Consider the following 144179-nt stretch of genomic DNA (forward strand, 5'->3'; position numbering starts at 1 on the left):
GACTTCTCAAAGTGTAACCAGACAAATGGATTTCACAGCTGTTCTGAGTGTGATGTGTTATGCAGTTTCCAGTTTGCCCAAACCTTTGAGTAATTCCAGGAATTTATTTCTGAATTAATTGTTTGTTCCTTTTCAATGAGTTTGTCCCTATGTAATTTAATATCAGAACCATATAGGGCTTTGTTTCATCATGAGCATTCTTGGCTCTGGATAATACATGGTCTTTTGAAACTTCATCTGTCTTTGTAGCTTTGCGGTTAGCTGGCCTTTAATCCTCAGTTTGATACTTCCTGGACCTTGTAGACGAATTGACAAAAGTTATTTGTTTGAGACATTCTGCTTGATCAGAAATTATTGAGACTGCTGTTCCTCTGTCTGGTTTAAAATTGATAAGGTTTTCATTGACTGCTTTGTAATATTCCAGTATTTGCTTTCTAATTCTTTGATTTCCCCAAGGAAGGTGACTTCACATTCTGATTCTTTGATCTCTTGTATGGCTCTCTTCTTTGGATGCCTCTCCCTCTGTTTGAGGATAAGACATTAAGACCAACATACCAATCTATAATGACCAATTCTCCTGCAGGAATTGGCAGTCTGCCATTCTGGTATACACTCTTTGCAACTGTTGACCTTGTTCCAACCATAGTAGGAACATGACAAGATGGTGCTTTGGAATCTTTCTCCACGCTTGCCTGTCACGACACACTTTCAGATTTATACCCAATACTTTCAATGGACTTAAACCATTCCTTCCAAGAGATTTCTCTCTGTTTTAATGAAGGCTTGATCCTGTTTTCATTTCTCAGCCACCAAGCCTGCTAATATATTCCTCCACAGACTGTAAGAAATCTGAAAGTGTTTAGTCTAAAACTTTGTCTGCTATATTCTATCTCTGATCAAATTGTCCATCAGTTTTACATAATCAAAATTGTCTGCCAAATGGCAAAGGTTGTTAATAAGGTGTAAATGCATTCTCCTGCCCTTTGTTTCCAATTTTGTTTACCCCATTGCCAACATGCTAGTCTCTGCTGTTCATCTTTTGGGTTTTCCCCTGTGTTGTGGGATCATTGGGTGGTTGTCATAAGTTTTCACCTGTGGCACTAACTCTACTGCTGGATGGGCCTTCAGGTCTCTTCACCATTGTCACTATCAGTAACAATAATTTATCTATCTCAGATTTAAATCTAACAACTGACTAAGCATCTACTGCCATTTGTGGAAGAGGTTTCCAAACATTTACTACCCTTTGTGAGAAGAAGTGTTTCCTAACATCTTTGCTGAATCATCTGATCATAATTTTTAAACTATACCCCCTAGTTCCAGAATCCCCAACCAATGGAAATAGTTTACCTTTACCTACTGTGTCCTTTTCAGTTAATATCTTGCAGACTTCAATCAGGTTACCTATCAATCTTCTAACTTCATGGGAAAACATGTCTAATTTGTATAATCTCTCCTCATAAATTGGCCTCTGAAGTTCAGACATCCTTCTCGTAACTCTCCATCTCCCTTCCGAAGGTGTGGTGCCAAGATCTGCTTGCAGTACTCCAAGTGGGGTCTGTCTAGAGTTTTGTATAACCTCTGCAATGTTACACTGCAATCCTCTGGATATAAAGGCCAGTATTCAATTATCCTCCTTGTTTATTATCTGCACCTAGTTGTGACATTTTAAAGATCAATGCCCTTGAACCCCCAAGTCAGTCCAGAGCACCCGGAGGAAACCCACGCAGACATGGGGAGCATGTGCAAACTCCACACAGAGAGTCACCTGAGGCAGGAATTGAACATGGGTCTTTGGCGCTGTGAGGCAGCAGTGCTAACCACCGTGCCGCCCATATTGTAATGGAGCAGACCAAACTCCCTCAGCACCTGTCAAAGAGATAGCCTAGACCCCAACCTTTTCTTCTTTTAAAGGGCCAGTGCCAGGCAGTGAGTTCTAGATGCAATTTGATTGGTCAAATTACAGGGACTGAAGCAAAAATACTTTATTCATGCACTATGGTCAAAATACAGACAAAATAAATGAAAAGGATTGGCTTAACTTTAACTGTATTGGAGTACTTACCAAAATAATAAACTGTTTACTATCTGTTCCAGTATAGTAACATTCCATAAACACACCCTTGGCAAAGGCAAATTCAGTAAAATAGATTGTCATATGTGCAATTCTAGCAGCAGGAAGAAAACTCCAGCTTTTAGCTGTAGTAAAAAGAAATAAGAGCTTCCATATCCAGCTTCAAGACCCCAGCAACTGCTACTGAAAGCTAAACTAAAAATCCTGGTTCTTTGGGAGCTTCACCCCACCCATTCAGGCTGCTTCTATTGTTCCAACTTAAAAATACCCAAGGCATCATAAGCTGTTTACTTTATTGGTTTTGAGCAAATTGCTCTGTACCTCTGTCTCAACCTCTCATCATGAAAAAAAAGGACAAAATATATCTCTTAAAGCCATAGTTTTGTCACAAAATGTGGGACTTGATCAAAAGCCTGTTGTTATTGGGTGGAGTTTCAAATGATGTTTTGAGGTGCACTACTGCAAGGTAGTGAGTTAGTTAAAATCATTGTTTTTTCAGTAGTTGTTTATTTATACCTTGCTAACTGTACACATTACAACTCAGCCAGATGTCTAAGATATTGTTGCTTTTCTTGAGAGTCATATAATCATTGACATAGTTTTCAATGTACATATTCAGGAGTTAGCCCCTAAATCTAAATATCAGAATCTGTGCATTCTGGTTTGTGCAAAATATTCATGGATGGTATTGGAATTCAACAATCTTTAACCAACGATGTTTTCCCTCAATCTTTGTGTGTTCATTCAGAGATTACTAAGCAACTAAGTGATTTCATGTAGAAATGTCAGCCATGAGATAATTAATGATTGATGATACTATTTCTGAAAACCACACTTTCTATTGTGATTCCGAACTGGAAATAACACAATTAACACAACCTTTGAGACAATTGGGAATATAGTAACTTGCTCCTGTCAAAGAGGTTGTGATTTCTACACAAAGATTCTCTGTTACTCCCTCTCAGGATTCCTGTGCTGAAAATGTGCAGAAGGATCCTTCATCAAAAATTGGCCAGAAAAGTTGGAAGAAGGAATATTGGTAAAGTCTTGTCTGAAAAGGATCGCAAACAAGGATGTTGACCCTAATCACAAGGTTTTCACCTATGTAATTCTTAAACTCAAAAAAATTCTGATCAACTGCAGATTGATAATGATCCTAAATATGCATGGATATTAGACAAAGTCACACGTAATAATGAAATGGCCAAACATCCCTGAATGTCAAAATGGAGAACATTCATTTGAGATGATACCAAACACATTAAAAGCCCTCACTGGGATATACAGAGATGAGATCAAGGTAAAGGGAGAGCATAAACCTCCAATCAACCAGCTACCCAACCCTTCAACCACCACCTGCCCAACATGTTACTGAGTCGGCATACTGCACATTCGAATCATTTGAGGCCCTATTGAACCAGAGTAAAAATAGGTCATTCTCAATCCTGAAGGATTACAGAAGAAGAATGCAACACTAATATCGATGAATGCTTTAATTATACTCATGTGAACGTCTATTGCTCTTTAATGAATCCATTAATTCATTTAAATTAAGTTGTTTAATATCTTTATTAAAATAAAAGATAAAGGAATGTCCTAATCACTAATACAGTCTTGCAAACGTTTCGTCCCCTGTCTAGGTGACATCCTCAGTGCTTGGGAGCCCCCTGTGAAGCGCTTCTGTGGTGTTTCCTCCGGCATTTATAGTGGCCTGTCCCTGCCGCTTCCGGTTGTCAGTTTCAACTATCTGCTGTAGTGGCCGTTATATTGGGTCCAGGTCGATGTGTTTGTTGATGGAGTTTGTGGATGAGTGCCATGCTTCTAGGAATTCCCTGGCTGTTCTTTGTTTGGCTTGCCCTATAATGGTAGTGTTGTCCCAGTCGAATTCATGTTGCTTGTCGTCTGCGTGTGACCACAAGGTGTACCACAAAACAGCACGGGAACGGTGTCTGGAGGCACACAGAAGGAAGGGTAGGCTGAAGCAGAGCAGGCGGCAGACAGCGGGGAGATGCAGCAGCCGATCCAAGCTCCTTCAAGACAGATGGAGGAAATGGAAGAGCAGGGATCAAAGGAGGCAGAGGATTGAATTACTGTCAAAAGCAGGAAGAGGAAACCTCCCAAAGCCACCCAGCGAGGGGGGGAGCGACACCTACACAACGAGGATACAGGCAGCTCTTCCGACGGAGAAGACGGGCGCAAGGAGGGTCGTCACCAGAGGAAGAGACAGAGCGCCGTGGGGAGAAAGGAGGGCAGCACCGCCCAAGCAGGAAAAGACAATCCCTCTGAAGGGATGGGTAAAGGTCTCCCCCCCCACCCGGTGAGAACCACGAGGTACCCACCTCCCCACAGCTCCAGGTAACTGGGAGCAGCGGTCCTGTGACAGCCCCGCTGTCAGATGGAGAACTGGACTATGCGGACCCTGGGCCCGACCCGAAGACTCCAGAGCGAGGAAATGGCTTCAGCGTGGAGCCGGACAGCTACCTCAGCCCTGGGAGGGTCCAGCAGTTTGCAGTCACCACGGGGATGCACACAGCTACCCCAGAGGGGCAAGACCAGCAACAAATGGACAGTGTCAACCTTGTAAACTGTTAAAATGGGGTTAAAAATTGCCAGCATCAATGTGCGTAGCATCAAATCGGCTACGCGATGTGTTTCTACGATGGCCTTCCTGGCCAACGTTAAAGCCGACGTCCTGTTTCTGCAGGAGTGTGGGATACCGCACCTCAGCAGTTACAGGAGATGGTCGAGCTTGTGGGCCCATGGGCCGTCAGTTTGGTCGGGGGGCAACGATAGCCGCGCCTCCGGCCTGGGTATCCTGTTGCGAGGAGGCAACTTCACCATCTCCGAGGTTAAGGAGGTGGTGGGCGGGGGCCTCCTTGTCGCCGATGTCATGTACAGGAATGCTTCCCCGAGACTCATTAATGTGTACACCCCAGTGGGTAAGAGTGAACGGTTGGCTGTCCTGCAGCAGCTTCCACTGTTGCTGGCTACGTTCAGGCCAGTCATTCTGACCGGAGACTTCAACTGTATCATTGATGCAGATGGACGATCCGGCGGGGGGGACAGTAAACTGGACGCCACGTCCAGAACCCTGATGGACACGGTAAAAGATGCCAAGCTGCACGACGTCTTCAGCACCCCTGCAGATGGAGCACAGCGTAGATACACCTGGTCACGGGTAGACGGGTCTATCCGCTCAAGGATAGATTACCTGTTTGTGTCCCGAACGCTCTCGGTCAGATCCACCGACGTCAAGCCGGTGTTCTTCACTGACCACTGCCTCCTGCTGGCCGACTGTCACCTACAGGACGAGCAGCGGGCTGGTAAGGGAACGTGAAAGCTGAACACAAAGCTCTTGACCCCGGGAAACATTGAGGAGCTCAAGAGGGACTACGCAGGTTGGAGAACCGTGAAGCCCCTCTTTGAGTCCCCAGCGGACTGGTGGGAAACAGTAAAAGGGAACATCAAGAGGTTCTTCATCCTCAAAGGTGTTCAGGAGGCGAGAGAGAGGCGAGGAAAACTGTCCCAGCTCCAGGAAAGTATGCAGAACCTGCTCCTGCTGCAGACGATGGGGGTGGATGTCACGGAGGACCTCAAGGAGGTGAAGGGCCAGCAAGCCTCGCTCTTTGCCTCGGAGGCCTCCAAGATAATCTTCCGGTCCAGGGTCCGCTCGGTGGAGCAGGACGAGACATGCTCACGTTTCTTCTTCCAGAAGGTGCACAAAGAGAGCTCCGTGCTCAGCAGCCTGAAGGAAGAAGGTGGCTCGCTAACGTCATCTCAGGCTGACGTCATGAGGATCAGTAAATCCTTCTATGCCAGTCTGTATGACGCGAAGCCGACCGACAGCACAGCCTCCCAGTCGTTCCTGTCCTCTATCATGGAGGTCTTAGACGACAGAACACGCGAGAGGCTGGACCAGCCGCTATCTCTGGACGAGCTGACCAAGGCCCTCGAGTCCTTCGAAAAGAATAAAACTCCCGGAAGCGACGGCTTACTGGTCGAGCTCTATTCCACTCTGTGGGACTTGATTGGCCAGGACCTGCTGGAGGTGAATGTCAGTATGCTTTGGGCAGGTACCATGAGTGAATCCATGAGGAAAGGCATCATCACCCTCATCTCCAAGCGGAATGGGGAGAGGGAGGAACTCAAAAATTGGAGACCAATCTCACTGTTGAATGCGGATTACAAAATTCTGTCAAAGGTAATCGCCAACCGGGTCAGGTCTGCTCTGGGGTCGGTGATTCACCCTGACCAAACCTGTGCTGTGCCGGGCAGGAAGATCGCTGAGATTCTCGTACTCCTCAGGGATACGATCGCCTACGTGCAGGACAGAGGGTTGGACACCTGCCTGATCAGCCTGGACCAGGAGAAAGCCTTTGACAGGATATCAGACAGGTATATGAGAGATGTTCTCTCCCAAATGGGCTTTGGGGAGGGAATCTGCAATTGGATCAGACTGCTCTACACCAACATTGTCAGTGCAGTCTCAATCAATGGGTGGGAATCAGATAGCTTCCCAGTCAGATCTGGAGTCAGGCAGGGCAGCCCTCTATTTCCTGCCTTGTTTGTGTGCTGCATAGAGCCATTTGCCGAGTCCATCAGGAAGGATGTGAGCCTGAGAGGGGTGACTATTCCTGGCAGTGGGGTCTGCAGGTTAAGGCCTCCCTGTACATGGATGACGTCGCCGTTTTCTGCTCGGATCCGCTGTCCGTGCGCAGACAGATGTGCATATGTGACCAGTTCAAACGGGCCTCGGGGGCCAAGGTAAACCAAGGCAAGAGCGAGGCCATGCTCTTCGGGAACTGGGCCAACCAATCCTCGATCTCCTTCACCGTCAGGATCGACCACCTGAAGGTGCTGGGTATTTGGTTCGGAGGGGCTGGGGCGTGCGCCAAGTCTTGGGAGGAGCGTATCAGCAAAGTGAGGCAGAAACTGGGCAGATGGAAGCTACGATCGCTCTCTATCACGGGAAAAAACCTGGTCATCAGGTGTGAGGCACTATCATTGCTGTTATACGCGGCACAGGTCTGGCTTATCCCCAGAACCTGTGCCGCTGCAGTCACCCGGGCCATCTTCCAGTTTAAATGGAGGTCAAAGATGGACCGGGTCCGAAGGGACTTGCTGTACAAAGATCTGGGCAACGGGGGAAAAAATACACCCAATGCCACCCTCACCATGATGGCCACCTTTGTGTGTGGCTGCATCAAGCTGTGTGTGGATCCCCGGTACGCAAACACCAAGTGTCACTATGTACTGAGGTTCTACCTATCCCCGGTGTTGCGAAGGATGGGCCTAGCCTCACTGCCGCGGAACGCTCCGAGTAGTTGGACCGTTCTGTATCACCTGTCCTTCGTGGAGAAGTTTATGAAGAAAAACACCTTTGACCAGAAGTCCATCAGGAAGTGGTCAGCACATAGTGTCCTTGAGACCCTTCGGGAAAAGGAGAGGGCGGATCCTATCGAGCAGTTCCCTGAGCAGACTGTCAAAGCCATTTGGCAGAATGCCTCATCGCTAGAACTTTCCAACAAGCACCAAGACATGGCTTGGCTGGTGGGCTCTGCCTGTGAGATCCTTTATGCACGCCCGGACTCTCAGCCGCACCGCATGCTGCCCTCGAAGCGGCTGCGGGGGGGACGAGACTGTCACACACCTCCTTCTGGAATGTGCCTACGCAGAAGAAGTCTGGAGAGGAATGCAGTGGTGTTTGTCGAGGTTGGTCCCGAGCAGTGCCGTGACGCGGGACTCCGTGTTCTACGGCCTGTTCCCCGGGACGCACACCGAGACGAACATCAACTGTGCCTGGAGGATCATCAACTTGGTGAAGGACGTTCTCTGGGTGGTCCGAAACCAGCTGAAGGAGTTGACCCCGACTGAGTGCTGCAGACTGGCACATTCCAAGGTCCAGGGCTACGTGTTGAGGGACGCACTGAAGCCTGGGGCAGCTGCCGCCAAGGCGCGGTGGGGAAAGACCACCGTGTAACATCTGCCTGCCTAAGAAGAACAGGGGACCCACGCAGTCATTTGGGCTCTGCTGACGCCTCAGCTAAATATATGGGCATATGATTGATAAACGTACAGACCTGTATATAAAAATGATAAATTCTGATCTTTGTATGTAAATGTTTACGTATGTATGGCATGACCAAATGTACAGACCATCAAATTATTTTATGAATAAAGTATATTTTTGAAATAAAAAAACCCTAGGAGGTACTTGGTCTGCTTGTAAAGATAGTATTGTAATGTAAGTGATCAGTTAATTAGAAATGATTAATGAATTAATTTGAGAAGGGCTGTTGTGTGGTAGCAGTGATAGTGGTTGGTATAAATGCAGGCTCTAGTGGATATTGGGCTTCAATGAGATTTCTGGGATGGTTGGAATGTGATATTATAAGAGATTGGGCAACCAGGCCTGTTTTTCCTTGAAATTTAGAAGAGTGAAAAGCGATCTCTTTGAAACACAAAGTTCTGACATGGCTGGACGGACGGGGTGCAGGGATGATGCTTCTCCTGTCAGGAGGGTCCAGAACAAGGAGTGATAGTCTCAGGAATATAAGAGATGTCATTTTAGGACTTGGGTGAGGAGAACTTCCTTCACTCAAAGGGTTTTGAATCTATAGAATTCTCTAGCTCAGTAGAATATAGTTAAAAATTACACAATACCAAATTATAGTCCAACAGGTTTATTTGGAAGTACTAACTTTCAGAGCATTGCTCCTTCATCAGTAGGATATGAAGGTCAACTCACTGAATATAGTTTTCAAAAAGAGGTAGAATTCTAGGTACTAAAGGCATAAAGGAGCATGGGGAGCAGTGCATAAATATGGTATTGGGTTAGAGGATCAGTCATGATCATGTTGAACGGTGGATCAGGCTCAGTGGGCTGATGGAGTCTTTGGAATTCTTTAGATTAGATTAGATTACAGTGTGGAAACAGGCCCTTCGGCCCAACAAGTCCACACCGACCCGCCGAAGCGAAACCCACCCATGCTCCTACATTTACCCCTTACCTAACACTACAGGCAATTTAGTATGGCCAATTCACCTGACCCTGCACATCTTTGTGATGACGGGAGGAAACCGGAGCACCCGGAGGAAACCCACGCAGACACGGGGAGAACGTGCAAACTCCACACAGTCAGTCGCCTGAGGCGGGAATTGAACCCGGGTCTCTGGCGCTGTGAGGCAGCAGTGCTAACCCTTGCCCATTACTATAGTAATGACAGGAAGCAGAGCAGATCAGTCAACATCTGAGGAGCAGGAAAAATCAATGTTTTGGGCAAAAGTCCTTCATCAGAAATGAAGGGTTTTTGCCCGAAACGTCAATTTTCCTGCTCCTCAGATGCTGTCTGACCTGCTGTCCTTTTCCAGCACCACTCTAATCTTGATTTTAATCTCCAGCATCTGCAGTACCCACTTCTGCTGAATGATAGAAAGCAGTTGATACCAAAACATTGTATGATTTTGAGAAGGTTTTGGATATAGTACTTGGGGCTAAAGGGATCAAAAGATATGGGTCGAGAAAGGGGAACAGGCTATTGAGTTGGATGATCAGCCGTGTTTGTTATTATTAAGCAAACTGTTAACCAAGCTTACCTCGGGAGTCTGCGGCCTCCGTTTTAATTGCAGCGAGGGCAGAGAGAACGAGGATCAAAGGGCTACCGGGAAGCTAAGCAGACCGTTTAAAAAACTGAAATGTTTGGGCAGCAGCTGAACACAAGACACCACACATGACTCTGTGGTGTGTTGATAAGGCAAGGATTTTCTGGTTTTTTAATTTCATCATGTGATTGGGAAAATCTTTTCTTTCCTTTCTCGTAACTTTAGTCTCAACTTAGGCAAAGTTTAAGATTAAAACTGGCAGGAGATGTCAGACCCATGTTATGCTCCTCTTGCTCAATATGGGAACTCAGGAACGCGGCTGATGTCCCTGGCTCCTTCACATGCAAGGAGTGTGTCAGCTGCAGTTTTTGTTAGACTAGATGACAGCTCTGAAGCTGCGGATAGACTCACTGTGGAGCATCCGCGATGCTGAGGCGGTCGTAGACAGCACGTTTAGTGAATTGTTTACACCACAGGTTAGGATTGCTGAGGGAGAAAGGGAATGGGTGTCCAAAAGGCAAAGAAAGAGCAGGAAGGCAGTGCAGGTCTCCCCTGCGGTCATCTCCCTCCAATACAGGTATACCATTTTGGATACTGTTGGGGGAGATGGTTCACCAGGAGAAGGCAGCAGTAGCCAGGTTCATGGCAACGTGGCTGGTTCTGTTGTCCAGAAGGACAGAAAGAAGAATAGAAGGGCTATAGTCACAGGGGATTCAATTGTAAGGGGAGTAGATAAGAGTGTCTGTGGTCGTAAACGAGACTCCCAAATGGTATGTTGCTTCCCAGGTGTACGGGCCAGGGATGTGTCAGATCGACTGCAGAAAATTCTCAAAAGGGAGGGTGAACAGCCAGTTGTCATGGTGCATGTAGGCACCAATGATATAGGTTCAAAAAGTGGGATGAGGTCCTACAAGAAGAATTTAGGGAGTTCGGAGCCAAGTTAAAAAGTAGGACCTCAGAGGTAGTAATCTCAGGATTGCTAACAGTGTCATGTCCTAGTCAAAGGAGAAATGAAAGAATAGACAGGATGAATGTATGGCTTGAGAGATGGTGCAGGAGGGAGGGGTTCAGATTTTTGGGACATTGGGACCTGTTCTGGGGGAGGTGGGCCTATTACAAATTGGATGGTTTACACCAGACTGAACAAATGTCCTTGGGGGCGTTTTGCTAATGCTGTTGGGGAGGGCTTAAAATAATGTGGCAGGGGGATGGGAATCAAATGAGGAGGTTAGTGGACAGAAAGGACATAGGAATTAAAGCCTGTAAGGAACTAGATAATGAAGTCAGCGTGATCATGATCGATTGGCCAATGGGCTGAGAAGTGGCAGATGGAGTTTAATTCAGATAAATGTGAGGTGCTGCATTTTGGAAAGACAAATCAGGACAGGACATATCCGCTTAATGGAATAGTCCTGGAGAGTGTTGCCGAACAAAGTGACCTTTGAATGCAGGTTCATAGCTCCTTGAAAGTAGAGTGGCAGGTAGACAGGATAGTGAAGAAGGCGTTTGGTATGCTTTCCTTTATTGGTCAGAGTATTGAGTACAGAAGTTGGGAGGTCATGTTGCAGCTGTACAGGACATTGGTTAGACCACTGTTGGAATATTGCGTGCAATTCTGGTCTCCTTCCTATCGGAAAGTTGTTGTAAAACTTGAAAGGATTCAGAAAACATTTACAAGGATGTTGCCAGGATTGGAGGATTTGAGCTATAGGAAGAGGTTGAATAGGCTGGGGCTGTTTTCCCTAGAGTGCTGGAGGCTGAGGGGTGACCTTCTAGAGGTTTACAAAATCATGAGGGGCATGGATAAGATAAATAGACAAAATCTTTTCTCTGAGGTGGGGGAGTCCAGAACTAGAGGGCATAGGTTTGTGGTGAGAGGGGAAAGATATAAAAGAGACCTAAGAGACAACTTTTTCACTTGGAGGGTAGTACGTGTATGGAATGAGCTGCCAGAGGAAGTGGTGGAGGTTAGTACAATTGCAACATTTAAGAGGCATTTGGATGGGTATATGAATAGGAAGTGTTTGGAGGGATATGGGCCAGGTGCTGGCAGATGAGAATAGATTGGGTTAGGATATCTGGTTGGCATGGACAAGTTGGACCGAATGGTCTGTTTCCGTGCTGTACATCTCTATGACTCTATGACTCGGGGAAGAGTAGGTAGGGAGCAGAGGATGAATGCAGAGGGACTGACGGTCTGTTTTAATGCAAGAAATATTGTAGGTAAGGCAGATGAATGTAGAGCTTGAATAAGTACCTGGGGGTATGATGTTATTGCTATTGCTGAGACTTGGTAGAGGGAAGAGCATGATTGTCAACTAAATATCCCAGGACATTGATGCTTCAGGCGGGGTAGAGTGGGAGTTAAAAGGGGTGGAAGAGTTACATTACTGGTCAGAGAGGACATCACATTCGTGCTGAAGGAGGGCACTATGGAAGACTTGAGCAAGTGAGGCAATATGGGCAGAGTTCAGAAATAGGAAGGGTGCGGTAACAATATTGGGACTGTACTACAGGCTTCCCAACAGGAAACATGAGGTAGAGGTACAAATATATAGGGAGATCATAGAAAGATGTAGGAGCCACAGGGTGGTGGTAATAGATTTTAATTATCCCAACCGTGACTGGGATTCACTTAGTGTTAGAGATGTGGATGGAGCAGAATTTGTAAGGAGCATCCAGGAGGGTTTTCAGGAGCAGTATGTAAATAGTCCAATTCTGGAATGACCCATTCTGCACCTGGTTTTGTAAAATGAGCCCGGCCAGTTAGTTGAAGCCAGTAGGGGATTACTTTGGGAATAGTGATCACAATTCCATTAGTTTTAGAATACTCATGGACAAAGACAGGAGTGGTCCTAAAGAAAGAGTGCTAAATTGAGGAAAGGCCAACTATACCAAAATTCAGCAGGAGCTGGGAATGTAGATTGGGAGCAGCTGGTGGAAGAGAAATCTACATTCAATACGTGGAGGCTTTTAAAGAGAGTTGATTAGAGTTCAGGAGAGATATGTTTCTGTGAAAATGAGGGATAGAAATGGCAAAGTTAAGGAACCATGGATGACAGGTAAAATTTTGAGACTAACTAAGAGGAAAAAGGATATGTACATAAGGTCTAGGCGACTGAGGACAGACGAAGGGTTAAAAGGGGTCATGAGATATCCTTAGCGAGCAGGGTTAAGGAAAACCCCAAAGCCTTGTATTCATATATATGGAGCAAGAGGGTAACTAGAGAAAGGGTTCAAGGTGAAAGGAGGAATGTTATGTGTGGAGTCAGAGAAAATGGATGAGATTCTTAATGAGTACTTTGCATCAGTAGTCACTGAGGAGAGGGACATGATGGATGTTGAGGTTAGGGATAGACCTTTGATTACTCTAGGTCAAGTCAGCAGAAGGAGGGAAGAAGTGTTGGGTATTCTAAAAGACACTAAGGTGGACATGTCACCAGGTCTACTCCAGGTTGCATAGGGAAGCGAGAGAGGAAATAGCTGGGAATTTAACAGATATCTTTGCGACATCCTTGAACATGGGGGAGGTCCCAGAGAACAGCATAATTGCTAATGTTGTCCCCTTTATTTAAGAAAGGTAGCAGGAATAATTCAACTAACTACAGACCTGTGAGCCTGATGTCAGTGGTAGTGAAGCTACTGGAGAAGATACTGAAGGATAGGATATATATCCATTTGGAAGAATATTGGCTTATCAGTGATAAGCAGCATAGTTTTGTACAGGGAAAGTCATGTCTTACAAACCTAATAGAATTCTTTGAAGAGGTCACAAAATTGATTAATGAGGGAGGGAATGTAGATGTCATATACATGGTCTATAGTAAGGCATTCGATAAGGTTCCCCATGGTAGGCTGATGAAGAAAGTGAAATCGCATGGGGTCCAGGGTGTTCTCGATAGATGGATAGAGAACTGGTTGAGCAATAGGAGACAGAGAGGAGTAGTGGAAGGAAGCTTCTCAAAATGGAGACCTGTGACCAGTGGTATTCCACAGGGATCCGTGCTACATAAATGATTTGGAGGAAGGTGTAGGTTGCCTCATTAGCAAGTTTGCAGATGACACTAAGATTGATGGAGTAGCAGATAGTGAAGTGGATTGTCAGAGAGTACAGCAGAATATAGATAGATTGGAGAGTTGGGCAGAGCAATTGCAGATGGAGTTCAGTCCGGACAAATGTGAGCTGATATTTTTTGGAAGATCCAATTCAAGAGCAAACTATACAGTAAATGAAAAAGTCGTGGAGAAAATTAATGTACAGAGACATCTGGGTGTTCAGGTCCATTGTTCCCTGAAGGTGGCAATGCAGGTCAGTAGAGAAGTCAAGAAGGCATACGGCATCCTTTACTTCATCGGATGGGGTATTGAGTACAAGAGTTAGCAGATCATGTTACAGTTGTATCAGACATTGGTTCGGCCACATTTGGAATACTGTGTACAGTTCTGGTCACCACATTATCAAAAGGGTGTGGATGCTTTGGAGAGGATGCAGAGGAGTTTCACCAGGATGTTGCCTGGTATGGAGGATGCTAGCTATGAGGACAGGTTGAGTACATTCGGATTATTTTCATTGGAAAGACGGAAATTGAGGGGGGACCTAATTGAGGCTTACAAAACCATGAGAGGTGTAAACAGGATGGATAGCAAGAAACTTTCCCAGAGTGGGGGAATCAATTACTTGGGGTCACGATTTCAAAGTGAGTGGGGAAAAGTTTAGGGGAGATATGCATGGAAAGTTCTTCACACAGTGCGTGGTGGGTGCCTGGAATGCATTGCCAACAGAGGTGGTAGGGGCAGGAAAGGTAGCATCATTTAGGATGTATATGGGCAGATACATGAATGAGCAGAGAGCAAAAGGATACAGATCCTTAGAAAATAGGCGGCAGGTTTAGATAGAGGATCTGGATCGGCACAGGCTTGGAGGGCCGAAGGGCCTGTTCCTGTGCTGTAATGTTCTTTGTTCTTTGTTCATTAGCACAGCAGATGTGAGAGATGAAATCGCCTACTCTTGCTCTTATTTTCTATGTTTCTACAAGGGGTGATCTTATAGAAGTTTATAAAATCATGAGGGGCATGGACAGCGTAAATAGGCAAGGTTTTTTCGGGTGGGGGATTCCAGACCTAGAGGGCAGGGTGAGAGGGTTTAGGGTGAGAGGGGAGAAGTTTAAAAGGAACCGAAGGGGCAACGTTTTCACACAGAGGGTGGTGCATGTATGGAACGAGCTACCAAAGGAAGTGGTAGAGGCTAATACAATTATAGAATTTAAAAGGCATCTGGATGCCTTTTAAAGGCAAATGGGATCAGATTAGATTAGGCTATCTGGTCGGCATGGACGAGTTGGACTGAAGGATTTGTTTCCATATGATTAGGAAGTGTTTAGAGGGATATTAGAATACTTACAGTGTGGAAACAGGCCCTTCGGCCCAACAAGTCCACACCGACCCTCTGAAGAGCAACCCACCCAGACCATTCCCCTAACACTACAGGCAATTTAGCATGGCCAATTCACCTAACCTGCACATCTTTGGACTGAGAGAGGAAACCGGAGCATTCCCACACAGACACAGGGAGAACGTGCAAACTCCACACAGACATTTGTCCGAGGCAGGAATTGAACCCTGGTCTCTGGTGTTGTGAGGCAGCAGTGCTAACCACTGTGCCACCGTGCCGCCATATGGAGGATGCTAGCTATGAGGACAGGTTGATTACATTAGGATTATTTTCATTGGAAAGACAGAACTTGAGGGGCCAAGTGCTGGCAAATGGGATCAGATTAGATTAGGCTATCTGGTCGGCATGGACGAGTTGGACTGAAGGATTTGTTTCCATGCCGTACATCTCTATAATCTATTATTCTTAAGTTACCTAGGGTATTAGTAAGAGCATTATGAGAAATCACATACCAACCTGTTTAATGCACACTTACACTAATAGTTGCACTTCAATTCACTACTTAACATAATTACAGCTTATGCTTAACAGTGTAACAGAGGGCATAGTCAATGGGAAAGGGATACAAATAAAATCTATCATTCAGCATGGAATTAAATGAGAAATGTGTTTATATAGTTTGACATTTCCTCCTCTATAAACACTATTTTTTATTGACATGAAGCTGGGCAAGCAATCAGGTACATTATATTGATATATTTTGAACTGTAGACACTGTAGATTGGAGTGGAGAGCAAATTACCAGGATGATGTGGGCTCTGGAAGGCTTCATAACAGCTGTAGGCATCTGTGGCAGTCAGCTCAGGAGTGGTTTAAAATGTTGATGAATGATGTTAAGGAACAGGATTGACAGCAATGGGAGGTGATAAAGGAGATGTGACAAACTAAGTGTATGAACAAACTCATTGCCAGAAATGCAATGAATATATACATACTTAAGTGCCAATCAAATCCTGAGTCCAGCAAATATTTTAAAGCAACAGTCAGATTTTGTGCCAGTGTTTCAGCAGGAGACCAAGCTCACCCAGAGACTTGCAAAGATCTTAATGTCAAAATTATCAGGACCCAGTGAATCATCAGACAGCAGAAAAACACAAGTATGTTTTGTGCCACACCAGCAATATGCATCCAACACATGAATTTCAATATATGTCCAACAGCCAAACATTCAGATCACTCCGGTATACAATACCCAATGGGATTTGGATGGAGAGGAAGATTATTTTTTGTGGAGGGATTATTATGGAACCAAAAGCACAACTTCTGATCCAGAATAGGGTCCTTACAATGATGACATTGCTAAACTAGCTCAGGGTACATTTTGTCAAACTATGCTTGTAAAATTACTTCATTTCATGAAATGTAATAACTGGCTTAATTTAAATGACCAGTATTTTTTTTCCACATTCCATAATGATGATTAAACATGCTACATTTGGCATGTAGATTGATTCTGATTTTCAGGAGAATTTTGAAGCTTAAAAAAATTACCTTTATAGAATTTCTACAGTGTGGAAACAGACTATTCGGCCCATTAAGTCCTCACTGACCCTCTAAAGAGCATCCCACTCAAACACCCCTAGCTTGTCCCTGTAACCCTGCATTTCCCATGGCTAACTCACTTAGCTTGCACATCCCTGGACACTATGGACAACTTAGCCTGTCATGTGGAGGAAACCCAAGCAGACAGTGAGAGTATATGCAAACTCCACACAGTCAGCCAAGGGTGGTCTTGAACCTAGGTCCCTGGCACCATGAGGTAGCGGTGCTAACTACAGAGCCACCATGTTGCCCTTACTTGCTTCAATATATGATAATATAAATAAGTTAACACTGATAACATAATAGCAACAATAGTAAATTGCGATAAAAGTCCAGGCCCAGATTGCTTTCATCTTAGGAAGGAGATGAGAACATGCAGTTGTCCTAATGTCATCATCACCATTTTTGCCCCAACATCCTGAAAAGCACGACCTCAGGAAATCTTACTGAAACATTGATAATTGTTAAATGATACTGCTTTTCACTTTTGATCTACATAATCTCTCAAGTCAATACTAAATTATTCTTCAAAAGTAACATTGAATTAAAGGTACACTATTGTATTTGACAAATTTAACTACATCCTTATGTAATGCAAGTCAATAAAAAAGGTTTTACTACTGGTAGCCCGTAGGAGGTCTTGCAATTATTTTCCAGAAATAGTTTTATATTTCCAGCTTTATTACAAGGTGAGCATGTTATTGTCTTATATTATTTTAGATTATTGCCATTCTCCTTTATTAGTTTGATGCCTTTCTCTTTATTCCCTCAGAATAATAGATTTCTATCCTCAGATTTCTATTCTTCCAGTTTCCTTGTTGATTCCCAGTTGATCATTCCTACATGTATTTACCTGTGTGAGATTGCATAGCTATCGCCAAACTGCAGCTTCTTAGATCTTTCATATTTTGAGCTCATCTAGATAAGTCTTTAATCAGTTCATTAATACTATTTTGAAATTCTTCCATAGCCAGGATTTTTTCATCTTCTCAAAATTTTTCTTTAATTTCAATGATTTTAACTGTTGATCCCATAACAATTATTTTCCCCTTGCAAATTCTCCAATGTCTGATTAGGTTTCTTTCTTATACTCCTCAATTTTAATTGATGAACTCCAGGCAAAAGACCATAAACTTTGAGTATTGCTGTCAACAACTTCATACTATGCAGAATATTCTTCTGAAATACTGGTGCACACATTCATAGTTGTACCTATCAGGACCCTCTGCAACACTAACTATCTTACTATTGAGGGAGTCCAGTAAAGGTTCACCAGACTGATTCCCAGGATGGCAGACCTGACATATGAGGAACAATTGGATTTACTGGGCTTGGACTGACTGGAATTTAGAAGAATGGAGGGGGAGTCTCATAGAAACATATAAAATCCTGATGGGACAGGACAGGTTAGATGTGGGAAGAATGTTCCCAAAGTTGGGGATGTCCAGAACAAGGCATCACAGTCTTTGAATAAGGGGTAAGCCCTTCAGGACTGAGATGAGGAAGAATTTGTTCACTCCAAGAGTTATGAACCTGTGGAATTCTGTCTCAAAAGAAGCTGTTGGGGCCAGTTCATTAGATACATTCAAGAGGGAGTTGGATGTGGCCCTTGTGGCTAAAGGGATCAAAGGATATGGAGAGAAAGCAGGAATGGGATATTGAGATTGTATGATCAGCCATGATCATTTTGAATGGTGGTGTACGCTCGAAGGGCCTACTGCTGCACTTATTTTCTATGTTTCTATGTAACACTGTTTAATCATTTCAAACTCAAAGCTATCTTTTCAATGAGGTGAAATATCTTTTGACTCCAACTTTTGTAAAAGTTGGCACTAGATGCAGATTTCTAGTTAAATCAAAATCCTAATTAAAATTGAATCACCATCTGAACTGTTGTTTCTTTTGTCTTGCCTTACTCTAAGCTTTTCTCTTTTGGAATACTACATGCAATTCTGGTCTCCCTGCTACAGGAAGGATGTTGTGAAATTTGAAAGGGATCAGAAAAGATTTACAAAGATGTTACCAGGATTAAAGGGTTTGAGCAATAGGGAGAGGTTGAATAGACTGGGGTTATTTTCCCTGGAGCATTGTAGGCTGAGGCGTGACCTTATAGAGGTTTATAAAATCATGAGGGGCATGGATAGGGTGAGTAGCCACGGTCTTCTCTCTTCGGTAGGTAAGTGAAAAACTAGAGAGCATAGGTTCAAGGTGAGAGGTACCTAAGGGGCAACATTTTCACTTAGAAGGTGGTCTGTGTATGGAATGAGCTGCGAGAAGAAGTAGTGGACTGGTACAATTACAACATCTGAAAGGCACCTGAATGGGTATATGAATAGGAATGATTTAGAGGGATATAGGCCAACTGCTAGCAAATGGGATTAGATTTATCTGGGATATCTGGTTGGCATGGATGAGTTGGACTGAAGGATTTGTTTCTGTGCTGTACATCTCTATGACTCTGTGATTCTGTCTAAGTCGTGGTGTCACAGATCTCCATCTCCATGGAGTTTAAGCTTTTGAATTCCATTTCTTTTACTTTTTCATTCTCCCTTCTTTCTAATTCAAGTGTTAATTCCAGTTCTCTTCTCTTTCTTTCCCCTTCCCATTTCAGTTATTTTTCCATCTCGCCTCTTCTCATTTCTCTGAATTTCTTTTTCTCTTAATTCAAGTCATTTCTTTTTGGACTGAATCTTAGCCAAGTCTAGCAGGAGGGCATTAACTTCAGCTTTCCCTAATTTTAATTGTAAAAGATGTACAATCATTTTAGGCACCTCTTTCTTACATGAATATACTTTTACCTTTTCTTTCTATTGATCTAACTCCCTTAATGCTTCTTTCTTCAAAGATTTGATGCAGTTGTGTTTTCTACTCCCAGAAAATTCTTAGCAATTGTCAAAGCTATTTTGAAAGTCAGCCTGAATAATATATTTCACAACAACACTCCTGGGCTTTTTACTATCCAGTGTCTCCACATACTAACGTCTTTAAAGATTCACAGAACCTTCTTAAATTCAAACCAGATTCCAGAGAGAAACCTGGCTTGATAGATCATAAGTTTTATTTTTGCTTTTGTTTACCATGGTGGTCAGTTATTGAAGATATTCACAGGAGTCTACCAAAGTACTTCTAATGGGAGAGCATTAAGGATATGCACAAAAATGAAGACACGTACTAAATTATATGAATTCATTACAAATATCATCAAGAATGATTCAACACTTCTACAACATAAACAAATTTAGACATACTGGCACTTCGATGAAGTATCATCCTTTTCTGTATGTTCAGCTGTTCACCTGGCATGGTTACAATTGGTTTCTTTTTGGTAAAGTTCCCTATTTACTCAATGCTAGTCATTTAATTAAACTTATATTGTCCTTAGCTTAATGTTTTAAATGATTTTCTGACCTTTGACATTTCCAAGGTAAGAATTAAAATAGAATTGCTTAAATCTGTCCGAATTATTTAAAATCTGTGTTTTGTGTACAGCACATGAAGATGAATAAATAATGGTAAATAATTGTCACAATAAAGGGACTGTAAGGTGTCTGGACATAACCCACAGTCCCATCCAAATTACATTAATTCTTATGGGAAATAAATCTCCATTTTTTGTTTTATTGCTATTCATCAGATTGTTTTGAAACACATCTCCTGTAGTTCGTGAGGATCCCTTAGAACATATCTTCATCATACTAGCAATGACCTTCCAAAATTCTCTCAACCCATTTCTTTGATTGGAAAATTGCTCATCATTCGACATTTCAAAAAGATAAGTGAAAGATACCAAGCAATTTGTAATTAAGATTCAATTGAGTGAAAACCTTGAAAGTTGCTGAAAAACAGCCAGCATTTGTAACGGAAATGTCATGTCTAATGAACAAAATTGAATTTTTCGAAGATCTTGCTAAAATAATAGACAGAGGAATGCCTGTAAATGTTATTTAAATGGTTTTGTGAAAGGTATTTGATAACGTTCCTCAGGGAATTGAAAACAATTGATTGACTTGATTAGAAAATTGGCTGAGTGACAGGAGACAGAAAATAAAGGTTAGAGGCAGGTAATCTCCTTGGTGACATGTTTCTTGTGACATCCTGCAAGATTCTGTACCATAGTCCTAACTATTTAACTATTTATTAGCAACTTAGAGAATAGAATGGTGAGCTGCATATCCTATATCACACAGAATGGTGACAATGCAAACAGTGTAGAGGGATGCAAGTATGGTAAATTGATATTAACAGACTAAGTAATGAGAAAATCTACAGAATCATAGAATCCCTACAGTGTGGAAACAGGCTATTTGGCCCAAAAAGTCCATATCAACCCTCCAAAGAGTATCTCATCCAGACCCAATCCCCTACTCTATTACTCTACATTTTCCCTGACTAATGCACCTAGCTTACACATTCCTGAACACTATGGGCAATTCAGCATGGCCAATTCACCTCACCTGCACATCTTTGAACTGTGGGAAGAAACCAAAACACCCGGAGGAAACCCATGCAGACACGGGGAAACTCCACACAGTCAACCGAGGTTGGAATTGAACCTGGGCCCCTGGTGCTGTGAGGCAGCAGTGGTAGCTACTGAGCCACTGGGCCACCAAATGTCAAGTTTATTTCAATAGCTGCAGTGTGAGGTATTTTACTGTGGATAGGAAAACGTTTATCATATGTTAATTCTGGGTGTTAGGATATCTGATCGGTATGGATGAGTTGGACCGAAGGGTCTGTTTCCATGCTGTTCACCTCTAAGACTCTAAGTTGTATGTGTATTGTATATTGTATTTCTGTCCTATTTGTTTCGAAAAGTGTGCTGTTTGTCAAATTTACACCAGACCGCAAACTTCATGTTGTAATCTGGTGGGGACCAGTAACGTTTGATTTTTGAAGTGCTATAGTGAAAAGGTGTGAATAAAGCAACAAATTCCATAGATTTAATAAACAGCAGACTTTCCTATACAATTAGAACAGTAATACAATATACAAAACACATATAACCTATTTCTAACACCCAGAATTAACACATGGTATATTGCAATTTAACACCTACACGCACATCAAAAAGCAAATACAGTCTGGCTACACCACATGGATTTCTGAGGAACTAACCCCAGGCATTAATAACAAAGTGAGCCATCAAAACTTATTAACCTTCACAAGTGACTGCAACTCCCTACTTTTACCATTCTGGTCTTAAACTTCCCTTTCGAGAGCCGCTTCAGATGATTGCTCCTGTTCTGGTATACTCTTACTGGATTCTGAAAACTGTATTCCACCTTTTCACAAATAATTAACAATTAAACCAGGTCTTTCCCTCTGTTCTCCCTGAGTTGCAATCTTGCTCAATTGTATGATGCAAATATTGCTTCTGAGCTAAGCCCTCACTCCTCTCGCTGCACCAAAGTATTCATGCTTTCAGTTTTCTTCAAAGTCCCTCGCAGCTTGTCCAATACAGGACAAGCATCCTTCCCATTTTTACAGTTGCCAGAACCTCCTTTGAGTCTTGACTCCAACTCTTAGCTGATTTCTAATTCCTGAGTTCATTCTAACAACACAGAGCCATCTAACTACACGTGATTCCTAAAAATCTGCACTCCTAACACGGAGCCTGCTTGTCTCCATCTCTTTCTCCAAATCTCTGTGTCCCCTAAACTGATTTTCAGTGACCCTCATACTTTCCTGAGGGACATAAAGAAACACTTGCAAAAAGCTCTACTTCTGTTGCTGGGCAGAATTCAACTCTGCCATTTAACTACTTTTGGAACTCTCTGTGCACCTGAATGTTACAATGTTACTAATTGCACAGAACTCAAGGCTTTTAGCAAAGAGGATTACAACAAAGGGGTTAGAAAACTTGCTACAACTATACAAATCCCTAGTTGGACCTTATTTGGAATACCGGTCATTATACCTTTGGAAAAATATATTGCTTTTGGGGGGAGTTGAGCATAGACTTACCAGAATATTATATTTTAGTGGAATGTTAGCATTTTGAGATGAACTGAGATCATAAAAGTTGCTACATAAATGACAGCTTTTATTAATCTTTCAAGGTGCAGCCACAATCTGTAGTTAAAACAGGAACTAACAATAGAGTGAAGCAGCATTGGGAGCACTAGCGAAACATCTTATTTTGATTTGCTTCAGAGTAATTCCAGTGTTTCACAACTAAGTTGGCATTACTTTGCTTTAATAACATGAAAATTATATGTCATTTACATTACTGATGCTATAATCAGGCATTCGGCCCAGTTAGTCTACGTTTGTGTTTATGCTTCACATGAACCTCCTTGCATACTACTTCATTTAACCCTATTTTTATCACCTTCTATTCTTTACTCTCAAGCATGTATCTAGCTTTACCTGAAATAAAGTTATGCTATTCACTTCAATGGTACAGTGAGGGAGCAAGTTCTATAGTCTAACCTATATTTCCTACAGTGTGGAAACAGGCCCTTCGGCCCAACAAGTCCACACTGACCCTCTGAAGAGTAACCCACCCAGACCCATTTCCCTCTGACTAATGTACCTAACACGATGGGCAATTTAGCATGGCCAATTCACCTAACCTGCACATCTTTGGATTGTGGGGGAAACCAGAGCACCCAGAAGAAACCCGCACAGACGTGGGGAAAATGTGCAAAGTCCACACAGACAGTTGCCCAAGGTTGGAATTGAACCTGGGTCCCTGGTGCTGTGAGACAGCAGTGCTAACCACTGAGCCATCATGCCTCCATATGTAAAATGTTTCTTCCAAATTGCTTCAGTGGATTTATTATTGACTAATTTTCATGATCCCTAGGTTTGGACACACTTGCAAGTAGAACATCTCTATTTTTGTTTAAATCTTTCTTAATTTTAACAGTGAGTCACTGCTTTTCCTTTCTTTCTGGAGAAAGAATCCTAAGCCTCTTCAATTTTTCCAGATATTTATTATCCTTTCAGTTCTGGCATTATTCTTGTAAATATTACTGCAGTGTATATCCTTTTGTTCATATGGGACTAGAACTTGAACAGTATTTTAATTTAATTTAACCCGAACTTTCAATTTGAGTTTGGCCTGGATTCTCATAATGCTACTCATCATCTCCTCTGTCTGCAACTTATTAACTTTGGTGTCTGCAACCTCTAGAGCTTCCTTTGTTCAAATTTCTGACAGCCATCCCTATTGAATTTCTTCAACAGTCTTAAAAGGATCTACTTTTTAAGCTTGTGCTGTTTCACACATTATAATTAAATACAAAAATAAACTTACTGTACCCCTATTAAAAAGGTAAAGTAAAAATGACTTTGGCCAAGTCTTAACCCTGTAAACAACTGGATTTAGTAAATTATGAGGCAAAAAATGAACACAGATTCATTATAGAATCTGGCTTTAGTTCCAAATCACAAACATTTGAGTCATTTATGTAAGTTGAAAAAAAAGCCTTGAAGGCACAACTGTACTAAATAATAACCACAAAAAATGGATAATGTCCACTTCTACAACTGACCTGGAGCTATCTATTCAAAACATGCATCCTCATTCATAATAGAACTTAAGCTTATTTACTTTACATTGTCCAATTTAGTCTATATCAATGCTTCTAAAATCTGATGATCTGTTTGTTTAGTGCTATTTCCGTTCTTCTGCTGTTCACAAATTGATTGTCATGTTTACCTGTAATGGAACAACTCACTGTCTCCATCATCAATATAGTGGCAGCAAAATGCACCACCTGCAAGATGTACTACAACAGCTCCCCAACACTTTTTCGACAACACCTTCCAAACTCACCACCTAAAAGGACAACATGTACATGGAAATACCTCCATGTGCAAGTTCTCTCCAAGCCACAGAACACATAGAACATGGAACTTTATACCTTCTTAACAAACCTATCAACCTGGGTGGCAACTTTCAAGGATCTATGTACATAGACACTGAGATCTCTCTGCTCATCCGCACTACCAAGAATCTTACCATGAGCCCAGTACTCTGTATTCCTGTTACTCCTTCCAAAGTGAATCACCTCCCACCTTTCCACATTAAACTCCATTTGCCACCACTCAGCCCAGCTCTGCAGTTTATCTATGTCCCTCTGTAACCTGCAACATCCTTCTGCACTGTCCAAAACTCCACCGACCTTGGTGTCATCCACAAATTTACTAACCCATCATTTTACGCCCTCATCCGGGTCATTTATAAAAATTACAAACAGCAGTGGTCCCAAAGGAGATCCTTGCGGTACACCACTAGTAACTGAACTCCAGGATGAACTTTTTCCATCAACCACCACCCTCTGTATTCTTTCAGCTAGCCAATTTCTGATCCAAACCACCAAATCACCCTTAATCCCATGCCTCAGCATTTTGTGCAATAGCCTACCGTGGGGCATCTAATCAAATGCCTGACTGAAATCCATTTATACCACATCAACCACTTTACCCTCATCCACCTGTTTGGTCACCTTCTCAAAGAACTCAATAAGGTTTATGAGGCATGACCTACCTTTCACAAAACCATGTTGACTATCCCCAATCAAATTATTCCTTTCTAGATGATTTCAAATCCTATCTCTTATAATTGTTTCCATCACTTTACCCACAACTGAAGTAAGGCTCACTGGTCTATAATTCCCAGGGTTGTCTCTACTCCCCTTCTTGAACAAGGGAACAACGTTTGCTATCCTCCAGTCTTCTGGCACTATTCCTGTAGACAACGACGACATAAAGATCAAAGCCAAAGGCTCTGCAATCTCCTCCTTAGCTTTCCAGAGAATCCAAGGATAATTCCCATTGGCCCAAGGAACTTATCTATTTTCACACTTTCCAGAATTGCTAACATCTCCTCCTTATGAAAATCAATCCTGTCTACTCTAATAGCCTGTATCTCAGTATTCTCCTCAACGACATTGACTTTTTCCAGTGTGAATACAGATAAAAAATATTCATGTAGCGCCTCTCCTATTTCCTCTGATTCCACTCACAGCTTTCCACTACTGCCCTTGACTGGTCCTAATCTTACTCTAGGCTTTATTTTATTCCTGATATGCCTATTTGGGGTTTGCCTTGATCCTACCTGCCAAAGACATCTCATGTCCCCTTCTGACTCTTCTTAGCTCTCTCTTTAGATCTTTTCTGGCAAAATTGTAACTCTCAAGCGCCCTAATTGAGCCGTCACGTCTTATCCCAACATAAGCCTCCTTCTTTCTCTTGATAAGAGATTCAACTTCTTTAGTAAACCATGGCTCCCTCTATCGAAAACTTCCTTCCTGCCTGAGAGGTACATACTTATCAAGGAGCTGTTTCTTGAACAAGCTCAATTGTGCCCATCCCCTGCAGTTTCCTTCTCCATCCTAAATCTTGCCTAATTGCATCATAATTGTCTTTCCCCCAGCAATAACTTTTGCCCTGCACTATATACCTATTCCTTTCCATCGCTAAGGTAAACATGACTGAATTGTGATCACTAATACCAAACTGACCACCTACCTCCAAATCTAACTCCAGGCCAGATTCATTACCCAGAACTGAATACAAAGCGGCCTTGCTTCTTGTTGGCCTTTCTCCATACTGTGTCAGGAAACCCTGCTGCGCACATTGGACAAAAACTAACCCATCTAAAGTACTCACTATAGCCTTCTGAGTCAATATTTGGAAGGTTAAAGTCCCCCATAACAACTACTCTTCCTCGTATCCAGAATCATCTTTGCTATCTTTGCCTGTACATCTCTGGAAGGCCTATAGAAAATTCCCAACATGCTAACCTCTCCTTTCCTGTTTTAACCTCAGCCCATACTATCTCAGTAGATGAGTCCTCATCAAAGGTCCTTTCTGCCACCATAATAGTGTCCTTGACTAACAATGCCACACCTCTCCTTCTTTTACCACCTTCCCTGTTCTGACTGAAACATCTCAACCCCAGAACCTGCAATCACTATTCCTGTCCCTGCTCTATCCATGTCTCTGAAATGGCCACAACATCGAAGTCCCAGGTACCAACCCACACTGCAAATTCACCCATCTTATTCCAGATGCTCCTGGTGTTGAAGTAGACACACCTCAAACCACCCTTCTGCTTGCCGGTGCACTCTTGTGACCTTGAAACCTTACTTATGACCTCACTACTCTCAACCTCTTGTACGCTGGAGCTACAATTCAGGTCCCCACCCCCCTGCTGAATTAGTTTAAACCTTCCCGAAGAACATTAGCAAGTATCTGCGCCAGCATATTGTACCTCTCTGGTTCAGGTACAGACCATCGTGTTTGTAGAAATCCCTCCTGTTCCAGAATGAGCCCCAGTTATCCAGGTATCTGAATCCCTCCCTCCTACACCATCCCTGTAGTCACGTGTTCAACTGCTCTCTCCCTACTCCTCACTTCGTGAGCACGTGGCATGGGCAACAAACCAGAGATAATAACTCTATTTGTACTAGCTCCCTGAATTTCTGCCTTATATCCCCATCCCTTTTCCTACCTATGTCGTTGGTGCCCATGTGGACCATGACCTGGGGCTACTCCCCCTTTGCACCATCCTGACTTGGAAATAAATCACTGTTCCTTCATTGCTACTGTAACAAAATCCTGGATTTCCCTTTCTCAGAGTACTGTGGATCTACATGCATGCATTGCTTATACTACAGTAGTGCAAGAAGGTGGCTACCACCATCTTCTCAAGGGTAATTAGGAACTGATTACAGGTGTCTTTGTCAACGACATTCATATCCCATGAAAGAATAAATAAAACCACTTGCTAAAATGCAATAGTAGTTTAGTGGCTGTGATGCACTCTGGAATGTTCTGGGGATGTGAGTGGTATTCTTAAAGTACAAATTTTTTCATCATTATTTTATAAATGTCATCCAGTTAGTCTTAATTGGTTATTACTGACTTAAGGAAAATACTCACTTCCTTTAACTCTTTGTAATATGTAACAAGGGTTCCTTACAGCATTTTGAAATCTAATTTTTCCTGCTGAAAAGTATTTTTCTGTAAATATTTAATATTGAAATTCCAAAGTGTTCTAAAGTACATAAAAGTACTGTCAGAGGTAGAAAACTACATAAACACTTCGCACTAGTGAATAGCCCACTGTTATAATGAACTAAGGCTCTCTTTAATTTGATGGAGGTAAAAGAAGTCCTGAAATACCCAAAACAGCCGTTGACATTTATATGAATTCACAAGACAACTGTGGTGTCAGTGCAATAAAAACACAAAGTGCTACAGAAACTCAGCAGGTCTGGCAGCATCTGTGGAGAGAGGAATAAAGTTAATGTCCACTCAGAAGCATTTGGAAGGTGGCTCTGCTTCTTTCCACACAGTCGTTGCCAGATCTGCTGAGTTTGTGCCACATTTTCCGATATTATTTCAGAAGGTCCAGTATTCTGCAATACTTTGCTACTGCTTTAGTGTCAACACAAAGTGCCTTTGTTTTCCATTAGTGGAGGAACTACAGCGTAAATACAATCGGAATTCAAAACTAGTCTGTCATTTAGATTAGGTAGTTGTGCTTTCTTGACAAATAGGCATGCTTTGGTTGGATTACATAAACTAAACTATCAAATAAATAACAATTAGAGTCAAGAGTCATAGAAATATACAGCACGGAAACAGACCTCTCGGTCCAACTTGTCAATGCTGACCAGATATTCTAACCTAATCTAGTCCCATTTGCCAGCATTTGGCCCATATCCCTCTAAACCCTTCCTATTTATATATCCATCCAGATGCCTTTTAAATGCTGTTACTGTACCAGCCTCCACCATTTCCTCTGGCAGCTCATTCCATATATGCACCACCCTCTGCATGAGAAGTTGCCCCTTAGGTCCCTTTTATATGTTTTCCTTCTCATCCTAAACTTATGCTTTCTAGTTCTGGACTCCCCCATCCACTATCCATGCCCCTCATGATTTTATAAACCTCTATAAGGTCACACCTCAGCCTCCGTGTTTCACGGAAAACAGCCCCAGCCTATTCAGCCTCTTGCTATAGCTCAAATCCTCCAACCCTAGCAGCATCCTTGTAAATCTTTTCTGAACCCTTTCAAGTTTCACAACATCCTTCCGATAGGAAGGAGACCAGAATTGCACGCAATATTCCAACAGTGGCCTAACCAATGTCCTGCACTGCCACACCATGACCTCCCAACTCCTATATTCAACGCTCTGACCATTAAAGGAAAGAATACCAAATGGCTTCTTCATTATTCTATCTACCTTCGTCTCCACATTCAAGGACCTGTGAACCTGCACTCCAAGGTCTATTTGTTCAGCAACACTCCCCAAAACCTTACCATTAAGTGCACAAGTCCTGCTCTGATCTGCTTTGCCAAAATGCAGCACCTTGCATTTATCTAAATTATTCTCCATCTGCCACTCCTCAACCCATTGGCCCATCTGATCAAGATTCCATTGCTTTCTAAGGTATTCTTCTTCGCTGTCCACTACAAACATCCTAACTATACCTCCTAGGTTCACATCTAAATCATTTATATAAATGACAAAAAGCAGTGGACACAGCATCAATCCTTATGGGATACCCACAACCGCCACCCTCTATCTTCTACCCTTGAGCCAGTTCTGTATCCAAATGGCTAGTTCTCCCTGTATTCCATGATCTAACCTTGCTATACAGTATCCAATGAGGAATCTTGTCGAACGCCTTACTGAAGTCCATATAGGTCATGTCCACAGCTCTGCCTTCATCAATCCTCTTTGTAACTTTTTCAAAAAACTCAATCAAGTTCATGAGACATGATTTCCCATGCACAAAGCCAAGCTGTTTATCCCTAATTAGTTCTTGTCCAAATATATGTGAATCCTGTCCCTCAGGACTCCCTCCAACAACTTGCCCACCACTGATGTGAGGCTCACTGGTCAATAATTCCCTGTCTTCTCCTTACCTCCTTTCTTAAGTAGTGGCACCACGTTTGCCAACCTCCAACCTTCCGGCGCTTCACCTGTGACTATGATGATACAAATATCTCAGCAAGGGCTCAGCAATCACTTCCCTAGTTTCCCACACAGTGCTAGGATACACCTGATCAGGTCCTAGGGATTTATCCACTGAAATGCGTTTCAAGACATCCAGCACTTCCTTCTCTGTAATATGGACATTTTTCAAGATGTCACCATCTATTTCCCCACATTTTATATCTTCCATGTCCTTTTCCACAGTAAACAAAATACTCATTTAGTATCTCCCCCAGCTCCTGTGGCTCCACACACGGTCCGCCTTGCTGATCTTTGAGGGGCCCTGTTCTCTCCCTAGTTACCCTTTTGTCCTTAATGTATTTGTAAAAACCCCTTGGATTCTCCCTAACCCTATTTGCCAAAGCTATCTCATGTCCCCTTTTCGCCCTCCTGACTTCCCTCTTAAGTATACTCCTCTAAGGATTCACTCGATCTATCCTGTCTATACCTGACATATGCTTCCTTATTTTTTCTTAACCAAACCCTCAATTTCTCCAGTCATCCAGCATTCCCTACACCTACCAGCCTTTCCTTTCACCCTGATGGGAATATACTGTCTCTGGATTCTCGTTATCTCATTTCTGAAGGCTTCCCATTTTCCAACCGTCCCTTTATATCTGCCCCCAATCAGCTTTTGAAAGTACATCAAATTACCCTTCCTCCATTTTAGAACTTCAACTGTTAGATCCGGTCTATCCTTTTCCATCACTGTTTTAAAGTTCATAGAATTATGGTCGATGGCCCCAAAGTGCTCTCCCACTGACACCTCAATCACCTGCCCTGCCTTATTTCCCAAGAATGTTTTACACCTTCTCTCGTAGGTACATCTACATACTGAATCAGAAAATTTTCTTGTACACACTGAACAAATTCCTCTCCATTTAAACCCTTAACACTATGGCTGTCCCAGTCTATATTTGGAAAGTTAAAATCCCCTAAGATAACCACCCTATTATCCTTACAGATAATTGAAATCTCTTTAAAAATTTGTTTCTCAATTTAGGGGGTCTATAATACAATCCCAATAAGGTGATCATCCCTTACTTATTACCCTGAATGTATTTCTAGAATATCCTCCCTTAGTACAGCAGTAATACTATCCCTTATCAAAAATGCCACTCCCCCTCCTGTCTTCGCTCCTCTCTATCCTTCCGATAGCACTTGTTTCCTGGAACATTAAGCTGCCAGTCTTGTCCATCCCTGAGCCACATTTTTGTAATTGCTATGATATCCCAGTCCCATGTTCCTAACCATGCCCTGAATTCATCTGCCTTCATTGATGGGCCTCTTGCATTGTTCCTGCCTGCCTGCCCTGACTGTTTGATTTGCTCCCTTTCGCAACTGTACCATTCTCAGATTGATGTCTATCTTCATTATCTCCCTGGGTCCCACCCCCCCTTACGAGTTTAAATCCTCCCGAGCACCTCTAGCAAATCTCTCTGCCAATATATTAGTCCCCTTCCAAATTGGGTGCAATCCATCTTTCTTGTAAAGGTCACTTCTACCCCAAAAGAGATTCCAATGATCCAAAAATGTGAATCTTTCTCCCCTGCACCAGTTCCTCAGCCACACATTCACCTGCTCTATCTTCCAATTCCTATACTCACTAGCTGGTAGCACCAGGAGTAATCCAACTATTACTATTCTTGAGGAGCTTCTTTTTACATTCCTGCCTAACTTTCTATATCCTCCATTCAGAATCTCATCCTTTTCCCTTTCTATGTCGTTGAATCCAACATGTACAATGACCTCCTGCTGGTCATTGAGAACATTCTACACCCTCTCTGAGATATCCTTGATCCTAACACCTGGGAGGCAACACATCACTCTGATTTTTCGCTGCTAGCTGCAGAAAAGTCTGTCTATGCCTCTGACAAGAGAGTTCCCTATCACAATCAATCACTTGGAACCCAAAGTACCCTTCATTACATGAGAGCCATTCTTGATACTAGAAATTTAGTTGTTTGTGCTACATTCCCCTGAGAGTCATCAGCCCCTATATTTTCCAAAACAGCATACATGTTTAAAATGGGATAGCCACAGGAGACTCCTGCATTACCTACCTACCCCTCCTTCATTTCCTGGAGTTAACCATCTACCTGACTATAATCTGTGGCTTTCCTCCCTTCCTATAACTGCCATCCATTACACCCCCTAGCTCTTGTAAATTCCTCATTGCCTGTAATTGTCGTCCTAACTGATCCATGTGAATTCTCAGCCAAAGACACTTCTTGCAGACATAATTATCAGTAACATGGAAACTCTCCCTAAACGCCCACATCCGACTGGAAGAGTATATCACTCTACTTAAAGGCCATCTTTGCTCCTTCACAATCTACAGATCCAGAAAATAGTACCATCTTTTTGCTCTAAAAAAAGTACTCCAGGCTAACTTAGTACTTATGGTTTATATTTTTAAAATTTAATCACGAGACAAATTTCAATAAAGCATATAATCAAGAAAGAACCCACTCTACTCATTACTGCAGACTTACAGCAAGGTTACATGTTAAAAACTATGTACTTATCTGTTCCTAGATTACTTACAGTGTGGAAACAGGCCCTTCAGCCCAACAAGTCCATCGAAGCGCAACCCACCCATACCCATTCCCCTATATTTACCCCTGCATCTAACACTACGGGCAATTTAGCGTGGCCACGCAGACACGGGGAGAATGTGCAAACTCCACACAGTCAGTCGCCTGAGGTGGGAATTGAACCCGGATCTCTGGCGCCGTGAGGCAGAAGTGCTAACCAATGTGCCACCGTGCCGCCCACAAGAGTGCTGTGCGCTCTCCCACACAGGTTCCTCAAAGTCAGCTGTGAATTTTGCTGTTTGTTAATTTTTTCTGGACACACTCCAATGTCCAGAGATACATGAAGTCAAACAGCAAAGGCAGTAATGGTGCAGATTCACTGCTTTGTCAGTTAGCCGTGTAGGTTTCTTTCTCTCTCTCCTGCACTGACTGTGTGGTTGCTGCCTTTTGTCTGTCTTTCTTCCTTTTAAAAGTGCCATTGTTTTGACATATTTTCCCCAAAGTTCTAAAACAACGCAACAGGTTATAAAACAGCAATTGCTGCACCTGGAATTCAAGGAAATCTCCTCCAACACCTAAAATATCTCAAAAAAGGAGTAGCTCTTAGAGCCACAATTTTTTTTCCCGTCCTCCACTTGCATTACCCAGAATCCTTTGGCCCTCCAACGTCTGGGAGGAAGTGAGGACTGCAGATGCTGGAGTATCAGAGTCGAGAGTGTGGTGCTGGAAAAATGCAGATCAGGCAGCATCCGAGGAGCAGGAGAATCGATGTTTTGGGCATAACAGCCTCATTCCTGATGAAGGGCTTATGCCCGAAATGTCAGTTCTCCTGCTCCTCGGATGCTGCCTGACCTGTTGTGTTTTTCCATCCCCACACTCTCAACTCCAACGTCTGGTCAAACCATGACTAACAGGTGACCAAGATAAGGAGGGCTTCCAGTGTTCTAAAAATACATGAAATCACACTGCTGTGACATAATCAGGTATATGCTGATGAACAAATAACCAGAATGGAGAACTTTTGAACAATAGCTATTAGTCTAGTTTGCAGCATTGATTGTGAGGGGGAGTGTAGCTATGCTTTCCCATTACAATCGTTATTGAACCTCTATAGTGATTCTGTCTGCTGAGCAATCCTATAACAGATCCTCAAAATAAACAGAAGTCACATCTATTTCATCAGTTCTTCTGAGAGATTAACTAATTGATTTAAGCAAATATAGGACCACAACAGACACTATCCTTAATTTATGAGTTGAGGGAGCAGTTGGCTTGGGTACAGAGCAGGGTAGCTGCAGGTCATGTTGAAATGATGTGGGTGATATGGGGTAGAACAGATAGAGAGCTGCTGCATAGTCAGCTATCTATAACTAGGGACTTGAAGCGTGAGTGATTGAGGATCCATTTGATAACTAGCCAGGGATTACATCAGGTTTTAATTTTCTAGTTTTTCCTGGCCAAGCTTTCAAGTAGGTAAGTTAGAATTGGAGACATCGGAGGGTTCTAATTCATTTCAATGTGTTCCCTACGCACATCATCCTACTGTACATCCAGTCCCCAAACAAAAAAATCTGGCCCAATCTGCCTGGATAAGGCATAAATAAGAAAGCAGAATCAATATGATTTTATAAGAGCAACTTTAGTTTGTTCTGAGTATCAGAAATATCTCCTCTAAACAACAAAGCTGCACTTTGGATAGTCTGGGTGTGACGGGACTGCCATCTGCTGGAACACTGTGCTCTCGCTCAACATATTTAAATATCAGGGTATTTTGTGGAATTTTGCTTTTTTTGTGCATAAGAGTGCAGAAAAGAAATTGTAACTTGAATAACTGCTTTAGACATTTTTCAAGCTGGTTGAGAGGAGTAAAACTTGGTTGAGTTTGATTGTAGTGAGCTATCAACAGGTTCTCTCGCTAATGTGAGCTCTGGCAATACTGATCCAACATGTAACCTATATATTTGCATAATAGAATTTCAGGCAAAGACATGGGAAAGCAAACGTTCTGTGCTCTTCTTTATTTTTGGCTTTAGCTTTATTGCAGTCCTTGCATTCTTGTGATAACAGCACCAATATAAAATTAAGAAAACTAACTACTAATCTACTCCACAAATTACCAAAACACAGAATAGGATATAAGAAAGAGGACTCTATATATGAAATAAAAAGACCACAGTCTCGTACATTACTAACAACAAGAGAGAAAAAGAAGGTAAAATAAATATGCATTCAAAATAAAATTATATCAAGTCATAACAAAACCCGTATTTATAGGGGATTCTTCCTCCCAGGGGCCCCCGAACTAACAAACATCATCCTCGCAGCTAAACAAAGATCCTAAATGCAATGGCCGATACATCTGCATTGGTGTAGTTCAAAAAGAGCCGCCATATTCTATAAAATAATTCCGTTTTTTGGTGCACACCATATTCGTAAGGAAGTCTGGGGGAATATATTCCATAACTATCCTATGCCAATTCGAAAGTCCTGGGGGACTTTCCGATACCCAACTTGCTAAAATGTTTTTCCTCGCACAAAAGGAAAGGATAGTAAACAGTTTCTTCCTGTATACATCAAGAGAAGAGACACTGGATCCAACCCACTCTCCATTCCCAAAATCTTTGCCAAGGCATTCACCACACTGTCCCAATATCTACAAATTTTATGGCATGTCCACAAACAATAAGTGAGAGCACCAACTTCTATTTTACCTTTTGGGCACATTGGGGATGCTCCTGCCTTGAACTTTGCAAGCCGCTCTGGTGCCATATGAACTCTATGAAGTATCTTCAATTGAATAGCCTGAGTTCTATTACAGATAAGGATCTTCCTGGCATTTTCCCAGGTATTCTCCCACATCTCTAATGAGATTTCCATCCCAAATTCTTGATTCCAGGTTTTATATAACCATTCTATGTCCTTAGATACCTTTTTACCTAGCGAGTGGTAGAGAGTACTGACTGAGGGTGCATCCATCGGCCGAAGAACTCTCCTTTCCATATCTGATTTGTATGGATTAGTATGAAGTCTCGTACTTGAAAATATCGAAAAAGGTCCTTGCTAGGCAACCCGATCTTCTGACGCAACTGTTCGAAGGACATCATGACCTCCCCATTGAACAGATCTCCCAAACAGGAGTTGCCTCTGGACTTCCAGATTTTAAATCTAGCACCAATCAAGCCGGGCTGAAATCACAACGTTCCCACTATAGGAATGGAGGGGAGGTTTTTTGTAAATTACTCTCATCCTGTCGTATCATCCTCCAAGCTTTGATTGTATTTAATACAAGTGGGTTTTTACAATGATCCGTAGTAACTCTCATCTTATCCATAAACAATAAATTGATGAGGGGGCATTTTGCTTGGGAAGCATCAATATCCAACCACATTGATTGTGGGTCACAAGAGACCCAATCAGCCACATATGATAACAGAGAACTCGGTTGATACCTCCTGAAATCCGGAAAATCCAGACCTCCCCTTATTTGTGGGAGTTGCAGCTTATCTAATTTAATAAGGGGCCATCTATGACTCCAAATAAAGGAGCCGAGCCAACCAGAGAGCTTACGCAGCACAACATCAAAGGAAGCATTCTCACAGGGTTTAATAGGTGAGGTAGAACATTCATCTTGACCAAAGCTATTTTTGCGAGCCAAGATATCGGGAGGTTTTCCCAGTGTTGGAGGTCCTGCCTTATTTTCTCTAATAAATGTGAATAATTAGCTTTGTATAGCTGACCAAATACCGGAATAATAAAAATACCTAAATAGAGAACATCTCCCAGTGACCACCAAAATGGAAAGTGGAATCCATTCGGAAAATTGGATATGCTGGTAAGACCTCCTAGTGGCATGGCCTTTGATTTCATAAAGTTAATTTTGTAACCTGAGAACATACCAAACAAGTTAACTACATGAATTAAGCAGGGTACAGATATCAATAGGTCATTTAAGAAAAGAAGGACGTCGTCCGCATGCAGAGTGATTTTGTGCTTATCCGATCCTACCTCCGGGGCCGTTATATTAGGGTCAGTTCCGATAGCTTCCGCCAGCAGTTTAATCACTAGTGTAAATAGTAGTGGTGAGTGAAGGCATCCTTGATGACAACCTCTGCCAACACTGAAGCTATCCAATTTTATGCTGTTGGTAATCACCACTGCTTTAAGGTTGTTATATAATACTGCGACCTCTCCAATGCCAAACCGTTCCACAATATAAAAGAAATAGGGCCATTTTACCCGATTGAATGCCTTCTCTGCATCTAGGGAGACAACTAATCCTGGTATCACTCCCTGCAGGCAGACTTCTACCATGTTTAACACTCTTCTAATGTTATTAGTAGATCTGCAACCCTTGATAAACCCAATCTGATCCTCTTTTATAATAAATGGTAAAACCCTCTCCAGTCTTAATGCCAACTTTTTTGAGATAATTTTAAAGTTCACATTCAGTAAGGATATAGGTCTGCACGAAGTACAGTCATCCAGGACTTTTCCTTTCTTAAGGATGAGAAATATTTGCTTCTCTCAGAGAGTGTAGACTACCCTGACTATATGAATAATTATACATATCTATAAGTGGTCCAGCCAATTCGTCTATAAATTCTTTATAGAACTCAGCCTGAAATCCATCTGGTCCGGGCGCTTAACCGCTCTGGAGTTGCCTCACCGCCTCCTAGACTTCCTGGTTGTCAGGGTGCGTTCAAAAGAAACACCTGCTCCAAGGTTAAGCCAAAGAGGACCAGATTTTTTCCTCACAGCCCTCCGACTTATACAGCCAGAAGTAGAACTTTCTAAAGGCTGCATTAATCTTTTGAAGATCACAAGTCAGGGTACCAGCACCCGCTCCAATAGACGTAATGGATTGGGGAGCCTTTTTCTTTCTGGCAAGGTATGCTAGATACCAGCCCAGTTTATCACCATGCAGAAATAATCTCTGCTTCACAAATAGTATCTCCCTCTTTGCTGTTTGAGTAAGTGCGGTAAACAATGGAGCCCTGAGGGCTGTAATCTCGTATTGGATGGGCCTATCAACATACGCTGACTCAGCTGCCTTCAGGTGAGCCTTGAACAGACACTGTTGTTCTCCCTTTTGTCTTTTCCGGGTCGCAGAAAATGAGATAATCAAGCCATGCACATGTTCCTTAACAGTCTCCCACGTCACCGATGGGTTACCAGCCATACCAGAGTTGATATCCCAGAAAATTTTAAATTCCTATGAGAAATATTCTATGAACTTACTATCCTTCAATAAGAAAGGGCCCATACGCCAATGTCGGGAACCCATCTTGTCATCACTAGTCTTGAGCTCCATATACATTGCTGCATGCCTTGCATTCTTTTAATAACTATGCATGCTATACTTAAAAGCTTTGGTGCTGTCCAGGTCATAAAAGTTTAAATAGCACAGTAACCTGTATACTGCAGTAGCAGGTTAGCAATGTAATATCCAGTTAATTCAAGCCCAGCATCCTCCCTCAAACACAACTATAATGACCAGATTTTGAGGGGGGGGGAGGACTCCACCATGAATGCATACGGAAGGGGCAATGGGTAAAATCTTTTACACTTGTCTTTAAAAAGGTTCCCAGATCCAGACTATTGTGAACTATTGAGGGGTTACGAACCATGACTCATGGAGAAGTTGGACTGACTACTGCAATTGTGGGGGCTACGAGATTAAAGGAACTGGTTAGTCTGGAGTGCAAGTATGGACTCATTACTTAGACGTATATCCTGTTTTGGTGAAAATTGACAATGCCTGGAATTTATATGTGAGTATTGGAATTTAAAATAGCTTCAGAGTTAGCCTGCTTATAGATCATTGTTATTAACTCTGCTGCTACTTGGGTTAAAATCTTCAAATAAAAGTGGTGCTGTAGATGCTAGTTATCTGAAGGAAAAACAGAAATTCTGAAGAAAAATCATATTGGACTCAACAGTCCACACAGTTTCTCTCTGACAGATGCTGCCAGACCTGATAATTTTTAGGGTCAAAATCTTGCTTTCCTTTCTACTTTTCAGCTAGATCGTATTTGGATCTCCGTACAGGTGTCAGAAATGCCCGAGGAAAGTTATAGGAGTAAAACTAGGAACCAGCAGCAACTGCAAAGGTATTAGATTATTTCACTTCAATGAGCAATTTTCCTCTTAATATATACTTACTAATATCAGCATTATTTGGTAGCAACAGATGGTTAGCTCTAGCCTGTATCAAGGACTTAGTAAAAGTAGCAGAGAAAGATCAGCTTTGATGATGCATGGATTAAAAAAAATCATAAATGAAGTCAGATGACTTGGACACTGTCCCACAGAAAGCTCTTTGTTGTGCTAAAGGTCAGGTATAACTACACTACAACATTAGAGACCTGGAGCAATAGCTCAAGTCCTTATAGTTAACAAGGAATTGCACGATATAATGGACTGAGAGGCTAATTGATTCTGTTAAGACATTTTCTGTCTAGACCTCTGTAACTTTAGGAATTTGTATGTGCAAAATACCCTCAAAGCCTAGCAGACAGACATGTGTGGTTTTGATAGTTAAGTATTAATTAGGTAACATTGTGATATAGTGTTTGATAAAGTTTATTTTTACTGATGTCCTTGCTCGGTATAAACTATCATACAAACCATGCCAGAACCTTGCAAAAAAAAAAACTTAATTCTAAACAAGATGGACTACCAAGCTTGTATAAAGAAAATAGGTTTTCAGACACCAAGAAATAAAAAGGTGGGTTTTTTTCCAAAAATGAAATATTCCTTTAGTACCGTTCCATTCAATAGAGTAAGGCCAGCACTGTTTTTAAAAACAAATCTTTCAGTGACTGTTCTTCCTAATGAATCTAATTATCAGCAATTTGGTGATGGTCAGGTAATATGTGAAATAGAACACAGAATAAAGAAAGAATCAATAGCTTGTATGAACCATATTCCTATTTTATTATGCTGTAACTATAGAAAACTACAGTAAATGCAACAATTACTAAAAAATGTAATTGTTCCAATATTATCCTTTCCGAACCTTGCATGTGTGAATGGATAAAGGGTTTATACATCCCAGAATATGAGAGTAGAATTTTCTCTGGAGTTACCATTTGGCTGCTTGTTTAGTTATTTCTTTTAAGTGCACTCTGTGTCATAACAACATTAAAGTCGAAAAAGTTAAAATTTACTTCAGTTGACCTGAATGCTTTGAGGACTAATTAACACTATTCTGAAGTGATTTAAGGCATGTGTGAAATGTTCAGTTAGGAAACAAGTATGTTCAACTAAACAAAACCAAAACATGAGAGAAGATGCATTGGACACAAAATGTAACTCGCAAAGTAGTTAAAAGTTCATTCTGGTTAGTGTTTGTCCAATATAAAATGCCAGTCATTGTCCCCTGAAGTAAAGCTGCAATATATCAATATAAACACCCAGATTTGTTTTTTGAATGGATTTAACAGTTAGCAATATGCTTCAAATGTCCAAAAGACTGACAACATTTTAATTCCAAATGTGCCATAATCCTAAAATCTACATTTTTCATGGCAAATATCAAGTACTATATAAACCAAGAGTAAGCACTTCATTGCTAGGAGACTTTCCTACACTGCAAGAGAGTTCAATTGACTAATAATTATCCTCTTTCATTACACAGATCTTAAAACCATGTCAGAAGTTTAATTGCTGAAGTATTTTACAATTAAAATTCATATTATAAAACATAATGAACTGCCTGAATTTTAAACACTGGGTCAAATTAAATAGAATATATGATGTCCAAGCAATAGATTTCAACTAAAATCCTAGAATTTATTGAAAGTAGCCACAGCTACAAATGCATTGGTTGCTCAATTTATAGAGGAATATTCACTAACTTTGCTCAGTTCTTAAAACAAAATAATTCCACAAACATTAAATAAGGAAACTATATATGGAATACAATCCAACAAAACCAACAACATATGTGGAAAATGAATACAAATTTAATTGGGTTCACCAGTTTCAACAAAATCATGTGCATTACTCCCAACTACTTTATTCAAACATTCTACACACAAAAAAAATCAAATTTCTGTTACTGTCAAAACAAAACAATCCTTTCCACATAATATATTATCATCAGTGCATAATAATACCAGTGATCTCTTCAACTTGCTACAGATAGCAAAACATATTACAGCAGAGATGGCTGGTAATGAGAAGTTTCAATTTCTCAATTCATTTATCATATTAAAATGAATTGAGTGATGCTTCTGGGAGTGGAAATATTAGATGTTCAAAACAAAATTTTAGAAATATTTTGGGATAGTTGGACAAGGGATGTCAAAAATATTACTATATAAATTTCAACATGATAAAATGTGCCAAAATACGTAGTGAGGAAGGAACTTTGGTCAGTTTGCCAACAAGGAACTTGCTTAGGTGCATCATTTTACAGTTGTTCATCTTGTTTTAAAACAGGTGAATAACTTTGTCCACAGAATGAGTTTTATCTCATACTCCACAATCAAATTAAATGTTATGTTAAAATCTTATTTGCTTTGTATATTTCAGATTTCTGTTGCTGCAGATTTCCAGTTGACATTGAGGATCAATCTACAGAGGTCACAATTTTATAATTCATCCTGAAATGGGAAAGCAGAATTGTAAATGCAAGGAAAACATTACCTAAAAACAAAAAAGAATTAATACATCAAATGCAATCAACAAATGGAGTGCTTATTCTTTAACATAGTTAACATTTACTAACTTTATCTTAAAATTGAAGCTGAAAGGTTTCTTGCATTCTAAACTAGAGAGCCAGTCAGCTTCAGAAATTGACAAAAACAATGAAACAAGTTTTCACTCAGAACTAGTAGCAGCTGAACTGAAAAAAGTACCAAAATTAATATTTAAATTTTAGAAAGTGGACAATTCAGAATCATAGTCAGTTTGAACTCAGTTTTACTCTTGATAGCATTCAAAAATCTGGAAGAATTAAATCAGAATGACTACATTGGTGATTTATCAAATTTGGAATCCAAAAGACAAAAAAAGGGACAAATCAAAAAGCTATTATTGGAACAGCAGTATAACAAATTTAATCACTTGCAAGCGACACATTTATAGTGCTAGAATAAACATCTGGAATTCATTACAGCAATGCAGGAGCACAATTGCCACAAAACCTACAGCAATTTCAGAAGGCGCCACCATTACTTTCTCAAGATAACCTGGCATGGCCAATAGGAGTGGCCTTGCCAATTTTTCACATTCATGGAGAGTAAATAATTTGTAAAAACAGTTGACATGAATTTGTAAATGGAATAGAGCTATTGTCTGGTCATAAACTTTTCAGCAACATTGCTCCGTTCAGCAGATAAGAGATTAAATTCCTGTTGCAAAATTCACATTGGGTTGGTGCAACGTTAACAGATACTTTTATTATCGGTTGAAAACAGTGAATTATTCTCAATCAGAAGCAAGTTAAACGTTTAATTTTCAGTGGCTTTTACTTCTTGAAAATTGGAAACCTACAGTAATTTAAGTACAGAGATAACCAATTATCAATCAAAGTAGGTACTCCTGGAATAGAAGTGTAACCACCTCCTTTACATCAAGACTTCATCTCTGGTGTCTTAAATGGAAATAATTATTCATAATATGGTCTATTGACAAATCAGACAATGTTCCCTTGACAAATTAGTGACAATAAGCTGTGCAACACTTAAAAAGAAAGTTTTTAAGCTTTTAAAAAAAACATTAAAAGGCGCTATACAAATGCAAGTGTTTATTCATTGTCTGTATCAAATGAATTATTCTCACCCAAGGATGTAATGATGCTCCTTGCCAAGTATATCCTTGGCAAGGAGCAGAGAATATGAAACTTCAGCGATTGTCATTCTTGGATTACCCATGCTGGAATACATATATTTATATATATCCCTATATATGATTTTGTTGTTTTTTTATTCAATGCAGGATCATAAATTTTCAACACTTTCAAAACTGCCCTTTCAATTCTGATTTAATTCTTCCAGATGTTTGAATGCTTTCAAGAGCAAAACTGAGTTCAAATATGAGCAAGATACTGGGGTTCTAAAGCAAAAGGGATGGAAACCCTTCATAAATCATTGTCTTCTTGAGGGGAAAAAGAGGTAGTAATTAGAGAAATGCAGGAAATAGTATTAAATGGGATAATTAATCTTATGTTTCAAGAATTTATTTTAACATTTATAACTTGAAGCAAACAATAGGTAGGAGCGGGAATGCAGCACTTTTCCACAATGCATGCTTACAGTTCAATTTGATTTTTACATCATGTAAGAACATATGAACTGGGAGCAGGAGTAGACAATTCAACCCACCAAGCCTGCTCTGCCATTTAATACGATCATGCCTGATCTCATGTCTGCCTCAAACTCACTTTCTTTTCTGCTCCCCTTAACTCATTAAATGTATTCACAGTCCTAGTATCTCAAGGGTCAGAATTCCACAGATTCACATCCCTTTGAGAAGCGTAATTTCTCCCCATTTTGTTTTAAATCTGCCACCGCTTAGCCTAAAACTACAACCTCTTGTTCTAGATTGCTCCACAAGAGGAAACATTCACTCTAAGTCTACTTTATTAATCCCCTTTAGCATTTTACATCCTTTATTAGTTCTCTTTTCATTCAAACTCTAGCAACAATAGGCCTAAACTGCTCAATCACTCCATTATACATGCTGGATGACCAAACATAAAAATGTGTCTCCTGGCTTGAACAATTCAAGTCATTTCATTGGTCAAGATGAAATTTCAAAATCTTGATCTTGAAAATCTCCCTTGCTTTTGGTTGTTCACCTGCCTTAGGAAATAAAATAGATTGGAAAATAATTGTGGAAATTTAGATATCACATGGCTTGTCAGAATAAATCAGTGATTTAAATTCCTTAAATGTATTCCACATTTTCTTGGCTAAACACAATTTCTGTCATGTACCATAAGTGTACACATTTTAAAAAATAAAATTCTTTTGAGAGATATGGGTCTCGCTGGCTGGGCAGTATTTTTATTCTCTGTCACTAGTTGCTCTTGAGAAAGTGGTGGTGAGCTGTCTTCTGAACTGCCGCAGTCCATGTGCTGTGGGTTGACCCACAATGCCATTAGGAGGAAATTCCAGGATTTTGACCCAGAGACAGTAAAAGAACAGCGATGTATTTCCAAGTCAGGATGGTGTGTGTGACTTGGAGGGGAACTTGCAGGTAGTGGTGTTCGCATACATAAGCTGTCCTTGACCTTCTAAATGGAAGTTGTTGAGGCTTTGGAAGATGTTGTCTAAGAATCTTTGGTAAATTTCTGCAGTGCATCTTGTCAATAGTACACACTGCTGTTACTGAGCATCGATGGCAGAGGGAATGGATATTTGTAGATGTGGTGCCAATCAAGCGTACTGCTTTGTCTTGAATGGTGTCAAGCTTCTCGAGTGTTGTTGGAGCTCACCCATCCACGCAAGTGGGGCATCTCCCACCATATTGCCGACTTGTGCCTTGCAGATGGTGGACAGGCTTGGGGAATCAGAAGCCAAGTTACTTACCACAATATTCCTAGCTTCTGATCAGTTCTTGTAGCCAGTGTGTTTATGTGGCGAGTCCAGTTGAGTTTCTAGTCAATGGTAACCCAAGGATGTTGGTAATGAGGGATTCAGTGAATGTCAAGGGTTGGAGGTTACATTATTTCTTATTGAGATGGTCATTGCCTGGCAATTTGTGTGGTGCAAATGTTACTTGCCACTTGTCAATCCAATCCTGTATATTGTCCAAATCTTGTTACAGTTGAACATGGATTGCGAACATCCCCACTCTGACCTTCTGATGTACAGTTGTACGTGTTTGGAACAAGCTACAGTTGCCTGCACATCTTAGTCTTCTATATATAATAGGGATTCAATTAAAATTGGCTTCTATTGCAAATATGAATGTGGATAAGTGATCAAAGACAGCTTTTTAAAAAAAAATTGATTACTGCACCGTAATTTGGCGTGGGTTATATTACTTAAAGGTAACGGAGGAAAATTCTTGTAAATTCATGAAGTTTTTCACTAATAAAACAAAGAATTCTACGTTGTTCGGTGGTTACAAATTGATCTGAACTTTTTAGAAAAAAATGCAAACAATACGTTAGCTACCTTTTTAGCTGAAAATGCATTTTTTAACTTTGGTTGAAGCTCCTCCAATCGCTTCCTCAGCAACTGGGATATTGTTTTTGCTTCTCTACTGTTTATATATTCTCCTGCAGCATTTTTCTGAAAGTCAAAAACATCAAATAGTTTGCAAAATCAAATAATAAATACTAGAGAAAAATAAGAGTTGAACATATGATGTTGCAATGCTTGCAAACATGCAAGGACAGAAGAGGAAAATGCATGATTCACTATCATGCAAATGCTCACGATCACTGAGCCACGAAGATGAAGCGTTCATGGATGCTATGTATTTGCCTACATGGATGAACAGGATGGGAATTATGTTATTAAAAAAACATTAGAACCAGATACTGTCCATCTGACTCTCTCAAAGCACTGGTAGACTCCCTTTAAAAAGTTATTTATTTATTTGGTGTACAATGCTCTTGGAGGTGAAAGGCAGTGGGGAAAAAAAGGTCAATCTCATACTTACTGATTCATCTCGCTGGGAATGTTGACAAGCGCAGGTATTGAGAAATAAAGAAAAAATAAAAACTGCTTTCCGATTAATGAGCTGGTTGTTAGAAAAATAACTTATACAGTAATAACAGATATGCAAAACAATTAACAGCCCCCTGGATTCAGGAATAAGGTGTCAGTTGCGAATTTTCAGAACTTGCTGGCAAATTTATGCTGTTTGTTTTACATGCAAGGTATGTTACTCTCACCCTCCCCATTAATTTTTTTAGAACTTTTTAAACAATTTACTCAAACTTTCACAGAAAGTTAAAAGGTTTTTAAAAAAAAAATCTTGGAATGCAAGTGTCACTGACAAGGCCAGAATTTATTTTTCATCCCTGAATGTTCTTGTGGTGGTGGTGGGTGGTCATCATTTTGAACCGTTGCAGTCTGTGGTGTAGGACTTCGACCCAGTGACAGTGAAGGAATAATGTTATAGTCCAGCATGCGACTTGGAAGCAAGCAATGTTTCCACATGAATACTAACTTCCTTTCTTCAAAGTGATGGGGCCAAGGGTTTGGAAAATGTTGTTGAAGGAAGCTTAATGCGTTGCTGCATAGAACCTTCATATAGTGCATATTGCTCCCTCTGCATGCTAGCCATGTGGAGGGTGAGTGTTCAAAGTGATGGATGAAGTGCCATTAAATGATAAATTGTTAGTCCCAGTCTAGTTGTTCTCTCACCCAGTTATCTTGCTGGAAGTGCAAACTGATACAGTGCAAAATAAGTTTTGAATAGAGGATACAGAGTAACGTCTATCTATCAGTGTGCAATGTGTGATGGCTGGTTACAACAAAGACATAGCACAATTGTTTACCTTCTTTTCTCCTTGGAATGGATAGAATTTAACTGTAGGGTAAGCTCTGATACCAGCTGTTTGACAAGTGTGCGGGTTACTCTGACAGTCCACCTTCCCTGCTTTAATTTCACCTTCAATTGACTGTTTTTAAAAAAAAGTTGACAAATGTATTGAATGTGCAAATAATACACATACTAGAAATGAAATATGAACATAAAAAGCTGGAAATTTCAGCAGAAAAGGCAGTTTTCATGGCAAAGGAAACAAAGTTACTTTGTCACCAAAGGTCTTTACCCTGATAGTAACAAAGCTGGCTTTGTAATTAGGCATGAGACAAAAACAAAAGTTTTGCACAAATTTCAAAGGAAACCTGGCACTCTATATATCCTCGAAAACACTTACTTGTACCTTTGTGTTGTATTGTCAAAGTATCACAGGCATTCAATATATGAAGATGTATTAACAGATAACTTAAAACTGCGCAGTCAGGAAGGAGAGATCCCATCCGGAATGAAACAGCCTGAGTGAGTAATACAGTTTGGGAAATTTGGAGCTGCGTGGGAATTCAGTACAGAAGGCAAAGTAGTAGTTTTTTTGGCTCACAATTTGTAAGTGTTGTTTTAAAACAAGAAAAACTGAAGCCCAGGATCAGAGGCTCAGTGTCAAAACAGGGATATTGCAAGTGCTTTGGTTGGTAATAGCTGCTAATTTGACTTCCCAGTATAGATTGCTTTCAGATTGAAGGTTAATAGGAGAAATATTTACAGTTACCAATTAAAAGACCAGTAGAAAATTTTCAAAACACATTAAGAACTAATAAGGTCATTTGATATTCCAGGATTGGCTGACTGGCAGAAGGCAGAATGGGATAAAGGAGTCTTTTTCAGGATAATAGCCAGTGACTAATAGAGTTCCGCAGGGGTCCTTGTTGGGATCACCACAACCCAAGTAACATATTAATGATCTGGACAAAGGAACTGAAGACATTGTTACTTAGTTTGCAGATAACAAAAACAGATGAACGATCAGGTAGTTTTGAGGTAGCAGGGAGGCTGCAGGAAGACTTGGACAGACTAGGACAGTGGGCAGGAAATGGCAGATGGAATACAATGTGAGGAAGTGAGAGGGGTTATGCACTTTGGTAGGAACAATATAGGTGTAGACTATTTTCAAAATGGAGAAAGACTTTGGATATCTGAAGCACAAAGGGAACTTGGGAGTTAGATTAGATTAGATTACTTAGAGTGGAAACAGGCCCTTCGGCCCAACAAGTCCACACCGACCCGCCGAAGCGCAACCCACCCATTCCCCTACATTTACCCAACACTATGGGCAATTTAGCATGGCCAATTCACCTGACCCTGCACATCTTTGTGACTGTGGGAGGAAACCGGAGCACCCAGAGGAAACCCACACAGACACGGGGAGAATGCGCAAACTCCACACAGTCAGTCGCCTGAGTCGGGAATTGAACCCGGGTCTCTGGCGCTGTGAGGCAGCAGTGCTAACTGCTGTGCCACTGTGCCACCCATTAAGTTGACAGTTGGTATTATGTTATGGCCTTGTTCTTTGTACTTTTTTTTGTTTTGATGGTGTTTTTTTTTCTTTATATATAAATGTTTTATAAAAGATTTTAAAAAAACTTTTCAATAAAAATATTTATAGAAAAAAGAAAGATAAACGCTATGTTTGCATTCACTTCAAGAGGGTGAGAACACAAGAGCACAACAGCAGGGATATACAGCCTTAGTAGTATGAGGCTTTGGTCTGACTGCATTTGAAATATTGTGAGCAGTTTTAGGCCCCTATCTAAGAACGGCTATGCTGGCATTGGAAATGTCCAGTGTAAGCTTACAAGAATGATCCCAGGGATGAAGGGCTTGTCATGTTAGGAGTGGTTGAGCACTCTGGATCTGTATTCGATGGAGTTTAGAAGGATGAGGGAGGATCTCATTAAAAATTACCTAAGTCAGAGGATGTGGAGAAGATGTTTCCACTAATACATGGGGCTAAGTCGCAAGGTTCCAGCTTGAGAATGAAGGCATGAGGATGAATTTCTTCAGCCAGTGGGTGGTGACTCTGTGGAACTCATGGCCTCCACACCCTTCTGGTGGCAAAGTCACTGACTATATTTAAGACAGAGATAGATAGGTTCTTGATAATAAGGGAATCAAATGTGATCAGGAGAAGTCAGGAGTATGGGCTTGATCGTTAGCCATGATCAAATGGTGGAGCAGACTCAAGAGACTCAATGGCTTAATTCTGCTTCTATATATCTTATACTATCAATTATATAAATACAAGAGCATATGTATATAAAAAGGATCACACCAACTGTAAGGCATAGATATAATGAAGACTCTCACTGGTAATGAAAGTTGAATAATTATAATTTTAGAAGAGAGATTAATATCCAGCAGCAACCAACATTGCCCTGGTCACTAATTTATATTTTTGTACTGTTCACAACGTTTTCTGGACAAGAGGCATGAAGTCAATTGACGAAAAATGCACAGAATCCAGTAAAGAAATTAATGATGCATGCAACACACACTACCTAATTATAAGAAGCACCATGACAGAACAACACTTATCTTCATTTCAAATTCCATTTAAAATGCAAAATTTGTGATGCATTTTTTTCATCATTTACCTACATTATTGGGGTGAACTGCAAGAATTAAATGCATGAATAAAACGTTCTTTAATTGCTTTTAAAATTCTTTTAGTGACTTTGCATACTTTGAGGACAATAACCTTAATTTATACGTTTGGACTAAAATGACAGATTCTGCGATAAATGCATGAAGAAGCAACTTCCTGTTAGTTGTGGAACTGAAATCAGCTCTCATTTCTAATGCAGAATTAAAAATTCTGATCTTCTGTGATCTATAATGCGGCTGTTTGCAACATTTGTTGCATTAATGAAAAACAAGGGGGCTATAAATTTAATTTTCTTTTATTCAGTCATGCATTGGGGTATCACTGGCTAGGTCTGCATTGATTTCCTATCCCTAATTACCGAGAGGGCAATCAAGAGCTAACCACATTACTGTAGGTCTGGAGTCATATGTATGCTAGACTAGGTAATGAAGGTAGTTTCCTTCCCTCAAGGACATTATAGGACCAGATAGATTTTTCGGTCAATCGACAATGAATTCATGGTCATCATTCAAGTCAATTTCAGATTTTTTTTTTTTTAAATTGAATTCAAATTCCACCATGATGTGGCGGGATTCAAACCCGATGGCCCCAGGACATTATTGGGGTTTCTGGATTAACAATCCATCGATAATGTCACTCAGCCATCACCTCCCTTTTATCTAATTGTAAATTCAGGCTAAATACACAATGCAATACAATTTTCAGTTGCCAAACAGGCTGTGTGCGCTCCTATTTTTGATGGTTCTGTGTTTCTGCTAAAAAATGCATTTTAAAAATGTATTTCATTTGTACAGTGAGTCACTTTCAAAATGGATGTGATGTGAATTTGTAAACAGTTTAATTTCATTTAATAACTTTAAAATAATTCAATATATTCAGAAAACTAATAAATACCTCCTGTCAAGTATAAAGTGTCTGTTGCCTGTGCATCAGTTTTTTGGACAATTGGCTAATTTCATGAAAAAGGATAGCATAGAAAGACCAAAAGCTTCACCAGTATTAATAGTGCTTATTTCCCCAGAGTTAAATACTTTTGACAAACCTCTGTAAATGTCTATTATATGATTCTTACCTTAGCAAGAAGCTCAAACTCAGGAGCAAAGTTCTGGCAAGGGCCACACCATGGTGCATAGAAATCAATTACCCAATGGTCCTTTCCTTTTAATACTTGTCGTGTAAAATCTTCCGGTGTTAATTCTACAGAGGTTTGCGGAAGAAATCTGAGCAAACAAAAAGAAGTTAAAGATGTTGGTCAATTAAAATAATGCAAGAGTTAAACAAAGGAATGGCACTCAATTTCATGAGAAATCAGTGAGCCATTCCATTCAGGCCCTTGTGCTTGTTCTTCCATTTGATCAGATCACAGTAGATCTGTACTTTAATTCTGTTCTTCTACCTTTGATGGATACCCTTAACAACCTCATAACAAAAAAAAAATCAATTGATCCCAGTCTCCAATCTTAATTGACCCTCAACATTCATAGATTTTTGCAGTAAAGTTCTAGATTAATTACGCTTTGAGAGAATAAAGTGCTTCCTTAGCTCACTCCCAAATGTTCAATTTCTCTCTGGAAAGAAGGAGGAAGAGAGGAGACCTGATCGAGGTATACACAACAACGAGTGGTATAGATAGAGTCAATAGCCAGAGACATTTGCCCAGGGCAGGATTGATTGGTACAAGGAGTCTTGGTTTGAAGATTTTAGGAGGAAGATATAAAGGAGACGTCAGAGGTAGGTTCTTTATGTAGAGAGTTGTGAATATATGGAATGCACTGCCAGCTATGGCGGTGGAAGCAGAGTCATTGTGGACATTTAAGCGACTGCTGGGCATGCACATGAATAGCAGTGAGTTGAGGGGTGCATAGGTTAAGTTACTATATTTTATGTTAAGATTAAACCTCAGCACAACATCGTGGGCCAGAGGGCCTGTTCTGTGCTGTACTTTTTTATGTTCTTTGTCCTAAAGTTGTGCTTCTTCTACCAGAATCCCCAAAGGACACAGTTTCTCCACACCCTTCTCTCTCGAATATAAATCTTTTAAAAGATTTTGATTGGATCATCTCAACCTTTTCAAACTCCATATCTCAACCTTTTAAACTCAAGAAAATGCAAACTTTTCAAACAGTGAAATTCAAATTCAAATAACTGCAACTCTGGCTATGGCAAAGTTGTCAGCCATTCCCACCAGTAGAATAGCAAATCCTATTATAGCTCCAAACTGGTAACTCTGGATTAGCTGAAATTATGCACATGTCAAATGATTGTGCCAACCAGAGGTGCAACGAGGCCATGCTGATTGTGAAATCATGGGAAAACGTGGTGAAGGCTGCAAATTAGTCTCGCCCAAAAGGAGCATGCACCAAGAGACATGTTTAATGTGGGTGAAACTGGACTGTTTTACTGTCTTTTACTAGATTACTCTTCAATGTTTAAACATGTGTAATGGTGGAAACAGAAGCAAGGAATATCTCACTGGTACGGTCGGTGCCAGAGGCATCAAAAAGCAGCTGCTTGTGTAAAGAATCCAACCAGGGAAGGAGTGAAACTGGACCTGGTTTTGGGGAATGAGCCCAGCCAGATGAGTAAAGTTTCAGTGGGGGAGCATTTCGGGAGTAGTGACAGTAATTCCATAAGTTTTAAGATACTCAGGGATAGGGATAACAGCAGTCCCCAGGCAAAGGTGAACTACAACAATATTAGACAGGGATTGGAGAATTCTGAGAGGAGGCGCCTGTTTGAGGGTACATCCACATTGGACATATGGGTGTATTCCAAATGGCAATTGCAAGAGCGGCACATTCTTGCGAGAATGAAGGATAGGTACGGCAAGTTTTGTGCACCTTGGATGACCAAGGATGTTATGACCTTGGTCAAGAAGATAAAGGAAGTATATGTAAGATCTGAGAGGATGGGAACTGATGAAACTCTTGAAGTATACAAGGGAAGTAGAAAGGAACTTAAATAAGGAATTAAAAGGGGTCATGAAAAGTCATTAGCAAATAGAATTAAGGAGAATCCCAAGGTTTTTTTATACATATATAAAAGGCAAGAGGGTAACCAGGGAAAGGGTTAGTCCACTTAAGGACAAAGGAGGGAACCTACATGTGGAGCCAGTAGAGGTGGATGAGATCCTAAATGAATAATTTGAGTTGGTATTCAACAAAGAGAAGGAATCGGAGGAGGATGATCTCAGGGAAGGCTGTGTCGAATTTCTAAGCCAAGTTGCTATTAAAAAGGAAGAGGTGTTGTGAGTCTTAAAAAGTATTAAAGGTAGATAAGTCCCCAGGTCCTGAAGGGATCTATCCCTGAATATTGAGGGAAGCAAGAGAACAAATGGCTGGTGCATTGACAGATATCTTTGTATCCTCTTTGGCCATATGTGAGGTCCCATAGGACTGGAGAATAGTCAATGTTGTCCTATTGTTTAAGAAGGGTAGCAGGGATAATCCAGGAAATTACAGGCCTGTGAGCATAGTGTCTGTGGTAGAAAAATTATTGGAAAAGATTCTCAGGGACAAGACCCATAAAGCATTTAGAAGCAAATGGACATATTTGCAATAAACAACATGGTTTGTGCTGAGGAGGAGGTCATGCATCACTAAGTTGATTGAGTTTTTTTGTGGCGGTGACAAAGATGATAGATGTGGGAAAACCGGTTGAAGTTGTCTCCATGGATTTTAGTAAAGCCTTTGACAAAGTCCCTCATGACAGACTAGTACAAAAGGCGAAGTCACATAGTACTGGAGTGAGCTGGCAAGATGGATATTGAACTGGCTTAATCAAAGGAGACAGAGGATAGCAGTGGAAGGACACCTTTTAGAAAGGAGGATTCTGACTCATGAGTCTTATTAGTAAGTTTGTGGATGACACAAAGATTGGTGGATTGTGAGGATTGTCAGAGGATATAGCAGGATATAGATCAGTTGGAGGCATGGGTAGAAAAATGGAAGATGGAGCTCAATTCGGCCAAGTGTGATGTGATACATTTTGGAAGGTCAAGTACAGGTGGAAATTATACAGTGAATGGCAGAACCCTTCGGAGTATAGATATGTAGAGGGATCTGGGTATGCATGTCCACAGATCAGTGTAGGCTGCATCTCAGGTAGATAAGGTAGTAAAAAAGGCTTATGGCATGCTTGCCTTCATTGGAAAGAGCATTGAGTATAAGGGTAGACAGCCCTAGCTTATCTCTCCACGCTTCAAGCTCACTGCCTTTATTCCTGATGAAGGGCTTTTGCCCGAAACGTCAATTTCGCTGCTCGTTGGATGCTGCCTGAACTGCTGTGCTCTTCCAGCACCACTGATCCAGAAAGTTATGCTGCAGCTTTATAAAACGTTTTATATGTTACACTTGGAATATTGCGTACCGTTCTGGTCACCACACTACCAGAAGGATGTGGATGCTTTGGAGAGGTTGTCCAGGATGTTGCTAGTATGGGGATTTTAGGTATCAAGGTTGGATTGACTGGATTTGTTTTCACAGGAATGCAGGAGATTAAAGGGTGACCTGATAGAAGTTTATAAGATTTTGAACAGCATGGATAAGAGTGGAAGTATGAGGCTTTCCCCATCCCTCCCCAGAGTGGAGAGGTCAATTACTAGGAGAGATAGGTTGGCGGGGAGGAAATGCAGTTTAAAAGACTTGTGTGAGGAAAGGTTGTCAGTGGCAAGTGCCTGGAACGTGCTGCCACAGAACAGACACAATAGCAGCATTCAAGAAGCACCTGGAAAAATGAATAGGAAGGGAACAGAGGGATATGTATCCTGTACGAGAAGACAGCTTTAATATGGAAGGACAAAATATGTCATTGCAGGCTTGGAGGGCCGATTGGCCTGTTTCTATGCTGCATTGCTCTTTGTTCTGAATGGAAAGTCCAAGAAGCCACGCTGCTTTGTGAATTTCAAGCCACTAACCACACAGAATGAGGCTAAAAGCAGCTGGGTGACCTCTAGCATTTGAGGCCTTGATCTGGAAAGAGGACAAAACTTTCCTCTTCAACTGATGCTTAATCACTCGAATGATCCTAAAGAGTCCAGTGAATGACCACCCACTCACCTGCCTGTTTTCCTAGCTAAAGCCTCAAAGGCAAGAGAAATGCGCCATGTAGTGTGAAATAGTTAAGTGTTTGAATGCTTTAACTCTTTGCAAAGTTTACATTACAACTTCTCACATTCACCTAAAATATGGAAACTTACCCCAATGCCCATGACCTAAGTGACTCTGCATTTCTGGACCAACCAGAATACCTACTGTGGGAAGAAATAAGAAATTATTACAAATTGTAACTTCAACAAAAAAGATAGAAACTAAATAGTGTACATTCATATAATTTTATATTGCTTTTATTATTCAGATACCAGAAATTGTTTTGCTATTCAGTGCAGAAGACTTTGTCTGACATTGTTGCCCTTATTTTTAAAAAAAAACTTTGAACTTTGTCTTCCCAGATTTAGTCTTTGCCAGGATTACATGAGTTTTCCCAATAAGATCAACTCTTAGCTTTAGCAGAACCTACTCAGTTCCTAAGATTCTCTAAAGTTTGATCGAAAGAGATCTGCCCTAACAACTAAATCCCTCCATTTCTTATTGTGCGCGTCTTGGAGACCACATACCTATTTTAAATCTTCTCCCACCCTAAATCTCTCCTTGGACCTTTCTGAAACCTCCTCAGAGATCCTAAATTTTCTCCAGAATCAGACACTGGACATGTTCCTTTCTGACTATGACTTCTCAAAACATGGCTCCCTCTACCCCTAATGCCTGTTACTCTCTCAGCTCTCAATCAAACTCAGTTCTACTTTAGCAGAACTGACTAGGTTCTGCTAAAGCTGAGAGTTGATCTTACTGGGAAAAGTCATGATATGAGTAATCCTGGCAAAGACTAAATTTGGGAAGAGTAAGTTCAAAGTTTTTTCTTAAAGTAAGGGCAAGTAAGTTTGGAGTGTTCCTAAAGTTAGCTAACACTTGATAACCATTGGTATATCAGACCATACATCTGAAACAGATTGATTTAACAACAAATTTATCATATGACATTACAATGAATAGATTCCATCAAGAGTTATTTCAAGTGTACTTCCATTTGCAACTGAACTATATTTGTTGCCATATTATAAACAGTATTGTGTGCAATTTGGCGACTGTCCCTAAAACTGGGCAACATGGCATCCCTTTCCAAACTCTACATGCTCTAACCTAGTGTCCCTTTTTATGTCTCAATTCCTATCCCCAATTGTGCAGATCATGTTCTTCAGTACTCATTGTTGCTTGCTTAGTAGTGTTCACCACCATTATCTGGTCATCAATCTAAATGCTCATTCTGCATCCCTTGGGATACCTTCTCTATCCCCATTGTTCCACATAGGCTAATTCCCTAAATCTCTTCCCAAATTCACCCACCATAATTCTTTAAGGACCCACCTAATCTTCCATCTTTTCAATTTTGTGCTCTATATAATGATTCACCAGTCATAATCCCTTATAAAATGTCTGACAACATACAAATACGTCTTTCTCCACATAAAATCTCATTTTAGTGGAACACGTTGATATCCTGGCTTTGCGCTGAAACTGGCTAAGCACTTCAGATTTCTTTTAACCTAACTTAAGCTTGATGCCTGACTTTGTGTCACACCACATTCCCCAAATAAACTGTCGTAGTCTCACAGTGGCTTTCTTCCCTCATTCTCTAAACTTATTTTCTTAATTTTATACATTTTGTTCCACTAGCCATTCTATTTATCCTTCACAGTTCAATTGTCTCTTTTGGGCCTTCCAGAGATTTCCAGCTACCACTCTCAGCAACATTTCCTCGAACGTCGAGGATCTCGGAGGAGGTTTCAAAAAAGGCCCAAGGAGAGATCTGGGGTGAGAGGAGATTTCCTTTCTGTTCAGTGCTTTGCACTGAATTACTCAAACACCCTTTTTTTTTCATTTGCTAACTTTTCTGATTTGTACACCTCTCAATTTCACCAACCTCTAACAGTCATTCACATTCCCAGATGACCCTTTCAAAACAATAGACATAGTCATAAATGGTGTCTGTTGCTGACTAGATACTTTACAAGCACATCTCAATCTCAATCCTCTGACATGTTCTTGATCTGATTTCCTTAGCCTCTAATTCACCAGCAGCACTGAATTCACACCTCAACTGTCTTGCCACCACCACAGTCATAGATTCTTTTACTTATGTTTTATTCAGTTTTGCTGAGCCACTATTCACCTCACATACACCTAACTGCAAACCACTACATAGTGTGCAAAAGATCCTGTTGCTTTTTAATGTTCATTTGATTATGATAGTTGTTGCTGTACCTCTCCAAGTTTTTAAGTCCATTTTTGATCAAAGCCATTTAATTCTCCAAAATTCTCATAGAAAGCACAAATCATTACATTTTTTTTTCTCAGTTTCCACAGTTCCCAAATACAACTCAGAGTCATAGAGATGTACAGCACGGAAACAGACCCTTCGGTCCAACCCGTCCATGCTGACCAGACATCCCAACTCAATCTAGTTCCACCTACCAGCACCTGGCCCATATCCCTCCAAACCCTTCCTATTCATATACCCATCCAAAAGCCTTTTAAAAGTTGCAACTGTACCAGCCTCCACCATTTCCTCTGGCAGCTCATTCCATACACGTACCACCCTCTGCGTGAAAACGTTGCCCCTTAGGTCTCTTTTATATCTTTCCCCTCTCACCCTAAACCTATGCCCTCTAGTTCTGGACCCCCCGACCCCAGGGGAAAGACTTTGTCTATTTATTCTATCCATGCACCTCATCATTTTGTAAACCTCTATGAGGTCACCCCTCAGCCTCCGATACTCGAGGGAAAACAGCCCCAGCCTGTTCAGCTCAAATCCTCCAACCTTGGCAACATCCTTGTAAATCTTGTCTGAACCCTTTCAAGTTTCACAACATCTTTCCGATAGGAAGGAGACCAGAATTGCATGCAATATTCCAACAGTGGCCTAACCAATGTCCTGTACAGCCGCAACATGACCTCCCAACTCCTGTACTCAATACTCTGACCAATAAAGGAAAGCATACCAAATGCCTTCTTCACTATCCTATCTACCTGCGATTCCACTTTCAAGGAGCTATGAACCTGCACTCTAAGGTCTCTTTGTTCAGCAACATTCTCTAGGACCTTACCATTAAGTGTATAAGTCCTGCTAAGATTTGTTTTCCCAAAATGCAGCACCTCACATTTATCTGAATTAACCTCCATCTGCCACTTCTCAGCCCATTGGCCCATCTGATCAAGATCCTGTTGTAATCGGAGGTAACCTTCTTCGCTGTCCACTATACCTCCAATTTTGGTGTCATCTGCAAATTTACTAACTGTACCTCTTATGCTCGCATCCGAATCATTTATGAAAGTGGCAAAAAGTAGAGGACCCAGCACTAATACTTGTAGCACTTCACTGGTCACAGGTCTCCAGTCTGAAAAACAACCCTCCACCACCACCCTCTGTCTTCTACCTTTGAGCCAGTTCTGTATCCAAATGGCTAGTTCTCCCTTTATTCCGTGACATCTAACCTTGCCAACCAGTGTCCTATGGGAAACCTTGTCGAATGCCTTACTGAAGTCCATATAGGTCACATCTACCGCTCTGCCCTCATCAATTCTCTTTGTTACTTCTTCAAAAAACTCAATCAAGTTTGTGAGACATGATTTCCCATGCACAAAGCCATGTTGATTATCCCTAATCAGTCCTTGCCTTTCCAAATACATGTACATCCTGTCCCTCAGGATTCCCTCCAACAATTGCCCACCACAGACGTCAGGCTCACCGGTCTATAGTTCCCTGGCTTGTCCTTACCGCCCTTCTTAAACAGTGGCACCACGTTAGCCAACCTCTAGTCTTCCAGCACCTCACCTGTGACTATTGATGATACAAATATCTCAGCAAGATGCCCAGCAATCACTTGTCTAGCTTCCCACAGAGTTCTCGGGTACACCTGATCAGATCCTGGGGATTTATTGAACTTTATGCCTTTCAAGACATCCAGCACTTCCTCCTCTGTAATATGGACATTTTGCAAGGTGTCACCATCTATTTCGCTACTTTCTATATCTTCCATAACCTTTCCACAGTAAATACTGATGCAAAATACTTGTTTAGTATCTCCAACATTTTCTGCGGCTCCACACAAAGGCCATTTTGCTGATCTTTGAAGGGCCCTATTCTCTCCCTAGTTATCCTTTTGTCCTTAATGTATTTGTAAAAACCCTTTGGATTCTCCTTAACTCTATTTGCCAAAGCTCTTTCATGTCCCCTTTTTTTCATCTCCTGATTTCCCTCTTAAGTCTACTCAAAACACAGGAAACTCTCGAACATTTCTGACTGCATCATGGTTGCTGTTTTTTGTGACTCCCTTCAATTCACAAGACCTTAAAAGCCTCTCAGCTCTCCATCTAACTGTGCCATCCCTCACCCGCTATGTGCAGTTTCTCCCCCTCAGCTCATGTATTCCAAAGCAGAGCTAACACTTACTCCCATGATCTCCTCCCAAATCCTGACTACCCAATTTCATCTCATCCTTTCTGATATCCACTCCTCTATTGGCCAAGCACCATCAAGCCAGTGGCATTGCTCTCACTCCTTAAGAAGCCCATTCTAAAATGGTCTTTAACTCCTGTTTGAGTTCAAATCTTTATTATTCTCTCCACGCCTCTGAAACAGTCATCCTTACAATTGTACTATCCGCTCTGATTCTCTTTATACAAGTCTCACTAATCTGATGGCTACCCAGCTGCAATATACAGATCACACAGTACTTTGGTTTTAATTTTAAATGTACATAACAGGGGGGAAATTTTCTCAGGAAAGGGAAAATGAGCATAGGTGCTGTCTCTTGCTCAATAGCTTGGAAACATGAGGTCATCTTTCTTATGCAAGCCAAACTTAAAAGAAAGAGGTAGAAGTGAAGAAATAGTTTTTGAAGAAATAGTTTTAAAAGAACGAACAAAAGCAGAAGTTTAGATTAGATTACTTAGTGTGGAAACAGGCCCTTCGGCCCAACAAGTCCACACCGACCCTCCGAACAGCAACCCACCCAGACCCATTCCCCTATATTGACCCCTTCACCTGATACTATGGGTAATTTAGCATGGCCAATTCACCTAACCTGCACATCTTTGGACTGTGGGAGGAAACCAGAGCACCCGGAGGAAACCCACGCAGACACGGGGAGAACATGCAAACTCCACACAGTCAGTTGCCGGAGGCGGGAATTGAACCCGGGTCTCTAGCACAGTGAGGCAGCAGTGCTAACCACTGTGCCACCGTGCTGAAAAAGCTCAGCAGGTCTGGCAGCATCTGTGAAGAGAAATCAAAGTTAATGTTTTGGGTTCGGTTTTCCCTGGAAAAGTTTCGGGCTCACATGACTGAAAGCAAGGTAGTTAGTGGAGGGACAGAGGGAATGGGAGAAGGAAGCCATAATTGGAGAGTTCTCAGGGAATTATGGGTCTACAATTGGTGACAGAAAACAGGAGCATGCAAGGCCATAGACAGATTTGCAAAGAAGGATGAGAATATTACAAAGAATTTTAATTAATTAATTGTAAGTAGACGATGCATGTCAATTAGCTTGGGTTTGACAAAATATCTTCGAGGAGAAAGTGAGGTCTGCAGACGCTGGAGATCAAAGCTGAAACTTTATTGCTGGAACAGCACAGCAGGTCAGGCAGCATCTAGGGAACAGAAGATTCGACGTTTCGGGCACATGCCCTTCTTCAGGAAGAAGGGCATGTGCCCGAAACGTCGAATCTTCTGTTCCTAAGATGCTGCCTGACCTGCTGTGCTGTTCCAGCAATAAAGTTTCAGCTTTGACAAAATATCTACCTTATAATTTAGGATACAGAGTTTTGCTTGTACTTACTTTTATCCAGGGATGAAGATAGAAAGCAGGACAAGAAAATAAATAGTGTTATAATTATAAGGGAAGGTGCAACCATTTTACACTCTTGAGAGAACAGGTAGCAGTTTCTGAGTTTACTGTTTGTAGACAGTCTCCCAAAGTCACAGAGGTGTGGAAGATACTGGGTTGGAAACAGAAATAAATGAAAACTTTACAGTGTAACTAAGATGAAATTAAGGTGTAGAAAAAATAGCAAATCAACATTTCTACCCAAATGCAAGATCAACTGGACACTCATTGCCATGGAGGAAGGCAAAGGAGGCCATGTTTGTGTTCAGATTATAAGTTTCCTGACAAACTAATGAAAATCATAGTCAGGCACTAGTTCTGTGGTTAGCAGAGAGAATGGAGCTTTTTGAGCTACTACACTGGTTCAGAAGCGAGATAGTCTCTAGCTGAGGATACATATTCTGCTATTACCAAAGGTTTCTGAGAGATTCATCTTGATAACAGCACGGGGGGGGGGGGGGGGGGGCATCAGATTGATGATACAGTTGGTTCTGATATAACACGATTGTTCTGTTCTCATTATCAGAAAATTGTGTACCATTTAAACTAATGGGGCTGGAATCACATTGTAGCCAATACAGGGCAAGGAAAGTTCACGTTCAACAAATAACGGTTTAAATTCTTCAATTGTGTTAAAGTCAATTTGCATTGAAGCAACACATGTTTTAGCAGAACCGACTGTACTGCTAGTGGAGGATTTAAGGAGCTCACGAAAACAGCAGAACATGTTTGGAAATAGTCACTTGAAGTACTCAGTCAAATGAGAAATCGGGATCCATTATATACTGGCAACAACTGCAAACTTTGTTGTAAGAACTGCAACTCCACAGAGAATGCAATGTATGATAAAAATAAAAAAGGGAATGTTCATCTTTGGGGTTTAAAGTTGTTGAAAAAACAAAAATAATACTTAATCAATAGAGCATTTAGCCCTTTGTTGCATTGAACATTTTAAACGTGACATCATACTTTCAGCTATCAAATGGAAATTTGAATATCTTCTTAAAAGTCAAGGTCTCTATGTGAATCTAAACAATTTAAATGATCAGTTCTGAAGACAGAAAAACTATGTACAATGGTTTCAGCAGGATGCTGCGTATGATAGGAGATTGTGATGAATAATGCCATGAAAGTGGTAGCAAGCAGATTCATGATGCACAGGAATTGGAATCAGAAATTCTGCTCAGAGTCAAAAAGAAAGAAGTTGTGATTCGTCCAAGGTTGAATTTTTGAGGACCAGTCTGACAGCAGAGAGGCAGTGAAAAAGTTCAGAAAGGTGGTGGTAAGCACCATGACTGTAGAACACAGAACATAGAACAATACAGCGCAGAACATGCCCTTCAGCCCTCAATGTTGTGCCAATCTGTGAACTAACCTAAGCCCACTCCTCTACACTATCCCATCATCATCCATGTGCTTATCCAAGGATTGTTTAAATCTCCCTAATGTAGCTGAGTTAACTACATTGGCAGGCAGGGCAATGCCCTCACATTTAAGATGTCAGAGTGGTATCAGCCCTCAATTTGGACCTGTGCTCCCTCGTACAAGCTGATGTTATCATCCTAGGAAAAAGACTCTCACTGTCTACCCTATCTAATGCTCTGATCATCTTGTATGTCTCTATCAATTCCCCTCTTTGCCGCCTTCTCTCCAGTGTGCACAGACTCCTGTCTCAGCCTTTCCTCATAAGACCCTCCCTTCAGGCTAGGCAACATCCTGGTAAATCTCCTCTGCACCTTTTCCAATGCTTCCACATCCTTCCTGTAATGGGGGCGACTAGAACTGTACACAATATTCCACGTGCGGCCGCATTAGCATTTTGTATAGTTGCAGCATAACATTATGGCTCCGGAACTCAATCCCTCTACCAATAAAACCTAACACACCGTGTGCCTTCTTAACAGCACTATCAACCTAGGTGGCAACTTTCAGGGATCTATGTACATGGAGTCCAAGATCCCTCTGTACATCCACCAAGAATCTTTCCATTGACCCAGTATTCTGCCTTCCTGTTATTCTTCCCAAAGTGAATCACCTCATTTATTGCATTGAACTCCATTTGCCACCTCTCAGCCCAATTCTGCAGTTTATCCAAGTCCCCCTGCAACACCCTTCCACACTGTCACTACTCCACCGACTTTAGTGTCATTTGCAAACTTACTAACTCATCTACCTATGCCTGCGTCTAATTCATTTATAAAAATGACAAACAGCAGTTGTCCCAAAACAGATCCTTGTGGCACATCACGAGTAACTGGACTCCAAGCTGAATATTTCCCATCAAGCCAGTTCCTAATCCAAACTGCTAAATCACCCTCAATCCCATGCATCTGCATTCTCTCCAACAACCTACCACGTGGAACCTTATCAAAGGCTTTACTGAAGTCCATGCGCACCATGTCAACTGCCCAACCCTCATCCACATGCTTGGTAAATTTCTCGAAAAACTCTGAGGTTTGTGAGACATGAACTGCCCTTGACGAAACCAGGTTAACTATCTGCAATCAAATTGTTGCTTGCTAGATAATTATAAATCCTCTCTCTTATAATCTTTCCCAAAACTTTACCTACAACAGACATAAGGCTCACTGGTCTATAATTACCTGGGTCATCTCTACTGCCCTTCTTGAACAATACACAACATTTGCAATCCTCCAGTCCTCTGGTTCTAAAACTGTAGACAATGTGAACTCAAAGATCAAAGCCAAAGATTCCAATACCTCCTCCCTAGCTTCCCAAAGATCCCTCGCATAAATCCCAGCCGGCCCAAGGGATTTGTCTACTTTCACTCTTACATGATTAGATTACTTACAGTGTGGAAACAGGCCCTTCAGCCCAGCAAGTCCACACCGCCCCGCCGAAGCGCAACCCACCATACCCCTACATTTACCCCTTACCTAACACTACGGGCAATTTAGCACGGCCAATTCACCTAACCTGCACATCTTTGGACTGTGGGAGGAAACCGGAGCACCCGGAGGAAACCCACGCAGACACGGGGAGAACGTGCAAACTCCACACAGTCAGTCGCCTGAGGCGGGAATTGAACCCAGGTCTCTGGCGCTGTGAGGCAGCAGTGCTAACCACTGTGCCACCGTGACTCCTTCTAGAATTGATAACACCTCTTCCTTACTAACCTTGATCCTTTCTAGTCTAATATCTCATTCTTCTCCTCTACAATATTCTCCTTTGCCTGAGTGAAAACCAATGAAAAACATTTGTTTAGCACCTCTCCAATTCTCCACAGGGTCCATACACAACTTCCCACCAGATTTGACTGGTCCCATTCCTATCCTAGTCATCCTTTTATTCCTCACATACCTATAGAAAGCTTTAGGGTTCTCCCTTATTCTACATGCTAAAGACTGCTCATGACGCCTCCTTGCTCTTAATCCTTCCTAGCTACTCTGCAACTCTCCATCGCCTCATCTGAACCATCTCATCTCATCGTCACATACGCCGCCTTCTTCTACTTAACAAGAGATGCAATTTCTGCTGTAAACTGCGGTTCCCTTACCTTATCACGTTCTCCCTGCCTGACAGGGACAAGCAATCAAGGACACGCAATATCTGTTTCTTAAACCAGCTCCACATTTCTAGATTCCTAACAGTGTGGAAACAGGCCCTTTGGCCCAACCAGTAGACACCGACCCTCCGAAGAGTAACCCACCCAGACCCAATTCCCTCTGGCTAATGTACCTAACACTATGGGCAATTTCCCATGGCCTGCACATCTTTGGACTATGGGAAGAAACCGGAGTACCCGGAGGAAACCCATGCAGACACATGGAGAATGCGCAAATTCCACACAGACAGTCGCCAGAGGCTGGAATCGAACCTGGGACCCTGACGCTGTGAGGCAGCAGTGCTAACCACTGAGCCACCGTGCCACCCTTTCAATTTTTCCCATCCCTTGCATTTTGCTACCCCATTTTATGCATCCTAAGTCTTGCCTAATCACATTATAATTGCCCTTGCCTCATTGATAACTCTTGCCCTGTGGCATGTACCTATCCCTTTCCATTGCTAAACTAAAAAGTAATTGAATTATAGTCACTCTCTCCAAAGTGCTCACCTACCACTAAATCAAACACCTGGCCTGGTTCATTACCAAGCACCAGATCCAGTGTGGCCTCACCTCGTCGGTTTTTCAACATACTGCGTCAGGAAATCCTCCTGGACACACTGTACAAAAACTGATCTATCCGAAGTACTAGTGTTATAGCATTTCCAGTCAATGTTGGGGAAAGTCCCCCATAATGACCATCCTGTTCCTTTCACTCCTACCCACATCCCCAGATTTCTGCAGGGGCCTATAAAAAACTCCCAGCAGTGTGACCTCTCCTCGTCAGTTTCTAACCTCAGCTCATACCACCTCAGTAGACAAGTCCTCGTCAAAAGTTCTTTCAGCCACAGTTATACCTGTCCTTGACTAACAAGGCCACACCTCCCCCTCTTTGACCACCTTTCCTGTTCTTAATGAAAGATCAAAACCCTGGAACCTGCAACATCCATTCCTGACCCTGCTCTATCCATGTCGGATATTTCTGGCATTGAAGTAGACACACTTCAAACCAGCCTGTTGTCTGCCAACCCATTCCTGTGACTGAAATCCAGTCCATGCCCTCCCTACTCTCATCCTCCTGTGCACTGGAACGACACCTCAGGTTCCCAACCTCCTGTTGAGCTAGTTTAAACCCAAATGAATAGCACTAGCAAATTTCCCACCCAGGATATTAGTACCCTTTTGGTTCAAGTGAAGACCATCCTGTTTGTAGAGGTCTCACCTTCCCCAGAATGAGCTCCAATTATCCATGTACCTGAAACCCTCCCTCCTGCACCATCCCTGCAGCCACATGTTCGCTGGTACCTCTCCCTATTCCTTACCTCGCTATCACGTGGCACGGGTAACAAACCAGAGGTAACAACTCTGTTTGTTCTAGCTCTCAACGTCCACTCTAGCTCCCTGAAATCCTGCCTTACATCCCTATCCCTTTTTCTACCCATGTCATTAGTACCTACGTGGACCACAACTTGGGGCTGGTCACCGTCTCCCTTCAGGATTCCAAAGACACGATCAGAGACAACACGGACCCTGGCACCTGGGAGGCAACACACCAACTGTGAGTCTTGTTCGTTCCCAACAAACTTCTATCTGACCCTCTAACTACTGAGTCCCCAATGACTAACACTCTCCTCCTTTCCCTCCTTCCCTTCTGTGCAACAGGGACAGACTCTGTGCCAGAGCAAGTTAGTTCCATGCCTTGAAGCGTGACCTAGCATCGATTTTGTTGGATTCCACTGGTGATGGAGAACAGAACTCACTGCAGGAAATAGTCTGGATGCAACTGGACAGGCAGAGGTGAAACAAAGCAAAAGATAGTCCACTCATCTAGGCAGTGGAGAAGGGTTGGAAGAGAATAATGTGGTAAACCATGTCAAAAGTTGCAGAGGGGTCAAGAAAAATGATGTAATTAGTACACTGCTGTCATACAGGATGTAGTTTTTGATTTTGATTAGCAGTCTGAAATTGCCTCTGATAGCTGTACTCAGATAAGCAATACCTTTCTCTGGCTAGAAAGTTCAGAAAATCAAAGTTTTGTACTTTAGCTTGTTTCAGCACTTGTTATCAGCTGGTCTGTCAACCATCTCAAGCTAAGCCTAATATGGTGTCTTGTCCAAAGGAGAGTTCAGCTTCCTTCCCCAAACTTGCTACATTATTGAATCGCTTTTTAAAAAATGTACATGTAACTTTAAAAGTATTCCCTGACCCTTGTTCAAATTCTTTAATTTATGGACAGAAACCTAATTTATACCTTAATTATGCCAGGGCTTGATTTTCCCAATATTTCTCTCGTTAGTCTTCCATGGGAACCCCCTAATATTTTCAATTTATCTCAAGTGCTTTTCTCTTCATTTTCATGGAGTTGTTTACTCCCATCATTTTACATTCTTTAAGCTTCAATGGTTCCAATCTACTGGAAAGCTCAATGCAATTCTGACTGGCTAATTTCTCCCCTAATACCTAGTAGGACAAGTTTTGAAAAATGTTTATAGGCCACAATTGTAGTTTCTCCGCTTTAATTCCAGAAGAACAAGAAAGTGTTGTAACAATGCACCATCTCTATTACAGTCGATTCTGACATAACAAAATAGTTCCATTCCCGCACGCTCTCTTAAGAAAATCGCATAATAGCAGAGCCATTTAAACTAGTGGGACTAGAATCACGTTATAGTCAATACAGGTAAGGAAAGTTTGCATTCTACAAATGATAGTCTAGATTCTTCAATCCCAATTCATGCTGAAGAAAGGTCTGTTACAGCAGAACCGACTGTACTAACAGCAACAAATTTTGTGGCTCCTGCATGTGAATATGAACTTTATGCTGAATTATGGTAATTACGAATTGTGGATTTGCACCCACCAAAGTATAAATTCAGATAATCTGAATCTAATGCATAAAGACCTTACAACTATGACCACATGTTTACTCCATTGGTCCAAATCGGATTTAATTAAATTGTCCAGGAGTGAAAGGCAATGTGATAAACTACTTTACTCATTATGTGATCATTATTTCCCCAGGGTAGCAGAGTCCAAAACTGGAGTGCATAGGTTGATAAGTAGATGAGTAAAAGATATATTAACACATGGATCAAATTTGAGAGTCAAAAATTAGGGAAAACTCGAAATAAGGAAGGATTACAGATTTCAATTCTTATGTAAACCATTACTTAAAAACGAGTACCTCTGTAAAAAGGAAATTAACTGTGAATGATGAGTAGTTTTTAAAAATACATGATTATAGGAATTTTTATTATACATACTAGTAATTGTACATGTTTTTAGCATTCAGTGGATACAGTCGGATCTCTGGATAGGCCTGCACATCTTCCTTCTGACACGTAGAATAGTACTTCTGACAGTCCATGCTGCCTACGTTGACTGTTCCATTCAGCCTCTACAAACAGAATCTGCATTAGTATTTGAGAAGTTTGGGAAAACTTCAACTCCAGCAAAATCACCTTCACGTGTGAACTCTGGATGGTCAAATTTATCAAAAATATCAAGTATTTACCAAAAATCACTATTAACAATTAGAATTGATTTTTTCTATGTCCCCCACAAGATTTTTTTCACTGAAACTCATCCAGCATCTACTGTGGACAGACAGTAGGAGCCATTTCTTTGAAATTGACATAAAAAGCAATAAATTTCTGAAAGCCTAACAGATTTCTCATTGGTGGGGTGGCACTAATCTCAGGCTAATAGAAATGGATGCAAATCCCACAATTTCAGCTGGTGGAATTTAAATTTAATTAACAAATCTTGTTGGCTCAGGCCATCTTAAATCATGATTTTTGTAAAAGAAAAATATTTGGGTTACTAATCTCCCATCCCTACCTTGTCAGGCCTACATGTGACTGCACAGCAATGTGATTCCCTCTTAACTGCGTTGGAAATAGCCCAGCATGCCAATCAGTTCAAAAGGTGGTTTGAGACAGGCAACTGTTGGCCTTGCTAGTGGCACCTATGCCCATGAAAGAATAAAAATTTAACACAGTTCATGATGAAAAATTCTAATTCAAAGAATCCTTTCAAAAGTACTTAAAATACCATCAGGTGTAAGAAGAATCACTTTTTAGTTACCACATGAAAAACAGATAATAACCCTTTCAAAAAGAACTGTCATAGAGTCATAGTATTATACATGGAAACAGACACTTCCATTTCAACTTGGCTGCGCCAACCAGATATCCTAAAATATCCAGTCCCATTTGCCAGCATTTGGCTCATATTCCTCTAAACGCTTCCTATTCATATACCCATCCAGATGCCTTTTAAATGCTGTAACTGTACTAGCCGTTCCATATATGCACCACCCTCTGCATGAAAAACTTGCTCCTCAGGTCTCTTATAAATCTTTCCCCTCTCACTGTAAACCGATGCCCACTAGTTTTGGACTCCACTATCCTGAGGAAAAGACTCACCTCGTCTATGCCCCTCATGATTTTATACCTTTCTACAAGGTCACCCCTCTATCTCCAGTGCTCCAGGGAAAATAGTCACAGCTTATTCAGCCTCTTCCTGCACCTCAAACCTTCCAATCCTGGAAACATCCTTGTAAATCTTTTCTGAACCCTTTCAAGTTTCACAACATCTTTCTGTTAGCAGGGAAACAAGAATTGGCAATATTCTAAAAGTGACCTCAACAATGTCCTAAACAGCTGCAACATGACATCCCAAATCCTCAATGCATGATCAATAAAGCCAAACATGCCAGACACCTTTTTCACCATCCTATTTACCTGTGACTCCACTTTCAAGGAAATATGCACCTTCATCCTAAGTCCCATTGTTCGGCAACATTCACCAGGGCCCTACCATTAACTGTATAAGTCCTGCCCTAGTTTGCCTTACCAAAATGCAACACTTCACATTTATCTAATGTTATAGAGTTAAGGAGAATCCAAAGAGATTCTACAAACACATTTAGGGCAAAGGAGTAACTAGAGAGAGAAAAGCGCCTCTTAAAGATTAACGATACGGTCTGTGTATGGAACCATAGGAGATGGGTGAGACACTAAACAAATATGTCACACCAGCATTTACTGTAACGAAGGACATGGAAGCTAGGGAACTTGGGAAATCAATAGTGATGTCTTGAAAAGCTTCCAAATTACAGAAGAAGTGGTGCTAGAGATCTTAAAACATATAAAAGATAGATAAATCCCTGGAACTAGATCAAGTGTTTCTCAGAACTTTGTAGGAATCTAGGGAAAAGATTGCTTGGCGTCCTTGTTGAGATATTTGTGTCATTGATAGCCAGAGCTGAGGTCGCAGATTACTGCAGGGTGGCTAGCGTGGTGCCATTATTTAAAGAAAGATGATAAGGAAAAGCCAGAGAACTATAGACTGATGAACCTGTCAAAATTTCTACATGCCCTCTATTGAGTTAAATGTTTATGTAGCTCTTGGAACTTGGCTACACATTTATAAAAACCCCAGCTACCAGAACAAATCCTTCCAAACTAACACAATGGAGGCTACCAAAACTGCAAATGTAGTCAGCTATGTTTCTCATTCCAACCTACACCAGATTGTCTTTCAGTCATGTAATTTGGAAGCAGTTGTTTTTTTATCTCTAAATGAAAGCAGACATATTCCCACAACTTAAAAAAATAATTTTTGGAACATTGATAAACATAATGCTCAACTTATGTTCATCAGAAAAAGATGATAATCAATAATTACACTAAAAAAAATCAAATTAACACTAACAGCACATAAGCATTGAAAATGAAATAACATTTTATTTTCATATTTCAAAATATATGTTAATGAAAGAATTCTAGGAGAAGGTGATTGGTTTTGTTTTGGTTGTCCACTTGGGACCCCCAGGACTCAAGCCAAGATGCTGTGAACCACATACAGTAATAGAAAGGGCCTTAACTCCACCCATATTGAACTGCCCACACCAAAAGGCAAGAATGGGAATGCTCACACCCATACCTTAAACTGGAAATTCGGCAGGAGGAGGAATGGGTGCTGGTCTCCCGAAATCAGGTCTTGTTCTCCATTTTTAAAAGGGCCTCTGAGTTGACCTGAACTGGCTGTAGTCTTTTTTGACTAAAGGAGTAGTCAATGTGGTCCAGATAAACATGTCCAGGTTAAATTTAGATTTCATCATGAAACTACATTCTACCACTCCCATTGGTTGTCAATACAATTCCAATATAAGCATGCAATAATGTTTAAATCAGTTTTCAATTGAGTAAATAATTTTCTAATATGTTTCAATTCAGTTTATAATATTTACTAGGTAGTAAACAAATGCAAGTAATAATGATTTTGTTGTTTTCTAATGAAATCACCAGACTGAAAAAGTTAACTCTGCCTTTCTTCCCACAAATGCTTCCAGACCTACTTTGTTTCATCAGCAATTTTTGTTTTTGTTTGAAGTGAAAACTTTCACCAGTATTCCTCAGTTGAACCAAAAATCAGATCATAACATTATGAAGTAATCTTTCTGGCAGTTGCTAAGAGAAAATATTTTTATTACCCTGGCCATTCTCTTCCATTCTGGCATTAAAGCTTGGCATGGGCCACACCATGGAGCATAAAAATCGACCATCCAAATTTCATCTTGGGCTCTCCTTCTAACTAATCCTTCAAAATTCTCTGGTGTCAGTGTAATTACTGAGGGATTTATGAGATCCTAATCAAACAGTAAATAAAATAATCAATTAAATCAATGGCAAAATTAAAATAATTATTAAAGCAAATCACCGTTGTATAAAAAATGTTTTACCTGAATAAACTCCAGAAGTTCATCAGCTGTATGATGGCCTTCATATTCATGAACATTTGATTGGTTGAATATTAGTGTTGTTGGATAAGCTTGGATACCGTGCTTGAACAACAATAGGAGAATTAATAATCTTCAACATAATACTGGTCATCAAGCCAAACCTCCCCTCTGTACCTGCTCCCCTAAAACAGCTGTCGCTCTTCCACATTGTCCCAGCAGCTTCGTCAAGGTCATCTTGTCCATAAGACCCATCTCATTCTGATTATACTGCTGGATCATTGGTTTTCAAAGCAGTGTGATGTCAACAGCATGGGTTCAATTCTCATCACTGGTTTGAGGTTACCATGAAGGACTCTCCTTCTCAACCTCTTCCCTCGCCTGAGGTCTGGTGGCTCTCAGGTTAAATAACCACTAGTTGGTTCTCTAATAACAGAGCAGCCCCTACGGTCTGATAAGACTATGGTGACAACAACAACAGCTGACTCGAATGGTTTTACTTTTTTAAAAACTTCCAGCATTCTCTATCTAATAAGAATACTCACCCCGTCCCCTCTTGCTTTAAAGAATTTCATCATCTCTCACCTGTCTTTCCTCTCCAAAGTCCTAAAATATGTTATCCCATGATCTACGCCCAGCATTCCTGCAGCAATATTTATGAATTTCTTCAATTGGCTTTAAGGTTTTCCTACTGCAGAGAGGCTAATCTAATCAAAAATGACATTCTCTGACAATCTTGTGTATTATCTCTCCTCATCCTCCTTGAACTCATCACCCTCTTTCAATCCCTACCCCAACATTACACAGTTCAGTGAAGTTGCCCTCACTTGTTTTAAAATCAGAGCGAAACCAACTTAGCAATGATATTCCCTTCTGCACAGTTATATTAGACTCCATCAAAAATCTGACCTTTCCTCCCTTGTTAACTTGGCAACATCGCTCACAGACATAGGGTCAGCTTCAGTATTTTAAAGTCATTCAAATGTATAATTCTGAAGCATTTATCAAACTTATTATTTAAGCTTATTATTAAACAATACTATGAATAAAGTTCATACTCACGGTGCTGCATAAACTCTCATGGATTGTACAATCTAACGTTCCAAACTTAAGCTGACCAACTAATTGTTTCGAAGCTTTACGCAGTTCAGGCAAAAGGGCACGACAGGGAGGACACCACTGAAAGTGATGAAAACACGCATTCTAGTTTTCAGGCACAGATAACATTAATATGCAACAATGAGAAGTATCTTATTTCACTGCATAATTTATTAGAATCTCTTACATACAACAGATACAGAAGAAACCCATTAAGATTAATTAAGATATTTGTGATTTGTCAATATACCTCTCGTGAATCTTTAATGAATTTCCTTAGCAAAATCACAGTAGGCAAATGCAAAAATTTCTCTCATGTAAATAACTGACAGACAGGATATCGTATTGGCTTTGGAATGAACTTAGTCAAAGCAAAATTGATGGAAACTCTGATAGCCTAAATCTATTTTAATGGGATACTCACTGCAAGTTAGACTGATTATGGGTACAATTTTTCCAGCCTCATGGAGAGGACTTTCGAGTTGGGGAGGTGGGAAATCTACAAAATGCTCCCAATACATTTACAGGAGGCAGGATCTTAGTGGCTAATGGCAATGAATCTGGCAGCATTGGTCATGTAGTCAAGGCAAGTACTGCTGTAACTACTAAGATTTTCTTGAATACACCACAATTCTGACAAAAATCATGAGGATCCCATCCCATGATTCGACCATAACAATTGGATCATTATCATTGCACTTCCATCTGGTGCTGCCCTCTCTTGGTCCATTCAGATCAGCAATCTACAGCTTTCAGAGTGGAGGCTGCTCGCTCCCCTGCTCAGTTGGCATACTAACCATCTTTCCCAAACCCAACAATGAATCCACCATTCTTAACTGAACTACAAATACAATGATGACCTATTAATTGGGCATCTCTGATAAAATTAAGCCAGCAAGTGGGCTTCCAGAAAGAGGAAGATTGGGACATGGAGACAGTTCTGATTTGTTGCTCATGGTAGAACTTATTCCATTATTTGTGTTCAGTTGGGACTGGGCTAAAATTCAGGACTATGGGACAACAGGGCAGTTATTTCATCCATTAGTTTCCCTCAAAATCTGGTATTGAACTATAATGCGCAAGCATACCGATCCTGATAAATGGACACATTCAGAAGGTTTGATCAATATCACTTTCTAATGCATTGACCCCTGGCAATTGGTTATTGAAGTATTCACTGTTAGTATGCAGCAAAAGAAGATTAAACACCAGTCTAGCTATGAAATACAGGACTTGTCAACCTGTTTGAAGTTGCCACTTGTGACATCCACAAGCCGTTTTTTTGTTGTCAATTTCCCACCTGCTATGCTTTTGCCTACATTATTCAAAGGTTGGGAAAATTCAAATAATGCGTTAAAACACCAGTAAAAGATACCATTGCACTTAAACTGTATGGTGTATTTACCTTACATTTGAGAGTGTAGTGCTGGAAAAGCACAGCAGGTCAGGCAGCATCCGAGGAGCAGGAGAATCGACATTTCAGGCAAAAGCCCTTCATCAGGAATTCCCTGATGAAGAGCTTATGCCCAAAACATCGATTCTCCTGCTCTTTGAATGCTGCTTGACCTGCCGTGCTTTTCCAGCACGACACTCTCGACTCGGATCTCCAGCATCTGCAGTCCTCACTTCCCCCTAGTTTGGTTCACCTTATACTGCCAGCCCTCATGTTGCTAAGTTCTAATTTGGAGTGGTACATCAGTTTACAGGCATGACATTGTACTAATGCTAACAAAGCTACAAATTATGGTAAAATCAGTCAAAAATCAGACTGCTGTTATGAGCTCTTTTAATGAATATTTGGGAAAGTTGGATTGCACCATAATGCTACAAGCATTGGTGAAAGCATATGTTAGTCCAGCATTTTAAAATAATTTTATTTTCCATATTTTAACAGGTTTCAAGAAAGAACTTACTGGTGCAAAGAAATCCACAAGCCATGGTTCCCTGTTGTTCTTTGGAAAATTCTTCGGACTAAGTGTGATAACAGGTGCATTGATGCTCTCTCTTGCAAAGGACACAACGTCATAGAGAACCTTCTTACCTTTAAGTTTAAAGTACATCATGAAACTGGAATGGAACATAAACTTTAATACAATTTCACATCGCATATTCAATAAAGGGGAGAGAGGACATTCTAGGTAAAGGATTCATTTCTAGGAGATCTATATGAACAGAAAATGTACAAATTTATTTACACTGCATCAGGGCATTAAAAATCTACAACCAATAACAAATCGCAAATTTAGTTAATGTTATTCTGCAGATTTTTTGATGGAATTGGTTGACAGATAATTGTTGGACAGCATAACTAGAAAGCTCTAAACTGTCTTCAAAATGTGGCAAAGATTCTTTGGCATCTACTTTTGACATCCTTGTAAAACAACAGATAGGGTCTTTACTAAATTTCTAACCTGGAAGACAGAACGACTGGCAACATGGCACTGATGTGTTAGTCTGTATTATATTCTGAGGCCTTCGAGTGGAGTTTCATTTCTCAACTTTTAGATATAGAGGTAGATGCAGTAACATTATACCAAACTGACACAATGCAGATCAACAAACAGCACATTTGGTAACCTCTTCCTGTGGCCAGTCAAAACTTACTGAGGGAACTGTCTTCTACAAGTAATGCGCCCAAACAAAAAAAAAAATGAACAGCCAAGATATCGAAAACATTTTGTCTTCATAATGCCAGGGTAACTCAAGATAAGAGCTCTTACCGTGATGTATCTCAAAGGCTTTTGTTCCACTGCCTTTGAATATTACAACAGAAGGTTGGCGAATATAAAGGCTCTTGCAGATACGTGATCCTTCATTGCAGTCAAACATTCCAACCTGGAAAAACATTAGCATTTATGTTAAAGAACTTTGACAATTTTAGGAATCTTATTGAACTTGGCTTGTGTTATTTGAACAAATCATATGAATATCCATCTTACAGTCAATTTAAAAATTAATAGAATTAAAGGTTATTATGTTATCAATTTTCAGGCAAAGAGGCAGATGAAAGTTCCTCTGTGGCAACATCAACTCCATATGCATGCAGTCAACAACACTAACTTTCCTCTCCTGCTGTTTTCTTGAAGGTGTTGACTCTTTGCTGTGAAAAGGTTCAGCAATTGATTGTCATCTGATACCGCACTCTGTGTCATAACTGTTGCTTGCTCTTTGTCTGCAGGCGTACCTGACAAGTTTAATCTTATTCTTAACTAACATACAGCAAGCTCTTCTATAACACAATGGTTACGTTCCTGTGCAACCCCACATTATTAAAAAAACATGCTCTACAAACAGCGCTTAAAGTGTTGGTGATGTAATCACGTTACAGCCAACATAAGTTTTAAAAGTTCCCGCTTTAGAAGTATTGTCCCTAATTTGTCAATTGTGGTATGGCAAATTTGTGTTCGAGAACTGTGTTATAGCAGAACAACCTGTACTTCCATTAGGTCACTAGATAGAATTGTAGAAACAATGCCTGACATTCTATTCACACACAGTGGAGTAGCAATATCCTAGAGGACTTTTGAATCACAGAAAAGTCATCATTCAACATTAAAATATCTGAAACAACATTCAAACTTTGAGAAAGCTAAAATTGTTGTTGACAAAGTAAACTTGATAGAGTAAATGGAAAAACAGACATCGTTAAGGAGTCAGAGATTCTACCATCATTGTCAACCATTGTGGCTGACATCTTGGAACAGTTTGACAAGCAAGCATTCACTTCAGCAAGAAGAGGATCAGTATGGCTACCTATCCAAACATTGGAGAAGTTTTGCTAACATGATTAAAGTCAGCTCAAGCAAGAAGGCTGGGATGAAAGGTGTTCACTTCCAGAGATTGGTGACTGAGCAATTCAAAACAAGGCAAGGCACAACTTTATCTTCCACACAGGGAGGATGCAATGCCTATAACCGCTATGAAAAATGACAGGTGCCATTTTTGTAGTCAATTATGGTCAAACTCTAGCAAATGGAACAGGGGATAGTCAGGAAACTAAAACCATGACTCATGCCAGATGATGTCTCAGGTTGTCAAGGTCAATGAAGCAAGATTATTGTTTTAAAGGCCATGTTCATGATGAAGAAAGTGTGGATATTCCAAATTGTTCTACAATGTTGAGTTCAAACAGGCTACAAGTGCACAATATGCAATACAGGTACACATGGGAGGACTGGGTGAGACCCACCAGCCAAATGACAAGGTTCTTTTTACATGCCTGTGACAGGCCCGCATGGAAATTCCAGAGGCAATCATGAAAACCTATGCTGAGGTAGAAGACAATGGTCAACAGAACTGACAGACAAGTCATAAATGTATTCTTTAACTAAGGAGCTCAATGGATTTCCACACACTCTCTAGCTGAAGTTACAAAAGGTATTGAGATGCTCTAAGATTTCATATGGCAGCATGAAAACATTTTAAATTACATTGACAACATATCAGACTGTATCACACTTATCAGAAGATAAATCTTTTCCTGCTGAATGTGCTAAGTTTTTCCAGAGCTAAGTCCCAACATGTTTAATTTATTTTACTGTACAAGGTCTTACCACTGTAATGTTTGAATAAATTTAAAAAGAGAGTATTTTATTTTTTGATAGAGCATATTCGTAGGTAAATCAACAGGGAGCTGATGCTTCGTGGTTTTAGCTAAATTATTACTCCAGAGAGTACTATTTTGGGGACACGTGTGAGAATCAATGGATTGTGAATTCAATAAAAATCTGAACTGGAGAGTTTAATGATGTCCGTGAAACCGAACTGATTATCAAAACAAAACCACCTGGTTCACTCATGTCCTTCAGGGAAGGAAATTGCTGACGTTACCTGGTCTGACCTTCATGTGACTCCAGACCCACATAAATGTGGTTCACTCTACTGCCTGCTGGATAGGGATGAATAATAAATACTAGGCAGAAAGGGATGCCCACATCTCATGAATGTATTTAAAAACAAAATCAGGTTATAGACACTTCTTTGGCAATCATGAAACTCAATTAACAGAGCTTTGTAGGCCCCCTACAATTTAAGTTATCTTACCATATATACTTTTCTTCTTTTCATTCATGAAGATGGACAGTTGGCAGCTGGCAGCTTTTTGAATTGCATACAATGTCATAACCAAGCATGCTCCTAGACTCTGCCCATGTAAGGGTCATGTAAAGAGATTACTAGAAGACAAGATAATTTTATCATCGCTAACTCAGGAATGCTGAAGCCAATTATAATACTCCAGCTGCCATGTCAACTGCAATCAAGAAACTCCCTGCAGATCAGGAACTAAACATGCAACCTTACTAATTTATACAGCTTAGCTACAAACTAACGCACAGCATCACCAGACAAAAGAAGCATGATCATACATTAAATAATTTAACACACTTAAGCAATTATACCTGGATATTGTCATTTTGTAGAAGAACTTTAGCTTTTTTGAATTCATAATCACCAGGCTCTACTGTGTCACCAAACTTAAAGAAAACCAGCCAACGATGGTGTGTTAACTTTTTCTAGAAAAGAAGTGGTTGAAGTTATTTTTATTGCTTTTTTTTTGCTACAAGTACATTTGTGTTCCAATATTATTCTAATTTTCATCTGGCCATACCTGGAATGAATCTTCAGTGAGCTTTTCCAGATCTGGTAAATATTGCATAACCTCAACATAAATTTCTCTAGTATCCAGGCTATTTAGGAACTGCGGAAAGAAACAAAACAGGCAGAGGATTTCTTGAAAACCGTTTACACACAAGATGTAAGATAGAAACATAATTCTTTATTAATGTAATTTGCCAAACGTCTCTGAAAATGTGAGGCATAGCAAGGTGGAACCATTGACATTATAGTCATCTAACCAAGTTAACCGAATCCCACTGCCTCTATGTTACAGTTGCCAGCGTTATTCTTCAAAATACATACATCTAGGTTAGCAAACTCTGATTAAACTACATGCTGAACACATATGTGAAAATGCTGAAATTAATCTGCAAAAGGCAAACAGCATAATGTCAGGTATTTCTGCAGCATGTGCATCCCTCTGTCATTTATCAGGTTTCATCTAAAATTATCCAAACATACCGCAGGAGCGTACAACATTAGGAAGATCTCTTGGCACAGAGAGAGCGAGAGCGTGACAGAAAGTAGAGAGCGCGAAAGAGAAAACAATAGAGAATAAACAAAGCAATTAGTCTAACAGCAGGATTTACATGCCTGATGTAAGTAGAGGTATTCAAGTTAGGAAGTTTCAAAAATGGGCAGCCGAATGTTGCTCAACCAGCTACTGCCATCTTAAAAAATGCTCAAATTGCAATAAAGTGTCAGAATTTTGATGGTTTCACAGGTTAGATAAGAGAAAGCAGGACAATTCAGCAGAACCTATATAATCCTAGAAGAATATGACTCCTTTTCATTCCATCTCTGTCTTTACAGATGTAAAGGTTAAAAAAAAACAGAACTTAAGGTACACAATAAATTCTCTGTCCTTGTAACCTATAGCCCCATCACTAACTCCTTTGAAGTTCTTGAACATGTTGGAAATCAATTTCCATCTTTCCTTCAAATCTGTACTTCCAATCAGGTAGGAAACTTGCCTCAGCCTGAAACTGCCCTAATTAAGCCATAAGCAACATCCCCTCTAGCTATGCATTATCCTTCTTTATTCTTCTTAAGCAGTCAGCAGCCTTTTGACAGTCGATCACTTTGCCAACACCTTTACTTCACTTTGCAGATGAATGGATGGAATTACGCACACCTGTTTCATCCAAACTTATCCAGTCTTAGGTAGCAAATATCCTGCAATACTTTCATTGCTCGCTCCCACATTCCTACATCTAGAATTCCTGGAGGATGCATTCCCAAATCCTTATTGTATTTGTATCTACCAACAGTACTCTGTAATAGGATGACATCCCAAGTTCTACACGTATACAGGATCACTGAATTTAAGGCACAGTTAGATAGATTTTTGATGGAAGGTGTTAAGGGTTAAAGGGGTATATAGGAAAGTGGAGTCCAGGCCACAATCAGAGGAACCACGATCTTATCGAATGGCGATGGAGATATAAAAGGATGAATGGCCTAATTTTGCTCCCACATTCCAAGTCCAGCTCCACATAACTATAATCTTTCTCTATATCCCTCACTCCCTGCATTATTAGTCAGCTTGTTCACATCGCAATTTCAAATTAGTAAAACTATTATTGTACTCTGCAATGTTCTCAGTTTCTCTCCTGCGATTGGTATTTCTGCCCAGACCACATTCTCTAGTTGAATCTAGAGGGCCAATGTCTTCTAATTGCATTCTAGTAGGAAGATAGCAATCACATTGTACGTTTTCAGCTTTTAAAAATGAACAATCAAATCTTAACAAACAGAAGAAATTCTCTTTCAAACATAGACATGTATGTATCCTTGTTATGAATATATGTATACACAAATACATACCAAAATCCCACCTTTCTGTTTTATAGTCGAACCAGGTGGAAAATAAATTGTAGTACTGGAGGTTCTCTCTAAATCTGTACAAAGTTGAACCTGAGTTGTGCAATCCATCCAGCCAACTTGAACAAGACCTTCCTAAGAACGAACCAAAGTCATGTTGAAAATTATTTTTTAAAAAATCAAATTCAAAGAACTGACATTTTAAAGCTTAATTTATTTCCAACACGCTAGAGCTTCCATCTCCCATTTTTAAGAAGAAATTCTATGACTTTATATTGCACTGACAAGGAAACTGAACAAGCACACATGCTAAGACAGCTGTTTGCTAATAATGGTTGTCATTAAGTATAGAAGGTTTCCAATGCTTGCACCAGCTATTCTACCAACTGCTTCTAGATTTTAAAATATTTAGCAATATCAGCAATATCAAATCTTGTTGCACATTCATGAAGTGGAGTTGGAAGTTACAAATCATGGAGAATTAAATTATAATACCCATCAGTGCAATCATAAAATACATTGACAGTTGAGGTAACATTTCCACCTAAAACAGAATTTAACAAGTATACATGAAAAGATGCCCATTTCTTTCCAAACATGTTTTATTAAATAGCTCACCTCCACTTCTGACTTGTTAATTGCCACTGACCATGCTTGGATAATTATTAAGATGTGATTTAGTACCTCACATGGTATGCTTCATATGCTGGTGTCAAAAGACCAGGGCTGGCAGGTTTTGAACCATTGGGTGCAATATCAGATTTTGTTTTTCACCCTAATTTTCATACACTTAGCCTTAAGTGGGAACTGTCAATTTTCTTTAGCTAAAAAAATGCTGAGACACAATGTCAATTTATTACTGTCCCTGATGGGAACAGTTAAGTCAACAAGGACCTTAAAGCACATATTGTCACAGATATCTGAAATCATTACTATAGTCTTAGAGCATGAATAATTCAGTGAGTCAATCATGGATGGACAGTCAATGGGAAAGCAAAACAATAGTATAGAACCTACAAATAGATTATTTTATCTTAGACAACAGCACATCAAGCTTTCATTTCACAAATACTAGACTTACCAGCATTCCGGCTAACTTTAGCTGTGTCTGTGAAGATAAACAATCTGCAAAACAAACGCAGTGTATGGAAAATTCCTGTGTTCCTCTATCAACTTGTCACAAAGAAACTTTATGCAGATACCAGCAATGAAAGAGTTGTGATTCCTCCTTACCTGCATAGGTTCGCCATGAATAATAAAATTTGCGAGTGTGGAGGGCTTTGAAAATATTGGTTAAAAATCACAAATAGCAAATTTACTCACAGATTTTGAATTTTGTTGCTACTTATTCTTGATGCAGATGGCGAATTCAAGAGTCATGATCACACAAATGCAAAAAATTTACTGTATCAAATTTAATATTTTATGTCCTGTAATCACACATCACTGGATGATTTCGCTGAGAATCAGCTGTTCAAACCACTCAATTGCATTCTTACATCCATTATTCTTAATCAGGGGCCTCTTTACTTGTCTATCACCAAAACAGTTTGTTATAGCTGCCCTTCCCAATTCTTCAATTATTCAGTATCAGATTTGGCTTCCCTTATTCATTTGTGAATCTAATTAATTAGATTGAAATTCACTATCAGGTTGGTGCTCAATGGTTTACATCTCAAGATTTGATTTAACTGAGCAGTTTAGCTCACTTAATTGCCAGAAGTAAATATTTGAGAGACTTGAAGGGAGTCCAAAAAAATTGAAAACTTGAATGTGAAAAAGGGACTGAAAATTTCTAACTTTATTTTGCAGGATTAACAACTATCAGATTTGAAATGATCTTATTCTCTAACCAGAAATATCAAGCATAACCAACTTAGTTATTACCTCCTGTTTCAGCACAGAAAGTGACCAGCCATCCAACTCCAGAAGAGAACGCTGTATTGAATGCACTTGCAAAATTGCCTAGCAATAAAAAAAATTAGTAATGTTCATGCAACATATAATCTTGCAGCACAATTACATTATATTGTTAATTTAGTGACATTCTGTAACTGCAGTGATCCAGTGGAGTAATCCGTTGGGCTACACGTAACACTTACAGTGCCTTTCAAAATTTAGTTTCATTGTTCCTGACTATTTTCTTAACCAATATTATTCTCGCTCCTTTCGTAGTAAGATAATGCTCAGTAACGTTTGGCACTCTCTAATATGTTGTCCAAACTGTTATACTTATTAGGGACTTAGTATTAAGTTAAGCTACTACTTCTACCTGAAAAGCATAGATTTGGGTCTCATTCTGGAATTCGCCAGTCTTATTTCTTGACCAGTAAAACTTTGCAGCTTTTATTCAGAAAACCTCAGATTCAATTCAGTTTCTAGCCTCTGAAGTACTAACCTGAGCAATTAGCAGAGGTGCACACAATAGGTTTCAACTTCTCTCAATTGATTAGGATGAAAACAAATTCTACATGTAAACATTTTTGATAGCTTAACACCTTTAGTGTGTGTAATCTTAAGAGCACAGTAGTTACCTGACCATAATTCTGTCACCTGAGTTGTGACATACTTCATAGCAAATTGGACAAGATCTTTCTTTGATCGATCTCCGACATATTTCACTGCGCCCTAGAAAAACAAAAATATTTTATTAGACAATTCAAAGTCTAAATTGACATAAGTACGCCCATACAGTTATTGAGCTCCAAATACAGATAGTGCAGTTCATAATCAATACCGCAAAATATGTATAAAATTTTTTCAGAACAATTATACTTCACAAGATCTCAAGATCAGCAGGTTTCACGATTTATATTAAAACTGGACCACAACAGCATGTTTCACATACACCCTGACAGAATAAATCATTTGTGGAAAAACAAGTCTAGACTCTTATTTGAAGCCTACCCCTCCTGGTTTAAAGATGTAAAGACTGGGGTAGCTGGTGATTCCTCTGGAACGACACAACATCCGGTTATCCCCACAGTTGACTGCTCCTATGCGGATTACTCCATCCATCTCTTTGGCAAATTCGCGCCACTGGAAAGAAAAATAATTAAGTTGTTAAGTGTTTATCCTTAGTGAACAGACTACCTTCAGGCAATGATTCAAAGAATTAGATTTAGCAGGTGAAAGTCAATTAGCAATAAACATACCGTAGGAGCTAGATCATGGCAGTGCGAGCAACGAGGGAAGTAGAAGTTTACAAACCACAATTCTCCAGAGGTAACAGCAGCATCTATTAACAAAAACAGAACACATGTCTGGAAATGATCACAGGAAACCTGTGAACAGTGATATCTGTCAAATTTCATGTACCGCAACTTCCCACTAGAAAAGCTAAAGGATGATTATTCATTTTGGCCTGGACAGTTTTTTGGATGTCATACATCCTTGGAGCATTTTTTATTGGTTGGTGGGTTTTTTTTGGGGTCGGGTGGAGTGGTGAAAAAGAAGAAAGCACTTTTCATCTTTTTACCTGGCTAAAAAGAGTACAAGGTCACTTCTGCTCTTTTTTAAAAAAAACACAGCACAAAGTAATGTCCTTAAAAGGAAACTTTTGTATTTGTGAGAATTAGATTAGATTAGATTACATTACATTACAGTGTGGAAACAAGGCCTTCGGCCCAACAAGTCCACACCGACCCGCCGAAGTGCAACCCACCCAGACCCCTACATTTACCCCTTACCTAACACTTCGGGCAATTTAGCATGGCCAATTCACCTAACCTGTACATCTTTGGACTGTGGGAGGAAACCGGAGCACCCGGAGGAAACCCACACAGACACGGGGAGAACGTGCAAACTCCACACAGTCAGTCGCCTGAGGCGGGAACTGAACCCAGGTCTCTGGCGCTGTGAGGCAGCAGTGCTAACCACTGTGCCACCGTGTCGCCCATAAATTAGAGTCCACAATTAATAAAATTTCCACTACAACTCATAATTCACTGATAGAAACATTGGAAGAAAACTCTTGTTTAATTTGTAAGAACAACAGTGTGATTCTTGTTTCTAAGAGAATAACTTAGTAGGCAAGTGATCTTTATCTGAGACTTTTAATGGGCATTTACAGTGCAATCCTAAAGCATACAGGGTGTGAAAATTAAAACAAATGAGAAAAGGAATTTTTGTATAAGATTCAAAAACAACTTAGGAAACCTGGAAGAGGTCAGTTGGCATCTGTGAAGAGAAAAATTACATTAGAGTTTGGAAATAACAAGTGGGGAGCTTTAATATTCTTTTGTACGCTCTCTTCACAGGTACTTTTTTCGCTGATCAGTTGCTGTGTTTTCAGCATTTTTCAAATTTTGTGCCAGATCAGTATTTGTAGCTTTATTTTGCTTCACTGTGAAGATAATGCACGGACCTTGCTCTCTCAATTCATTTTGTTCAACTGCAGTAGCAATTTTAAAAGTTAAGCACAGATTGTGCTCATCCAATTTTTAAACAATTGTTCATATCACCTGCATAATAGGATAAAAAGTTAACAAAAATGACAGTGCCAAATGTTACAATTTAAATAAATGCTGGAACTATGATGTTAATTTGAATTGGTACAGCTCCAAAACTCCCTCCCCAAAAAAACTTACCAAAGTCTCCTTTATCCAAGGTAATAATTTCAACATCATCATCATAAATGCCTGAGTAGGAAAAATAAATTAGTGTATGATTTAAACTAAAATACATTAAATCAATTCTGTTTTTATTTCTGTACTTATATCAAAGAACATTTAATTTGAAAACTGCTAAATTTCACTATACTGTGAATACTAAACACTCAGTGCTAATGTGCAAGTCAGGGAGATAAAGTGTTTCACTGTTTGTTGCAAGAGTAAAATAACCACATGAAGAAAACGTTGTTAAAAATGTAACTTGCAAACATTATTTGGTAAAAAAACATTTAAAAAAAAATAGAAACTTCTATTTCTGTACTCATATGATCATAATTAATGCTTATGTTGCAATTAAGATTCTAAATGACTAAATGTGCAATAATGCTACAACTGCTGCATCACCGAGAAGCAACTGCATTTTGCAGCAACATTACTGTCAGTATAACTACAACTTGAACCCATCTTCAAGATCCAAATTGACACTACAGCAAAGCAAAGCAATATTCTCTGGTAAAGGGGGTTTCTGTCCAGTCAATTGGGCTTCGGGCCTTATGGCTACTTTATATATAAATACATAATACTGCTGAAAGCAAGCCTACTTTTGCTGTTATGATAAAACTCTGGGCAAGCACACCACAGTAGTTAAATTCCTTTTGTTACATTTAACATAAATAAATTAGAAATTTAGAGTTTCACATGACAAACAGCGGGATTTAATGAAACACTGTAGTCAATACTCATCCCAGTTAAAAAGCTGAGGAGTGAAGCCCATCATAAGCGTGATGCCTACCTGCTTATGAATTAAGTCCTGGTTGAGGCAGGAATTTTGCTCCTCAGTAGTAGGAGGTTCCATTTTAGAAAGCTACAAAAGTTGTCAGCTCTCCAATATCAGCAACGCACCAAGATGGCAATAATTGTTTTTAGTGCAGAAGGGCTCACAAGGAAGTACAAAGTACGAGAATAATAGGTGAGTCTAGGCAGGCCAAGTTGGCAAGCCCCAACAAGAGACATGGGGAGCCAGGTTGGAAATGTTTAGGGCTGAGAGAGGAATATAGACAAATGATTACACCTTGGAATGTCCCCCGACTGGCCCAGGGATTTATTAAGGAGGGCCACCCAGGCCTGCCAACACCCCAGCTACAAAAGCTGGAAGCGGAGGTCTGGTGAGTGGGCCACTTCATCGCACCCTATTGCTGGTGAGCAGCAAGTGTAGGGCATGCACAGCACCAACTGAATTTAGCAAGCTCCCACCTTAAAACCCATCGGCTGGGAAAGGTAAATTAGACCTATAAAAATGTTTGGTATAGGCATGAGTCATTAGACCCAATGGGTTTATGCTGGTGGTTATGCTACACCCATTTGTTCTCTCAGCCAACTTCATCTAACCATATTGGCATATCCTTTCACTTGTTGCCATCACAAACCTGTCTGGCTTCCCTATAAATGCATCTGTTAATTAACCCAAAACTTCACATAGTAACCATTTGCATATTCTAAGCAATGGCGGGTAAAGAGGATTCTTTTGAATTCCTTCCAGATTATAAACAAATCATCGTGATACAAAAGCAAAATATTAGGAATTCTGGAAATCTGAAGCAGAGACCAGAACTGCTAGAAGATCTCAGCAGTTTATGAAGTATTTGTAAAACATGACCAAAGTTAATATTTCAGGTTGATGTTCTTTCATCAGAGAAGTCATGATGCAACATGTTTTCAGCAAGTGAGTGAACGAGAAGAGGAGGGAACTAAAAAAAGGTTCATGATCGAGTGGATGGCAGGAGAAATAGTTTACGGGCAAGGCAAAAGGAGATGGCAGAAGCTTTGATGAGCCCTCATGTCAAATCCCCAAAAGCAAAAATATTTTCTCCAGGATGCTGTGGTGCTGTTCGCTGAGTTGGAAGTTTTTGTTGCAAATGTTTCGTCCCCTGTCTCGGTGACATCCTCAGTGCTTGGGAGCCTCCTGTGAAACGGTTCTGTGGTGTTTCCTCCGGCATTTATAGTGGCCTGTCCCCGCCGCTTCCGGTTGTCAGTTTCAGCTGTCCGCTGTAGTGGCCGTTATATTGGGTCCAGGTCGATGTGTTTGTTGATGGAGTTTGTGGATGAGTGCCATGCTTCTAGGAATTCCTTGGCTGTTCTTTGTTTGGCTTGCCCTATAATGGTAGTGTTGTCCCAATCGAATTCACGTTGCTTGTCGTCTAAGTCTGCGCAGACGACAAGCAACATGAATTCGACTGGGACAACACTACCATTTTCGGGCAAGCCAAACAAAGAACAGCCAGGGAATTCCTAGAAGCATGGCACTCATCCACAAACTCCATCAACAAACACATTGACCTGGACCCAATATACCAGCCACTACAGCGGACAGCTGAAACTGACAACCGGAAGCGGCAAGGACAGGCCACTATAAATGCCGGAGGAAACACCACAGAAGCGCTTCACAGGAGGCTCCCAAGCACTGAGGATGTCACCTAGACAGGGGACGAAACGTTTGCAACAAAAACTTCCAGCTCGGAGAACAGAACCACAGCAACAAGCACCCGAGCTACAAATCTTCTCACAAACTTTCTCCAGGATTATCCGACCAAATCTGTTCAGAATTTTATACAAAGTAACAGTTGAAGGCTTACATTTTCACATATGTGAAAAAGAAGACTTCTCACATGTTCAGTTTCTTCAGACAGCTCAAATCTTCTCTATTTTGGTATAATTATTGTAAACCAATTTTGCACCTCCCATAATGCTCCAATATATATTTTCATAGTAAATTGAGCAGAACTGGTGTACAAGTTTATAATGTTGTAATTTTCAAGATACATAACTGCCAAGCAATGACCACATCTAACAGAAGAGAGAATCTACCCATTGCCCGTTGACATTCAATGGTAGCACATTATTAAATCTCCACTCTCAGTTACTGATCAGAAGTTGAACTGGACTAGCCACATAAATACTATGGCTACAAAAGCAGGTCAGAATATAGGACTCCTATCATGACTAACTTACCTCCTGAACCCTCAAAGCTTACCCACCATCTACAAGGCAAAAGTCGAGAGTGTGGTGAAATATTCCTCATTTGCCTTCATGAGCGCAACTCCAGCAACACTCAACAGCCTGATATTATCCAGTGAGAAATTACCACTAGATTAACACCACCTCCACAAACATGCCCTTCAGCACCAATGCTCAATCACAGCAGAGTACTATCTAAAAATGTACTGCAGAGAATCACCAAGGCTTCTTAAGTTGCACTTTCCAAACCCATGACCACCACCATTGAAAAGGACAAGGGCAGCAGATACATGGAAAACCATCACCTGCAAGTTCTCTCCAAGCCACTCACCATCCTGACTTGGAAATACATTACGCTCCTTTCGTATCAATAGGTCCTGAAACACACTCTCTAATGGCATTGTGAAGCTACATACAGCAAATAGCCTGCAGAGGCTAAAAAAAGGCAATTTACTATCAACAGCTCAAGGGCAAACAGGAGTGGGAAGTACATGCTAACCCAGAGGCTGCGACATTGCCTGAATGAATGAATGATATTAAAAAAAGCTACTGCATGCTTACTCAAAAGTATCAGGATTAAGTCCAAGGGAAAACAGTGTGCTAGCTTCTTCTGCGATTTCTGTATTTTTCTTAAAAAGTTTCCAAATATTTTTTGAAAGTAAAAATAAAAGATCTGAGTGTTTTAAAGTGCTTGTTGCAGAGTGGCATCAATAGAATGTGATGCACAGAGAGCAGCTCTATTACCCAGAGCTCAATGATATAGGACCAACGTTCAGATGTACTCACATATTCAACAATGACTTAAATTAAATAGTGATTCTAGCCAGCAAATAAAGTTCAAACTTACTAGATGTGTGTGACAGGAAACACTTTTATACAGCATTGACTGTGAGGCCGGAGAAAGCCAAAAATCATATACTCTTACCAAAGTCATAACGATAGAAGTTCCAACTTTCATACTGTCCACTCTGGTGATCCTGAAGGCCTTTCTCACCATATTTATCATACTTTTTTCGAAGATCCTCATCTTTTAAAACTTCGTATGCTCTATTTATTTTCAAAAAGTTGTCATGTGCTTCTGGATTATTCTGATAAAACAAGAAGGTGTCAGATATTCAAATTGGTCAATCATGTTGGGTCAATTTTGAGAAATGTGTTAAGAATTTCGTTGTTCAATATGTTTGTTGTGGAGAGCTTAAACATTTAATAGCAAAAGACTAGCTATCCTAGATTCATGCATTGAAATACTTTTATTTTAATCAATCATCATATTTGATGAAATAACTGGTTAACTTCCTCTAGTGACAAGCACAAAGTAAAAACAAAATCAGTATTTTTGACCCCCTCCAGAGAGGGAATGAGTATTCATAAAATATAAATAATTGGCCTTCCCATACATCTCCCACATTACAGTGTATAGGGGAAAAGGACTGACAGTCCACCCGACCTTAGACATACAAAGGTTCTTAAGTGGTCAATTAATATGGTCTCATATGTCAGTTTTCACTGTTCAGGTGTGTGTGTGTGTGTGTGTGTGTGTGGTTGTAATTCTCTTTTCTGTCTACTCATTGGAGGCAAAACTCCCATTCCTTTTCCTACTCAGCCCATGCACAAACCCAACTTCGAGCAAGGGCTTTCAAGGTATTTAGTCATTCCTCAGGGACTGCCTGTGACCCCAGAAATGGGTCATTTCTGGATCCTGAAACAGTTGGGCCGATAGATCTGCTGAGCAAATCACATTGGCTGCAAACTGCCTTGGGACGGCTTCTTCCTGAACAGGAAGTGTAACAAGCAAGGTTGCCTCCATTGTAATTTGGTTATAGAGCAACCAGTTTTCTGGTGGAGAATCTGACCAAAAACAAAATTCTCTTTACTGTGAATATGACATGTTGTAAAATCCTGCCCATTAAATGTGTATAATATTGGGATAATTTCTTCATTCTATATGTATTTCCAATATAATTATTTTTATAGGAAGGATGTTGTGAAACTTTAAAGAATTCAAAAAAGATTTACAATTATGTTGCCGGGTTCAAGCTATAACGAGGGGTTGAATAGGATGGGGCTATTTTCACTAGAGGGTCGGGGGCTGAGTAGTGATCTTATAGAAGGTTATAAGGTCATGAGGGGCATAGATAGGATGAATAGACAAGGTAGTCTTTTTCCCAGGATAGCAGAGTTTACAGTGAGAGGGGAAAAATTTAAAAGGGACCTTAGGGGCAACTTTTTCATGCAAAGGGTGGTGTGTGTATGGAATGAGCTGACACAGGAAGTCGTGGAGGCTGGCACAATTACAACATTTTAAAGACATCTGGGATGGGTACATGAAGAGGTAGAGTTCATAGGTATATGGGCCAAATGTTGGCCTGGACGCATTGGACTGAAGGGTCTGCTTCCGTGCTGCACTGCTCTAGGTTTCTAATCACTTAAATAAAAGAGGGAAGTATCTGTCAAGAGAATGGTTTTAATGACTGCAGTTGTGAGGGTGCACACCCAGCAACAGATATGGATTAGACAATCCTAGTTTATGGTAGCATCCTTGCAGACTGCACTACCTTTTTTTAAAAACCAATGCATCATTAGGCTTTGCTGGTTTTGCAGGAAGCTATAGTTAGCAACTCTTGATAAGAGATTGAAAATTAAGTTAATGATGAGAGATTTTCCCTTTTTAAATTACAATTTTTCCCAGAACTGTGGCATCAGCACCTGCCATTAACTTCACTGTTACATTGATAATTCCATTCAAACTGCCAATTTCTTTAAGTTGAACCTGGCCATATAAAACCTGTACACCCAGTCTGACCAGTTTTGAATTTCACATCATTCAAAGGTTCAATGTCTTCCAAGTTTTTTTAAGCCTCTATTAGCTGCAATTCAGCTGTTCCCAGGTATTCCCCTGCACCAAATTCCAGTCATCCCATTGCTGCCAATAAGGGCTTGGGTGTTCCCTACTGAATTTAACATCATTTAAATTTTGTCCATAGCTGCACCCCATCGTAAATTTGCAACTTCGTGCAGTTTCAAGCACCCTTCAAGCTTCAACTTACCATGCTTTGACGTTTTGTCCATGCCCCTCTTTTCATCTCACCATTAATACTGAATTTTTCAACAGTCTCAGCCCTACTTATATGAATTTCATTGTGAACTCTTTCAGTTGCTCTCCAGGTTTTTAAAAAATTACTTAAAGCCTACCTTTTCAACTATTCTAACCCCACCTTAAAGAATTCCACTTCTTATTTCCTCATTTGTAAACCACCATGAACCAACTAAAAAAAATGTCTTGATATAAATAAATACATTTGCTTTCTGGGCTATGATGTCCTTTAGAGTAAGTGCAAAAAGTTTCCTATACCACAGCAATGTGTTGCTATTGTCAGACAGCCATATGCAGTAGCCTCAGCACTTCCTGAAGAGAGCAAGGAGGATTATAGATTAAACAAGATTTGAAGACAACCATTTCAAAGTTTAATGTGAGTTTCAGAATACATGTTCCAAATAGATTGTACAGCAAACCCAATAAGCATCAGCTGATACTTGCACTCAAACAATTCATGTAACAGTTGTTAGTCCAATGTACTGTATCATGTGCAAATATAATTTCAATAACTTTCATTTTTAATTCCTGGATATATTTGGTAGATAGGAGGGAAAAAAAGAAAATATTAAGTGCTTTTTCCTTTCAATGCCTCCTCTTTGAGAGTGCACGGTGAATGTATCCTACTGCCTAATTCAGTGCTCACTCGAGGTGTTAACGGAGAAGGGAAAGAAGTGAGCTGACTGGCGAACAATCTCAGCGGCTTCAACGATTTAGGTGATTCTTTGACTCCTCCAGCAAGGTCATACCATGGTCCAGCAACTGCTAGCTTGACATCTGATGCTGTGTTGGCTAGCTAGGTCTAGATTCTGGCCTAAAGAGGAATTGGACAGTGAGATGGTGTGGATGTGTGTCCTTTGAGAGATTGGTCCCTCAGTGTCTACTCTTAATGTGCCCTGCTGCTGAGCATTCCCACAGTATATTTTGTAAACTACGCGGATATGGATGGAATGCTGTAAAGACATGTCTGAATCTCTACAAATTCCACCAAGAATGGGAGACAGCAGACTCATTGATAATGGTGCCCAAAGTCTCTATAAAAGCACCTATTGTGTGGACTTAGCTGCAGGTAAAATCCTGCAGTTAATACGTGCATTAGGTACAAGGCAGTTCTGTGAAGTTATAACACCCCTACGCAAATACATCGAATGGATTCTTTTAATAACTGATAAGCTCAATGCAAAGTGTCTCTTGAAATGCAAGTGCTCAAAGATGGATGTACCAGTTTCTAAACTCAGCATGTTGTTTAGCTTGGTTGCTGCTTTTATTCTCACTCAAAAATTTATATTCATCAGAACAAATACTTGTGCTAAATGCTGCAAGCTAACATGCATACATAGAGATATTTGCTTGCAGATGGTGGCACTTCATGGACAACTTTAGAAATACAGTAGATATAAATACCACAAGGATATCAACATAATCCTTTCAATAAAATGTGGCTGAGCAGTCAATACAGGTAGCCCCAAATATCCAAAATTACAGTGTTCCCAGGAAACCTTTCGTAAGCTGAAATTGGCATAAAGTGAAGGTGCATGGTGTACATGGGAAAAAGTATTGCCATTTTTTGTCTAAAAGAAAATCCTCTTCAGATTCGCAAAAACAGGTACTAATTATAGGTTTTTCGTGAAAGTGAAATTGCTTAAAGCAAACGTTCGAAAAACACGAGATACCTGTATATTGCTAATGACTCAACATATTTTAGTTTGAAAGATTAGGAGCTAGATTTCCCTCCAGGTTGGTGAATATCTGGCTTGCTGTACAGAGGCTGTCTCCAGTACTTAAACTGAACTCTGCAATAGGAACCTGGGATTCCAGTTCAAATCCTTTTACTAACTTCATTTGGACTTTTATAGTAGGTAACGTTATTTGCTACGGGGGCCCTGTCGGACCGCTCAAAATAGAACTGGAGCCATCTCTATCTGCTTCCAACCACGTGCCCACAATCATTCCATTGGGTTGAAATCCAGATCTAAGAAAAGAATCAGATATAGCAATGATGGTAATATGCAAACGTAGAATAAACAATGCATATACCTCTGAAGTTAACTAATTTCAATAATGCTCAAACTGCTTTTTAATGGTCCCACTTTATCTTAAAAGTTGAATTGGCATATCAGCATGCAATTATTGGTAGAAATATTTTAAAATCTTTTTAAAGAAGTGTTTCATATCAATGGATGGTTTCTCTGGGAAATGACTTAAGAGTGGTGGAGGCTAGTACCTCAATAACATTAAAAAGCATCTGGATGGGTATATGAACAGGAAGGGCTTAGAGGAATATGAGCCAAATGCTGGCAAATGGGTCTAGATTAATTTAGGATATCTGGTTAACATGGATGAGTTGGACCGAAGGGTCTGTTCCCATGCTGTACATCTCTAGGACTCTATGATTACTGGCCAGAGAATCACCTGTGAGTGCTCCTGCACGGTTATGTTTGGCATCTCAAAGGGTTTATACAAACTAGAAAGGCCAAAGTTATTACTTTGAAGCCCTAGCACATGAAGCTGAATCAGACTATTCAAAACATTCATGTCATATTTGACGAGGATGAGTTTCCAATCACATAGCCACAAATGGTTACCTATTTTCACCTCTAAAGATCACCCTTCTCCACACCTTCCTCAGATGGCCTTCTTTTGTCCTTAACCTGGGTCTCACTACCCCTTGATGACTGTTCCAATATGGTCCTGACCAGCTGCCTATTTGTCAACCTCAAACTTGAGATCATCTAAAAAATCTACCTGTGGTATATTAACTCAAAACAAAAAAGATCTTGTTCATACTTGAGCAGTGTAGTTGCTGTCTTACACTGACACTTGTAGTATGGCAATGCCTCAACTTTAAAATCTTCAACCTTGTATTCAAGTCCCTGCCTGTCTTAACTTCATTTAGCTAAAACCCTTTGAGATCTCTGAACTTCAATTTATGCATCCTCTCTAGTTTAGATCAATCTATCACTGGTAGCCATATTTTCAAATGCTTAGGTGCTAAACTCAGATTCTTCTCCACCTCTTTAGCTTCCTTTAAGTCAAAATTAACATCTTATTTTGTCATTTAATTCAATACACTACTAGGTGTTAAATTTTGCTTGATAACAATCTTACATAACACATGGTGGATGTTTTATGCTTTTAGCAGTATTACACAAAAGCAGTTTCAAAGAGGAGCCATATTGGACATGAAACATTAACTTTGAAAGTATCTGTGGTTAGAGAAAACAAAACGTGGAGTATCTCTATAGCTATAGAAGTTATTGTTGAATGTGTTTCCTTGCTGATGTTGCCAGAAAAGCTAAACATTGTCAAATTACCATCATGGCTACAATTTTACTTTCTCCCACTGTTTGGTTGGGGGATACATGCCATAAAATTCTTTGCGTGTCCTCAGTCATCAACTTCCTTCAAATATTTTCCCTTTCCTACCATGCACTGAATTAAACAAATTCCCTTAATATGTTCTGATCTGAGGTGCTTTTATCTGAACAAATATCTATTCCCAAGCTGCAATCTTCTGAGAAAGGTGCTCCTCTAGCCCAGAGATGACAATGGTCATTCATTGCACTTCTCTCAGCATCACCTCCCTGGTCTCTTAACTGCATCAACCCATGCTTCAATATAATTTTATTCAATATGATCTTATTCTCTGAACGTCCAGTTTTGAAACTAGCATATTTTCTGGCAACTTGTGAGAGCAGTGCCAAATAAATTATATATTTCAGATTTGGAAAACTCTTCCAAAGTTTTTGGATGCTTCTAACGTAATGGAGCAGTCACATACATTACTAATGCTCAAACTCCACCTTGCAGTTGGCTTGTAATCACTTTTTAAATTCCGTCACTATAGGCTCAGCTGACTGAGGAATTTAGTATAAGGGATTACAACTTCTGGCAAAGTGCAAGTGCATCGAGGAGGAGGGCTTCTCTGTTCATCTAGCATGACAGATTCAATATTTGTGTGCATGGTATAAACTATTTCAAAATCACCGAGAAGTGTGAAAGCAATTCTGAATATCCACAATCCTGGATGGTCCCTTCAAGCACATACAAATTCCTTTACAAATTTTAAATTAAAAATTTATTTGCTCATTTATGAGTGAGAGTGGGCAATATCCTTGATACTTAGAATATATTAACTATTAAAGTCTTTGCTCTAAAATGATTTTTTTTCATAAAACTTGTCTTTTTTTGTTACCTCTCTCCACCTGCAAAAAGCCTTTTAAGGCATTGTTGTACTGAACAACTACAGAAAAGCTGCAAAGGAATAAAATCAGAAGAGATGACCCAGCATCAACCTAGGTAAAGCACCATACCCTGCCCAAATCAGCCCATCAGTAACATTTTGGATCTGTACTAAAATTCGGAGAGTTGCCCTGCAGACGAGCCTCACAGAAAAGCCTGATATGGCTATACTGATTAAATCATACCTTCTAGATAATGTGGAGAAGGTGAGGACTGCAGATACTGGAGAGTCAGAGTCAAAAAGCACAGCAGGTCAGGCAGCATCTGAGGAGCAGGAGAGTTGACGTTTTGAAGATAAGCCCTTCTTGATGAAGGGCTTATGCCCAAAACATCGATTCTCTTGCTCCTTGAATGCTGTCTGACCTGCTCTACTTTTCCAACACCACAATTTTCGACTCTTCTAGATAATGTCCCGAATAGCTCCATCACCACCTCTGGGCATATCAACTCCAGTAGAACATCCACCAGGGTGGCAGCACATTGTTATTCAGTCAAGAAGGAGCTGCCTTGAGAAACCTCAACATTGTCTCTGGACCCAATGCTGTCTCATGGCAGGAGGGCAAACAGGAGCAAGAAAATCTCCTGCTAATTACTACCTAACATCCTCCCGCAGCTGATGCATCAGTGTTCCTCAGTGTTGAACATGAGATGGATAGTGAATGGAAGGTGAAGAAGAGTGGCTTGAGAACATTAGAGACATGTCAGAGAAGGATATACAAGTCAGACCCAGCCTATGCAGTTGGGCGAGGGAACATAAAGGTGAAAAGCCTACTTGACCTTGCTCTCATCAAATGCATGTTTAGAACAGTATTATTGGAGGAGTGACCACTGGACAATATATATGTGGAGACAAAGGTCCACCTTCACAAGAAAGATGCTGCATATCACTTTCTATCATTGTCGTAAAATAGGACAGAGTCATAATAGATTGTATCTGTAAATAAAGTCTTTCCAGTCTGTTCTATGTTAGGACTGATTAAAGTAAAGAGAGAATTGTGTAGAGGTCATGTGACCTGCTTTAAATTCTGCTTGACAACAAGCCTGGGTGATTTGCTTGCTATGGGGTTAGTGAGGCCCATTTTATATATTGTGAAGGTGGTCTAAGATGACATGGCGGTCTAAGATGACATGGCATCTATGATGGCCCTGGATTGATTGTTAATCTCTCAAGGCACTGACAGGTATTGGAATGTTAGGTTTTGTAAATGGCTGCGTATCATTATTTCATTTCAAGATAAAAATGGAATTGAGGGTCTACTTAATGGTTAATTAGCATTTCTATCTGGACACAAGGCCTGTGGGATTCACAATGCTATAGAGATGGGCTTTGACAGTGGAAGAATTCATAGCAACTAACACAGCAATGAGTTCTAAAGTTTTTTGGAAAAAATAAATCCCTAAATCTCTTAGGCAAGTTAATCTACAAGAATCTGGGAGAGCGAGCGCGACAGAGAAAGGTACACAACCAACCTGCATAGTTACCAAACAGAATGCTGGTGGGAGTTTACACTCAGGTTAAAGAGACCAGGTTTGAGAGGACAAACAAGGCTGGAGGATTCAACTAGAACATAGAACAAAGAAAATTACAGCACAGGAACAAGCCCTTTGGACCTCCAAGTCTGCACCGATCCAGATGCTTTATCTGGACATGTCACCTATTTTCTAAGGATCTCTATCTCTCTGCTCCCTGCCCACTCATGTATCTGTCTAGATGAATCTTAAACGATGCCATCGTGCTCACCTCTAACCACCTCCACTGGCAGTGTTCCAGGAACTCACCACCCATTGTATAAAGAACTTTCCATGCGGATCTCCCTTAAACTTTTCCCCTCTCACTTTGAACTCGTGACCACTAGTAATTGAGTCCCCCACTCTGGATTTAGCCAGAAGGAAAAGATTTCCAGAGTACACCTCATTGTGCAGGTCAGTTAGAGAATTAGAAGTTTTCTGCTTGTCAAATAAAAAACAAAGCAAGCTGAGAACAGCTTCTGGCTAGTTTCTGGAGAATGAAGTGTCCATTTAAGGGACTGAGTAAAGTATAATTGCAGGAAGATTTTTTTTGTCATGTTTTAGATTAAATGGGGAATCATTCCTGTTGTCTACAGAACAGCCTGCATACCACACAGTGTTTAGGTAAAGTTACTTTTGTCTTGTTTATTACAGACGTCTTAAAACATGAAATTTTGTTGCACAAATCTGCTCAGTTGATTGCTGGAATTGAAATAATTTTTAAAAAGGCACAAATCTCCAGGGATCATAAGCTGTAGCGGTGCAAAACAAGGTAAAGAGGTACAGTGGGCCAATCAGCAACAGCAGAATTGAAAGACAAATGTAAGTCAATAAATAATGGTTTATGAAAAGGTATAAACAAAAAGGTTTGGTGATTTTAAATCTTCAAAAATTGCACAAACCAAATTGACACTAGTCCTCCTGAAGATGTGTGCAGTGTCATTTGGGGTAGTTGCTTAGAACAACTTGTGCTGAAACTAACCAGGACATAAACTACTTTAGCCTGGAAATTTTTAGATTAGATTACTTAGTGTGGAAACAGGCCCTTCGGCCCAACAAGTCCACACCGACCCGCCGAAGCGCAACCCACCCATTCCCCTACATTTACCCCTTTACCTAACACTACGGGCAATTTAGCATGGCCAATTCACCTAACCTGCACATCTTTGGACTGTGGGAGGAAACCAGAGCACCCGGAGGAAACCCACGCAGACACTGGGAGAATGTACAAACTCCACACAGTCAGTCAAGTCGCCTGTGTCGGGAATTGAACCCGGGTCTCTAATGTGTAATTAGATAGGTTTAATTAACAGTCAAGAGTGTAGTGCTGGAAAAGCAGAGCAGGTCAGGCAGCATCTGAGGAGCAGGAGACTCAACACTTTGGGCATAAATCCTTCACCAGGTGTAAGGCTTGTGGGCCCGGGGGGTTAAGAGATAAATGGGAGGGGAAGGTAACTGAGAATGCAATAGGTAGATGAAGGTGGGGCAGAAGGCGATAGGTCGGACAGAGGATGGAGCAGGTGGATGGGAAAGACGATGGACATGCCGAGTGGAGGCTTGGGACTGGGATAAGGTGGGGGGGGGAGGGGGGGGAGAAATGAGGAAACTGGTGACATCCACATTAATCCCATGTGGTTGCAGGGTCCCAAGGTGGAAGATTAGGCATTCTTCCTTCCGGCATTGGGTGGTTAGGGTTTGGTGATGGAGGAGGCTCAAGACATAGTCTCCTCTACATTGGGGAGACAGGACGTCAATTTGCAGATAGTTTCAGAGAACATTTCTGGGACACCCGCACCAACAAAGCCCATCGCCCTGTGGCTGAACACTTCAACTCCCCCTCCCACTTCATTAAGGATATGCAGGTCCTGGACCTCCTCCATCACCAAACCCTAACCATCCAATGCCTGGAGGAAGAATGCCTCATCGTCTATCTTGGGACCCTGCAGTCCCATGGGATTAATGTGGATTTCACCAATTTCCTCATTTCCCCTTATCCCAGTCCCAAACCTCCAACTCGGCACCACCCTCTTGACCTGTCCATCGTCTTTCCCATCTATCTGTTCCACCCTCCTCTCTGACCTATCACATTCTCCTCCACCTTCATCTACCAATCGCATTCTCAATTACCTTCCCCCGCCACACCCCCCTCCCATTTATCTATCAGCCCCTGTCCCAAAAGCCTCATTCAAGATGAAGGACTTATGCCCAAAATGTCAACTCTCCTGCTCCTCGGATGCTACCTGACCTGCTTTGGACTCTGATCTCTAGCATCTGCAGTCCCCACCTTACAACATAAAACATAGAACATTACAGCGCAGTACAGGTCCTTCGGCCCTCGATGTTGCTCCGCCCTGTCATACTAATCTGAAGCCCATCCCACCTACACTACTCCTGTCCAGTGACGACTTAAATGCACTTAAACTTGGCGAATCTACTACCATTGCAGGCAAAGCATTCCATACACTTCCTACTCTCTGATAAAGAAGCTACCTCCAACATCTGTCTTATACCTATCTCCCCTCACTTTAAAGTTGTGCCCCCTCGTGTTTGCCGTCCCCATACTTGGAAAAAAGCTCTCCCTGTCCACCCTATCTAATGCTCTGATTATCTTGTATGTCTCTATTAAGTCACCTCTCAACCTTCTCTCTAAGAACAGCCTCAAGGCCCTCAGCCTTTTCTCGTAAGGCATTCCTTCCATACCAGGCAACATCCTAGTAAATCTCCTCTGCACCCTTTCCAAAGCTTCCACATCCTTCTTATAATGCGGTGACCAGAACTGTACACAATACTCAAGTGTGGCCGTACCAGAGTTTTGTACAGCTGCAGCATAACCTCCTGGTTCTGGAACTCAATCCCTCTATTAATAAAGGCCAAAACACTGTATGCCTTCTTAACAACCCTGTCAATCTGGGTGGCAACTTTCAGGGATCTGTAACATGGACACCGAGATCTCTCTGCTCAACTGCACTCCCAAGAATCTTACCATTAGCCCAGTACTTTGCATTCAGATTACTCCATCCAATGTGTACCACCTCACACTTGTCCACATTAAACTCCATTTGCCACCTCTCAGCCCAGCTCTGCATCCTATCTATGTCTCTCTGCAACCTACTACATCCTTAGTCACTATCCACAAATCCACCAACCTTAGTGTCGTCCGCAAATTTACTAACCCACCCTTCTAAGCCCTCATCCAGGTCATTTATAAAAATGACGAACAGCAGTGGATCCGACACCGACCCTTGCGGTACGCCGCTAGTAACTGGACACCAAGATGAACATGTTCCATCAACTACAACCTTCTGTTTTCTTTCAGCAAGCCAATTACTGATCCACATTCCCATTCCTCCGCATTTTGTATAATAGCCTACTGTGGGGAACCTTATCGAACCCCTTGCTGAAATCCATATACACCACATCAACCTGTTACTCTCATCTACCTGCTTGGTCACTTTGTCAAAAAACTCAATAAGATTCATTAGGCACGTCCTACCCTTCTCAAAACCGTGCTGACTGTCCCTGATCAGATGATTCTTTTCTAGATGGTTATAAATCCTCTCTCTTATAACCTTTTCCAACACTTTACCAACAACTGAAGTCAGACTCACTGGTCTGTAATTACCAGGGTTCTCTACTACCCTTTTTGAACAAGGGAACCACATTTGCTCTCCTCCAGTCCTCAGGCAATATTCCTGGAGACAATGATGATTTGAAGATCAATGCCAAAGGCTCGGCAATCTCTTCCCTTGCTTCCCAGAGGATCCTAGGATAGATCCCATCTGGCCCAGGGGACTTGCCTATTTTCGCACTCAGCAGTATTTATAATACCTCTTCCTTGTAAACCTCAATCTCTTCTAGTCTAGATGCAAGTATCTCTGTATCTTCCTCTCCAACATTTCATTTTCTATAGCGAACACTGTCGAAAAATATTTATTTAGTGCTTTCCCTATCTCCTCTGACTCCACACACAAATTCCCACTATTATCCTTGATTGGCCCTAATTTAACTCTCGTCATTCTTTTATTCCTGACATACCTATGAAAAGCCTTAGGGTTAACCCTGATCCTATCCGCCAACAACTTCTCATGTCTCCTCCTGGCTCTTCTGAGCTCTCTTTTTAGGTCTTTCCTGACTTCCTTGTAATCCTCAAGCGCCCTGAGTTTTCACATTTTGTCCTAACATAGGCCTTCTTCTTCGTCTTGACCAGGGATTCCACTTCCTTAGTAAACCATGGCTCACTCGTTCTAGATCTTCCTCCCTGCCTGACAGGTACATACTTATCTAGGACACACAGGAGCTTTTCCTTGAATAAGCTCCACATTTTTAATAAGCTCATCCCCTGCAGATTCTTTCCCCATTCTTCGCTTCCTAAATCTTTCCTAATTGCATCGTAATTTCCCTTCCCCCAGCTGTAACTCTTGCTCGGTGGAGTACACCTATCCCTTTCCTTCACTAAAGTAAACCTGACAGAATTGTGATCGCTGTCTCCAAAGTGCTCACCTACTTCCAAATCTAACACCTGGCCAGGCTCGTTACCCAGAACTAAATCTAAAGTGGCTTCGCCCCTTGTAGGAATGTCTACATACTGTGTCAGGAAGCCCTGCTGCACACACTGGACAAAAACTGATCCATCTATGGTACTCGTACTGTAGTGATCCCAGTCAATATTTGGATAGTTGAAGTCCCCCATGACAACTATCCTGTCTCTCTCAGTCCTATCGAGAATCATCTTTGCTATCCTTTCCTCTACATCTCTGGGACTATTCGGAGGCCTAGAGAAAACTCCCAGAATGGTGACTTCTCCTTTCCTGTTTCTAACCTCAGCCCATACTACCTCAGTTAACGAGTCCCCAAACATCCTTTCTACAACTGTAATATTGTCCCTGATCAACAATGCCACACCTCCCCCTCTTTTACCATCTTCTCTGTTCTTACCTTCTACTATGATTAATTACCAATCTTACAGTGAAGGATGTTAGGCAAGAATGATTACAGCATGGTAGAATTTCATATTCAACTTGAGAATAACAAAGTTCAAACCTGAAATAAAGTATCTTGATGAAAAGCAATTACAATGATTCAAGTATACTAGACAAGGAAAATAGAGTCAGAAGTAAGGCAGCAGAAAAGTAGCAGTAGATATTTAAGAAAATATTTCATAATTTGCAACAAAGATACATTGCATTGAGAAAGAGAGACTTGCAAGAAGAGATGGAAATCCTGAGATAAATAAGGAAGGATTGTATCAAATTTGAAAGAAATGGTAAACAAAAAACTGTTAATATTAGTGGTAGGTCAGAAGATTGGGAACATTTTAGAAATGACAAAAAGAAAAGTGAAATTTTAAATACAGAAAACTAGCAATTAACATAAAAACAGACAGTAAGAGCTTCTACAATATATAAAGATAAAGGGTATCTAAATGGAGTTTTGGTTGCTTACAGCATGAGACTAGGTAATTAATAATGGGAAATAAAGAAACAACAGAGGCACTGAACAAGTATTTTGCATTTGTTTTCACAACAAAGGTAGGGAGAATTAAAAACAAATTTTCATCACAAGAAAAAAGTACAAGGGGAAATTAATGGCACAAAAGGTTGACAAGTCCTCTGTCAAAGTAGTGATTGTAGAGATAATGGGTGCATTGATTGTAACTTCCCACACTACATAACACCCACCCTTTCCAGAGAATTACTCAATACTCTTCCAAATGAAACACCAAATGGAGGAAGCACTGAATGTGGCAAGACAACAGAACATTTCTGTGAGGGTCCATCAGCAAGAGACTGGCACAGTAGCACCACTTACTGACCAAGCTAGCCTAGTCCTAAAGGAAATAAGTTCTGCAGTGAGGGGACTAACAAACAAACCTATTTGACCTTGTCCACACTGATCTACCTGAGGCAGATGCATCCATTCATGCAAGTGTAGGCAGAAGTAAATACCCTACAGTTTTTGTGAACGGCAAAGCCTCTTCTACACATTGAGGAAAGTTGACAACAGGAGACTACAAGTCTACAAGGATTAAAATAATGTGCAAAAAAATTGACAGTTGAGTTTAATGTGGCTCAGTTTGACAAGAAAATAGTATATTATTTAGACTGGAGAAAGACTGCAAAACAGCTCAAAGGTAGAAGACAGAGGGTGGTGGTGGAGGGTTGTTTTTCAGACTGGAGGCCTGTGACCAGTGGAGTGCCACAAGGATCGGTGCTGGGCCCTCTACTTTTTGTCATTTACATAAATGATTTGGATGCGAGCATAAGAGATACAGTTAGTAAGTTTGCAGATGACACCAAAATTGGAGGTATAGTGGACAGGAAGAGGGTTACCTCAGATTACAACAGGATCTTGACCAGATGGGCCAATGGGCTGAAAAGTGGCAGATAGAGTTTAATTCAGATAAATGCGAGGTGCTGCATTTTGGGAAAGCAAATCTTAGCAGGACTTATGCACTTAATGGTAAGGTCCTAGGGAGTGTTGCTGAACAAAGAGACCTTGGAGTACAGGTTCATAGTTCCTTGAAAGTGGAGTCGCAGGTAGGTAGGATAGTGAAGGAGGCATTTGGTATGCTTTCCTTTATTGGTCAGAGTATTGAGTACAGGAGTTGAGAGGTCATGTTGCGGCTGTATAGGACATTGGTTAGGCCACTGTTGGAATATTGCATGCAATTCTGGTCTCCTTCCTATCGGAAAGATGTTGTGAAATTTGAAAGGGTTCAGAAAAGACGTACAAGGATGTTGCCAGGGTTGGAGGATCTGAGCTACAGGGAGAGGCTGAACAGGCTGGAGCTGTTTTCCCTGGAGCGTCAGAGGCTGAGGGGGTGACCTTATAGAGGTTTACAAAATTATGAGGGGCATGGATAGGATATATAGACAAAATCTTTTCCCTGGGGTCAGGGAGTCCAGAACTAGAGGGCATAGGTTTAGGGTGAGAAGGGAAAGATATAAAAGAGACCTAAGGGGCAATGTTTTCACACAGAGGGTGGTACATGTATGGAATGAGCTACCAGAGGATGTGGTGGAGGCTGGTACAATTGCAACATGTAAGAGGCATTTGGATGAGTATATGAATAGGAAGGGTTTGGAGGGATATGGGCCGGGTGCTGGCAGGTGGGACTAGATTGGGTTTGGAGATCTGGTCAGCATGGATGGGTTGGACCGAAGGGTCTGTTTCCATGCTATACATCTCTATGACTTGGTGGTGCAGAGAGATCTATCTCCCAGTAAATTAAATTACAGACTTAGTGGCTGTGGGTAATTCAACAACAGAAAGAAACAGGTCCACAAATATTCCAAACCTCAACCAAAGGTAAGCCTAGCACATCAATGCAAAAGACAAGGTTGAAGCATTTACAATCACATTCAGTTCAAAGTGACAAATAGATGATCCACCAGCAGAGATGTCAGTCTTCAGACATTCTATTCACTCCAAATGATGTCAAGAAACAGCTGAAGGTACTGGACACTGAAAAGTCTTTGGGTCCTGATAACATTCTAGCAATTGGTTTGAAGATCTGCACTGCAGAATTAATTGGGTGTCCTAGCCAAGTTGGTCCAGTACAGCTACAGCACTGGCATTTACTGAACATAGAAAATTTCTCAGGTGTACCCTGTCCATAAAATGTGGAACAAATCCAACTCAGCAATTCATCAGTCTGCTCTCATTAGCAATATAATGGAAGGGTTGTTGCCAGCAATATCAAGTGACAATTACTCAGTAATAATCTTACTGCCCTGTTTAGGTTTCACCAGGGTGACTCAGCTCCTGAACCTGTTAGATTTGGAGCAAACATGAACGAAAGGGCTGAACACCAGGGATTTGAGGAGGGGTGGGGGGGTGATGAAGCGAAGCAAAAGCAACTGCCCTTGACATTAAAGGCAGCATCTGACCGAGCATAAAGAAATAGGATTGTGGTACTGGAGGCCAAATACTGTAGGAGTTCCTCAAGGTAGCATCCTTGGCCCAACCATTTTAACTGCTTCATTTATGAACTTCTTTCCACCATCAGGTTAGAAGTGGGATTGTTCGCTGATGACTGCATAACGTTCAGCATCTTTTGAGTCCTCTGGTACTGAAACAGTCCATATGTAGCAAGTCCTGGATAATCCTCAGGTTTGGGCTGATATGGGGCATGAATATTAATTTGCCTCTGAACAGCAGTTGTGAACAGCAGTTGTGAGCAGCATTGCCAAGAAGCAATTACCCAGCCTTCTCTTCTTGATATTCAATTGTATTACCATTGCTGAGATCTCTGCAATCAACAGTCTGTTAGTTACCAATGATTAGAAAATAAATTGGACCAGTCATATAAATACTTCAGTTACAAGACTAAGTCAAAAGCTGCAGATTCGCTGTCGGGAGAAAATTACTGCAGGTGCTGGAAAACAGCAAATGCCTGAGATCACAACCGGTCAGGTAGCATTCATGGAAAGAGAGCAAACTGATGTTTTGAGTTTAGATGACTCTTCATTGGAGCCCCTAATGAACACTCACCTAGACTCAAAGCATGAGCTTGCTGCCTGACCCACTGTGATCTCCAGCAGTTGTTGTTTTAGCTACACATTCTCTTCCAAATAACTAATCTCTCTCTAGCAAAAAGACCATTCATCATCCACAAGGAACAAATCTGAAGTGCGATGGAGTACTCTTCACTTGCCTGGAGGAGTTCAGTGCAGCAACATTGAAGAAGCTCTGCAGCATTCATGACAAAGCACTGCACTTGATTGGTACTCTGTCAATCCCCGAATCACAGTGACAGAAGTATATGCTATCTACAAGATGCACTGCAGCAATTCACCACTGCCTCTTCGAGAGCACTTTTCAAACCTCTAGAAATTCAAGAAAAGCAAATGCACTGGAGCACTACAACTTGCAAGTTCCCCTTTAAACCACACACCAGTTTGACTTTGAACTATATTGTCATTCCTTCACTTTCACAGAGTCAAAATCCTGGAACTCACTTCCTAACATTACCTTGGGTCTACCATGGGTGCACATGAATTGCAGCAGTGCATGAAGGCAGCTCACCACCAAGTGCAATTAGGAATGAGAAGTAAATGTTATTCAATACAATGATTCTTTCCAATAGATGACAAAAAAAACTGCAGAGCAAGTCATATCAGTGTCCTCTGCAAGGTCTGATACTTTTTCACTTCATGTGTCTGCAACAGCAAAACATATGCCTAAGGGACAAATATTTAGTGAAATCTGGAAGCAATAGGGTAATAACTTGCTAAGGCATGTAAATGCTCACAAGAAAGACAGATTCACAATTATCTTCCACAATACAAAGCTGTGATCCACTGCATGCACAGTTGATAAATAAAATTTTGACAGGAGATCTTTCACTTCAGGTTCCACACCAAAATTACTTTGGTGGGACACAAGCCAGGTATTAAGCATGACAAAAGTTTCCATTCATTCGTTATTGTTGATTTTCACCAAGTTCAATAAGAAAATTTAACAGAAATGACCAGACATTTACATTTAGATGAATGGTGCGAAACACCTATATAACACTTTAAATAACAAAATCAAAATTTTATCATAAAAGGATTGTAACATTTAGGACACTTGTAGACCAAGTTTTTTTGTATAGGTATTGCGACAAGAGTTGCATTTTCTTTGCCATACAAGGATTCATAATTTGCATATAATCCTAACCTTTTAAATGCACATAATCATTGGAAAACCCAATTTTGGACCAAAGAAATGGATAGTATTTTCATTTAAAAGATATGATTAACTCACACCATCCAAATTCAAAATGCATAGAAAATGAAATTGGCCTTAGACAAGTAAACTACCATCCTCCAATTTCTGAAAACTGTGCTGACAGAATGCATTTAACATGGACCAAAATAATTTCCTTCGAGTTGAGCACTAAATTTATTAAACAGCATTATAATTTAGAATCTGCTATACAGAGACTAATTTTTGGGAACTTGTACTGCAAACTGTATTTTGAATTCATGTAAAGGTGGCACTGGAGGTCCTTCTTTACTACAAGTTTTAATAAATATCTGAAATACTACAAATCAAAAACATGAATCAAAATTATCCTACTTACCGGATTTTTGTCAGGATGCATAGAGAGTGCAAGTTTCTTAAAAGCTTGCCTTATCTGTCGATTAGTTGCACTTTTTGACAATCCAAGCAATTTATAATAGTCCTCATCAGTGTAAACTATAACTGATAAGCATATTATAACAAAAATACATAAAATAATTTTGTTTGAGGACTGTTTACGCTTCTCTAAAGTGAGAAAATCAAAGCATAAATGCTCCATTTTGCAGAAGAGAATTTCAATCAACTTTGAATATGCCCGATGTGTGCGTACAATTAAGTTGCTGGCATGGTTCTTGATCTTTGTTTACAACATCTTTATTCTTGAGGCAATTTCAATAATTGGTTGTCATGTTGTCTTCCAAATCATAATCTGTAATCAAAAATAAAACTTCAGCTTTTACTACATTCATCCCTTTTCATGAGGGAAAAAAGTAGAAGCAAATCCACTTTGATCTTATGCAATAGGTTAGCTATATATTGTCATACTTATTCATGATAGCTTCAAACCCATACATGACAGTAGAACACTAGATCAGATGTAGGAAACAATTCCCCATTTATCTCAGCATAATCAGTGCTCTGCTTTCTCTCCCCAGATGCTGCCAGACCTGCTCTTCCTCCAGCAATTTGTTTTTCTTTCAGATCTCGAACATTCACGTTTTAGTTTTGTCAAAAATAAGCAGATTTCAAGTATCTGCAGTTCTTTGTTTTATTTTAGTGACATAGCCAGATGTTGCTTTCACATTCAAAAAATAACTGGCCTGATTGATTGCTGGGGGAGGAGTCAGAAATGTACAGCACGGAAACAAACCCTTTGGTCCAACTTGTCCATGCCGACCAGATATCCCAACCAAATCAGTTCCACCTGCCCATACCCATTCAGATACCTTTTAAATGTTGCAATTGTACCAGCTTCCACCAGTTCCTCTGGCAGCTCATTCCATACACATTCCACCCTCTCAAAACGTTGCCGCTTAGGTCTCTTATATCATTCCCATCTCACCTTAAACCTATGCCCTCCAGTTCTGGACTCTCCCACCCCAGGGAAAAGACTTCGTCTATTTATCCTATTCATGCCCCTCGTGATTTTATAAACCTCGACAGTAAGCTTTTAGTTATCTTAACTAGTATCAATATCTTGTCCTCATTTTCCACCCCACCAGCCTACATGTACTCTGCCATTTCTGTCACTTCCAAAGCACATCTTTCCCTCCATTAGCAATCCAAAAGGACTGCTCTCTTCACAAAATGGTTCACTCCTCAATTGCATCTTGTCTCTGTTCCACAGCAACTTCCAATTGCAGGACGTGTAATACATGGCCTATTGTTTCCTCCTCTTCTCTCACTATCCAAGGTCCTAAACAGTCCTATTAAGTGAAGCAGCAATCTTCCGGTACTTCTTTCAATTAAGTACACTGTACTTGCTGCTTATAATATGGTATTTTCTACATGGAGAAGACCAATGCAGATTGGGTGAGCGCTTTACAGAAGACTGTATTCATTCAGCAAGAATGACTCCATGCTGGTAGATGCTTGACATTAATTCACCACTTTGCTCTCATACTCACATTTCAGTCCTTAACCTGTTGCACGTGTTGTAGTAAAATTGAAGAGACAGCTTCCTTTTCTTTGAAAAAGGATGAGCCAGTCTAAATCTTGCTTACATGTTCTTATTTTTGAAAAGAGAGGATTATTATTCTGCCATTCACACCGAAAGGAAAAACGTTTTGTTACTTTACTACAACAATTAGCACTGTCTTTTCCTTTTGTTAGATAACATTCTTGTCATTTCATTTCTCCTACCTGCTGCTCTGTCCCAGACTTTCTCTTTTGTTCTCCCTTCCTTTCTGTTGACAACAGTGTACAACCAAGGTTTCTACTTTTCTTCAGAACACTCATTTCGGACTTGAAACTTTAACACTGGGCTTTATCTCCAGATGTTGCCAATACTGTCGTGTATTTCCAGCACTTACTGCTTGTATTTCAGATCTCTAACATTCACAATGTTTTCGTTTTCTCAAAAAGTAAGCATTTTAGCCAGACCCATAATTCAGTGGAAGAGGAAACACCTAACCAAATCATGTGGACAACACATGCACATTTCTTCACATTTGTATGGTCAAATTTTATGAATGACCACATAATAAATTATTTCACTTATTATTTTTGAAAACAATTAAATAAATGGCAGAATATATACCCATAAAATGCCTTTCTTCTTTCGAAGCACAGTAATTGTTGCGTGGGCAAATCGAACAACCAATTCTCACACAGAAAAAAAACCTATAAATAGCAATTAGGTAACTGACCAGATGGTGTCCTATGGTGTCACTCGCCAACGAATAACGGTTGATTAGAAGATGGAGACAACTCGCATATTCTTCTTCAAGGTATCTCAAGGTTTTTTATAGCACCTAAACAAGCAAATTGATTAGATTAGATTTTGATTAGATTACATTACAATGTGGAAACAGGCCCTTGGCCCAACAAGTCCACACCGACCCGCCGAAGCGAAACCCACCCATACCCCTACATTTACCCCTTACCTAACACTACGGGCAATTTAGCATGGCCAATTCACCTGACCCTGCACATCTTTTGGACTGTGGGAGGAAACCGGAGCACCCGGAGGAAACCCACGCAGACACGGGGAGAACGTGCAAACTCCACACAGTCAGTCGCCTGAGGCGGGAATTGAACCCAGGTCTCAGGCGCTGTGAGGCAGCAGTGCTAACCACTGTGCCACCGTGCCGCCCACGAAATTGGACCTTGGTTTAATCTTTTATCCTACAAGTTAAACATCTAACTCTATAGCATTCTCTCAACATTATACTGAACCTTCAAACAAGATCATGTGCTTAAATCACGGAATGTAGCTTGAACCTACACAACAGTATGAGTTTACATTGCTTTTAAGAATGCCAGATAGCATAATACCCTTCAATGACAAATCAGTTCTGTTCATATCCTACCACGTATGGTACTGGATATCCAGGAAAAGTACTACTAAAGATGTAGATACTAGAAATTTGAAATAAAAACTAAAAAAAGTATGGAAAATGAAAGTTATCAGTTCATTTGTGGAGAGGAAAAACAAAACATTTCAGGGTAGTCTGAAGGTGACAGCTTTCATACGTTCATCATTTGTCATAAAACCCTAGTTCATTTTTCCACATACCATTGATGGAAGTGCAGTACGAGTTGCTTGTCTGCAGTCTGCATGTGTGCTTCAAATTTGCCAAATTGTGTAAACCAAAGCAGAATGCTTTACCATTGTTTATTAAAGTGTAATAGTTAGCAGGGTACATTTTCAAATCATAATATATGCACTGAATTTAAAAGAATCACTTGAGCTTTATTCTATCCTTTCAAATTTAAGACTTACCCAGAGAAATTACTTTTGAGGATCCTAAGATATAGTACTATTAGGAGAACTAAACTGAAGAAGTGAACTGAGCATCTGACGAGAAATTTAGCATAATATTAAAGCATATTGCTAAATTATTTTTCTGAATTTTGGACAGATGCTCAATAAATCATGTGGCACCACTGGATAGTACAATTTCTGGTTGACAACTGGAATCAAATTTAGATTACATTACAGTGTGGAAACAGGCCCTTCGGCCCAACAAGTCCACACCGACCCGCCGAAGCGCAACCCACCCATACCCCTACATTTACCCCTTACCTAACACTACGGGCAATTTAGCATGGCCAATTCACCTGACCCTGCACATCTTTGGACTGTGGGAGGAAACCGGAGCACCCAGAGGAAACCCACGCAGACACGGGGAGAACGTGCAAACTCCACACAGTCAGTCGCCTGAGGCGGGAATTGAACCCGGGTCTCAGGCGCTGTGAGGCAGCAGTGCTAACCACTGTGCCACCGTGCCGCCCACCACTGTGCCACCGTGCCGCCCACAACTGTGCCACCGTGCCGCCCACAACTGTGCCACCGTGCCGCCCACCGTGCCGCCGACTGTGTGGAGTTTGCACGTTCTCCCCGTGTCTGCGTGGGTTTCCTCCGGGTGCTCCGGTTTCCTCCCACAGTCCAAAGATGTGCAGGCCAGGTGAATTGGCCATGCTAAATTGCCCGCAGTGTTAGGTAAGGGGTAAATGTAGGGGTCTGGGTGGGTTGCGCTTCGGCGGGTCGGTGTGGATTTGTTGGGCCGAAGGGCCTGTTTCCACACTGTAATGTAATCTAATCTAATCTAATCAAATTTCTTCAGAAATTTCCTCAGATCTGTGATTAAATGTTAATCTGCAGTGTCCATTTAATGTGCCTTTATACAATGCTTAATGATGAATTGGTATGGATATGTTTCTGGTTATATATTCGAAGAGTTTTATCCAATTGTAAATACCATTAGATAAACTGCCACGTTGTTGGATTAAGTTTCAAAACACCTGTTTGCTGAGTTAACCATAGCAACATCCATGACACACCAGCCAAATGATTGATATCCAAGAGTACAATAGTATTTATACTCAAGGTTCATTCTGAACTAAGTTATGTAAACTGAATAGAAAATGAGAATATGCTATTTTTAAGAGGTAATTCCATCAACATTAGCTTTGACCACTTTACTGGATGCCCGAAGGTCAAGTACCATGCACGTACCATAAAGAATTCACTTGTCATTTAAGGGTGTTATGCTATCAGACACCATCAGGCTGTTTAGTTTTCAGTTGCTTGCAGGTATGTTCCCTAAGCTTTGCAGAGGAACTGAAGCATTGACTTTAGTACAACACTCCTGCCATGATCATGGAGTTCAAAGCTTGAATCCAGGAGTTAAAACATTAGATAGGATCAGAATCTGTAAATGCAGTGTCAATTTTTAAAAACAATTCTGCTTTAAAGTCTACCATTTAACATACTATTTGATCTCTTCTCAAATATTAATTCACAAATGTAACTGTCAGTATGGGTTTCTTCCTCTGGGTTTACTCCCAGTGCAAACTGCAAGGTAGTTCAACTATTAAAGTTTGTATCTAATTCGGCCACTCACAGTAACTAAGCAAGTAGTCTATTTTACATGGTATTCCTGTTGCGACATCTGTGGTTCCCAGAAGTTTCAAATAATCACATTTCTGGATACAAAATTCTGGATCATCCTTCAAATATATTTCACAGATCACACCATGTGCTGCAGTTGAATACACTGTTGCTTAGCACCTGACCATAGTGCTGGAGTGATGTCACACACTGGCTGTAAATATGCATAATATAGTTCCTCAATAATATTCCCCTTTAAAAAGATAATGCCTCCATATGTCAAAAAGGACTGTTCAAATCATTAACCTTAGACATACTTTAAAACATTGAAGAGATACCATTCTTGATTGCAGGTGAATGCTCTCTCAGTATGCCAGTATGGGTGGTACTTTGTGGTGGCTATTATTTCCTCTGCGTATTTCTGTACTTCAGGCAAATGTTACACATTGATAACACAGTATTGATGTTTTTGTAGATGCCTATCCCCTTCAGAACTTACACAAGGCGTCTCCAATTACAAATGACGCATGTACTGGGAGGAGCTTCAATAGGAGAAGAATCTTTATACACATATCCTTGTGTTAACAATATAACCTGCTAGCAGAATTTCACTTCCTGGCTGATATGTTCAGAGTTAAATTGTAACTCTGAAGCCTAAAGGAGTAACCTGTGCAGTGTTGTCGGTGTCGATATGGATTTTCCATGTAGATCCGTTCCAATGGACGATGATTACTCCCTACTATGTATTTATGGGAGAAAGTTCATAACATTTCTCACATTCATGCACAATTGCAAAAAGATTTCTTTCTTGGCTGACATATGTAGGTTTGGCTGATGTTATCTGACCATTGATTCTTAACAGCTTTTGTAGGCTTGCTGTGTACATATTCTGAATCTTACTTATGAAACTCCAATTTAAAATCAAGCCAAAAGAAACTTCAGGTTTTTGTCATCTCTTGAATCTTCCATCCCAAAAGATAGCTAAGATATTTCAGGACTCAATTTGAATCAATCAGGTGTTTACACCACGCCAAAGAACCAGTATTCTGACACCTTCACAACACATTTATTTACATTCAGCTTAATGCTAACTTTTCTCATTCTCTACGGCTTCATGATCTTTTTCATCTACAGCATAGATCTAGTTTTCATCAGCTCCAACAACTGCATCTTCACTACCTCTTTGTTTCATCTACTTTCTAGTGCAATAAATTGTGGCTCACTTGAGGCTAAACAAGGTAATCTGCAGGAAGTTGTACCAACCAAAAGGTATATCGAATGTAATCAAGAGCAAAGATTTCTTGTCAATTACAAAAGCGTTTCAGGTTTCAAATCTAGTGAAAATGTTAGCCCCTACCATTGTTGGTGTGATTCTTCCAGTGTTAAAATGGGTTAGTAATTGCTCTCTTGATGTTTAGAACCTAGGCAAAAAGGGAACGGTCCATTTTCATTTCTTTCTCACCATGATGGAATTACACATATCTATAAGTTCTCTTATTCAGGAATCAGTCAGTCAGTCACTTCCATTTCTCTTTGAAGCTTGACTTTTCTATAGGCATATTATATGGCAGTGGGTCAAGTGTGTGTGGATGAATCACTTTTCTTCTCTGGATCAACGGTGATGAGCTATGAAAAATCTTAAAACATCCAAGACTTCCATCATAAAACATTCTAGGTACAGTTATAGCAGATCTCATGTTTTTCATCACAAACTTTTCTTCAAATCAGTTTTACTACCTTCAACCATTGGTCATGCCTCCTTCATTTCATAGCTTACTGAGATCAGCTGTAGTGTTTTGCAACTGCTCAACCTGAGAATGCAGGGCCATCTGTTTCCGTGACAAAGAACATATCACTAACATACTTTCCTTTGCACGCCCTTCTGATTTGTGTTGTTCGTAGCTATCGAATTTCCTCCAATGTGTTGTTGAAATAACATTGCTCTATTTCAGGTTATCCTTCTTTCAGGTTTTTCCAAAAGATTTTCTGATACAGACTGAGCAGGATAGTCCAGCTCTGCTTCTTAGAATCAAGTTTCAGTTTCGTAGTTGGTGCTTATTTTTTCATTTTCTTTCAAACTGGAAAAGTTTTATGCATTTCTTCTCTTTGAAAAGTTTCACATCCACACAGTTCATGTAGTTGTATGGTTCCTTAGTCTATTGCATCTTCAAACTCATCATCTTTTTTCCCAGATATGACTATCCTGGCTTTTTATCCTTTTTTTCTTCCTTTGTGAAGAACCTCCTCCAATTATATTTTTTAAATAAACCCACACACTACCGCCTAAGTGCCATAGTGCTGCTCTATCGCTCTCCGAGCAATTGCTTTGCTATCATCCTTTATTTTTTCACATCTTTATCCAGTGATTGTACTTACCACAAACTCTGCATTTTTATCTATAAATAGGACATTGATTTCTGTGAACTTGTATTCTTCTACAGCTTTTGTAAACCTCTTCATTTGATAAGTAATATTTTGCTCTTATTTTACTGTATCAACCAAGCTCCTTTTCCCTGGTGTGAATTGAAGGCGAGCATTTTCATAGACAGCATCTTCATCTAATGCATCATCGCCTTTTTTTATATATGCGCAGACCACAGAAATTCTTACGCAGCACTGACGTCCAAAACTGGTTGAACTTTATTCAAGCCATTTCACAAATCCTGCCATGTGCCACACAGTGACACATGTTACTCAGCATTAGATTGTCATACAGTCATAAGGTGGCATTCTGGATACAAGTATGCATAAGATAGATACAAACAAGGTAAAAACACAATAAACCAAATATTTTGGGAATAATCATCTGTGGTTACATGCTTTTTACATACTAACTGCCAATCTGTAGATCCCATGCTTAACTCACCACATCTGGTGACAGCAGCTTTGACTTCATCGATCATTGATTTTTGAACCACAGCTGAAGCAGGTGGCTTTGAAAGCAAGTTTGCATAAGCATTTATCAAAATGATTTCTCACTGATGCTAGATTCCATAGTAAATAGTGTACTTGCAGTGCAGAACTGCTTTACAGTAGAGTTGTACAGGGTTAAAAAAAGTAAACAATCTAAACTAAACTTTCCAGAACTCCCAGATTTAGGTAAATCATAATCAAACATACACACTGCACATTTTTAAAAGCTGATTTTTGTTCTTTATAAATCATTCGCAGATAATTGCTCGACTGATTATGTGTGTAGCAGCTGTAAATTTATTTTGCTGAATTTGCAAGTTGGTCCTGAAATAAGTACTAATTCCACAGACAAATCACTTAAAAGTTAGGATTCTAAATTAAAAAAAAGATTATTTTTCCTTTGGCTTTCTATGAGTCAATTATAACAAAAAAAAACTTAACAGCATGGCCCCACCCCCATTCACCTATCATACTCTTTGCTCCCTTCCCCAGCCCCACCCCCCCACCCATTTATCTTTCCACCCTGGAGGCTTCCTGCCTCTATTCCTGATGAAGGGCTTTTGCCCGAAACATCAATTTTCCTGCTCCTCGGATGCTGCCTGACCTGCTGTGCTTTTCCAGCACCACTCTGATCAGAAATTAAGCTCACCCTATAAAATTACATAAATAATTAAGTGTGTCGAACTCCTCTTCTGAACTATCTGACATTTCAAACATGAGCAAATAATCAATGGCGATATGTGGGCTTGGTGTATCAGTACAGAGAGGAATGAGTATTAAGGAAAATGCAGAAAGTCACTTCAAAAAAAGTATCTTGCCTCAAAGGGTTAACTTTTCAGGTACAGATCCTATGTCCAAATGAAGTTGGAAGAAAAGCAAACTCCTTCATTGGATTCAAATGAGACGTATGGGACGGTTCAAAAAACAAAAATCAATGAATTAATACTTGTAAACAGATTAGCTGGAATCCATAGCAACAACTCTTATTCAGGCAAGCGAAAGAAATGGAATTGATGAGGGAATTCCTCTATCACACTTCAGATCCAAACAATGAATTCAGCAACAGGAAACTTTTAACGATCATTTTACTGACCTACTTTTAAACTCAGAACTTCTTAAAGTTGTTTCACGCCAATCGAGTTTATTGTAATTTCCTTTTCCCTACCTGGGAAAAGGTATTGCATTGTCACCTGTTGGGCACATCCCCATCAACATTCCTCAATCTGTACTTTCTAGAATTCTCCATCCTCTTGTTCCCGGTCCATCAATGGGACTGGGCTGACTCTCCACTTTTGACAGTTATCTCCCCCCCCCCCCCCCCCCCCCCCCCCCAAACGTACATGCGAGATGCTGGAAGAACCGCACACAGCGGCCAAGCGGCGACCGCCAGAGAGAAGGAGGAAAACGGCCGCTCCTTGACTGGCCATGGCGGTCGCAGGTTCACTCACCAGCCGCTCGGAGTGCTTTCGCCGCGGATCCTGTTTGAGCCTCCACACGTCCGGCCCGGACTCCTCTACCCGACGCACTTGTGTCCGGGAGAGCGCGCCCCCTTCCTCTCACGCACCCGTGAGCAGGCCCCGCCCCGGGCCGGATACATTTCCAGGATACGCAGACAAAGGGCCGAATGACGTCAGGGGCCCCGAGCGTGCCACGTGTAATCCGGCTGTGGAGCTCTGACCAATGGCAGAGCGCCAGGCTTGTTACATTCACACTGGGCGATCCATTGGACTGATGATACATTCATGACAAATAGCGAGTGAAAGAAGTTTAAGAACCGACTTAACCTTGGGTCTTAAATGCGATGAAGATGAACCGTTGTGGGACACTGATAATGTCCCTACCACTGGGTAGGGAGGCCAGGATTCAAGCCCCACCTACCCTGGTGGTGTGCATTATCATCTCTGAGCAGAATGATTTTGCATGAAGAGAATGCGCTCATCGATGGCAAATGAACCTCAACGATATCTTGCTTGCAGAAAGGTGTAGGGTTGAAAGTTCACAATGGATCTTCATCTTAGGGCGTCTGTGTCAAGTGGCTTTAGTGTATCACTTAAGTATAAATCATGCAAACAGAATCTACGGATTTTTTCTGTGAAATCTAATCAAATCACAGAATTGCTGCAGTGCAGCAGGACTGCCAAGATTGTTGCATGTGAGACGTTGCTCGGTCCAGTGTTGTGTTATTAGTCTAGGCTCCCAACCGAATCACGGAAAGTATGCAGCACAGAAAGAGGCCATTGTTTTTATGTTGTCTGCAACGGTCAAAAAATGTGCCATTCAGCCTAATCACGCATACAGCATTTGATCTAAAACACTGCTGGTTATGGCATTTGAAGCACAGTTAGACACACAATTTAAATAAATTCATAGATCATCGAAACATCAAATCCCTAGAGTGTGGCAAGAGGCCATTTGGCCCATCAAGTTTGCATTGACCCTCCAAAGAGCAACCCACCAGACTATTTACTATTTACTTGCCTATTTACTATGACTAACCTACCTAGCCTATACATCCCTGGACACGATGGACAATTTAGCAAGGCCAATCCACTTACCCTGCAAACCTTTGGTCTGTGGGAGGAAATCAGAGGAAACCCACGCAGACACGGGGAATGTGTAAACTCCGCACAGTCACCCAAGGGCGGAGTTGAACTCAGGTCCCTGTGCTATGAGACAACAGTGCTCTGCTTCTTTGCCACTTTCAGGCAGCAAGTACAGTACATCTGAGCAGAAAAGTCTTTCCTCAACTCTAATCTTTGAACCAAATTCTCCTCTGATCACTGACCTCTGCTCCGATAAATAGGTCCTCTCCATATTTTCTGTACAGGTCACTCACAATTTGTTCTTTTTCTTTCATTCATTCATGATATGTGGGGCATCACTGGCTGTGCAAGCATTTGCTGCCCATCGCTGTTTGCCCTTGTAGTGGTGGTGGTGAGCTGCCTTCTTGAACCACTGCAATCCATGTGCTGTAGGCATACTCACAATGCCACAAGGGAGGGAGTTCCAGTTTGACCCTGTGACACTTAATAATAGTGATTTAAATCCAGGTCAGGATGATGAATGACTTGGACAGGAATTTGCAGGAGGTGATGTTCCCATTTATCTATTGTCCTTGGCCTAGATAGAATGGTTGTGGGGTGCTGTCTAAGGTGATTTGGTGAATTTCTGCAGTGCATCTTGTGGATGGTATGCACTCCTGCTACAACATGTTGGTGTTAGAGAGATTGGGTGTTTGCGGATGTGATGCCAATCAAGGTGACCGCTTTATCATGGATGGCGGCAAGCTTCTTGACTATTGTTGGCACTTCATCCTTCCAGGCATGTGGGGAGTATTTCATCACACTCCTGACTTGTGTCTTGCAGATGATAGAGACAGGCTTTGAGGAATCAGGAGGTGAGTCACTTGCTCCAAGATTCCTAACCTCTGACCTGCTTTTGTTTAGTCATAATTAAATGTTTTGTGCCATTCAGTTTCTGGCCAATGATAACATGCAGGTTGTTGATATAAGGGCTTCAGTGATTGTGATGTCATTGAATGTAAAGGGGTGATGGTTAAATTCTGTCTTGAAGATAGACATTACCTGGCGTTTGTGTGACGCAAGTATTGATTGCCATTTTTTTAATCTGGATGTTACCAAGGAATTGTGGCATTTGAACATGGACTGTTTCAGTATCTGAGGAGTCGCACATGGTGGTAAACATTGTACAATCATCAGCGAACATCCCACTTCTGATCTTATGGTAAGGGAAAATGATTGATAAAGCAGCTGTAGATGGTTGGGCCTAGCACGCTACACTGGCGAACTCCTGTAGAGATGTTCTGGAGCTGAGATCACCGACCTTCAACACCAAAACCATCTTCCTATTTGTCAGGTATGACTCCAACTGGTGGAGAGTTTGTCCCCTGATACCCGTTGATTCCACAGTCATAGAGTCATATAGTACAGATCAGACATTTTGGTCCAAATAGTCCATGCCAACCACATTCCCAAGCTAAACCAGTTCGACCAGACCTGCATGTGGCCCACATCCCTCCAAACCTTTCTTATTAATGTACTTATCTTAATGTCTTTTAAATGTTATAACTGTACTTACATTCACCACATCCTCTGGCAGCTCATTCCACTTACTCACCACTGTTTGTGTAAAAAAGTTTCCCCTCATGTCCTTTTTAAATCTTCATCCTCTCACCTTAAAAATATGCCCCCTGGTTTTGAACTCACCCACTTCAGGGAAAAGACTTTTGCTATTCACTTTATCTATGCCCCTCATGATTTTATAAACCTCTATAGGGCCACCCCTCAACTTCCTCTGCTCCAGTGAAGTAAGTTCCAGCCTATTCATTAAGTCTGATGAAGGGCTTATGCCCAAAATGTCAATTCTTCTGTTCCTTGGATCCTGCTTGACCTGCTGTGCATTTCCAGCACCACATGCTCAGCTCTGATCTCCAGCATCTGCAATCCTCGCTTTTTCCAGCCTATTTTTGTAACTCAAATCCTCCATTCCCAGCAACATACTGGTAAATCTTTTATGAATCCTGTCCAGGATAATAATATCCTTCCTATCTATTGTGAGAAACAAAATCTCACTTACTTCAATAATTTCAGTCCGAGACCAAAAATCTGAAACAGTGTTGTTTATTTGTACACTTGCAAGTGGGTGCAATGTCTAATGCCAGGTAAGACAATGACAAATACACATCAAATCCAACAAACTCTCGAAATTTATACAGTTTGAATCCCCATATTTTTTCTTATTTCATTGTTTGCCCCCTCCTCCGCTTACATCTTTCATTTCCTTAAGACTGATCCCACAACTTCTGTTTATCCAGCCTTGTCCGTGACAAATGCCTATCTCTGGCCCCCCATAAGGTTGTTTGACGTCATCCCATCCTTTGCCTACCATTATCTACTCCCTCCATCTGCGCTGCCCCTCACAGCATCTTATCACTAAGCCCTTTTAATTGGGGTTTGTTCCTGTGTCTCTGTACAAGTGGGAAACAGATGTTTTTCCTGTTTGCCCATACATCTACCATTGTTCTATAATCATGTCATGCTAACATATCATTTTTTTAGCTGAATATATATATTTCCTCATTCTTGTTCTGTATCAGAATTTATAGTTGCAGAAATAACATTAATTCACCTATATTCCACACTATCCTTTGATAAGGTTCCATTTGGTAGGTTTTTGGAGAAAATGTGGGGGCATGGGATTGAAGGTAATTTCACATTTTGGATTAAAAACTGGCTTTCTGTAAGAAGGCAACAAGTGGTTAATGAAAAATATTTAGCCAGGAGTCCAGTTAACAGTGGTGTGCCACAAGGATCTGTTTTGGGACCATTGCTGTTTGTTATTTTTACAAATTACTTGGATGCAGGCATAGGTGGATGGTTTAGTAAGTTTGCAAATGATGCAAAAGTTGGTGGAGTTGTGGACAGTGTGGAAGACTGTTGCAGCTTGCAGGGTGACTTGGATAAACTGCAGAATTTGGCTGACAGGTGGAAAATGGAGTTCAATGTGAAATGATTCACTTTGGGAAGAATAACAGGAAGGCAGAATACTAGGTCAATGGAAAGATTCTTGGTTGTGTGGATATGCAGAGGGATCTTGGTGTCCATGTACATAGATCCCTGAAGGTTGCCACTCAGGTTGATAGTGCTGTTAAGAAGGCATACGGTGTGTTAGGTTTTATTGGTAGAGGGATTTAGTTCCAGAGCCATAATGTCATGCTGCAACTGTACAAAATGCTCGTGCAGCCTCATTTGGAATATTGTGTACAGTTCTGGTTGCCCCATTACAGGAAGGATGCGGAAGCATTGGAAAAGGTGCAGAGGAGATTTACCAGGATGTTGCCTGGTCTGGAGCGAAGGTCATATGAGGAAGGGCAGAGGTTTTGGATCTGTTCTCATTGGAGAGAAGAAGGCTTAGAGGGGATTTAATAGCGACATACAAAATGATCAGAGGATTAGATAGGGTAAACAGTGAGTCTTTTTCCTAGGATGATGACGTCTGCTTGTTCGAGGGGGCATTAACAGCAAATTGAGGGGTCATAGATTTAAGACAGATGTCAGAGGCAGGTTCTTTACTCAGAGCTGGTAAGGGCGTAGAATGCCCTGCCTACCAATGTAGTTAACTCAGCCACATTAGGGGCATTTAAACAGTCCTTGGATAAGCATATGGATGATGATGAGATATGTAGGGAGATAGGCTTAGATTAGTTAATGGGTCGGTGCAACATCGAGGGCCGAAGGGCCTATTCTGCGCTGTATTGTTCTTTGTTCTATGTTCCTAAAACAGGGCTACCAGAATTGCACACAGTACTCCAAATGAGACCTCATCAACTGTTATACAACGTCAACATGACATCCCAACTCCTATTCTCAAAGGTTTGAGCAATGAAAGCAAGTGTGCTGAACACCTTTTAATCACCATGTTTACCTGTGATGCAAATTTCAAAAGGTTATGTACTTGAGGTCTCTACCATTAATTGTATAAGTCCTGCCCTTGTTTGTTTTACCAAAATACACCTAATTTTATCCAAATTAAACTCCATCTGCCATTCTTCAGCCCATTGTCCCAATTGATCAAGATATCTTTGTAAACTTAGATAACCTACTTCACTGTCAACTATACCACTAATTTTGGTGTCACAACAAACTTACTAACCATGCCCCTTATATTCTCATCCAAATTGTTCATAGAAACAACAAACAAAACTGGACCCAGTACCAACCCCAGTGAACACCACTGGTCACAGGCCTCCAGTCTGAAAAACAATCTTCCACTACCACCCTCTGTCTCCTACAATAAAGCCAACTTTATATCCAATTGGCAGGCTCACCTTGAATACCATGTGATCTAACTTTACTAATTGGTCTACCGTGCGGTGCCTTATCAAAGACTTTACTAAAGTTCCAGTAAACACAGCTCTGTCCTCATCAATCTTTTTGGTTACTTCCTCAAAAAACTCAGTCAAGTTTGTGAGACACGAGTTCCCTCACACAAAACCAAGCTGAAAATCCCTAATCAACCCTTGCCTCTCCAAATGCAAATGAATCCTATCTTTTCAAATCATCTCCAACACCTTATTCACCACTGATGTCAGACTCACAAGTCTATAGTTCTCAGGCTTCTCCATACAGACTTTATAAAATAAAGGCACAACATTAGCACCCCCTCCCCCCAGTGCTCCAGCACAACTATTTTTGCTAGACGTTCCTTGATACCATATTCTATCGAATGTGGCCTTGATGTCAAGGACTGTCACTCTCACCTCATCTCTGGAATTCAGCTGTTTTGTCCATGTTTGAACCAAGGCTGTAATGAGGTCTGGAGCTGAGTGGCCCTGGCAGCATCCAAACTGGGCGTCACTGCATAGGCTATTACTGAGAAGGTGCTGCTTGACAGCATTGTTGATGACACCTTCCATCACTTCACTGATGATTGAGAGGAGACTGTAATTGGCTGGGTTGGATTTGTCCTGTTTTTTATATACAGGACATACTTGAGCAATTTTCCACATTGTCATGTGGACGCCAGCATTGTTACTGTACTAGAAGAGCTTTGCTAGGAGAACGGCACAAGTCTTCAGTACTATTGCTGGAATGTTGATTGACACCTCATCTTCAGGTGTGTCTGATCCTGCTCTTGGCATGCTCTCCTGCACTCTCAATTGAATTAGGATTGATCCCTTGGCTTGATAGCAATGGCTGAATGGGGGATATACTGGGCCATGAGGTTACAGGTTTTATTGGAGTACAATTCTGCTGTTGTTAATGGCCCGCAGCACTTCATGGATACCCAGTCTTAAGTTGCTACATATGTTTAAAGTCTGTTCCATTTAGCATGTGCTACACAACATGATGAAAGATATTCTCAATGTAAAGATGCAACTTTGTGTCCCAAAGGACTGTGCTGTGGTCACTCTTAACAATACTGTCATGGGTAGATGAATCTGCAGCCGGCATATTACTAAGGATGAGGTCAAGTATGTTTTTCCCTCTTGTTGGTTACCTCACTACCTTCTGTATCATTCCTAATAATGGTTAAAATTAGACTCTTAGTTCTAGACTTTTATTAAATTAAAAATATTACCAGAACAACATGGGTGTCTCAAACATTCTCTAGCTCACTGGATTAATAGTTTTGTGATAATACCGTTAAGCCATCACCTCACGCAATGGACATGACATGTTATAGCTTCATGTATTTCTTTATAAAAATAAATATTTAGATAATACCTTATTTTGTTATTATCCAAGTAGCTCTATTTTATTTAATCTAATTGTATATTTTGATTGGAATGTTTTCCATGGATTGCTTGTGTCAGAATGACATATCATAACCCTGGATTACTTGCAAACAAATTTAACTTTAAGTCACAAAATGTGTTTTGTTTTTAAGAAAGAGGACATACAACGAAAAAGTGACTGCAATTGTGAATTCGGACCACTGTTGCTCAGTGAAAGTCTGCAAAGTCAGTGTAGATTTTTCCCAGCCTTGTAGGTGGCCATAGAGTGTCACACCTGATGAGTGGCAAGGACACTTCTAAGAGAACAAATTCAAAAGGGACAAGTAACTGAATTGTAATTTTTAAAAGTTATCTTAAATTGTGGGCATAACGGAAGAAGAGAACAGTCTGACCAAGCGATATGTTTGTGGATCCCCTGTGAAGAATACTCAAGATCATTGTTTAAAAGCAGTTTCAGAACTGGCCTGTATGTGTGCTAGTGGACAAAATTGCATGGTGTGAGGGTCACCGATCAAAAAAAGCTTGCTTCATCTTTCCACTGAGATTAAAAAGGAAGAAAGTATCTCATTTTTGCTGGAAGTCTGAAAATAAGTGCAACTACATAGGGTGGCACTGTTGCTCAATGGTTAGTACTGCTGCCTCACAGCAGCAGGGACCCAGGTTTGATTCCAGTCTTTGGGTGACTGTTTGTGTGCATTTCCTTCCATGGTCCAACGATGTGCAGGTTAGGTGAATTTCCCATGCTAAATTGTCCATAGTGTCCAGGGATCTGCAGGCTAGGTGGATTAGCCGTGGGAAATGCAGGGTTATGGGGTAGGATAGGGGGATGTATTTGGGTGGGATGTTCTTCGGAGGGTTGGTGTGGACTCGGTGGGCAATTTCTACACTGTAGGAAACATGTAAAAGGCCTTTCAGCTGACCTGGAATGTCAAGCATCTTACAATCAGCTGTTTTACTACCAACATCAGTACTAATGGTAATTCAGAGAGCTAGATAATGGACCACCATCTACTCTTCACGGAACTCAGAGACTTATCTGAATCTCTTATTTAACTTTGATTATATTTCTATAGTCACCCTTTAATTTTTATTCTGTGTGTACATATATTGCATTATTATTTCTTCTTGTGTTTAATTCTGAATAAACTAATTTTTTTGCCAACTTATTTATTTCTTCACTTAACTATTTATTTCTTCACTTTACTGACATTGTTATTTCCTGAGAATTTGATCTTAACTATCTGAACCTAGGTACCTTTCTGCCTCAGGTGGTGTTGTAATACGCTGACTGTCAACTTTTCACTGTACTCTTGAGGCAATAAAGTGAATTCAATTCAATTCAACTCCAGGAAGCCTGGTTAGATTAGGTTCCTGAAAACATATTTTAATTTGTGGCTGAGAGAAAGGCATCCATAAGGGAAGGGATCCTTTTTAAACCAACATTATGACCAATCGAGGGGATAGGTGAATGAGGAAAAGGACCCAGTTCAAGGCTCCTCACCCTGGAATCGTCACAATTTGAGGTGTCCTGTCTGGATCCAATATTAATTGAAAATGTGCCTGAGAGGTGGTTGTAAAACTAGCTTAGCAACAAAAATATTTCCTGTTTTGTAAGAAGCAGGCAATCCTGTTCCAATAAAACTATATGTTAATTAAAGAAAAATAAATGTATATGCCTCTGGCACATACTACATAAAAACATACATTTAATTAAATTTACCTATTTACTTGGGTATATGGCACTCCTAATCTAATTCATATAATTATCCCTGTAACTACCATGAAGTGATTTTCTACTTAGGTCGTAAATACTTTCTAATCAATCTATAGAAGGATGTTATCACACACTTCTGAACTAGATAGGATTTGAACTTGGGCCTCCTGGTTTAAATGCTGTCACTGCTCCACAAGAGCCCTTCTATGTCGTTCATAAAAAAAGTTTAGCAGAAGTAATGCACTTGGGACACCACTTGTCTCATTTGACAGAAGAACCTAATTTATCTATGATGCTTGTAAGCTTTTGCTTTTAATCTTCTCTCAACTTTATATTTTGCAGAAGAATACTTTAAAGATGTCAATTGTACAAAAGGCTCAAAATTACATTGGAATGTCTGATGTGATTTATATACAGAACAACCTCGATCATCTGAATGAGACGGGTGGGGAGTATTTTGTTCAGATAACTGAGAGTTTGGATAACAGTTTGTTCTGATAATGGATAGCGTTTTTATGGGACCTTGAGAGCTTGTTCAGATAATCTGAAATTTGGAAAGTTGATATTTGGATAGTCGAGGTTGTTCTGTACATGATGCTCCTTTAAAAGAGTGTTTTGTTCACCAGTGGCCTCCAGAGGGAGATAAGCGTAGGAGATTTCTTAGTCTGCTTACTCTCATATCTTTTGATACAGGGATAAGCAAGAAACACGGATGAAGCCAATGTAAAAGCAGCTGAATTACCAGGAAGTTTTGGAATGTTTTTAACTGACAATTCAGTTGTTGCTATTTAGCAGCAGACTAATGGTCAAGCAGGTAAATCAAAATGGGTGCTTGACTCTTAAGGTTGACTCTCTAGTATGTTCACTGAAGATTGGAATACTATCTTGAACTAGATCTGTACAGAATTATACAATGATTATGGGAGCACCAAGGTATGGAATTCAGTGAAAAGGGAAGAACAAAAAACCCCAAGTTCTTCTGGAGGCTATTGAAGGGAGACTAACAAACAGTCCCACTATGGGTGCCATTAAACCACCTAGAAATACGACTTATGCTAGCTGGGGAGAGGGTGAACTATTACTAACTGCCAGGATGATAGGACAGTGATGCAAAACACAGAGCGGCAGAAACATTTTGCAACACATTGTGGCATGCAATGTTTGATACTGGCAGACCAATGTAGGATGATTCTTCAAAAATACATGTGTACCTTGACCATTTTTGAGAAGGTGGCCATGTAGCTCTTCAGAATATATTTAATTAATGGAGCAAATAAATTAAATGAACATTCACCTTCAGAATGAATAAAGCTCCAAAACACCGTGTGTTAATTTTCTGTCTTATTTTGATATTTACCTTGTATGTTTGCAGAACCAAGAACTGAAAGCTTGTGGTTGGGGTACAGTTCTGTAACCAAAAATTACATCACCCTTGCTTTTTTTCCCCATTCACTTTAAACGTATGTTCTCTCATTCTTTCTCCTTTCACAAGCTGGAGCAGTTCCTTCCTGTCTACTGTATCCAGACTACTCATGATTTTGAAAGGCTCTATTGAGTCTTCTCTCCAAGGAGAATAGTCTCAACCTCTTCACTCTATCTTTTTTAGATTAGATTAGATTAGATTAGATTACTTACAGTGTGGAAACAGGCCCTTCGGCCCAACAAGTCCACACCGACCCGCCGAAGCGTAACCCACCCATACCCCTACATTTACCCCTTTACCTAATACTACGGGCAATTTAGCATGGCCAATTCACCTGACTTGCACATCTTTGTGACTGTGGGAGGAAACCGGAGCCCTCGGAGGAAACCCACGCAGACACGGGGAGAACGTGCAAACTCCACACAGTCAGTCGCCTGAGTCGGGAATTGAACCCGGGTCTCTGGCGCTGCGAGGCAGCAGTGCTAACCACTGTGCCCCGTAGTGGGCGGCACGGTGGCACAGTAGTTAGCACTGCTGCCTCACAGCGCCAGAGACCCGGGTTCAATTCCCGCCTCAGGCGACTGACTGTGTGGAGTTTGCACGTTCTCCCCGTGTCTGCGTGGGTTTCCTCCGGGTGCTCTGGTTTCCTCCCACAGTCCAAAGATGTGCAGGTTAGGTGAATTGACCATGCTAAATTGCCCGTAGTGTTAGGTAAGGGGTAAATGTAGGGGTATGGGTGGGTTGCGCTTCGTCGGGGCGGTGAGGACTTGTTGGGCCGAAGGGCCTGTTTCCACACTGTAAGTAATCTACTCTTCATAACTGAAATCTCTCATTCCTGGAACCATTATCATAAGTTGCTTCTGTGCTGCCTCTAATACATTCACATGCTTCCTATCGTCTGGCATTCAAAGCTGTATGAAATACTCCAGCTGAGATCTAACAAGTATACAAGTCAATTTAACCTCCTTGCTTTTGCACTGTCAATTTTTAATAGAGTTGAGGACACTGCTTTATTAACTGCTGTCTGCGACTGTGCTGCCATGTTCAATGATCTGTGTACTTAGACACTTGGCTGCCTCTGTTCTTGCACCTCCTTTAGAATTTTGTATTGTTTTTCAATGTTCTTCCTATCAAAGCATATCACCTCACAATTTTCTGCATTAATCATCATTTACCACCTATCTGCCCGTTCCACCATTATGTCTTGGTCTCTCTGATGTTCTACACTGTCCTCAGTTTATAATTCATTCAGGTTTTGTGTCATCTGCAAACTTTGAAATTGCTCCCTGCATACCAAAATCCAGACCTTTAATATATATCAGAAAAAGTAAGGGACCTAATATTGACGCCTGGGGAACTCTACTGGAAATCTTTCTCCAGTCCAAAAAATATTCATTGAAAATTCCTCACCATTTACTATCACTCACCCAATTTTACATGCAGACTGCAACTGTCTCTTTCATACCATGAGCTATAACTCTCCTCAGAACTGTATGTGACACTATATCAATCTCCTGGAAATCCAGGCACACCACAACAGCATTATCCTCATTGAGCCTTTTTGTTAGTGCTTCAAAAAAAAACTCCTGAAAGTTTGTTAAACATGATATCCCCATTGTAAATCCGTGCTGACTGTTCCTAATCAACCCAACCTTTTCCATGTGACTACTAATTCTATCCTGAATAATTGTATCTAGAAGTTTCCCCATCACTGAAGTTAAACAGACAGGTCTGTAACTGCTGGATTATCCTTGCATCCTTTCTTGAAAAATACTGTTAACGTTTGCAATTTTCCAGTCATCTAGCATCTCCTGCGATTCCAGGGTAAACAGATTATAGCCAATACCCTCACAGTTTCTATCTCCATTTCCTTCAAAGGAAATTCTTCTAAACCAGTTTGAATGCCTTGTCAGCTTTAAGTACCAACAGTTTATCTGACACTTCTTTATTAATTTTGAATCTTTCTAGTGACAGGGTTTTTTCCTCTGTCTCCTTACCTGAGTAGAATTCTTTTTTATAAAGGCATTTTCCCTCTTATGGGAGATTCTAGAAATAGGAGTCCCCATTTAAAAATCATGGGCCTTCCATTTAAAACAGCAGTGAGGCAAAATTATTCTCGGAGGGACTTGGTTTCTGGAAAGGTGGCGAAAGCAGAATGTTTGTTTGAATATTTTTAAGACAGATGTGGATAGATTGTTAGTAAGCAAGGGTTTGAAAGGTTATCAGAGCTGGAAGAAGATGTGAATTTGAAGTTATAATCAGATTAGCCATAATCTTATTGAATAGCGGAGTGGGTTTGAGGGTTTAAACAATCTACTCCTGCTCTTGATTCATTTGATTTGTATGTTTTCAGGAATCAATGTCACTGTGTTCTGCCTTTTTATATAAACCTCGCAAGATGTAACAATAAAGCAAACCCAAAATAAGCTGATGTATTGAATATCTTCACTGTTGTAATACCAATGCTTTACAGTAAAGTTAGATCAATGGTAATAATTCCTGAAACAAATTTAACATTTAAAGTATTTCTGATTTGATCTTCCTTTTAATTTTAGTTTTTTTTTTCTTTAACATTAGTTCTGTTCTTTTCCCTCTAAGGATACAAATTGAAATTCCAAAAAACAGAAGAAACTGTATCCAGGGCTGAGTACATTAACTTTAGTTCAACAAATAAACCTATTTTTTAAATAAAACACAATGATTTATCAGTCGCTCATATTCCTCAACAATGTTTTAATATACTTTATTCAATTAAAATTTTGCAAATATTATGTTACATGCTATACGTATCTGTAAGGTTTCAGAGTATATTTAGTACTCAGTACTAACCTTTAGAGTCCAAATGTTCAAACTTCAAATATTTAAGCTTCTTTATATAGAATCGTAGAACAGTTACAGTACAGAAAGAGGCTATTTGGCCTGCCATGTCCATGACAGCTCTTTGCAAGAGCTATTTAGTTAGCCTCATTCCTCACCTTTATCTCAGCCTGACATTTTGTTTTCCCTTTGGATATATATACAATGCCCTTTTGAAAGTCTAGATTCAATTCCTGCCTCCCATCTGTTATTGCAGGATATTCCAAATCACAACCACTCACTACGTTAAAACCATATGCTCATATCATCTTTATTTCTTTTGCCAGTGATTTTACATCGGTATTGTTTAGTTTTCAATTCTTCCATATATGGAACATTTTCTCTCCCCATACTTTTTTAGTTCTGATGTGATATTACATGCCTACATCAAATCTCCTCTCAATCTTCAGTGTTTCTAGGAGAATAACCAAGCTTGATCAATCTCTCCACATAACAGAAGCCATCATTCCTGGAACCCTTTTATGCATTTTCTTTTCCCAGCACCCTGTCTAAAGAATTCAAGTCTTTCCCAAAGTGTGGTGCCCAGAATTTGAAACAATAGTTTAGCTGAGGCCAAACCAATGTGTTATGCAGATCCGTTAACTTCCTTACTGCGCTATTCTATGCCTTTCTTTATAAATCTCAGGATCCCATGTGCCTGTTTAACCACTTTGTCGATTTGCCTAAATACATTCAACAATTTGTGCACTTGTACACCCAGTTCTTTCTGTTCCTTCACCCATTTAAAATTTTTTAATTTTATCAAATTAGAATGCCCAGGACATCCTGAAAATAATCAAACTAGCATAAAAAGCATTACTAAGGTATTGGCATTGACACAGTTGCAACACTTGTACCTCTCAGTCAGAAAGTTAAGCGTTCAAGCTCCATTCCAGAGATTTGAATGTGCAAATTTGACTGAAACAGTTTTGCACTATTGGAAGGGCCAACTTCTCGATGAGATACTAAACTGGGGTGCTGTTTGTGTGTGTGAGGTACACCTAACCTATAGGTATGATTTGAAGAAAACATGGTAGTTTTACTCAACATTATTTTCTCAACAAGCACCAGTAAAAATCAAGTTATTGTTAAAGTACTGTTTGTGAAGATTTCTAATGTACAAATTGTGACTCTGTGTCACAACAGTTACAACTGTAAGTTGGAATCCTGGCACTATATATGGATACAACTAATATTTGTTCTTGTATGAGACCAAATTTCTATGCATGCATTATCGTTAACAATAAATTGAGAGAGAAACAAAATAATGGCTTTCTCTTCCAAACAGCTGGAGCGAAAACTCACAAAACTGTCAGCATTTGCAGTCATCACTCCTCTGAACCAGATAGTCTGCATATGTTTTTTTAAAAATTCATTCATTAGAGGGGGGTGACACTGGCTGAGCCAGCATTATTGTTCATCCCTAATTATCCAGAGGGCAATTAAGAGTAACCACATTGCTATGGGTCTGGAGTCACATGTAGGCCAGACCAGGTAAGAACAGCAGATTTCCTTCCCTTAAGGACATTAATGAACCAGATGGGTTTTTCCAACAATCAGCAATGGAGACAGAAGGTGGTGGTGGAGGGTTGCTTTTCAGACGGGAGGCCTATGACCAGAGGTGTGCCACAAGGATCAGTGCTGGGTCCACTGCTTCTTATCATTTATATCAATGATTTGGATGTGAGCATAGGAGGTATGGTTAGTAAATTTGCAGATAACACTAAAATTATAGGTTTGGTGGATAGCGAAGAAGATTACCTTAGAGTCCAACAGGATCTTGATCAGATGTGCCAGTGGGCTGAGGAGTGGCAGATGTAGTTTAATTTAAATGGTGCTGCATTTTGGAAAGGCAAATCAGGGCAGGGCTTATACACTTAATGGTAAGATCTTGGGGAGTGTTGCTGAACAAAGAGACCTTGAGTGAAGGCTCATAGTTTCTTGAAAGTCGCAGGTAGATAGGATAATGAAGAAGGCATTTAGTATGCTTGCCTTTATCGGTCAGTGTATTGAGTATAGGAGTTGGAAGGTCATGTTGCAGCTGTACAGGACATTGTTTAGGCCACTTTTGGAATACTTTGTGCAATTCTGGTCTCTCTATAAAAAGGGTGTTGTCAAACTTGAAAGGGTTCAGAAAAGATTTACAAAGATGTTGCCAGGGTTGGAGGATTTGATCTATAGGGAGAGGCTGAATAGGCTGGGGCTATTTTCCCTGGAACATCAGAGGCTGAGGGGTGACTTCACAGGATTTTAGAATCATGAGGGGCATGGATAGGGTAAATAGACACAGTCTATTCCTGGGGTGGAGGAGTCCAAAACTAGATGGCATAGGTTTAAGGTGAGAAGGGAAAAATTTAAAAGGAACCTAAGGGGCAACGTTTTCATGCAGAGCGTGGTGTACAGAGGATATATGTAATGAGCTGCCAGAGGAAGTGGTGGAGGCTAGTGTGATTACAACATTTAAAAGGCATTTGGATGGATACATGAGTAGGAAGGCTTTAGAGGGATATGGGCCAAATGCTGGCAGATAGGATTTATACAGGATATGTGGTCAGCATGAATGAGTTGGACTGAAGGGTCTGTTTCCGTGTTGTAAATCTCTATGACTCTATGATTCATGGTCATCATTAGCTTCTTAATTCTTGATTCGTATATATGTGTAGCTAAACATAGTAATCTATGTTCTTGTCAATAACTCTATGCTTCAGAGGATATGCCCCCAGATTGTAATTTATTATAAATCACTGAAATAGTAAACACTCACATTCGTATACTCTTAGTCTTACCACAAAAAGTTGTGAAAAAGCTTACAGTTAGCAGAATGAACTGTAACTGAATTTTTGGACTAGATGCTCAGTTCATACTTATCGCTGAACAGCATCACTGACTCTGAAAGAGCAATTTTATACCTGCTCCACATCAAATTTCTCGATTGTAACATTGTATATTATAGATATTCGTTTCTATAAGCATCTGTCTTAATTCTTGTGTATGTCCCAATCATTTATGAATGATATCAATGGCATACAACAACTTGGATACTATTCCATTAAATATGGTATGCCATTACTTAACCATGAAACAACAGCATACATTTTCAATGAATCTGATTGTTCAGTAGTTCTACAGGCTAGGGTTCACCTCAGGAGATCAATCCATCAATAGATCTCAAAGCATGTTGATAAGCTAGTTAACCACACTACTCATGATATCTGCTTCTTGCTATGGCTGTGTGCCATATAAGGTAATATCTGGTTTTGGCCCATTTTAATTGCGTCACTATCCTGTCTGAAGCTCCTGCCTGATGTACTCTCTCTGTCTCATTCAAGAGCCACACTGGCAGTTCTGTCCTGGACTACACACCCTGGATAACAACCACATCAATCTCTGATGCTGGAGGAGAGGAGGCACTTTTAAAGTATTAACAAGTGTATAAGAGGCCCCTCTTTCTCTCTCATGGCACTAGCACAGGTTTAAATCAATTTGCAAACTCTTGATCTTAACATGTCTGTGTCTTACAGTCATAGAGTGGTACAGCATGGAAACAGACCCTTCGGTCCAATTCGTCCATACCGACCAGATAGCCTAATCTAATCTAGTCCCTCTTGCCAGCACTTGGCCCATATCCCTCTAAACCCTTCCTATTCATATACCCATCCAGATGCCTTTTAAATGCTGCAATTGTACCAGCCTCCACCACTTTCTCTGGCAGGTCATTCTATACATGCACCACCCTCTGCGTGAAAAAGTTGCCCCTTAGATCCCTTTTATATCTTTACCGTCTCACTCTAAACCTCTAGTTTTGGACTCATCCATCCTTGGGAAAAGATCTTGTCTATTTATCCTATCCATGCCCCTCATGATTTTATAAACCTCTATAAGGTCACCCTTCAGCCCCCGACACTTCAGGGATAACAGCCCTAACCTATCCAGCCTTTCCCTATAGTGCAAATCCTGCAACATCCTTGTAAATCTTTTCTGAACCCTTTCAAGTTTCACAACATCCTTCCCACAGGAAGGAGCCCAGAATTGCACACAATATTCCAAAAGTGGCTGCCCTAGTTTGCCATGGTGTCTCCTCGTTCACACACCCACAATGCAGTTCTCCATTCAGGTTAACCATTCTTTGTTGCTCATGAGACAACTCACCGCATTCCATTCCGGGCTACATCCATCGGAAACTGTGACAATTACGTGATTCCATTTGATACAATGGCAAGATTAGTAATGAATTGACATACAGCTGCAGTTGCCCTTTCTTGGGGCTGTAAAGAAATCCCGTGGCAGTATTACAGAACAGAGGAGCTCTTGCTCATTGTTCTGGCCAATCTTAATCTCTGACAACATTGAAAACCAGACGACCTTGCCATCAATGCATTCCTGATGGTGGAGTATAAATTGGTAGCTGTGATTCCCATACTACAACAGTGACTACACGTCAAACGTACTTCAGTGGCTGTAAAGCGCCTGTTTTTGATGCTGTGAGGCGTGAATGTAGATGCCTCTCAGGTCTGACCAGTATAAGCTTGGATTTATGAGGCAATTGTTGCTATCCGTCTGTGGAGAACGCGGAGAGACATTTATCAACAGGTTATCTGACAGTATCTGTTCTTTCGCAAGTTTGAGCAATATGTGAGAAAGGCAGGTTACGTAAACGGTCTGCGTTGGACCGTCATGAAGTTGGGAGCAAATGACAACACTGAAAGTCATAGAATCAATTCGTTCATTCATTCTCTCTTTGTGATTCAGCACTAATGTGCAGCCGAAGGATTATTTATGAGAGTCGAAGGAGGATTTTAGTTCCATGATGGAAGAACATTGATTGCAGTTTCGGTTCTCACAGGAGCAGGCTGGTACATGGGAAATGCCCGGACTGTATGTTGCTGAGTCGCAGTCTATCTCCTCATGGGCACCGTCTCGTCCATTCGCTTCAGACCGATTCCAGGCGGAGAAAGTGGTTGCTCCAAACGCCAGAGGCCACAGAAAGTGAAAGGCTCCCGGGGTCGGTGTGGGCGAGGGCACGCCAGGAGGGGAAGAGGCTCCTGCTGTCGGGAATCTGATCCGAGCCGTCCAGCTGCAGTCAGACAGCCACTCGGTAAGGACATCAAGCCAGCCTCCCTCACCACTGTTGCTGCATTTGGTGCAAAATGACAGAAAGAAGCAGAACCCCGAGAGAGAGAGAGAGAAGTTTGGTTTGTTTCTTTAATAAACAGTGTGTTTTGTTTTCAACCCCAAGTTTAGATCTGTACAAACCTACTCTTCCCTTCCCACCGCTTCTTAACTCTCCGTTTATCACTATTTCACTTTCGATTATTCGATGTTTCTTTCATGGTCTAGTTTAACTCACAGAGCGGTTTCATTTCCCTAGTTTAGCACTCAAAATTAACGCCGGACAAAGTGAAGGAAGTCTAATTTGTAAAAAGTCATGCATCATCTGGCAAATATCGGAATAAAACTTTGAATTCAATAGATTCAATTTTGTTTCGACTAAATGGACGAATAGACTAAGCATCTTGTCCTGAGGCAGCCCCTCAGGATTCAGGATGGGCTCTCTTCTACCCCGGTTCTCAGAGGTGGCTGACAGGATCAACAGACTCTGCGCCATGGGCTGGCAACATGTAGGATTGGATCCCTTTCACACCTCACCTTCCCCTCTCTTCCTTCTTCACGGAGTCTCTCTTTATATTTCGTGTTTTCCTGAAAAAAAAAATTTTGCTGAGTGACCAGTCAGGGTCATCTGTGGTTTGGCAGGAACGTTTAACATCTTCAAGGATGTTTTAAGGACATATGTGAAAATACAAATCTCTGCCCGGGAGAGTCCTGCCATGACTGAGTTCAAATGGAGTAGTTGATTTGGTTTTGATTTAATTTTATTGCCAGGTATACTGAAGTACAAGAATACAGTGAAAAGTGTGTAATGTCACCACACAAGGTGTGGAGGAGCTGGTATTGGGCTTGGGTGCCAAAGTTTAAAATCACACAACACCAGGTTGTAGTCCAACAGGTTTATTTGGAAGCACTAGCTTTCAGAGCACTGCTCCTTCAGCTGATGAAGGAGATGCACTTTGAATGCAGGTGCTTCCAGATAAACCTGTTGGACTATAACCTGGTGTTGTGTGATTTTCAACTTTGGCTACACAAGGTGCCATCCTAGGTACAAGTACCTTGGAGCAGAATCTTAAGAACAAGTTAGAAAGAAAAACAAAGTTAAACATTTCTGTAATTATAGCATTAAACATACAACATTAGGTTAAAGGGTACACATTGCAAATCTTTGTAGTTTTAAGTAGAAAATGAAGAAATAAAGCTTGACATTCAAACAGTACAGTCTTTTTTAAATGCTTAGTCACAGTGGGATTGCACTTGGAGGAATATTGCCAGGTATACAAATGACATTTCCTGCCCAGCAGAGCTGGTGTTGAATGATTAACCCTTCATTGCTGATACGTTAGATGGGAGAGGATGCTACAGTTGAACAACTTCTTGCCACAGGGTTTGAAGGATCTTAAAAAGGCACTGGTGGTGCCTCTTAAGTGCTTTGAGGGTTTCTGAAGCCTAAAGGAGTGTGAGGATCACTACTGACAAACAAAAGACCTTAGTCTTGAGTTTGAATTCCTGATTCTCAAGTAGTCTTTCCCGAAGTCAGCTGAAGGCTGATCCATTGAAGAGGATAATGAAATTCATCATCTATTTCTATCAGCATTTTCCAGGAACTTGCGACTGATCTTAATTGACAGGGAGGTATTTTGCTATGCAAGCTTATTAGAAGAGACATTAGTTTTCTAGGAAACTGTTCACCTACTCTGTCCTCAATCCCACACCCTGTACAATTGCAGTGAAATATCCCTACTTTTATATTCCATTCATATTGCAATTAACAATGTTTTCCTATTTGTCTTCCTATTCTGTGCTTGCATACTAACCTTTTATGATTCATGTACCATTCCACCCAGATCCCTGTAACAGTTCTTCAATCTTGTTCCATTTTGTGTAATATGGTGCATTTCTATTTTCCTGCCAACCCAACCCATTCACATTTTCCAACATTATATTGCATCTGCCTGATTTTTTTTTGCCACTCACCACTTATTTATATCCTTTGCAAACTCCTTATATCCTTTTCATAATTTACTGTTTACCCATTTTCATGGTATCAGCAAATTTAGCTACTATTGATTTGGTCTCTCCATTTAAGTCACTAATATTTGTAAATGGTTGAAATCTTAGCATTTATCCCTGTGGCTCACCATTCATTATAACTTGCCAAACCAAAAATTACCATTTTATCTCCACTCTCTTTTCCCAGTTAGCTAACTAATCATCTTTTCATGCTAATATATTATCAGTGATACCTTAAGCTCTTAATTGGTTTAGTAATCTTTGTGTTTGACAAGATACCAAATCAATCTGTAAATCTAAGTACACAGTTTATAAAGGTCCATCTTTATCTACATTTCTTGTGATTCCTCATAGAGCTCTATTAGTCAAATACAGTTTTTTTTTCACAAAACCATGTTGACTCTGCCTGATAATCACAGAATAATAGAATTGTTACAGTGCAGACTAAGACCATTTAGCCTATCATTTCTGTACTGACCCTTTCAGCATTTTGACTTGTTGCAACTCACCTGCTATTGTCTGTAACCCTGCACATTTTTTTTAAAAATAATCATTCAATGTCGTCTTGAATTGAACCTACCTCTACCACATTTCCAGTCAATAGATTCCTTACCATAACTACTCGTTTTGTGATAAAGTTTTTCTTGCCTTCTATTTGCTTCTTTTGCAAAATACTTTAAATTTATGTCCTTTGGTTCTAATTCTTGGAGTGAGAATAGTTTCTCCATTTCCAGTCTTTCCAGATGATTTTGGAAACCTCTGTCATATCTCCTCTTAGCCACATTCTCTCCAAGAAAAAATAGTCACAACTTCTCCAATCTTTCCTCATAACTGAAGTTTCTCCTTGGAACTATTTTCATAAACTTCCTCTGTACACTCCAATACATTCACACATTTCCTATAGTGTGGTGCCCAGAACTGTACACAGTATTCCAGCCGATTTCTAATCACATTCTTTCTTAAGATCATTATAACCTCCCTGCTCTTGTACTCTGCATTCCTTAGATTTTCTAAGTGTGCTACTACAATTACCTTCAATGATTTTAACATTTTTCCCATCAGGGGTGATAAATTAGCTAGCCTGTGGTTGCCTACTTTCTATCCCTCTTCTTTCTTGAAAAGAGAAATTACATACACTATGTTCCCATCTGATGGGAGCTTTCTAGAATATAGGAAATGTTCAGAAATTAAAATGAATACATCTCCATCTCATATAAGACCATCAATTGTCAATTGAGAAGAGTGCACTGATACTTGTCTTTGAAATAGTAAGGCTCATTACAATTATGTAACAACCCAGTGCACAAATTGACTGACTGTCTGCTATTCAGGAATAAAGTAATTCACACCAGATTTCAACCTTCATAAGAAAACAGATGAGTACTTGGTCTGGAATGAGGGAACACTGATGTCGGGTCCTGAGCTGGGAGGGAATGTCAGGTCCAGTGGCAAAGAAACTGTGTGTCAATTCTGGGTTGGATGGGTTGGGGGCGAAAGCGGAATGGAAAGGAGGGGATCAGGTCATGGGAGGGAAGTGTAAAGTCCTGGTTGGGGTATGAGCAATGTAATGTCAGGGTTTTGGGATGTTAATGGTGTTGGGCATTGAGGATGAGAGCTGGATTGGAGAGTGAGTAGTTAAACTAGGTATTTAATAGTCCTATTTTCTGAGTAACTATTTACTTCAGTAGAACCCTTTGAATTCTCTGATTTAAGCAGAGAGTTCTGCTGAAGTAAATAGTTACTCAAAGTTGAATGTAGAGTAGGGGAGTTGCCCAACAGAATCTTGAATTGCCTGGGAATTGCTTTGGAGTCTGCTATGTTGGCGATTCTGCAGTGTCTCCATCCACAACTCCCCTCTACACTGGGAAATGGCCATTGCAAAATTATCTACCTATTGTAAAAGCAGGAGCAAAATATCTTTTCAATGCACTGAACAGTGCTGGGGCTCAGTGGTTTGCACTGTTGCCTCCCAGGACCAGGAACCCAGGTTCGATTCCAGCTTTGGGTGACCGTCTGTGTGGAGTTTGCACATTCTCCCCATGTCTGCATGGGTTTCCTCCCACAGTCCAAAACTGAGCAGGCTAGGTGGATTGGCCATGCTAAATTGCCCTACATATTTTCCAGAGATGTGTAGATTGGGTGGGAAATGCAGATTATGGGGATAGGATAGGAGAAAGTGAGGACTGCAGATGCTGGAGACCAGAGTTGAAAAGTGTGGTGCTGGAAAGGCGCAGCAGGCCAGGCAGCATCCGAGGAGCAGGAGAATCAATGTTTCGGGCATAAGCCCTTCTTCAGGAAGGGATAGGATAGCAGGATGAGTTTGGGTGTGATGCTGTTCGGAGGGTCAGTGTGGACTTGGGTTGAATGGTCTGCTTCTGCAAGGGTTGTAGGATTCAATGATTTACAACTTTCTTATTTCTCATTATTAGCGTCCAGCCTGTCTGCCTTTAGAAGATCATTATGGTCTTTAATTATGCTCTATCTTTTTAAATACCTGAGGAAACCGTTACTGTCTGCATTCCAATGGATGTGGTAGTCACGCACTGCCAACTGCTGAATCTCTAAGCTTCTGGATCATTCCAGGGATCCAATAGAAATGCATGTGGGACCTTATAATCCGCGATGCACTGATGCACCAGGTTGATGACCCTTTACAAGAGGGTTGACAAAAATGTGTGCTATTGCTCTGATCCAGACAAGGTGACAAAACTACTGGTTTTAGACTATTACTGATTTGTTGCATTTATCTGACCATTAAGGATTCCACAGATCAACCCAGGATTTCATCAACAGGAAAGACTTCTACTCACTCAATGTGTAACTGGTCTGTGGCCTCCATAGGTGAATCCTATAGATGGTTCTTGGGAAATAGCTCTGATGCTTGCGTATATCACCATCCCACGTGTCACAAGTTTTCTGGCCTAAACTTGCCATCCCATTCCCTGGCTCAACTTTGTGAGCAAACACAAGGGCTACTAATGGGTACGTATGAATATGACGCCCCCTATGAATGCAGAGAAGAGGTACAACACATGTCATGGGTCTAGCAGAGCAACTATCGAAGAGACCAGATGTGGTCTTAAGGTGCATTTTAAATACTTGGATAACTCTGCCTTCATCATACCCAGGAAGGGTCGTATATCGTTGTGGTCTGCTGTGCACTGCACAACCTGGTTTGCAGAAGGGGAGGCATTGAATAGTGAGGAATTTGTTGATCGCATTGCCCCCTCTGATAAGGAAGTAGAGGAGGCTCCTGACCAGGCAATGAACGATGAAGAAGGGACTACTGACCAAGAGAAATGTGGTATGTACAAGGGAGGCTTGGAGTTATACTTGGGTGTTTCCCACGATTCTCTCATCCTTTCGGATCTATGTCAATCAAGTCACAATGGGCAGCAACCAATGGAAGGAGATCTGACACTGATTCATTTACCCTGTATTTAGCAAGAAATGCAAGGTTTTACAAGGTGTTGAGTCTTTATTGCTGGAACAGCACAGCAGGTCAGGCAGCATCTAGGGAACAGGAGATTCGACGTTTCGGGCACAGGCCCTTCTTCAGGAAAGAAGAAGGGCCTGTGCCCGAAACGTCGAATCTCCTGTTCCCTGGATGCTGCCTGACCTGCTGTGCTGTTCCAGCAATAAAGTTTCAACTTTGATCTCCAGCATCTGCAGACCTCACTTTCTCCTTTACAAGGTGTTGACCCTTAAACATGAAATGTTGGTGCTCTTAAATTTCTCTTAAATTTCCAAGCAATCCTCATTACATTCAATGCTGAAAGCAGTTTAAACGTACTTTGACAGTGCTTCTAGCATCTCTGTCCCTTGAATGGACATTCACCCGCTACTGTGACCCCCCCCCCCTCCCCCAACTGCTGTTAATTAGAGAGTTAGCAGAAGGGCCAGCAAATTCCTGTCCCAGCACAAATAGCATCAGGTCTCAATATCAGGATCTGCACAGCACACCCACAAAATCCAGCCCTTTGTTTAGATTTGCTTATAGTTTTATGAAAAACCAATTTTCAGCTGTGTTAATAAATCATCCTGAGGTTATCACAGCTTAAGAAATTACTTTGTCATGGACATTTAGAAACCATGTTCTGCGTAGGTATGCTGGCCATGAGATGTTTAAATCTGAAGATACGAAAATGACTTGAAAATATAGCTGAGCAAAACATTCAAATTACATGTCTAATGTAATTTGTCATCTTGCCGATTTGTCCCCCAAGCAAAATTCTAACTGGATTTGTGTGAAATGGTGAATAGCTTTCCACCATTGTGACTGCAGGCCAGAATGTGCATTACCTATTGATGTAGCACTTATTCAACTGCAGACCCTAGGAATGGATGTAAGTTGTTCAGCCTTGACAACAATTTAAAATGAGTAATGTCATTCATGCACAGATTTAAAATATACTAAAGTATTGATCAACCTATCTTTTGGTGACTAATTCATTTTAACTTTAGCTATAAGTGAATGTAATCAATCTGGTTTGCAGCTTGTAAGCACTGAACTGATGTCAGACTGTTGTATTTGTCACACCTCCTTAGAATTGCTGGTTGTGAAGGGTGAACAATTAAGAATTGTTAACAATTAAGTATCTCTCAAGTCTGTTATGCACAATTTTCAGTAGCTCAGCATCTTGTATTTTGATAATTTGAGAAGGTTGTATGCAAATAAAAATTTTGCCATTTTGCAAGCTAGATTTTCTGTGGAAATTTGAATTTTGCAAACTCATACACTTCTAGTGATTTATTGTCATAACTTTTAGAATGTCCAAATCATTCTTGCCAATAAATAATAAAAGACATGCTCACCACCATTGTCAATTCAGTATTTGATTTGCATTGCAAATCAAATTTTTTCAATCTATTTAGCAACTGTTGCAACTCCCGTGGCACATTTTTCTATTATTTAAAATTAAAAGCAAAACAAAAGTCTTGCTAACCTTTAAAATACTGCACTGTAAGCAAGTTATGCATTGCTTTCTGAGACTGCAAGTTGTAAGAGGCAGAAACTGTTTGGAATGATTAAAATCCAAATATTCTACTTAAGTACAAAAATGAAAGTTGTTTTTTTGTTATGAAGGACTTAAAACTAATTTTGCCTTTTGTTCATGGCCATTACAAACAAACAATGAGTGTGATCATTGGATGTTATGGCATAGAGTTTAGCCATTTGACCCATAGCATCAGTACTGGTAGAAGTACCATCCAATTAAATGCCAATTTTCAGTGTTGTGCGTTATGCCACTTGAAGTGCATAGATAAGTGCTTCTAAAACATGATGAATGAACAGTTTTACTGGGCAGAATTTAATGATATGGAGCAGGTGAGTGATCCTACCAATACATTGTAAAATTGAACACAGTGGTGTTAGGAGAATTTCCTGATGTCTACATGCCCAATTTTCAATTATATAGGAGGTTGACTGCTTCAATTGACAAACCAGTCCACCCTCTTTGAAAGGCCAATTAATCCACTAAATTAAAATTTCTGCAGTCCATCTGGTTTTGCGTGTGTGGACTAAATGAGCAGGTGCAAATTGTGAGAGGTCCCTGCTTGACCAAGGATGGGATAAAAGTCTGTAATGACGTGGCAGAGCTTGGAGTTCAAAACCTTCTGCTAAGGTTGCATCATTGCCCTGTAGGCTTTCTAATTTAATTTGCATAAACTGTGTTGTCAAAGGCTTGATGTTAGGGAGTCTCAGTTTGAGTGGGTTGTGAAAAGATTTGGTTTCAAAATTCCTCATTGAGCCAAATTCTTTCTGGTCGAATCACTTATCTGAGGAGGAGATGATGCAAGGAAGGCGAAAAGGCTAGCTGTCTGGAGACAGCAACAAGATGGCTACCAACGAGCAGGGCCACTGAGACACTGAAGGTGCTGGAGGGTAGAAAGGGATGCATGGGAGACAAGGCCAGTGAACGTGTAGCTACCCTGCTGGCAGAGTATATTAAAGTTGTACAATCTACTTCAATATGATAAGGGCAATGTTAATGAAGGCTTCTCCATCCAAGGTTTGTTTCAATGTGCTATATGGTTGGTGTGGAGGTGAAACAAACTGACTTGAAGAGCTTTCCACCATTCTTCATCTAAACCATGTCAATTACGTTGAAAATAACTGTTGCTCTTAACTGTTTCACTTCAGGGTCTTTTCCTTTTTTACTCATTGGAAATTTAGAAGAATGACATGACTTTCTTAAAACATACAATGTTCTTGGTGAGCTTGACATGGTAGATACTGAGAGATTGTTTGTGGGAGAGTTTAGCACAAGAAGACACAATTTCAGGGTAAGTGGTTGTCCATTTGAGACAGATGCAATTTTTGTTTTTCTTAGAATGCAGTGAATCTGTGGAACTCTTTACCACAGAGACCTATGGACACTGTGCTGTTAAGTATATTCAAGAATAGATAGACAGATTTTTGATCAATAAAGGTAAAGTTGCCAAATTCCAAGAGGGCCATAGGGCTGCACTCTCACTAGAGAGAGATGACTGCTGGTGGTTTAATCTGAGGGTCACCAAGACTTGGGGTAAGGTTAAGAAGGTGGGCCTTCATGGTAACCTCAGCCAGTGTAGGACTTGAAGCTGTGCTATTGGCATCAGTCTGTACCCTAAACCAGCCGTCCAGCCAGTTTAAATCAACGAGGGGATTAAGAGTTGGTGGGAAAAAGCAGGAAAGTGGAGGTAAAGATGGTGAAGTACACTCGATGGGCCAAATGATCTACTTCTACTCTTATGCCTTATAGCCACATCTCAGTACCTTCTGTTCAACCACACAGTTGGTCACCTTCTTATCCTCCCTATAGTTGTTTGATATTTGAAGTGGTCCATTTGAAGAATCTTGTGGTTCTTCACTGGAAATGCACAATGCAGGAACAGATTATTAGTGTTGCAATACCCATGAAGTCTAGTCTCACTACAGTTTCATTTATTAGCTAAGTCTCTTATATTTTGACCTAATATTTTCATTTATCAATGTAAAAATTTAGTTTTATGTTGATTAATGTTATCATTCTATTACATTTGGCAAGCACTTTGCAGCATCTTATGCCTTAGCCATTCTTCTTTAATGTTTTTTTGCAAATGGAGGAGCTTAAAGCCAAGGTAATTTATGCAAATTAAAGTGATTTAAGCACTTAAATATTTTATCTTCAATCCAAATCTAATAATACACCTATTATGAATATTGTTTGCTATTTTACAAAATTATATTTATAATATTAGCAAATTCACAATGAATGTTTAGGTTTTTTTGGAGAAAATGTGATTATGTAAAATTGTTTTTCAAAATAACTTGGAATCCCACTTTTTTTGCTTGCATAATAGGACCCTTTGTAGTAGAGCTAATTGTACTTGAAAAGAATCCAATTTATAAATTAGAGATCTCTCCATTTATGAATGTGAATGCCTCTCAAAGCATACTTAACAAAACGTTTATGAAGGAAAGACCATAAGGAACTGAATTTGATCCCCTTCAGAAGATCTGTGAATATATCTCAACAAAATATGAAAAATTGTATCTAATGTTTTCACAATATCATTTCCTACAAACAAATTTGAAATATAATTTTAAAGAAATGTAACATCAGGGATGAAGAGCAGCAAGCACAACTCCATAAACCATTCTGAATACATTGGTGTCTAATTCTGGACTCTTGAGTAGGTCTGTTAAGAAAAGACTAAAAAGCATAATAAAATTGGTAAGCACTTCATTCCCTGTGTAATATTCATGAGGGCACTTAGCCCCATCAGATGCACTGTTGCCATATGCAATTGACAGTTCACCAGTAATCAACTGTATTTGTATGCAAATTCCACAGTAGAGCTCATTTACTTCTTGAGTAATTACCATACACAAAACACACAGGATAATACTTAATGTACTGGCCTCAAAGTATAAAACAGTTCATTATTTACCTGATGATTCCAAAGACTGCACTTTTGAATCATGAAACACAAACCTGCAATGGCACAATCTCCTTCTCAAATGCAGTGGTAACATCATCCTGGATGGGAACTTACGAGTGATGGTGATCCCATAATTCTGTTGTCCATTTTGTGAGATCGATTCGAAGATGCTGCAGAAAATTCTTGGCAAGTTTTTTTAAAAATTTACACAGACTGTTGCTACTGTGCATTGGTGGTAGAGTGAATATATGTTTGAGGAGGTGGGTGGTAAGCTGATCAAGCAGGTTGCTTTGTCCTGGATGATGATAAGCTTCTTGAGGGTGTTCAAGACATGTACATCCAGTCAGGAGGACAGTGACTCACATTCCTGAATTTTGACTTCAAAATGGTGAACAGATGTTTGGGAATAAGGGGATGAGTTCCTCCCCACAACTCCTAGCAGCTAACTTCCTCTTGTACCACATAATTTATGTGGTTAGATCAGTCAAACTTCTGACCAGTGATGACCAGGATGTTGTTGATGGGGAGTTCAGTAATGCAGATATGTTGAACATCAGCGTAGATGGTTAGATTCTGTCTTGCCTACCAGTTATGTGGCATGAATGTTACTTACCACTTGTCAGCCTAAACCTGGATGATGTCTAGGTCTTGTTACATTTGCCATCAACTGCTCCAGTTTCTGGAGAGTCACTAGTGGTGCTGATCATTGTGTTGTTTTCAGTGAACATGCTCACTTCTGACCACATGACAAGTCAAAGATCATTGAAACAGCTGAAGATGAAATTAAAACAATGATCTTTGGTAAATAGAATTAAGAATTAATTAAGAATTAGGGGAAATCCAAAGGGTTTTTACAAATACATTAAGGACAAAAGGGTACCAAGGGAGAGAATTGGGGCCCTCAAAGATCAGCAAGGTGGCGTTTGTGTGGAGCCACAGAAAATGGGGAGATACTAAATGAGTATTTTGCATCAGTATTTACTGTGGAAAAGGACATGGAAGATATAGAATGTAGGGAAATAGATGGTGACATCTTGAAAAATGTCCATAATACAGAGAGGAAGTGCTGGATGTGTTGAAACGCATGAAGATGGATAAATCCCCAGGACCTGATCAGGTGTACCCTAGAACTCTGTGGGAAGCTAAGGAAGTGATTGCTGGGCCATTTGCTGAGATATTTGTATCATCGATTAGTCACAGGTGAGGTGCTGGAAGACTGGAGGTTGGCAAACGTGGTGCCTCTGTTTAAGAAGGGTGGTAAGGACAAGCCAGGGAACTATAAACCAGTGAGCCTGAGGTCAGTGGTGGGCAAGTTGTTGGAGGGAATCCTGGGGACAGGATAGACATGTATTTGGAAAGGCAAGGACTGATTAGGGATAGTCAACATGGCTTTGTGCATGGGAAATCATGTCTCACAAACTTGATTGAGTTTTTTGAAGAAGTAACATAGAACATAGAACATTACAGCGCAGTACAGGCTCCTTGGCCCTCGATGTTGCGCCGACCTGTCATACCAATCTAAAGCCCATCTAACCCACACTATTCCATGTATGTCCATATGCTTGTCCAATGACGACTTAAATGTACTTAAAGTTGGCGAATCTACTACCGTTGCGGGCAAAGCATTCCATACCCCTACTACTCTCTGAGTAAAGAAACTACCTCTGACATCTGTCCTATATCTATCACCCCTCAATTTAAAGCTATGCCCCCTCGTGCTCGCCGTCACCATACTTGGAAAGAAAAGGCTCTCCCTGTCCACCCTATCTAACCCTCTGATTATCTTATATGTCTGTATTAAGTCACCTCTCAGCCTTCTTCTCTCCAGTGAAAACAGCCTCAAGTCCCTCAGCCTTTCCTCATAAGACCTTCCCTCCATACCAGGCAACATCCTAGTAAATCTCCTCTGCACCCTTTCCAAAGTTTCCGCATCCTTCTTATAATGCGATGACCAGAACTGTACACAATACTCCAAGTGTGGCCGCACCAGAGGTTTTAGATTAGATTAGATTAGATTACTTACAGTGTGGAAACAGGCCCTTCAGCCCAACAAGTCCACACCGCCCCGCTGAAGCGCAACCCACTCATACCCCTACATTTACCCCTTACCTAACACTACGGGCAATTTAGCATGGCCAATTCACCTGACCTGCACATCTTTGGACTGTGGGAGGAAACCGGAGCACCCGGAGGAAACCCACGCAGACATGGGGAGAATGTGCAAACTCCACACAGTCAGTCGCCTGAGGCAGGAATTGAACCCAGGTCTCTGGCGCTGTGAGGCAGCAGTGCTAACCACTGTGCCACCGTGCCGTTTTGTACAGCTGTAGCATAACCTCATGGTTCCGGAACTCGATCCCTCTATTAATAAAAGCTAAAACACTG

At 40.6% G+C, this 144179-nt stretch overlaps 2 protein-coding genes across 4 annotated transcripts in view; one reads left to right on the forward strand and one right to left on the reverse strand.

Annotated features, from left to right (window-relative positions):
* Nucleotides 1-39938: 39938 nt before the first annotated feature.
* Nucleotides 39939-114112, reverse strand: dnajc10 (DnaJ (Hsp40) homolog, subfamily C, member 10). Of its 2 annotated transcripts, none has more exons than XM_043693461.2 (24): nucleotides 113966-114112; nucleotides 106918-107022; nucleotides 104610-104978; nucleotides 86621-86783; nucleotides 82660-82710; nucleotides 81226-81308; nucleotides 80978-81109; nucleotides 80605-80698; nucleotides 79958-80035; nucleotides 79152-79195; nucleotides 78074-78205; nucleotides 76239-76328; nucleotides 76030-76143; nucleotides 73351-73465; nucleotides 72544-72671; nucleotides 70595-70711; nucleotides 69536-69637; nucleotides 69287-69442; nucleotides 66051-66184; nucleotides 53478-53531; nucleotides 49353-49500; nucleotides 45635-45757; nucleotides 44301-44417; nucleotides 39939-40778 (listed from the first exon to the last, which is right to left on the reverse strand). In XM_043693461.2, the coding sequence occupies exons 3-24, from the start codon at nucleotides 104826-104828 to the stop codon at nucleotides 40767-40769; spliced, it is 2406 nt and encodes an 801-aa protein (XP_043549396.2). In that variant the 5' UTR covers nucleotides 104829-104978; nucleotides 106918-107022; nucleotides 113966-114112; the 3' UTR covers nucleotides 39939-40766. The 2 variants fall into 2 exon arrangements, with proteins under 2 accessions (XP_043549396.2, XP_087845090.1); XM_087988964.1 differs by lacking the exon at nucleotides 113966-114112 and adding an exon at nucleotides 113858-113956.
* A 17089-nt stretch (nucleotides 114113-131201) lies between these two features.
* Nucleotides 131202-144179, forward strand: part of pde1a (phosphodiesterase 1A, calmodulin-dependent) — a 605934-nt gene continuing 592956 nt past the window's right edge. Inside the window, exon 1 of one of the 2 annotated variants that reach the window (XM_043693462.2) lies at nucleotides 131202-131862. In XM_043693462.2, the coding sequence (XP_043549397.1) occupies nucleotides 131673-131862 (190 nt within the window). In that variant the 5' untranslated portion in view covers nucleotides 131202-131672. The remainder of the gene's footprint in view (nucleotides 131863-144179) is intronic. The other variant, XM_087988965.1, reaches the window with a different exon arrangement.

Source organism: Chiloscyllium plagiosum, unplaced genomic scaffold (genome assembly GCF_037043375.1).
Source record: "Chiloscyllium plagiosum isolate Xiang-an unplaced genomic scaffold, Cpla_swu_hap1 HiC_scaffold_7, whole genome shotgun sequence".
NCBI classification, from domain to species: Eukaryota; Metazoa; Chordata; class Chondrichthyes; order Orectolobiformes; family Hemiscylliidae; genus Chiloscyllium; species Chiloscyllium plagiosum.

Excerpts from the sequence above, each read along its gene's own strand:
- dnajc10 (XM_043693461.2), bottom strand. The coding sequence starts at position 104,828 with ATGGAGCATTTATGCTTTGATTTTCTCACTTTAGAGAAGCGTAAACAG. Across the intron at positions 80,036-80,604 it reads GGTGACAGAATTATGGTCAG|GCAATTTTGCAAGTGCATTC; the intron begins GTAACTACTGTG and ends TTTTATTGCTAG. Across the intron at positions 49,501-53,477 it reads CTTAGGTCATGGGCATTGGG|ATTTCTTCCGCAAACCTCTG; the intron begins GTAAGTTTCCAT and ends TTGTTTGCTCAG.